Source organism: Triticum aestivum, chromosome 2D (assembly GCF_018294505.1).
Source record: "Triticum aestivum cultivar Chinese Spring chromosome 2D, IWGSC CS RefSeq v2.1, whole genome shotgun sequence".
NCBI classification, from domain to species: Eukaryota; Viridiplantae; Streptophyta; class Magnoliopsida; order Poales; family Poaceae; genus Triticum; species Triticum aestivum.
This window is the reverse complement of record NC_057799.1, coordinates 593664283-593808461: the sequence shown is the minus strand read 5'-3', so window position 1 is coordinate 593808461 and position 144179 is coordinate 593664283. Positions and strand designations below refer to the sequence as shown.

Below are 144179 nucleotides of genomic sequence, written 5' to 3'. Positions count from 1 at the left end.
CTCCTCCTCGCCCTCGTCGCTGGAGTCAATCTCCTCCGCCGAGTCCTCGCCGTCTGCCGGGTTCAGCCCGAACCACTCCTCCGGCTGGGCAACACCGTTGTCGTCGACCTCACGAGCGAAGGCGCTGGTGTCGGTGTAGTCGGAGATCACCGAAGCCCGCTGGATGATAGCCCGCCGCGCCGGCTCCAGCTCCATGTCGGCCTCCTGCCGCCAGGTGGGCAGCTGGTCCAGACTCAGCTCGGGATACCACGCCTTGGCGAACTCCAGCGCCTGCCTGGCGCCAGACCGAGCCGCCGAAGCCTTCCAGGCCTCGAAGCGGCCGACTGCCACCTCCAGCCAGTCGGCAGTCCGACTGGGGGTGCGGGGAATCACTTCACCAGGCCAGAGAGCGGCCAACACCTGTGCCCCAACATGCTGAAGCCGGCGGAGCAGGCGATGAGCCGGCTGGAGGCGGGCCTGGATCGCCAAGAGCTGCTCCTCCAGCGACCGGCGAGCGTTTGGTGCGATTTCGGCGCCAGCTTGCCTTTGTGCCTCGCGGTGGGCCTCGACGACCTGGTTGGCGGCGGTAGAGTAGCCAGGGAAGTACTCTGCGCAAGGAAGAAAGAGAAAGAAGAGAAAAACACCAAGTTAGAAAACGAGCTAAAACGGCAAGCAGCAAGCAAGGACGAAGAGGAAGGCGGCCTACCGTCAACCAATTCTTCGATCTGGCCATAGCCGTTTATCAGCGTCTGCTTCGCTTCAGCCCAGCTGGCCGCCTCTGTCTCATACTCGGCTTGGAGGGCGGCCTCGCTGTCCCGCACCGCCTTCAGGGCCGCCTTGTGGCTCTCCTCCTGGTCGGCCAACCTCTTGGCCAGGCGGTCACGCTCCTGTGTCAAGGCGGCAAACTCGGCCTCCTTAGCGCGGAGGGCGGCCTGAGTCCCGCCCAGCTGCTCCCTTAGACCAACGTTGGCTGCTGCAGGGATGGCAGAAAAGAAAGAAGCAATAAGGAAGAAGTCGTCAAGGAAGATCCGACCCGACTGCTCAGCAGTCGGCCCGAATCTCGGGGACTACACCCAGTGGGTGCGCTGACGCGCCCCCACGTGAGATAAAAGACGAAGCACTTACCCCGGCTCTCAGATAGGTCAGCAGTCTTCTGGGTCAGCTCCCGAGCCTGGGAGTTGAAGGCAGCCGCGCGGAGGTTGTGGTAGTCCTGCCAGTTAGGCAGAGGAGCGAATGAGAACAAGAATAGCAAAACAAGGCCCGCTAGGAAGTTCCAAGCCGCCTACTCAGCAGCCGACTCGGAACTCGGGGACTACACCCAGTGGGTGCGCTGACGCGCCCCCACGGAAGAAACCAAGATCAAAAAAGCAAAGACAAGAAGACTAACCCGAATGGCCGCCCGCGTCGCAAGGAACTCCTCATTATATTTCCTCAGCGCCGCAGCCTGGGCTTGAAGCCGGTTCCAGACGTCCTGCGCGGCTACGTTCACCACAGCTGTCCCTCCACCAGGCATCCACCCCGAGCTGGCGCTGGCCACCTCCATGTCCTGGGCCGACGAGCTGGAGCCCGCGGCCGTCTGCGGCTCCGATGCAGCCTTCCCCGCGTGCTGGTGTGACGGCGTCTGGACCACCAGATCAGTCGTCGCGGCCAGCTCGCCCCCGGCCGATTGCGCAGGCGGCAAGTCAGGCCGGCCGCCTTAGGTCGCCCCTGTCGGCGGGGCCGGTGCTGCCTCCCTCTCCGGGACGACGACGTCGTCCTCCCTCTCCAGTCCCGGCTGGTCACCGCCGGCTTCTTCTAGCGGGGGCCCTCAGGCGCCGCGACGCGCAGAGGGGTGACTAGCAAGGCCCCCTCCGCCATCGCCGCGGCCGCAGCCTCCGCTTGGGCCTTAGCTGCTGCATCGGCGCGTGCCTTCGCCGCCTCCTCCTCCTGCACCGCCTTGCCGGCGGCCGCCCTCAACTCCTCCGCCTCCCGCTCCTCCCGCGCCTCCCGCGCATTTCGCTCCGTCGCCGCCTGAAGCTCGGCACGGGGGTCTACACGGCGAGTGGTGCTCCCGGATCCTCCCGGCGATCCAACGACGGAGGCGGCAGCAACCCGCTCGAGCGACAATGGAGCCCTGATTTTTTGAGAAAGGACAAGGATTCAGGAACTACCAGAGAAAAGAAGAAAGAATACACGAAGGAGTATACACTTACGCCGACACCGTCTGCGGCTGCTTCACCGCCTTGCAGAAGTGGGCCGCCTTCGTGGCCGCTCTTCCCGCATGGTCGCCGCCGCCCCGCCCTTGGGCTTCTTCGGCCGACTGCCGAACAAGCCCGACGCGGCACGACGCTTCTGCCCGCCGCCCCGAGCAGGCGGCGCGGCGGAGGAACCCGCGCCGTGGCCAGACGCCGGCTGGCGGCGTGGGACGACTTCCGCCTCGTCGTCATCCGGCCAGTCGTCGAAGCTGACTCCAAGCCCGGAGCCGCCTGCCTCGCCGCCGGCTTGGCCGCCACCCGCCTCGGTGTTGTCATCCATGGCGGCCGCCCCCAAGTCGGGGTCCTCCAGGTCGTGCTCCGTCCGGTCGGGGAGGAATCGGCGCTCCGCCCCCGACCCGCCTGCAGGCCGAAGGAGAGGGCTCTGCCGAGACGTGCCGACTAGTCAGAGTCGGCCAAAAGGAACTCGGCGACAAAACCAAGAGAAGAAAGGGAAAAAGAGAACATACCGTGGGCGGCGGATGTGCTCGGGAATATGGCTCCTTGCCAAACTGCCATTCTGCGGAGAGCTTGCAGTTCGCAAGGTAATTCACCATATGGGCCACCTCGTCGTGCGGCATGTCCTTGGTGCACATCCGACTCGGATCGAGCTGGCCGCTCATCTGACAGATCAGGTGAGGGAGGCTCTGAAGCGGAAGCACCCGGCGCGCGACGAAGGCGGCCAGCAAGTCGGGCCCAGTCAGGCCCTCCGACTGGATCATCACCCGCAGTCGGGCGACGGCCGCGGCTCCAGCCGGCATCAGCGTCACGGCCCGATAGGACCACTGGGGCCGCCTACCCGCCGGCGGGCCGGCTACATAAGCCGGCAAATTGACGTAGTCGCCTTGCGGGGCGACGTTCTTCACGTAGAAGTATGACTTCTGCCAGAGCTTCACCGACTGGATTAGCGTGATGACGGGGAAGGGGTTGTCGGCTGCCACCCTCCTCATCGCGATGAAGGCACCACTCTGAGCCGGCACGCCCTGCATACGCGTGCCTAGCTTGGACTGGAAGAACTCCCCCCAGAGCTCGAGGGTGGGGAGAACGCCAAGATAGCCTTCGCACAAGGTGACGAAGGCGGACAGCAGCACCACCGTGTTCGGGGTGAGGTGGTGCGGCTGGAGTTGATAGAATTCAAGGAAGGAACGGAAGAAAGCACTCGCTGGCAAGCCGATGCCGCGCAAGAAATGCGAGTGGAAGGCCACCCGCTCGCCTTCCTCCGGCTCCGGCGTGATCTCCTTCTCAGGCGCGAGATGGACCCGCACCTTATCCGCGCCGGGCAGCCGCAGCGTCTTGCGGAGGAACTCGACGTGGTCCTCATGGACGTTGGAGCCGTCCCAGTCCCCGCCGTACTGCATGGCGGCGTGAGGCCGGTAAGAATGAGCGCGGCGGCGGGGAAAAGAATGGTGGGACGGCGCGGCGGCGAGGCGCTGCTGTGAGGGAAAGCAGGAGGAAGAAGATGGCGGAGAGGAGAGGAGCGTGCAAGCGTCTGCCGCTTCCCCTCCTCCCCCTACTTATAGCCTCGTGCGGCGAAGCCGAGGAGGCGGGGCGTGGGGTGGGACGTGGGATTAACTGCACCCACTCCTCCACGTCCCGCGATTACTGCGCCCTAAAGACATGCCGAAACCACCTCAGGAAGACGTGCGGACGGCTTTGGGCCCCAGAGAATCCGCGCCTGGGCCTAGGCGTAGGAGTGGTGGGCCCCCGACCTGCGGTGACGTCTTGTCGCGCGTGTGGGGCTGGCAGGCTTTTTTCAGCCAAGGGATGCCACGTGGTTCGCAGGCGGCGAGCGGCCGGCCAGCAGCCCGGCGCGCGCGCCAACAGACTCCCGCCCTCCGACTTTAAAAATTTCACCAAGACGGCGCCCAACCAAAGCCGGCTCCCAGCTGCTGGCTCGTCAAGATAAGAAGCTGCCCGAGCTTCTCGACCTCCACTCAACCTCGAAGCCCAATCAGCTTCGGGGACTACTGTCGGAGTAAATGGCCACGGGTAGCCTAACCGACTCCCCCTGGCTCTTCGAGAAATTATCAGGCCATTCAAGCCTTCACGCACACAAAGCATAGGGCCGCCTTCCTCCGGCCGGCTATCCCCAGGGCTGACTCCCAGAAGGCGACCCAGGCTCAGAAAACCTCCCCCAAGAAAGATACGAGATAGCCGACTCCAGGAAGCCGGCCCCAAGAGGACCGACTCCCAGAAGCCAGCCGTGAAGAAGGCCGACTCCCAGAAGCCGGCCAAGACTGCACCAACTAAGACTGTATCCACATAACGGTGATAGGATGGGGCGTGGTCGCAGTACAACCCACTACCCCCGAATCCCGGAACAGGCGTGGCCACAGGGCGCCGTACGGGCCAGCCATCCCCCGTCCGGCGCGGCACTGTAGCCATGTTGGCCCCGACGTCACCCACGACATGTGCTAGAACGGCCCGCGGGCGGCGGGCCCCTTTGCCAGGGAGACATCTGGAGACGGCCCGGCCTCCTCTAGTCGGCCAGGGATGTGGCCGGCTCCCAACAGCCGGCTACCTCCCTCCCTCGAAGCATGCGCCCTATTAAGGAGACAAGACGAGGTAAGGCTACAATGAGAGCTCGCCAAGACGGCGACACTGTAGCCATGCTTACCTCGACAAAGCCCTCGTCATCAGAGGCGAGGCAACAGTAACCAGCCGCCGACAAAGCCCCCATGCGGTGGGGCCGGTGTGCCGGCCAAGAAGCCGGCAGCCGGCGGGACCCACCAGTCGGCGGGCCATAATGACCGGCGGAGAAGCCGGCAAGCATAGACACTGATGGCTGGGACCCGCGCCTAGACGGATTACCATTGTACCCCTGGGGGGTAGGCCTATATAAACCCCGGGACACCCATGCAAAGGGTTGGTCTCATAGAATTATACACACCACATAGAGAGAAAAGGAGAGCTAGCCTTGCCCTTCTTCTCCCTCTAACCCGACAGCTCAAGGAGCACTTGTAGCTACTTGTCTTGATCTAGTGATCATGCGGAGACCCCGCAGAGCAGGACTAGCGGTGTTATCTCCACGGAGAGACCCGAACCTGGGTAAGATTCGCCGGCGTGCATGTCTTCGCCTCATCCCGTTTCCAGGCACCGGCGACGTCTTACTGGCTCGCACAATGATAAGCCACCCGTTGGCATATGTCGCACCTACCACCCGACATTTGGCGCCCACCGTGGGGCCAGGTGCACCGTCGTCCGGAGACCTGTTCTGGACGGGAACCCTTTTCCTCCCCCGCGAGCACAGCCAGCCCGCTGCACCCGATGGCGCTTGCCCCGACGCGCTGCAAGGCGTTGACGACGTCGGCGCAGCGAGCTGCCTCGCCGATCTTCTTGGCGAGGCTCGCATATCCGACGAGCCCGCGTCCGACGCAGGCACGGACTACCCCGGGAACCGCCTCGTCAGCCTCCTCGACCAACTTCACGTCTCCAGCGAGCCTACTGCAGTCTTGGAGTCGGTCGGCTCCACCGACCCGATGCTTGTCGACTCCGACACGGCATCGCTCGACGCCTACCCCTCCGACGTAGTAGTCTTCGACGACCCTCTCCCTCAAGCTGACAGCGGCAGCAGCGCTGTCACTGAGGTGCTGGTCATTAGCCACGTCGCCAACTCGGGCGAGAACGCCCACGACGCCCTGCAAGCGGCGATGCATGACTTATCCGTCCCCATCCCGGCCGACACCGACGCCGAGAACCTGGAAGCACGTCGCCTCGCCCTCATCGCGGAAGGCCAGAAGATAGTCTCCATGGGACGCCTCACCGTGGCTCACCAGCGCGAAGTCGACCGCGCCGCCTTTGGCACGCCGCCTCATGGCGGGCCGAGCCGAGCCGGCCTCGTCAAGAAGCGCGGCGCGGCCATCGCCAGCATGCTGGGGGCAGACCGCCCCGTCTACGCCACCCTGCTCGAGAATCTGCGAGCCGCTCAGGCGACCGCTGAAGAGCTAAATGGGCTGGGAGCCGATGAGCTCCCCTACATGACAAGGCGAATCTAGCAGCTAATCGACGCGGCCGCAGAACGGCATGAAGTGGCGCCCGTGCTGAGAGTCCTTCCCCGCGCCGAGAGCACGCCGCGACATCCCGGTCGCCAACTGCGAGCGGCACCCGCGCAAGGAAAGACAAGGAGCCGGCTGCTAGCCGCAGCCGGACTCGGATCACCATCGAGCGCGACGCAGAAGGCCGCCCTCGGGCAGTGGAGCGCCAAGGAAATCCGCCTCCTCCCCCGCCTTGAGGGGAGAGATATCCCACCCCGCCGCCTTTCACGCATCCGACTCTTGGTGGCCGACTAGGCCACCGCGAAGGAGTCGGCGAGAACGATGCCCGCCACCGGATCGACCGCCTAGCTCGATCCCTGGCGCTAGAAGAAGAAGACGATGTCGGCCCGCCATGCTTTGGCCCCCGGATCCGCGACGAGCCCTTCCCCAAACGATTCTCGCTCCCCAGAGACACGCCCAAGTACAACGGCTCTGTGAAGCCGGAAGATTGGCTCATCGACTACTCTACCGCTGTCAGCATAGCGAACGGCAACAGGCGTTTCGAGGAAGATCGTCAACACTGACTGGCTGGAGGTAGATGAAGGCGATCTGCCCATTCTTTGTACATCGGACGGTGCAGAAAAAATGGACTGACCTATTTGCTTTCAGTCGACTGTTATTTTCATAGAATCCTGTAGTAATTTAGTGTGCCATGCATGTTGTAGAGCTATCATATGTCTCCCGTCATTTATTTCTCACCGACCTGCTATCTGCTACCTTTACACTGTACTAATTGTGCACACACTTCACCCATACTCACACTATTTTTTTTTATGCATGGGTATTTCAGACTTTGAGGCAGTGTTGATGAATGCAGAAAAGAAAAGACAGAAGTCACTCCAGTGTAATTCGAAGATAAGCACTAAGCGTTTCAGCGCTCTAATGGGTGCAGCGTCAGCAGTTGGAGACAGTAAACGTAGCTCTGCAGTTGATGATCTCAATTGCCACACACAACCATCCCAGGTGCTTGCTTTAACTTCGCGCTGTCAAATGTGGTTGCATGTTGCATATGGTGTCTAGCTTGTATTGCTTCCAATTTGGTTAAATTGCATCTGCTTACTTTACACATTATACCTTTGATAATGACATGCCTTCCTGTTTTTGATACATACTACATATGTCTACTAACCATGTTCGTACATCAAACTAATGCTCTTTTGTATCCCTCGTCAATCACTTATGATGAGACAGTCACCCGAGTGGGTTACTGTGAGACGCCCTACTCGTTTAAAGAGTGCAGTGTCATCCTCCCCACATGATTCTCAAGAAACAACAAGGCTAAATGCAGATAGTCAACGTAGCTCTCTAGTTGATCACCGCAATTCCCCCACACCACCATCGCAAGTGCTTGCTCTTACTTGGCAGTGTGATATGTGGTTGCATGTTGCATATGGTGTCTACCTTGTAATGCTTCTAATTAGGGTAAATTGCATCTGCTTAGTTAACACATTATACCTGTGAATATGACATGCCTTCCTGTTTTTGTTACATACTACGTCTTTCTATTAACCATGTTCTTACATCAAACTACTTTTCTTGTGTATCCCTCATCAATGCTCCTAATTTGTTAAATTGCATCTCCTTAGCTTACACATTATACATGTGAATATGACACGCCTTCCTGTTTTTGGTACATACTACATCTGCCTATCACACCATGTTCTTACATCAAACTACAGTTCTTGTGTATCCTGTGTCTATCGCTTATGATGAGACAGTCACGCGTGTGGGTTAATATGAGACGCAATACTCTTATAAAGAATGCAATTTGATCCTCTCCACGTGATTCTCAAGAAACAGCAAGCCTAAATGAAGATATTGAACGTAGCTCTGTACCTGAAGACTACACTTCCCCTACACCACCATCACAGGTGCTTGCTCTAACTTCGCAGTGTGATATGTGGTTGCCTGTTGCATACTGTGTCTAGCTTGTAATGCTTCTAATTATGGTAAATTGCATCTGCTTAGTTTACACACTATACCTGTGAATATGACATGCCTTCCTATTTTTGGTACACACTACATCTATGTGTTAACCATGTTCTTACATGAAACTACCTCTCTTCTGTATCCTGCATCAATCACTTACAATGAGTCACCTTTATTCGTTGCATATTGCATATTATTTCTAGCCTGTTGCCATGTATTGCTTCTAATTTGGTCAAATACATTTGTTAGGGCACCCTTTTAATTTGGCAGAGTGATATTGGTTTCATCTTTCATATGGTTTCTAGCTTGCATCGATTCTAACAAGTTCAAGCACCTTGTGCTTAGTTTACACTTTATACATCATACATGTCAATATGTCACATCGTCCTCTTTTTCATACATATTCCATCCTCCTATCATGCGGCTGCCTTACATGAAAGTAGTATTCGTCAGTATCATGCATCAATGAGTTCCGAAGAGCAAATTTTATTCCTTTTTCTTGTGGGTTTGACTTAACAAGGCAAAATCAGAAAGAGGAAGGAAGGCGATGATGGTGGTCCTCTGCAGCAACGTAAACGGAGCATCTGTACCGATTCTCCTTGTACTGATAGTGCATTACAAGGTCCAAGTCTCCGCTCCCCTACTCCACCATCCAAGGTGCTTTCTCTAACTTGGCAGTGTGATATCTGGTTGCATGTTGCATTGATTTCTACGTTGTACTGCTTCTAATTTTTCGAATTGCCACTTATGACAAGACACTTTTAACTTGGCAGAGTAATATTGGTTGCATCTTTCATATGGTGTCTAGCTTGCATTACTTCTATTTTCTTGAAAATCCTTCTGCTTAGTTTGCACATCGTAGCTGTGAATATGTCATGCGATCCTGTTTTTCTTACATATTCCATCCTCATACGGTTGTCTTACATCAAAGTATTGCTTGTCTGTATCATGCATCAATGAGTTCTGAAGAGTGATTTTATTCTTTTGTGTTGTGGGTACAGCTTGACATGGCAAAGTCAAAAAGAGGAAGGAAAATAATATAGTAGGGAGTGCTGTTACTCGTCGGGTGAAACGGAAAAGGTTCTGCCGTGGAGATTCTGCTGGTACTTATAGTGCAGTAGAAGGTCCAAGTCCACCGGCTAAATCTACAAACACAGTATCACCTGCTCCACCAGCTGCAGCATCCGCTTCAACTGTACCAGCATCTCAACCAGTTACTCGTTCATTTGCTCCGGAACTGGCCAGTTCCCAAGCTGCCTTCACACCTAACACTACTTCCGAAGCACTGCTGACACAACAAGACTTGGCAAGATCAGATGAACCTCATGAGCATCAACACCAAGATGGTACCTGACCGAGTCAAGTTGCAGTTGCATGCTCCTTTATATGTACTCTAACAGTTTGATGTACACTAACACTTTCCATATTCATTGTTGAACTAGCACCACGGCGCAAGCGGAAATAGACATCAGGGATAATGCTTGACAGATTAACAAAATCTAAAGGAGGAAGAATGGAGGTCCATTTTGAGGCAGGTTTAAAAAGGCCACGTGATGCTACAGAGTCAGCCAAGTTAGTATCAGAGGTAGCCGTTGCCGTTAGGTGTCATGCACGTATCCTCCCAACGTGGATCCAGTACAGGAATGAGAAAGACAATACCCAGTTTAACACCTTCCTTGACCATTTATCCATAAGTAATGTTATTCATCGCAATTAGTAATATTGTCTTGCTCTGTCCCATACTTTCTAGCTTCCTCCTAATAAGACTCACATTCTTTTTTCAACAGATGAGGTTCAAGTTGGATCCGAAAGATGATGCAACTAAACAAGCATGCACTCATGTTTTTGAGTCTGCTCTGCGACAGTATCGGTACCACCTTAGAAAATCTCACTTTGAAGGCAAGACTAACAATGAAATCGCCCAAACATCTCTAGTGGAATATATTACAGATGAAGACTGGACAGCCCTCGTTAAACACTGGTCTGATCCAAAGTATCAGGTAGGCTATATGTATTTGATCAGACCACATATTGAACTTGTATTTATGTATGTGCCTTACAAGTGTATCTTCTTCTAGGCTAACTGTTTAAAGAACAAAACCAACCGTTCTAAAGTGAAATTCCAACAGACAACAGGATCTCGTAGCTATATTGCACACTGCGAGGCTCTTGTAAATAGCTGCTACTTCCTTCTTCTTTTTGTTCCATATTATCGTATCTATATTGACTTGCTCCAAATACAGAAGAAAGCCCGTGCGGACCAAAAAGAACCTGAACCGAATGCAGTGCAAATCTTCAAGGATTGCCACACCAGCAAGATGAAGGGCATGAGCACACCAGTTCAAGCCGCTGTTGTAAGTCCTTACTCCTCCTGCCTTGAACTGATTGGTACTGTGATGCGTTCATTTAACTACTTGGTTTGCAACCAATGTCAGTTACTCTGTTCACTTTTATTCACAGTTGTCTTAACGTATCATTTCCTTACATGGTTTAAAAGAGATGAAGGATATTCTTTTGGTCTTGATCTGTAATCTAGTTGTTATGTTCATGTGCGCACACAATGATAAAATAGCCTGTTTGTTTTATATATTTTTGCCCATGATATGAATGATGTCATACTATGTTCATCCTACTTTAAACCATGTCTCTTTATCCTTAGATGTCAACGAATGTGAGGAAATAGACAATACAGTAGGCATGCTACATGGACATATGTTCCGAAAGTGATTTTATTATGTAGTTGGCACTACAATACATGCTAATGTATTACAGTAGTTCACCAAAATAAGTTATGTATAAACGTTTAACCTACTTTTTTTTGTCTCATTCGTAACTTATCTGGTACACTAATCTACAAGTTCAAACTTTCAGGAAGCTATGGAACAAATGATTGAACAGCCACAACCACCTGAAGGTGACGAGGCAACTACAGGCACAATGTCACCTCTTGCTGCAGTGCGTCAGTATCTCTCCACTAACAGGGCAAAAAGCACCTTCCTGCGTAATTCTGGGTTGGGTGACAAGGTAACCTCATCCAAATCGCCTAGTGAACAAAATCTTCCTGCTAGACAGAGTGATATATCTGTGCTCCAGACACAAGTCCAATCCCTAATGGACGTTGTTTCGGAAACAAGAATAGTGGTTGAGAAATGTCGTCAAGATATGAATGGTTTTGAAACCAGACTATCAGACATTCGCTTCGTTGTTCAAGAGCAATGGCGGAAAAAAGGTGGAGATCGTGCTGCTCCATCAGATTCTACAGCCTGAAACATTAGCACTCAGGTCAAATGATCTGTGCTTCTATACATCTGATGGTGCTTTTATCTGGAAGGACTGTAAACTTTATGCCAACAGGCCTTTTGTTGTATGGTTGGAATTTATTTTGTTGTGATACAACATTTATGATGCTGCCTCAGGCTGCAGTAATTACGACCCTATTTTTGTATAGTGTAGGTTTATCTTAGTAATGTATTCGGCCGAAAGCTTCGTAGGAGCCCAACATGCCAACATTCGTCGGGCCCATTCCAATTGGGCTAAAAACGATTACGGGCCAAAATTGGCATGTAGCCCACTAAAAATATCTGGGCCTAAATCAGCATAAGCTTTCATATTTTTCGGGTAGGCCTGTGCCCATAGTGGGCCTTTAACAGGCCTAAACATAATTTGGGCCCTCAGTAAAAATAGGCCGTTTACAGGTGTAAATATCTCGAGCCCATAAAAAACATGGGCCTTTAATAGACCGAAAGTGAGATTGGGCTCTGATTGTGCCAAATAACCCACTAGACTTAGCAGGCCGAAATGGTGGCCCATTTACGATGCGGATCTTTGACAGGCCGAAATTCGGACAGGCCGTAAATGCGCCGACCTAATACACGGGCCTTTAACAGGCCGGAACTTCGGTCGGGCTAGATTATCATCATTTTTATATGGGCCGTTAATGGGCCCGATATGACATTGGGCCACATATGGCCCATGGTTTACGTCCGGCGTTAACAGGCCAAAAATGACAATAGGCCGAAAGTGGCCCAAAGCTATAGTGGGCCTCTAACAGGCCGAATGTCAAACATGGCCGAATATGACCCAAATCCTTCACGGTCGTTTATGGGCCAAAAGTTTTGATGGCCTGTAAATGAGCCCAAATGAAGCCGGACCTTTAACAGGCCGGAAATACACCGGGCCGTAATTCGGCCCAATTACTTAGCGGACTGTTAACGGGCCAGAAGTGACCATGGGCCGCGTTGATGACAAGTTTAGGACAGGCCGTTGACGGGCCGATTTGACAGAGAATGTTGGGCCTTTAGCTGGGCCGGCCCATTATGGTCTGCAGAATCTTGTGGGCCTTTAGCTAGGCCGGCCCATTGTGGTCCACAAAATCTTGTGGGCCTTTAGCTGGGCCGGCCCATTATGGTCTGCAAAATCATGTGGGCCTTTAGCTGGGCCGACTCATTATGGTCCGCTAAATTTTGTGGGCCTTTAGCTGGGCCGGCCCATTATGGTCCGCTAAATCTTATGGGCCTTCGGTTGGGCCGGCCCATTTAAACTTTGTGGGCCACTTTTGGGCCGGTCCACGTGTCAACATATCATAGGCCCATCTCGACCGTTGGATGAGTGACACCTGTGCCAACGCGGAGCTAACGCGTGGATCCGTCAGCCAATGAGAATTTTACACGTGGAAAATCGGAATTGGTCGTGGCTGTTAACGGGTTATCCGATCCAAAATCCGACCCGATAGCTTAACGGCGTTCCGTTACGGTGGATGCCACGTGTCGGTCACCCTTGACGAAAGCACTTCTGTGACGCGTGATTTATCGTCATGGAAGTGGACACTTTCGTGATGATAATTTTGGCAATGTCATGGAACACTTCTACGACAGCACAGGTATGACTATCTTGATTCTGTCATAAATTTGTCATGGATGTACATGCATGACAAAAAACGTGACCTACTGTGACAAACACGTATCATCACGGAAGTGTATTTTTTTGTAGTGTAATTGGACCATTGGAGGAGTCACATACCGAAGAACAATCCCCCAAAGCAGTTTTGTGAATGGAGCTTTGAGAAAGGAGATCGAAAATCGCAGCAATATGAGCTAGAACACGGGTTTGAGCTAGGGGAGGATTTTTTTCTGGAGGAAGAAGGAGTGTGTGGGTGCTGGAATAAGTGGAGGGGGCCATGTGGGGTCCATGAGGCAGGGACGCGCCCTCCACCCTCGTGGGCACATGTTGGGTCCCCCTGGTGTGTTCTCAGTGTCAATAATTCTTAAATATTCTACAAAAAATCATATATCAATTTCGGGACATTTGGAGAACTTTTATTTTCGGGGTATTTTTTATTGCAAGGATAATTCAGAAAATACTATTTTTGCTTTATTTAATCTAAATAACAGAAAGTAAAAGGAGGGTACAGAGGGTTGTGCTTTCTAACTTCATCCATCTCATGCTCATCGAAAGGAATCCACTAACAAGGTTGATCAAGTCTTGTTAACAAACTCTTTCCAAATCACATTAAACCAGAGAATTTTTGAATAACACTAAGTTACCTCAACGGGGATATGCACATCCCCAACAATAAGAATATCATATTTCTTCTTGACAGTAGGAAGAGGAAATTCAAAACCTCCAAGAGTAATTGTTGGAATTTTTCCAATAGAATTGATACTGTGGACTTGAGGTTGTTTCCTCGGAAAGTGTACCGCATGCTCATTACCATTAACATGAAAAGTGACATTGACTTTGTTGCAATCAATAACAGCCCCTGCAGTATTCAAAAAGGGTCTATAAGAATAATAGACATACTATCATCCTCGGGAATATCAAGAATAACAAAGTCCGTTAAAATAGTAACGTTTGCAACCACAGCAGGCACATCCTCACAAATACCGACAAGTATAGCAATTGATTTATCGGCCATTTGCAAAGATGTTTCAGTAGGTGTCAACTTATTCAAATCGAGTCTACGATATAAAGAGAGAGGCATAACACTAACACCGGCTCCAAGATCACATAAAGCAGTTTTAACTTAGTTTCTTTTAATGGAGCATGGTATAGTTGGTACTCCTGGATCTCCTAGTTTCTTTGGTATTCCACCCTTAAAAGTATAATTAGCCGGTATCTTTCTTTTATTTGTAACAATATCTTTCATATACTTAGCATAAGGATTCATTTTAAGCATATAAGTCAAACGCATACGCAAAAAGATAGGTTTAACCATTTCAGCAAAGCGCTCAAAATCCTCATCATCCTTTTTATTGGATGGTTTAGGAGGAAAAGGCATGGGTTTCTGAACCCATGGTTCTCTTTCTTTACCGTGCTTCCTAGCAACGAAGTGTCTCTTATCATAACGTTGATTCTTTGATTGTGGGTTATCAAGATCAACAGCAGGTTTAATTTCTACATCATTGTCATTGCTAGGTTGAGCATCAACATGAACATCATCATTAACATTATCACTTGGTTCATGTTCATTACCAGATTGTGTTTCAGCATCAGAAATAGAAATATCATTGGGATTCTCAGGTGTGTCAACAACAGGTTCACTAGAAGCGTGCAAAGTCCTATCATTTTTCTTTTTCTTCCTCTTAGAAGGACTAGGTGCATCAACATTAGTTCTTTGAGAATCTTGCTCAATTCTCTTAGGGAGGCCTTCAAGATACAAAGGTTCCTGCGTCATTTTACCCCCTCTAGTCATAACTCTAACAACATTATCATTTTTCTTATTATTTAATTCATTGAGCAAATCATTTTGAGCTTTAAGCACTTGTTCTACCTCTATGGTAACCATAGAAGCATGTTTACTAATAAGTTTAAGTTCACCCATAACTCTACACATAAAATCACTCAAGTGTTCACGTCCAATTATTTTCATTACTCAACATATTATTCAATAGCAATTCAGCTTGATCAATAGTTCTTTCCCTGAAAAAAAGACTAGCACAACTATCCGGGTGGTCTCTGGAAGCATCGGTCAGTCCATTATAAAAGATATCAAGTATTTCATTTTTCTTGAGAGGATGATCAGGCAAAGCATGAAGTAATCGGAGAAGCCTCCCCCAAGCTTGTAGGAGACTCTCTTCTTCAATTTGCACAAAATTATATATTTCCCTTAAGGCAGCTTGTTTCTTATGAGCGGGGAAATATTTAGCAGAGAAGTAATAAATCATATCCTGGGGACTTCGCACACAACCAGGAGTAAGAGAATTAAACCATGTTTTAGCATCACGCTTTAATGAGAACGGAAATAACTTAAGGATATAGTAGTAATGAATTTTTTCCTCATGAGTGAATAGGGTGGCTATATCATTTAATTTAGTAAGATGTGCCACAACAGTTTCAGATTCATAGCCATAAAAGGATCAGATTCGACCAGAGTAATTAACTCAGGATCGATAGAGAAATCATAATCCTTATCAGAAATACAGATAGGTGAAGTAGCAAAAGCAGGGTCATATTTCATTCTAGCATTCAGAGATTTTTCTTTCAGCTTAGCTAACAGTTTCTTAAGATCATATTTATCTTTAGAAGCAAAAAAATCTCTAGCAGTTTCTTCATCCGTAACATAACCCTCAGGTACATCAGGCAATTCATATCTAGGCGGAGAATCTTCATCATCACTTTCATCAATATTATCAGTTTCAATAATTTCATTCTCTCTAACCCTAGCAAGTTGTTCATCAAGAAATTCACCTAATGGCACAGTATTATCAAGCATAGAAGTAGTTTCATCATAAGTATCATGCATAGCATAAGTGGCATCATCCATAACATGCGACATATCAGAATAAATAGAAGGTGTAGGTGTCGCAAATTTACTCATAACAGAAGGTGTATCAAGTGTAGAGCTAGATGGCAGATTTTTACCTCCCCTCGTAGTTGAGGGATAAATCTTGGTTTTTTCGTCTTTCAAATTCCTCATAGTGATCAGCAGATATAAATCCCAAGTGACTCAAAGAATAGAGCTATGCTTCCCGGCAACGGCGCCAGAAAATAGTCTTGATAACCCACAAGTATAGGGGATCGCAACCGTTTTCGAGGGTAGAGTACTCAACCCAAATTTATTGATTCGACACAAGGGGAGCCAAAGAATATTCTCAAGTATTAGCAGTTGAGTTTTCAATTCAACCACACCTGGAAAACTTAATATCTGCAGCAAAGTATTTAGTAGCAAAGTAGTATGGAAGTAACGGTAACGGTGGCAAAAGTAACAGTAGCAGTTTTGTAGTAATTGTAACAGTGGCAACGGTAAAGTAACTAAGCAAAGATCAATATGTGAAAAGCTCGTAGGCATTGGATCAGTGATGGATAATTATGTCAGATGTGATTCCTCATGCAACAGTTATAACATAGGGTGACACAGAACTAGCTCCAGTTCATCAATGTAATGTAGGCATGCATTCCGAATATAGTCATACGTGCTGATGGAAAAGAACTTGCATGACATCTTTTGTCCTACCCTCCCATGGCAGCGGGGTCCTATTGGAAACTAAGGGATATTAATGCCTCCTTTTAATAGAGTACCGGACCAAAGCATTAACACATATTGTCATCACCGGGAGTGGTCCCGATTATTGTCACTTCGGGGTTACCGGGTCATAACACATAGTAGGTGACTATTGACTTGCAAGATAGGATCAAGAACTCGCATATATTCATGAAAACATAATAGGTTCAGATCAGAAATCATGGCACTCGGGCCCTAGTGGCAAGCATTAAGCATAGCAAAGTCATAGCAACATCAATCTCAGAACATAATGGATACTAGGGATCAAACCCTAACAAAACTAACTCGATTACATGATAAATCTCATCCAACCCATCACCGTCCAGCAAGCCTATGATGGAATTACTCATGCACGACGGTGAGCATCATGAAATTGGTGATGGAGGATGGTTGATGATGACGACTGATACGTCTCCAACGTATCTATAATTTATGAAGTATCCATGCTATTATATTATCCATCTTGGATGTTTAATGGGCTTTACTATGCACTTTTATATTACTTTTGGGACTAACCTATTGACCCAGATCCTAGTGCCAGTTCCTGTTTTTTCCCTTGTTTCAGTGTTTCGAAGAAAAGGAATAACAAACGGAGTCCAAACGGAATGAAACCTTCGGAAAAGTTATTTTTGGAAAGAAAGCAATACAGGAGACTTGGAGTGCACGTCAGGAGATCAACGAGGAGAGCACGAGGCAGCGGGGCGCGCCCACCCCCTAGGCGTGCCCTCCACCCTCGTGGGCTCCTCGTGGCTCCCCTTACCGACTTCTTTCGCCTATATATACCAATATACCCTAAAACCTTCGGGGAACAGAATAGATCGGGAGTTCCGCCGCCGCAAGCCTCTGTAGCCACCAAAAACCAATCGGGACCCTGTTCCGGCACCCTGCCAGAGGGGGGATCCCTCACCGGTGGCCATCTTCATCATCTCGGCGCTCTCCATGACGAGGAGGGAGTAGTTCACCCTCGGGGCTAAGGGTATGTACCAGTAGCTATGTGTTTGATCTCTCTCTCTCGTGTTCTTGAGGTGGTACGATCTTGATGTATCGCGAGCTTTGCTATTATAGTTGGATCTTATGTGTTTCTCCCCGTCTACTCTCTTGTAATGGATTGAGTTTTCCCTTTGAAGTTATCTTATCAGATTGAGTCTTTAAGGATTCGAGAACACTTCATGTATGTCTTGCGTGGGATACCCGTGGTGACAATGGGGTATTCTGTTGATTCACTTGATGTATGTTTTGGTGATCAACTTGCGGGTTCCGCCCATGAACCTATGCATCAGGGTTGGCACACGTTTTCGTCTTGACTCTCCAGTAGAAACTTTGGGGCACTCTTTGAAGCACTTTGTGTTGGTTGAATAGATGAATCTGAAATTGTGTGATGCATATCGTATAATCATACCCACAGATACTTGAGGTGACATTGGAGTATCTAGGTGACATTAGGGTTTTGGTTGATTTGTGTCTTAAGGTGTTATTCTAGTACGAACTCTATGACAGATCGAACGGAAAGAATAGCTTCGTGTTATTTTACTACGGACTCTTGAATAGATAGATCAGAACGGATAACTTTTAGGTGGTTTCGTACCCTACCATAATCTCTTCGTTTGTTCTCCGCTATTAGTGACTTTGGAGTGACTCTTTGTTGCCTGTTGAGGTATAGTTATATGATCCAATTATGTTATTATTGTTGAGAGAACTTGCACTAGTGAAAGTATGAACCCTAGGCCTTGTTTCCTAGCATTGCAATACCGTTTACGCTCACTTTTATCATTAGTTGCCTTGCTGTTTTTATATTTTCAGATTACAAAAACCTATATCTACCATCCATATTGCACTTGTATCACCATCTCTTCGCCGAACTAGTGCACCTATATAATTTACCATTGTATTGGGTGTGTTGGGGACACAAGAGACTCTTTGTTATTTGGTTGCAGGGTTGCTTGAGAGAGACCATCTTCAACCTACGCCTCCCACGGATTGATAAACCTTAGGTCATCCACTTGAGGGAAATTTGCTACTGTCCTACAAACCTCTTCACTTGGAGGCCCAACAACGTCTACAAGAAGAAGGTTGTGTAGTAGACATCAAGCTCTTTTCTGGCGCCGTTGCCGGGGAGGCCAGGTAAGCGGCACTCACGCCCCATCAACTAAGCTCTTTTCTGGCGCCGTTGCCGGGGAGGTGAGTGCTTGAAGGTATATCTTTAGATCTTGCAATCGAATCTCTTAGTTTCTTGTTTTATCACTAGTTTAGTCTATAAAAGAAAACTACAAAAAAATGGAATTAAGTTTGTCTCATACGCTTCATCTTTTTAATATCTTTCGTGAGTATGATGGAAAGGAAAATTGTGCCAAAGTGTTAGAAGAAGAATGCATTAAAATGTTTGGCACTAAATCTTTGAATGATGAGCATGATTGCAATGTTGTTAGTATGAAATCTTTGAATATCCATAGTACTAATGATGATTTCACAAGTTATGATGAAACTATCTCCTATAAACATGTCAATTTTTGTGGAGTGCATTGGGTTTGCAAGTACACACCAAATAGGGAAGATAGATATTGCAAGAGACATAAGCATTTAGAAACTAAACTGTTGCAAGAAAGGCTAGATGTTTGTGCTGAAAATTTAAATTTTCTTAGCCGTACTTGTGAACTTTGCAATGAACGGGGTCATTTAACTATCCGATGCAAATTGTTTCATGATCTAATCGTGTCCAAAAACTGTGATGACTTGATTTCCCTTGCACATTATAATGAAACGTATAACTAAGCATCTTCCAGAATTTGCCCGTTATAAACTTCTTGATTTTGATCTAGAGAAAATTTATTTGCATTGTGCGGTGAATTGCATTGAAAATCCTTATATTGCCAATTACATAAAGACAAGAAAACAAATAGAAGATGCAGAGAATACTAATGAAAGGGAAGAGACTTCTCAATATCCTCCTATTATTTCTTATGATGAATCAGGTAACGAGGAGGAACCTTCTATTCAACTAATCTCATTAATAAGGAGCTCCAAAAAGAGGATTGAACCCACAAATGATGTGGTGAAGAAGAAGAAAAGAAAAAGGAAGAGAGGTAAAAAGATATCTCCCCCAAATAATGTTGCTCCTATTATTGTTGTGCCTCATGAAAATGAATCAAAAATAATTATGGAAGATGATGCACTTGATGATGATCTCGTTATGCCTATTGCTTATTGTGATGATTATGATTGGGAAGATAATGATACTTCTTATGATCTTGAAAATCTTTTTGGCACTTGCTTGGAAGAATATGATAGTTGCTATATTGGTGCTATCCATACTATTAATGATGAGAGTGATTATGCTTATGATATGAAAAGGCCCAAGCTTGGGGATGCTACGTTCGATGAAGATGATGTTTTTGAGAATATATTTGCTGCAATTAATGTTTGTCCCAAGCTTGGGGATGCTACGTTTAATGAAGATAATATTTTTTGTCTCCCAAGTTTTGATATGCAAATTTATAATGATGATAGCATGCCTCCGACTTATGATGATTATATTGATGAAAGTGGGTTTGGAAGAGTGTCAACTTTAGGACGTAATGATCGCACTATTTTGGAGAATTTTGAATCTTATAATATTTATGAAAGTGGATTTGGAGAGGTCATGACTTTATTTAGTGATGTATCCACTATTTCAGAAGAGGTTTCAATTGATTATGATGAGAACAAAGTTGCTACTTATGATGATTATTGTGATGAAACTTATGCTAAAAGTAGTGATGATTATATTTATGAAACTTGTCATGATTATGATTACCCTTTTTCTGAATATTACTCTTTTAATGTGGAAACAATTTATAGTATTCGAGTCTCTTATGATACTCCCACTATTCCGAATGAGAAGAATTTTGCTTATGTGGAGAGTAGTAAATTTTCTATGCTTGTAGATCATGAAAAGAATGCTTTAGGTGCTGGTTATATTGTTGAATTCATTCATGATGCTACTGAAAATTATTATGAGGGAGGAATATATGCTTGTAGGGATTGCAATAATATCAAGTTTCCTCTCTATGTGTTGAAAATCTTGAAGATGTGCTTGTTTTGCCTTCCTATGCTAGTTGATTATTTTTCTCATAAGTTGTTTCCTCACAAAATCCCTATGCATAGGAAGTGGGTTAGACTTAAATGTGCTAGTCATATTCTTCATGATGCTCTCTATATGTTTCAATTCTTATCTTTTATGCGAGCATCATTGAAATCATCATGCCTAGCTAGGGGCGTTAAACGATAGCGCTTGTTGGGAGGCAACCCAATTTTATTTTAGTCTCTTGCTTTTTGGTTCTGTTTAGTAATAAATAACCCATCTAGATTATGTTAAGATGTGTTTTTATGTTTTAATTAGTGTTTGTGCCAAGTAAGACCTATAGGATCTTCTTGGATGATAGTTATTTGATCTTGCTGAAAATTCCAGAAACTTTCTGTTCATGAAAACAATTGTTTAAAATCACCAGAACGTGATAAAATACTGATTCCAATTGCAGCAGATCAATAATCAAATTATCTATGTCGTCCTATTTTGGTAGAATTTTTTGAGTTCCAGAAGTTTGTGTTAGTTACAGATTACCACAGACTGTTCTGTTTTTTGACAAATTCTGTTTTTCGTGTGTTGTTTGCTTATTTTGATGAACCTATGGCTAGTAAAATAGTTTATAAACCATAGAGAAGTTGGAATACAGTAGATTTAACACCAATACAAATAAATAATGAGTTCATTACAGTACCTTTAAGTGGTGTTTTGTTTTCTTTCGCTAACGGAGCTTACGAGTTTTCTGTTGAGTTTTGTGTTGTGAAGTTTTCAAGTTTTGGGTAAAGATTCAATGGATTATGGAATAAGGAGTGGCAAGAGCCTAAGCTTGGGTATGCTCAAGGCACCCCAAGGTAATATTCAAGGATAACCAAGAGCCTAAGCTTGGGGATGCCCCGGATGGCATCCCCTCTTTCGTCTTCATCCATCGGTAACTTTACTTGGAGCTATATTTTTATTCACCACATGATATGTGTTTTGCTTGGAGCGTCATTTTATTTTCTTTAGCTTTGCTTGCTGTTTGAATAAAATACCAAGATCTGAAATTCTTAAATGATAGAGAGTCTTCACATAGCTACATAATTATTTAACTACTCATTGATCTTCACTTATATCTTTTTGGAGTAGTTTGTCATTTACTCGTGTGCTTCACTTATATCCTATGAGTAAATGGTTGAATGATTTGAATGTCATAAATCTGAAATTATATATGTTTCATATGCCTTTCCCATGGGGAGTAATGCCTTCACATATAAGATGTAGAGGTGGTAGTTTTTTTTGAAGGTTAGCAAACATTGTATTGGTCACTTGAACAATTCATGAAAGAATATTGAAGGAAGAGAGATTTCACATATAAATATACTATCTTGGACATCTTCTATGATTGTGAGCCCCATTAATTATTTTCAAACCTGAGCAAATTAGTTGAAGTTGGACAAGGAAGACAACATAATGAGTTATGCTTGGGTATATTTGTATAGAAGTTATATTGTTATGGATCCTCTAACATGTGGTGCTTGCTATTTAGAATCCTTTGCTAGCCAAAATATCTGTACTAAGCGGGAATACTGCTTGTGCATCCAAATTCCTTGAACCAAGTTTCTTCCATGAGTGTCCATCATATCTACCTATATGCGGTATTTACCTACCGTTCCAAGTAATTTTGCATGTGCCAAACTCTAAACCTTCAAATAATAATCTATTTTCTATGCCCGAATCGCTCATGTGGCGACTAGGGGCTAGCAGTATCTTCCATGCTAGGTGGGTTATTCTCACGATGAGTGGACTCCGCTCATCATTCAGGAGAAAATGGCTGGTAACTGGGATGCCCAGTCCTATGATCAAAAGATCAAAAACAAATTCGCAAATAATTTGAACAAACTCCCCCAGGATTGTTGAAAGTTGGACGGCACCCGTTCTTTCGGACAAGCTGTGGAGTGTGATTGTTGGTGGAGGGGAACCGTCTATAATGTATCTAGTATGGAAGATATTGGGAACTCTTGGTCGTTATGTTGACAATGAAAGCATACTCCTCAAAATTATTTTCATCTCTGTTTTTGCTTCGAGCTCTGGCACCTCTACAAATCCCTGCTTCCCTCTCCGAAGGGCCTATCTTTTACTTTTTTGCAAGAGTCAGTAGTATTCCTTCTCATTCCAACCTACCTTTAGTTGGCAAGCATCATGTGATGGAAAGATCTGAGCATATATGGCCATTCAGATATATTTGATCATGAATTATTATTGTTGACAATTATCTATATGATAAATAAGTTGGGAGGCGAAACATTAAGCCCCTATCTTTCTCTGTGTTCGATGGATACTATTTGTTCTAAAAATATGCTTTGAGTGGTAGCAATCATGGAAGACTATATGATAGTTGAGTATGTGGAGTTTGATAAATCAAAGCTCTGACATAGACTCTTCCTCAGAATAAGATGAATTGCAATTGTTTGATGACTCAGAACTGTTTGTTAATTTTCAAGAAAGTTTATGATCTATACTTTAACATGTGAATAGTTTGTTACTTGATCATGAAAAGTTCTGTGAGTTGAACTACTGTTATGACATGTAATGATGCTAGAAAAGGTTATTGAATTTATCAATGATCAAACTTATGCACCTGCTAGCATTCAAACTTCATAAATTATTTCTTTTATCATTTACGTACTCGAGGACGAGCAGGAATTAAGCTTGGGGATGCTGATACGTCTCCAACGTATCTATAATTTATGAAGTATTCATGATATTATATTATCCATCTTGGATGTTTAATGGGCTTTACTATGCACTTTTATATTACTTTTGGGACTAACCTATTGACCCAGACCCCAGTGCCAATTCCTGTTTTTTCCCTTATTTCGGTGTTTCGAAGAAAAGGAATATCAAATGGAGTCCAAATGGAATGAAACCTTCGGAAAAGTTATTTTTCGAAAGAAAGCAATACATGAGACTTCGAGTGCACGTCACGAGATCAACGAGGAGAGCACGAGGCAGGGGGGCGCGCCCACCCCCCTGGGCGCGCCCTCCACCCTCGTGGGCCCCTCGTCCCCTTACCGACTTCTTTCGCCTATATATATACCAATATACCCTAAAACCTTCGGGGAACAGAATAGATCGGGAGTTCCGCCGCTGCAAGCCTCTGTAGCCACCAAACACCAATCGGGACCCTGTTCCGCCACCCTGCCAGAGGGGGGATCCCTCACCGGTGGCCATCTTCATCATCCCGGCGCTCTCCATGACGAGGACGGAGTAGTTCACCCTTGGGGCTGAGGGTATGTACCAGTAGCTATGTGTTTGATCTCTCTCTCTCTCGTGTTCTTGAGGTGGTACGATCTTGATGTATCGCGAGCTTTGCTATTATAGTTGGATCTTATGATGTTTCTCCCCCTCTACTCTCTTGTAATGGATTGAGTTTTCCCTTTGAAGTTATCTTATCGGATTGAGTCTTTAAGGATTTGAGAACACTTGATGTATGTCTTGCGTGGGATACCCGTGGTGACAATGGGGTATTCTGTTGATTCACTTGATGTATGTTTTGGTGATCAACTTGCGGGTTCCGCCCATGAACCTATGCATGGGGGTTGGCACACGTTTTCGTCTTGACTCTCCGGTAGAAACTTTGGGGCACTCTTTGAAGCACTTTGTGTTGGTTGAATAGATGAATCTGAGATTGTGTGATGCATATCATATAATCATACCCACGGATACTTGAGGTGACATTGGAGTATCTAGGTGACATTAGGGTTTTGGTTGATTTGTGTCTTAAGGTGTTATTCTAGTACGAACTCTATGACAGATCGAACGGAAAGAATAGCTTCGTGTTATTTTAGTACGGACTCTTGAATAGATAGATCAGAACGGATAACTTTGAGGTGGTTTCGTACCCTACTGTAATCTCTTCGTATGTTCTCTGCTATTAGTGACTTTGGAGTGACTCTTTGTTGCATGTTGAGGGATAGTTATATGATCCAATTATGTTATTATTGTTGAGAGAACTTGCACTGGTGAAAGTATGAACCCTAGGCCTTGTTTCCTAGCATTGCAATACCGTTTACGCTCACTTTTATCATTAGTTACCTTGCTGTTTTTATATTTTCAGATTACAAAAACCTATATCTACCATCCATATTGCACTTGTATCACCATCTCTTCGCCGAACTAGTGCACCTATACAATTTACCATTGTATTGGGTGTGTTGGGGACACAAGAGACTCTTTGTTATTTGGTTGCAGGGTTGCTTGAGAGAGACCATCTTCAACCTACGCCTCCCACGGATTGATAAACCTTAGGTCATCCACTTGAGGGAAATTTTCTACTGTCCTACAAACCTCTGCACTTGGAGGCCCAACAACGTCTACAAGAAGAAGGTTGTGTAGTAGACATCAACGACGGCGATGGATTCCCCTCTCCAGAGCCCTGAACGGACTCCAGATCAGCCCTCCCAAGAGAGATTAGGGCTTGGCGGCGGCTCCATATCGTGAAACGCGATGAATCCTTCTCTCCGATTTTTTTTCTCCCCGAATGTGAATATATGGAGTTGGAGTTGAGATCGGTGGAGTCTCAGGGGGGCCCACGAGGCAGGGTGCGCGCCCCCACCCTCGTTGACAAGGTGTGGGCCCCTTGGTGTTGATTCTTTTGCCAGTATTTTTTATTTATTCCAAAAATATTCTCCGTGAAGTTTCAGGTCATTCCGAGAACTTTTATTTCTGCACAAAAATAACACCATGGCAATTCTGCTGAAAATAGCATCAATCCGAGTTAGTTCCATTCAAATCATGCAAGTTAGAGTCCAAAACAAGGGCAAAAGTGTTTGGAAAAGTAGATAAGATGGAGACGTAACAGTTTTAGACCTGAATAATTGTCGTCGGCACGCTACCTCTACATCTACCTTCGGGATTAGTTTTAGACCTAAATAATTGTTATTTGGTGCCAGCGTTAGGCATGAACATTATATCTGGATCTTGTTTGATGCGAGACAGTTATTCATTTAAATCTGAGAATAATGGTTGTTCTATTTATATGAGTAATGTCTTTTATGGTCATGCACCCTTAAAGAGTGGTCTATTTTTGTTGAATCTCAATAGTAGTGATACACATATTCATAATATTGAAGCCAAAAGATGCAGAGTTGATAATGATAGTGCAACTTATTTGTGGCACTGCCATTCGGGTCATATTGGTGTAAAGCGCATGAAGAAACTCCATACCGATGGACTTTTGGAATCACTTGATTATGAATCACTTGGTACTTGCGAACCATGCCTCATGGGCAAGATGACTAAAACTCCGTTCTCCGGAACAATGGAGCAAGCAAAAGATTTATTGGAAATAATACATACGGATGTATGCGTTCCGATGAATGTTGAGGCTCGCGGCGGGTATCGTTATTTTCTGACCTTTACAGATGATTTGAGCAGATGTGGGTATATCTACTTGATGAAACATAAGTATGAAACATTTGAAAATTTCAAAGAATTTCAGAGTGAAGTGGAAAATCATCGTAATAAGAAAATAAAGTTTCTGCGATCTGATTGTGGAGGAGAATATTTGAGTTACGAGTTTGGTCTTTATTTGAAACAATGCGGAACACCACAGCGTAATGGTGTGTCCGAACGTCGTAACCGCACTTTATTAGATATGGTGCAATCTACGATGTCTCTTACTGATTTACCGCTATCATTTTTGGGTTATGCTTTAGAGACGGCTGCATTCACTTTAAATAGGGCACCATCTAAATCCGTTGAGACGACACCTTATGAACTGTGGTTTGGCAAGAAACCCAAGTTGTCGTTTCTTAAAGTTTGGGGCTGCGATGCTTATGTGAAAAATCTTCAACCTGATAAGCTCGAACCCAAATCGGAGAAATGTGTCTTCATAGGATACCCAAAAGAGACTGTTGGGTACACCTTGTATCTCAGATCCGAAGGCAAGATATTCGTTGCTAAAAATGGATCCTTTCTAGATAAGGAGTTTATCTCGAAAGAAGTGAGTGGGAGGAAAGTAGAACTTGATGAGGTAACTGTACCTACTCCCTTATTGGAAAGTAGTTCATCACTTGAAATCAGTTCCTGTGACTCCTACACCAATTAGTGAGGAAGCTAATGATGATGATCATGTAACTTCAGATCAAGTTACTACTAAACCTCGTAGGTCAACAAGAGTAAGATCCGCACCAGAGTGGTACAGTAATCCTGTTCTGGAGGTCATGTACTTGACCATGATGAACCCACGAACTATGAGGAAGCGATGTGAGCCCAGATTCCGCGAAATGGCTTGAGACCATGAAATCTGAGATGGGATCCATGTATGAGAACAAAGTGTGGACTTTGGTTGACTTGCCCGATGATCGGCAAGCCATAGAGAATAAATGAATCTTCAAGAAGAAGACTGACGCTGACGGTAATGTTACTATCTTCAAAGCTCGACTTGTTATGAAAGGTTTTCGAAAAGTTCTAGGAGTTGACTACGATGAGACCTTCTCACCCGTAGCGATGCTTAAGTCCGTCCGAATCATGTTAGGAATTGCTGCATTTTATGATTATGAAATTTGGCAAATGGATGTAAAAACGGCATTCCTGAATGGATTTCTGGAAGAAGAGTTGTATATGATGCAACCAGAAGGTTTTATCGATCCAAAGGATGCTAACAAAGTGTGCAAGCTCCATTGATCCATTTATGGACTAGTGCAAGCATCTCGGAGTTGGAATAAACGTTTTGAAAGTGTGATCAAAGCATATGGTTTTATAGAGACTATTGGAGAAGCCTGTATTTACAAGAAAGTGAGTGGGAGCTGTGTAGCATTTCTAATTTTATATGTGGATGACATATTGTTGATTGGAAATGATATAGAATTTCTGGATAGCATAAAAGGATACTTGAACAAGAGTTTTTCAATGAAAGACCTCGGTGAAGCTGCTTATATATTGGGCATCAAGATCTATAGAGATAGATCAAGACGCTTAATTGGACTTTCACAAAGCACATACCTTGATAAAGTTTTGAAGAAGTTCAAAACAGATCAAGCAAAGAAAGGGTTCTTGCCTGTGTTACAAGGTGTGAAGTTGAGTCAGACTCAATGCCCGACCACTACAGAAGATAGAGAGAAAACTGAAAGTCATTCCCTATGCTTCAGCCATAGGTTCTATCGTGTATGCAATGCTGTGTACCAGACCTGATGTGTGCCTTGCTATTAGTTTAGCAGGGAGGTATCAAAGTAATCCAGGAGTGGATCACTGGACATCGGTCAAGAACATCCTGAAATACCTGAAAGTGACTAAGGATATGTTTCTCATTTATGGAGGTGACAGAGAGCTCGTCGTAAATGGTTATGTCGATGCAAGCTTTGACACTGATCCAGATGACTCTAAGTCACAAACCAGATACGTATTTATATTGAATGATGGAGCTGTCAATTGGTGCAGTTCTAACCAAAGCATTGTGGCGGGATCTACGTGTGAAGCGGAGTACATAGCTGCTTCCGAAGCAGCAAATGAACGAGTCTGGATGAAGGAGTTCATATCCGATCTAGGTGTCATACCTAGTGCATCGGGTCCAATGAAAATCTTTTGTGACAATACTGGTGCAATATATGAAGATGACCCCATTCACAAATATAGTTGGCTTCGCCCTAGATAGTCCCTGCACAACGAGCAATATATAGTACCTCCTCGGTATGTGCTACAGGATGGAATGTTCGGAATGGGCTGTGAACAATAAAATGGCCCATGCGGCAATACTCATTAATCTCGGTTATTTTCTTAAGAGGGAAGTGCAGTTTTTCCGCTAAAATCCTCCCTATGGATTATTATCCCCTAAACTCTAAACCAGATTATCTTAACATATAAATTCAGATAAATGTGGCACTTGAGTGGGAAGATTTGAAGGTTGGTTTCATTGTAATGATGATGACTGTATGTTAATGATGCCATGTCAGGGATTCCATCTGGAGCCGCGAGCAAAACCCTGCCATGCTAGCATTTTCAGCCGAAGTTGCGGACAAATCCACTACCATGGCAGTGATCCCAGCCACGACCAATCAAACTCTTAAAACACCCCCTCCCCCCAATATCTGATCAAGGTGAGACAAAGAACAAAAGGGGGAGACGACAACAGTGACTTACTCGTGCTCGCCTGGGGTGGTCTGCTACTCGCGCTCGCCGGGGTCCCCCCATTCCCCAGCCTTGGTATCCTCGGACCTGGTGCCGCCTCCGCCCTTGGACCTGGCCGCGGTGACCCCTACCGCAGCCGGTTCCAAGCTCCGGGTCGGGGCTTCTCCGCTGGTGGTCGCGCCGGAGTCCAAGGCTCAGCCAGTCTCGCGTTCTCCTGGATGGTCGTGTCCCGACGATCCAGGAGAAGGCCGCCATGCGGGCGGCGGCCCGCGACTTGTCTTCAGGTATCCCCACCACCCCCTCTGACCCTTCTAGTTCTGGTTCTGGGTTCTCTGTGCTTGGTCTTGCTTCATTATCCCATCTGGCTGAGGTGGCCACCGATAGTGGCATTGTATTTCGTGGCGAGAAGGCGCCGATCCTTGAGCAGATTTCTGCTATTTGTGCCAAGGAGAAGCTCGATGGGGCCTTGGTTGAAGCCCGTGCCTGTGCTGCACGTGGTGACCCCAACACCCCGGCGCACACCGACCCTGGTCATAGCGAGACCATGGATGGTGCGGCGCCCCCTGTTGAGGCAGTTGCGGCGACGCCCCTGACAGCTCCCCTCTAGGTGAGGACGCCGCGTGGGCATCCCCCCACTCGCCTCAATCCCACTGAACACCGAATAGAGGTGTGTGGGACTAGTTCCAGGTCCGCTTCCCTCAGACCGGAGGCATCCGTTGCCCTCCTCCTACGCTGGGGCGACGTGACCGTCCGGCAAAGCCATCCCCCGACCCGCGATTGACGGGAGGGCTAGCTCGGCCTCGCTTGCGGGGCCTAGGGACTCCACTAAGGTTATTAAATGAAGCTCCTATGTTGGAACATTAGGGGCTTTGGCCTCACTGCCCAGCGGCGGCAGCTCATTGAGTATCTACGGTAGGAAGAGATCGACATTATGGGACTTTAGGAAACGATTCGCCAGGATTTTAGTATGCTTGAGCTCCAGGGGCTCTCCCGCCACCAGTTTGCCTGGCAGTGGTTGCCTGCTACGGGGCAGTCTGGGGGCATCCTGCTCGGCGTCAGGGAGGATGCCTTCTTGGTTGAGGATATGGACCGAGGGGAATTCTTCATGAGCATGTCCGTCACTGACCGACGACTTCACCTCAGTTGGGAGGTGAATTCGTGTATGGTCCTGCGGATCATGGGCGCCCTGCAGACTTCCTCGCCGAGCTGAAGACTAAGGTGGAGAGGTGCACCATTCTGGTGGTGGTGGCCAGTGACTTTAACGTCATTAGATGGGCTTCTGATAAAAGCTCCCTTAATGTAGATCGGGCCCGCATGCGTCTACTCAAAGACTGCATTGCGCACCTTGCGCTCCGTGAGATAGCCCGCGTAGGGGCTAGGTTCACGTGGACGAATAAGTAGGTGGACCCCATCTGGAGTGTCTTAGATCGGGTCTTTGTGTCGGCTCAATGGGAAGTGATGTTCCCATTGTGCTCCCTCAAGGCGGTCACTCGGATTGGCTCCGACCATACGCCCCTGCTTTTCTCATCGGGGGATGAGGCCCCCCTAGGACCCGCCGCTTCCGCTTTGAGACGTTCTGGCTAGAGTATCCGGGTTTCTTTGAGATGGTTCGCGACCGCTGGCTAGAGGCGGTCGCGTCCCCACCCCATGTGTTCTGTGTTGTCGATGTCTCGCACCACTGTGCTAAGCTGTCTCGTCTGGCCATGAAGGGCTGGGGCTAACCTTGGCGCTGAGCTCTGGGCCCGTAAAGGGGCCCTGTTGGATCAGATCAAGGTTCTGGATGGACTCGCAGATGGACACAGCCTGTCTCCTGATGACTGGCTTAGGAGATATGCACTTGAGGCCTCGCTCACGGACATCTACAAGAGCGAGGAGCTGTTCTGGCAACGTCGAGGGGGCCAGAACTGGCTCCTTAAGGGGGATGCGAACACTGCCTACTTCCAGGCAATTGCTAATGGACGCAGGCGGAAATGTTCCATCCCTTTCCTCTAGGATGGGGATACTCTTTTGGAGAGCCTAGAAGACATCTCTTCCCATATTTAATCCTTTTATAAGGAGCTTTTCTCGGCTGAGCCACGCGGAGGCGTCTCCCTTTGCGCTGACTTTTGGCCGCTTGCTGACCAGGTTTCCGATGCGGAGAATGCGAAACTTACCCTCCCATTCTCCCCTGAGGAAGTGGGTCGGGCGGTTGGTTCTATGAAAGCCTACTCGGCCCCGGGGCTAGACGGCCACCCAGTAGTTTTTTTCCAAAAATTCTGGGAGATCCTACGTCCGATGATTATGCCCATATTCCATGAGTTCTACATTGGAACATTGGATATGGCTACGATTAACTATGGTGTCATATCCCTGATCCCCAAAGTAGTTGGGGCGACAGATATTAGGCAATTCCGACCCATCATGGTGATCAACGTGTTGGAGCGAATCTTTGCGAAGGTTTGCGCGACTCGTTTATCCCCTGTGGCGGGAAGGATTGCCCACCCCCTTCAGTCCGCGTTCCTGAAGGGCAGACGGATCCATGATGGGATTCTTGCCCTTCATGAGATCGTCCACGAGGTGGCGTCGAAGGGACTTAAGGGGGTCTTCCTCAAATTGGACTTCCAGAAGGCATATGACCATCTGGATTGGTCCTTTTTGAGGTTGGTGATGGAGCGACGAGGATTTGACGAGAGGTGGTGTTCCTGGATCATGCAACTGGTCAGATCTGGGAACACGGCGATCAACATCAATGGCAAGGTGGGCCCCTTTTTCCCGGCCTCCCGAGGGGTAAAGCAAGGGAACCCTGTCTCCCCCTTGCTTTTCAACCTCGCAGTTGATGCCCTAGCGGGCATCTTAGATAAGGCCAAGATGGCCGGCCACCTTAAGGGTGTAGTTAGTCACCTCATCCCGGATGGGGGAGTTACTCATTTGCAATATGCGGATGACACCATGATTATGGTGGAAGGCTCGGACTCGGACATTGTTAATCTTAAGTTCCTTTTGATGTGCTTTGAGGGAATGTCTGGACTTAAGGTTAACTATGATAAGAGCGAGGTGGTGGTCCTTGGCTATTCGGAGGCTGAGCAGCTTCGGATCGCTGACAACCTAAACTGTAGGTTGGCATCTTTCCCCATATCGTACTTGGGGATGCCCCTGGCGGAGTCCAGGATTTTGGTGAGTGGGTATGAACCGCTTGTGGGACGAGTAGCGTCCCGCGCAGAGCCCTGGTGCGGTAGGTTCACTTCTAAGGGTAGCAAAACTGTCCTCATTAGCTCTATCCTTGCCTGCCTCCCCATGTATATGATGGGGATGTACATCTTACCCGAAGGTGTGCATAGCTCCTTTGACAAGGAGCTGGCTAGGTTCTTCTGGCAGGCAGGGGATGGTCGGCCCAAGTACAATATGGTGAAATGGGCTGACATATGCTTGCCAAAGGACCGAGGCGGGTTGGGCATCCCTGCGTCTCGCCGGATGAACATGGCGCTCATGCTGCATTGGGTTTGGCCGATCTGTTGGAAATATGCCCTAGAGGCAATAATAAAATGGTTATTATTGTATTTCCTTGTTCATGATAATTGTCTATTGTTCATGCTATAATTGTATTAACTGGAAACCGTAATACATGTGTGAATACATAGACCACAACATGTCCCTAGTAAGCCTCTAGTTGACTAGCTCGTTGATCAATAGATGGTTATGGTTTCCTGACCATGGACATTGGATGTCATTGATAATGGGATCACATCATTAGGAGAATGATGTGATGGACAAGACCCAATCCTAAGCATAGCACAAGATCGTGTAGTTCGTTTGCTAAGAGCTTTTCTAATGTCAAGTATCGTTTCCTTAGACCATGAGATTGTGCAAATCCCGGATACCGTAGGAATGCTTTCGGTGTACCAAACGTCACAACTTAACTGGGTGGCTATAAAGGTGCACTACAGGTATCTCCGAAAGTGTCTGTTGGGTTGGCACGAATCGAGACTGGGATTTGTCACTCCGTATGACGGAGAGGTATCTCTGGGCCCACTTGGTAATGCATCATCATAATGAGCTCAATGTGACAAATGAGTTAGCCATGGGATCATGCGTTACAGAACGAGTAAAGAGACTTGCCGGTAACGAGATTGAACGAGGTATTGGGATACCGACGATCGAATCTCGGGCAAGTAACATACCGATAGACAAAGGGAATTGTATACGGGATTGATTGAATCCCCGACATCGTGGTTCATCCGATGAGATCATCGTGGAACATGTGGGAGCCAATATGGGAATCCAGATCCCGCTATTGGTTATTGGTCGGAGAAGTGTCTCGGTCATGTCTGCATGGTTCCCGAACCCGTAGGGTCTACACACGTAAGGTTCGGTGATGCTAGAGTTGTTATGGGAAATAGTATGTGGTTACCGAAGGTTGTTCGGAGTCCCGGATGAGATCTCGGACGTCACGAGGAGTTCCGGAATGGTCCGGAGACGAAGATTTATATATGGGAAGTCCTTATTCGGTCGCCGGAAGTGTTCGGGGGTATATCGGTATTGTATCGGGACCACCGAAAGGGTTCCGGGGGTCCATCGGGAGGGTCCACCTGCCCCGGAGGGCCCTATGGGCCGAATATAGAGGGGAACCAGCCCCTAGGTGGGCTGGAGGCCGAACCCCCCTAGGGCCCATGCGCCTAGGGTTGGGGGGAAACCCTAAAGGGGGCGCCCCCCTTGGCTTGGGGGGCAAGCCTCCCCCCTTGGCCGCCGCCCCCCCCCTCTAGATCCATCTGGAGGGGGCCGGGCCCCCTCTCCCTTGCCCCTATAAATAGAGGGGGGTGGGAGGGCAGCCGCACCCCTGGCAAGGCGCAGCCCTCTCCTCCTCCGTAGTGCTTAGCGAAGCTCTGCCGGAGAACCACGAGCTCCATTGCCACCATGTCGTCGTGCTGCTGGAGTTCTCCCTCAACTTCTCCTCTCCCCTTGCTGGATCAAGAAGGAGGAGACGTCCCCGAGCTGTACATGTGTTGAACGCGGAGGCGGCGTCCGTTCGGCGCTAGATCGGATCTTTCGCGATTTGAATCGCCGCGAGTACGACTCCATCAACCGCGTTCTTGTAATGCTTCCGCTTAGCGATCTTCAAGGGTATGAAGATGCACTCCCTCTCTCTCGTTGCTTGCATCTCCTAGATTGATGTTGGTGACACGTAGGAAAATTTTGAATTATTGCTACGTTACCCAACAGTGGTATCAGAGCCAGGTTTATGCGTAGATCTATGCACGAGTAGAACACAAAATAGTTGTGGGCGATGATTTGTTCAATTTGCTTACCGTTACTAGTCTTACCTTGATTCGGCGGCATTGTGGGATGAAGCGGCCCGGACCGACCTTACACGTTCTCTTACGTAAGACAGGTTCCACCGACTCACATGCAGTTGATGCATAAGGTGGCTAGCGGGTGTCTGTCTCTCCCACTTTAGTCGGATCGGATTCGATGAAGAGGGTCCTTATGAAGGGTAAATAGCAATTGGCATATCACCGTTATGGCTTTTGCGTAGGTAAGAAACGTTCTTGCTAGAAACCCATAGCAGCCACGTAACACATGCAACAACAATTAGCGGGCGTCTAACTTGTTTTTGCAGGGTATGCTATGTGATGTGATATGGCCAAAAGGATGTGATGAATTATATATATGTGATCTATGAGATTGATCATGTTCTTGTAATAGGAATCACGACATGCATGTCGATGAGTATGACAACCGGCAGGAGCCATAGGAGTTGTCTTAATTTATTGTATGACCTGCGTGTCAATGAAAAACGCCATGTAATTACTTTACTTTATTGCTAACCGTTAGCCATAGTAGTAGAAGTAACAGTTGTCGAGACAACTTCATGAAGACACGATGATGGAGATCATGATAATGGAGATCATGGTGTCATGCCGGTGACGAAGGTGATCATGCCGCGCCTCGAAGATGGAGATCAAAGGCGCAAGATGATATTGGCCATATCATGTCACTTTATGATTTGCATGTGATGTTTGTCATGTTTACATCTTATTTTCTTAGAACGACGGTAGCATAAATAAGTTGATCCCTCACTAAAATTTCAAGAGATGTGTTCCCCCTAACTGTGCACCGTTGCGTAGGTTCATTGTTTCGAAGCACCACGTAATGATCGAGTGTGATAGATTCTAACGTTCGCATACAGCGGTTGTAAGCCAGATTTACACATGCGAAACACTTAGGTTGACTTGACGAGCCTAGCATGTACAGACATGGCCTCGGAACACAAGAGACCGAAAGGTCGAACATGAGTCGTATAGTAGATACGATCAACATGGAGATGTTCACCGTTGATGACTAGTCCATCTCACGTGATGATCGGACACGGTCTAGTCGATTCGGATCATGTATCACTTAGATGACTAGAGGGATGTCTATCTAAGTGGGAGTTCATTAAATAATCAGATGAACTTAATTATCATGAACATAGTCAAAAGGTCTTTGCAAATTATGTCATAGCTTACGCTTTGGTTCTACTGTTTAAGATATGTTCCTAGAGAAAATTTAGTTGAAAGTTGATAGTAGAAATTCTGCGGACTGGGTCCATAAACTGAGGATTATCCTCATTGCTGCGCAGAAGGCTTATGTCCTTAATGCACCGCTCGGTGTGCTGAACCTCGAGCGTCGTCTGTGGATGTTGCGAACATCTGACATACACGTTTTGATGACTACGTGATAGTTCAGTGCGTAATGCTAACGGTTTAGAATTGAGGCGCCAAAGACGTTTTTGAAACGTCGCAGAACATATGAGATGTTCCAAACACTGAAATTGGGATTTCGGACTAGTGCCCACGTCAAGAGGTATGAGACCTCTAACAAGTTTCTTAAGCCTGCAAACTAAGGGAGAAAAGCTCAATCGTTGAGCATGTGCTCAGATTTTCTGAGTACTACAATCGCTTGAATCGAGTGGGAGTTAATCTTCCAGATGAGATAGTGATGGTTCTCCATAGTCACTGCCACCAAGCTATTAGAGCTTCGTGATGAATTATAACATATCAGGGATAGACATGATGATCCTTGAGCAACTCGCGATGTTTGACACCGCGAAAGTAGAAATCAAGTAGGAGCATCAATTGTTGATGGTTAGTAAAACCACTAGTTTCAAGAAGGGCAAGGGAAAGAAGGGATACTTCATGAAACGACAAATCAGTTGCTGCTCTAGTGAAGAAACCCAAGGTTGAACCCAAACCCGAGACTAAGTGCTTCTGTAATGAGGGGAACGGTCACTGAAGCAGAACTACCGTAGATACTTGGTAGATGAGACAGCAGGCAAGGTCGACAGAAGTATATTGGATATACATTATATTAATGTGTACTTTACTAGTACTCCTAGTAGCACCAGGGTATTAGATACCGGTTCGGTTGCTAAGTGTTGGTAACTCGAAATAAAAAGCTACGGAATAAACGGAGACTAGCTGAAGGTGAGATGACGATATGTGTTGGAAGTGTTTCCAAGGTTGATGTGATCAAGCATCGCATGCTCCCTCTACCATCGAGATGGGTGTTAAACCTAAATAATTGTTATTTGGTGTTTGCGTTGAGCATAGACATGATTGGATTATGTTTATCGCAATACGGTTATTCATTTAAGGAGAATAATGGTTACTCTGTCTATTTGAATAATACCTTCAATGGTCTTGCACCTAAAATGAATGGTTTATTGAATCTCGATCGTAGTGATACACATGTTCATGCCAAAAGATATAAGATAGTAATGATAGTACCACATACTTGTGGCACTGCCATTTGAGTCATATTGGTATAAAACGCATGAAGAAGCTCCATGTTGATGGATCTTTGGACTCACTCATTTTTGAAAAGATTGAGACATGCGAACCAAGTCTATTGGTAGATATGCATGAAGAAACTCCATACAGATGGATCATTTGGACTCACTTGATTTTGAATCACTTGGGACATGCAAATCATACCACATGGGCAAGATGACTGAAAGGCCTCGTTTTCAGTAAGATGGAACAAGAAAGCAACTTGTTGGAAGTAATACATTTTGATGTGTGCAGTCCAATGAGTGCTGAGGCACGCAGTGGATATCGTTATGTTCTTACTTCACAGATGATTTGAGTAGATGTTGAGTATTTTTACTTGATGTAACACAAGTCTGAATTATTGAAAGGTTTAAGTAATTTCAAAGTGAAGTTGAAGATCGTCGTGACAAGAGGATAAAATGTCTATGATATGATCATAGAGATGAATATCTGAGTTACAAGTTTGGCACACAATTAAGACATTGTGGAAATTGTTTCACAACTAATACCGCCTGGAACATTATAGTGTGATGGTGTGTCCGAACATCATAACTGCACCCTATTGGATATGGTGCATACCATGATGTGTCTTATCGAATTACCACTATCGTTTATGGGTTAGGCATTAGAGACAACCGCATTCACTTTAGGGCACCACGCAATTCCGTTGAGACGACACCGTATGAACTATGGTTTAGAGAAACCTAAGCTGTCGTTTCTTAAAAGTTTGGGGCTGCGACGCTTATGTGAAAAAGTTTCAGGCTGATAAGCTCGAACCCAAAGCGGATAAATGCATCTTCATAGAATACCCAAAACAGTTGGTTATACCTCCTATTTCAGATCTGCAAGCAAAAGTGATTGTTTCTAGAAACGGGTCCTTTCTCGAGGAAAAGTTTCTCTCGAAAGAATTGAGTGAGAGGATGGTGGAGACTTGATGAGGTTATTGAACCGTCACTTCAACTAGTGTGTAGCAGGGCACAAGAAGTTGTTCCTGTGGCACCTACACCAATTGAAGTGGAAGCTTATGATAGTGATCATGAAACTTTGGATCAAGTCACTACCAAACCTCGTAGGACGACAAGGATGCGTACTACTTCAGAGTGGTACATAATCCTGTCTTGGAAGTCATGTTGCTAGACAACAATGAACCTACGAGCTATGGAGAAGCGATGGTGGGCCCAGATTCCGACGAATGGCTCGAGGCCATAAAATCCGAGAAAGGATCCATTTATAAAAACAAAGTATAGACTTTGGAAGAACTACTTGATGGTCGTAAGGCTGTTGGGTGCAGATGGATTTTAAAAGGAAGACAGACAATGATGGTAAGTGTCACCATTAAGAAAGCTCGACTTGTCGTTAAGATGTTTTCCGACAAGTTCAAGGAGTTGACTGCGATGAGACTTTCTCACTCGTAGCGATTCTAAGAGTCTGTTGGAATTATATTAGCAGTTACTGCATTATTTATGAAATCTTGCAGATAGGATGTCAAAACATTGTTTCCTCGACGATTTTCTTGAGGAAAGGTTGTATGTGATACAACCAGAAGGTTTTGTCAATCCTGAAATATGCTAACAAGTATGCAAAGCTCCAGCAATCCTTCTAAGGACTGGAGTAAGCATCTCGGAGTTGGAATGTACGCTTTGATGAGATGATCAAAGATTTTGGGTTATACAAAGTTTATGAGAAACTTGTATTTCCAAAGAAGTGAGTGGGAGCACTATAGATTTTTGATGAGTAAATGTTGTTAACATATGGTTGATCAGAAATGATGTAGAATTTCTGGAAAGCATAAAGGGTTATTTGAAAAGTGTTTTTCAATGGAAAACCTGGATTAAGCTACTTGAACATTGAGCATCAATATCTATAAGGATAGATCAAAAAACGCTTAATAGTACTTTCAAATGAATACACACCATGACAAGATTTTGAAGGAGTTCAAAATAGATCAGCAAAGAAGGAGTTCTTGGCTGTGTTACAAGGTGTGAGTATTGAGTAAGACTCAAGACCTGACCACGGCAGAAGAGAGAGAAAGGGCGAAGGTCGTCCCCTATGCTTTAGACGTAGGCTCTACAGTATGCTATGCTGTGTACTGCACCTGAAGTGTGCCTTGCCATGAGTTATTCAAGGGGTACAATAGTGATCCAGGAATGGATCACATGACAGCGGTCGAACTTATCCTTAGTAACTAGCGGACTAGGGAATTTTCTCGATTATGGAGGTGGTAAAAGAGTTCGTCGTAAAGGGTTGCGTCGATGCAAACTTTGACACTAATCCGGATGACTCTGAGTAGTAAACCGGATTCGTATAGTAGAGCAGTTATTTGGAATAGCTCCAAGTAGCGCGTGGTAGCTACATCTACAAGATGACATAGAGATTTGTAAAAAGGTTCAGACCCGTTGACTAATAACCTCTCTCACAAGCGAGATATGAACAAACCCCATGGGTGTTGGATTCATTACAATCACATAGTGATGTGAACTTGATTATTGACTCTAGTGCAAGTGGGAGACTGTTGGAAATATGCCCTAGAGGCAATAATAAAATGGTTATTATTGTTTTTCCTTGTTCATGATAATTGTCTATTGTTCATGCCATAATTGTATTAACTAGAAACTGTAATACATGTGTGAATACATAGACCACAACATGTCCCTAGTAAGCCTCTAGTTGACTAGCTCGTTGATCAATAGATGGTTATGGTTTCCTGACCATGGACATTGGATGTCATTGATAACGGGATCACATCATTAGGAGAATGACGTGATGGACAAGACCCAATCCTAAGCATAGCACAGGATCGTGTAGTTCGTTTGCTAAGAGCTTTTCTAATGTCAAGTATCGTTTCCTTAGACCATGAGATTGTGCAACTCCCGGATACCGTAGGAATGCTTTCGGTGTACCAAACGTCACAACTTAACTGGGTGGCTATAAAGGTGCACTACAGGTATCTCCGAAAGTGTCTGTTGGGTTGGCACGAATCGAGACTGGGATTTGTCACTCCGTATGACGGAGAGGTATCTCTGGGCCCACTTGGTAATGCATCATCATAATGAGCTCAATGTGACTAATGAGTTAGCCATGGGATCATGCGTTACAGAACGAGTAAAGAGACTTGCCGGTAACGAGATTGAACGAGGTATTGGGATACCGACGATCGAATCTCGGGCAAGTAACATACCGATAGACAAAGGGAATTGTATACGGGATTGATTGAATCCCCGACATCGTGGTTCATCCAATGAGATCATCGTGGAACATGTGGGAGCCAATATGGCTATCCAGATCCCGCTATTGGTTATTGGCCGGAGAGGTGTCTCGGTCATGTCTGCATGGTTCCCGAACCCGTAGGGTCTACACACGTAAGGTTCGGTGACGCTAGAGTTGTTATGGGAAATAGTATGTGGTTACCGAAGGTTGTTCGGAGTCCCGGATGAGATCTCGGACGTCACGAGGAGTTCCGGAATGGTTCGGAGACGAAGATTTATATATGGGAAGTCCTTATTCGGTCGCCGGAAGTGTTCGGGGGTATATCGGTATTGTACCGGGACCACCGAAAGGGTTCCGGGGGTCCACCGGGAGGGTCCACCTGCCCCGGAGGGCCCTATGGGCCGAATATAGAGGGGAACCAGCCCCTGGGTGGGCTGGGCACCAAACCCCCCTAGGGCCCATGCGCCTAGGGTTGGGGGGAAACCCTAAAGGGGGCGCCCCCCTTGGCTTGGGGGGCAAACCTCCCCCCTTGGCTTGGCGGGCAAGCCTCCCCCCCTTGGCCGCCGCCCCCCTCTAGATCCATCTGGAGGGGGCCGGCCCCCTCTCCCTTGCCCCTATAAATAGAGGGGGGGTGGGAGGGCAGCCGCACCCCTGGCAAGGCGCAGCCCTCTCCTCCTCCAACTCCTCCTCCTCCTCCGTAGTGCTTAGCGAAGCTCTGCCGGAGAACCACGAGCTCCATTGCCACCATGCCGTTGTGCTGCTGGAGTTCTCCCTCAACTTCTCCTCTCCCCTTGCTGGATAGAGAAGGAGGAGACGTCCCCGGGCTGTACGTGTGTTGAACGCGGAGGCGCCGTCCGTTAGGCGCTAGATCGGATCTTCCGTGATTTGAATCGCCGCGAGTACGACTCCATCAACCACGTTCTTGTAACGCTTCCGCTTAGCGATCTTCAAGGGTATGAAGATGCACTCCCTCTCTCTCGTTGCTAGCATCTCCTAGATTGATCTTGGTGACACGTAGGAAAATTTTGAATTATTGCTACATTACCCAACAGGATCTTGCGGGGCGATGGGGGGCTGTGGCTGCAACTGATTGAGGCCAAGTACTTGCAGGGCCAACCCTTCTAGCTTGCTCTCAATTGGTTGGGTCCCAATTCTGGAAATCGATTCAGGCCATTAAGGAAGAGATCATACTGGGTTTGCAGTACTTGGTTGGAAATGGGTCTGGGACCCAGTTTTGGCTAGATCCTTGGCTTGATGGTGAGCCCCTTCGCATGCGGTTTCCTAGGCTTTTTGCGATTTGTGTCGATCCGGCCATCCTTGTATCGGCGGCTGCTTTGGATGAGGCATGGAACATCGCGTTCCGCCGCTCATTCGAACCAGTTGAGGTACATGAATGGATAGACTTGAGGGAAATAGTCCCTCTTCCTCTGTCCCAGGACCCCGATTCTGTCTCTTGGAGTCTTTCTCCTACGGGAGAATTCTCCGTTAGCTCGGCGTATCAGACGTTGTGTCGTCTGCCGGTTCTACCGTGGTTATCCCCACTGTGGAAGGCTCAGATGCCCCTGAAGATTAAGATTTTCGTATGGCAGCTTCTCAGAGATCGTTTACCCTCAGGGACTAAGGTGCTAAAACGCCATGGTCCCAGAAATGGTCTCTGCCCTTTGTGCCACGTCCCGGAAATGGGCACGCACATTTTGTTCTCTTGCATAGCAGCGCAGACGCTTTGGTGCTTTGTTCGGGAGGCTTTAGGACCGGAGTGGGAAGCCCGTGACGTTGCAGAGTTTCTGCAAGTACGGGCCACTCAGGTTGGCCGTAAGCGCCTACTGTTCTGGCTCATCTTCGCGGCTATGGTGTGGACTCTTTGGACTACTCGCAACAAGATGGTGATTGAGTGGGTGTTCCCGTGACGTGCTTCTGATTCGTTCTTCAAATTTCTGGCTTTCTTGCAGCACTGGCATCCGCTTGCTAGGCCGAGGTATCGTGACCGGCTTCAGCTTTACCTGGATGCTCTGGTGGGTTCCGCGCGTCGTCTCTCTGGCCGCTCGCCTGTTCCGTAGCTTACCCCTGGTGGCCTTTTACGTTTCTCTTTCCTTCATTTGGGCGCATCTGTGTTGTGGCCCGAGCATTTTCTTTTTATGACTCTGGTTGTGACTTTATTGTATGGACATATGCTTTATCTATAAAGTGGGCGAAAGCCTATTTCGAGACAACAGTGACTTACTAGATTTCATGCCGCCAGTGAAGAAGGTGGTGCAGTTGGAGACGTCGACAATGATGGGGCCCTTGACCGCCTCTCTTTATCCCCCATTCATGCGGCGATGAAGAAGAGAAGAGAAGGAAGGAGAGATTTCTTTCCTTACCTGAAGCAGCGATCAACACAAACAGACAAACAACTCTTTTCCCAGGCCAACGTGTGTTTAAACCACCTTTTGGCAAGTCAGCACAGTTGGAATGAATTGCTGAAAACATCAACAATGAAGGCTAGGTTTGCAGAAAAAATAATTCTACGGGTTTGTGCCAAAAGCCCCCCCCCCCCAAATTTTTTGAGCCTACTTTTTTTGCAAAAAACACTAGTTGGCGGCTTTGACCATTTTCATGACGATTATGACAGCCTGGTCCCGCATTTGCTGATGTGGCGTAATGGTTCGTGATAGACGACATTAGAAGGGTCTTTTTGCAAAAATAAATCCTCCCTCCCTAAAAAAATACTCAACCCCATGGTCGGCACGAGTCCTCCCCGCGCGCTGGCTGGAGCCAAGCTGCGCCACCCCACCCTCTCGGCGCCGCCCTGCCTCCCAGCTATCAGCAGGGGGTCCTGGTACCGGCGGTGGCGATGGGCGGCAAGAAGCAGCACCCGACTGTGGGGAGGTTGCAAAGGATGCGCATGGTGCAAGTGCTCCACAACATCCTGATGTTGCTACCGACACCCGTGGACGCCGATGCCCGTCCCCCCGATGTCCGGCCCGGCTCCGTGGCGGGTAGGCGCAATGGCCTTAACTCTTTCCCTCCGTTATTCCACACCGGTCCTGTGGGACGCGTTAGTGCTGGGGATGAGCGCGCACAGGATGTGCATCGTCATCAACCTGTGCGTCAGACCCGACCCTGGCCAAGGGCCAGGCCTGCGTTGGGTGTGTTTGGATGCGCTCGTCGCGGCGCCGCTCATGTCTGGCGGCCTCGAAGATACCGCGCCCTTTGACCAACCATCGCGCCTGTGGCCGCAGGCTGGCCGCGCTCTAGAGGGAGTTCGTCGAGAAGCTGTGTACAGGTGCCCTCGTCGAGGACGCATATTTTTTGAGCACCTGCACCCCGGCCCTGCTATCCTGACACTATAATGTCGCTTTACGATATGTGCGACACAACTAACTTTCTACATGGATTTTTCTTTTTTTTTGTTTCTCTCATATAAAACATGTCTTGAAGTTTAAACCTTTGCAGTGCGGCAAAGCATTCTAACTAGAATCTTGGATAAATCTTTCAGAATTTTTGGTCCGACATAAATACTAAAAATAAGGTTTTTAATAAAAACTTATTTTGTATATTTATGTTTGATCAAAAAATCTATTTTTTATCCTAGATTCTAGTTAGAAAGCTTTGCTGTTCTGCAAAGATTTGGACTTCAATACATATTTTATATGAGAGAAACAAAAAAAGAGAAATGTACTTACATGAATCGCGATGCGGGGAATAGATGGCTAAATAAGAAGGACCTGGGTACAAGTGCTCTAAAACATGTTTTCGCCCTCGTCGACCTGTGCAGTGAGAATACCTTCGTGCTCCACGCCCCCAATCACTAGCACGGACTCCTACTGCCACGCCCGCATCTCGGTTGGCAAGGACATCGGGGCATGGCACGGTGGCCATGGCATCTCGGTAGGGCGACCGTGTCTATCGCGCGCCACGGCTAGGCTGTCCCGAAGAGCCGCGTCGGACCTAATGGCCTACAGGGGTGCGTCCTTCCAAATCCACACGGCGCACCCGCTCGCCGGGGACGAGACCATGGCCGACGTGCTGTTGCTCTGCTCGACGGCCAAAGACCAAAATCCAAATCCGGGCCGACTTGATTGCCTTTTGTTTTTTAATTGGAGGGTGTCCTTGTAAAATTATGAGGGCTGTTTTGTAAATCTATACAAATCCCTGTCAAACATTGTCTGTCGTGAACCATTATGCCACGTTAACAAAATACGGACCCAGCTATCATAATCATCATCAAAATGGTCAAAGCCGCCAACTAGTGTTTTTCACACAAAAAGGCTTAAATTTAGGGTTTTTTTACACAAATCCGTAGAATTGTCGTTTCTGCAAACTTAGAGCATCTCTAGCCGCGCCCCAGAAAGGCCTCCCCAGGCGATTTTTTCGCGCCGGCGCCGAAAAATCGGCCCAGTTGCGCCCCCAGGAGCCCGATTTTCGCCGACCTGGGCCGAAATCAGCGCCGGCGGACCCAGGCCGAACCCGGCGCGCTGGGGGGCGCTCGGGGGCGCCGGGGCGAGCGGTTTTGGCACGAAAGAGCCGCGGGCCCGCCGCGTCAGCGACACCGCGCGTCGTCTTCCCCCAACGCCTCGGTTTCCCGCGGGGAATCTATGGCAAGGCTGCCGCCGGTCAGCCTTACCATTGATTCCTCACGGACGGTGCGCCGACGCCTCCCCTCCCTCGCACGCGTACACACGGGCGCGGCGCGGCTATATAAGCCGGTGACCTCCCTCGCCTGTGGCCACACCAGCCCTAGCCTACCTCTCCCTCTCCCGTGCGCCGCCGTCGAGCCCTCCCTATCCCTCTCCCGTACGCCGCCGTCGAGCCCTCCCTGTTCCGATGGCCGAGCGTTTCCCCGGAGATGAGGCGGCAGCCAACGGCTTCGGCCGCCGCTCGCTCCGCGAACAGGAGTCTTGGCTCCTGTTCCAGGCGAACATCCCGGCGCCGCCGGACATGCGCGCCGGGCCGACGGGGTGGAGGCTCAGTAACGGGGGAGTGCCCATTCCCCCGTTGCCCGACGCCGTGGCGCGCACCTCCTACTTCGCCGAGGAGGTAGAGGTCGTGCGCGCCTCCCTCACCGACGACCAGCTCGCCCTCCCCCAGTACGCCGCCGACAACCAAGCGGCGTGGCCGACGTACTTCCAGCGCCGGCAGCAGCAGAGGATGGCGTCCACCAACGGTGCGCCGGTGGTGGCCAGCCTGAAGAACAGCGAGGGACGCCGCCTGTGGTGGGGTGTCCCCGGCCGCACCCTCGAGGGCGGCAACGACCCGCCGTTGGCATACCCCCGGTGAGGGCTGCCGCCACGGCCACGGCTCACCGCCGACGCGATGGGCAATGGTTGCCCAGGAGGTTCGGCGCATCCTCTCCTTCCTCCTCATCACGCTCTTCTTCGCACTCCTCCGGCTCTCCGGCGCTGCTCGGTGTCAAGGCCGAGCCCGCGGCGGAGACGCCGCTCGGCCGGTGCACTCGCAGCGCCGGCATCGTCATCAACGAGGGCGGCCGGCGCGCCTCCTCGTCGGTTCCTCCCCGCTTCGTCAAGCCCAAGACGGAGCCGGGGCTCGCGCCGGTGAAGACGGAGCCGGGCCTCCCCGTGGTGAAGACGGAGGACGGCGGCGACGTCGAGCTCGACGACGACGCGGCCCTGGAATGGGCGCGCGCGGACTCCCTGAAGATGGCGAGGGAGCGCCAGTGCGCCTCCCTGCGGCGCTTCGCGCAGCGCCGTCGGGGCCGCGACGAAGGAGTCGTCGTCGTCATCGAGGACAGCGACGACGACGACGCGCCGCCGCCACCAGTCCGCGTTGGCGACGCCGGTCAGGGGTCCACCAGGGACGGCCGCGTGAAGGAGGAGAAGGCCGCCGACGACGACGGCGGCGAGGATGGCAGCGACGACGGCGACTACTCCGCGTTCAGCCAGTTTTTTTTAGATTAGATATATTATGTAATAAAAATCTGCGACTATTATGTAATATATGCCGAACTTCGCCGAATTTTGCCAAAATTTGCTATATATTTGCCTTTTTTGAACGCGCCTGGGGCGGCCCTGGGGCGGGCGGCTGGGGACCAACTCGTCCCCAGGCCGATTTTTTGTGCCGGCTCACCCCTAGGCGGCGATTTTAGGCTTCCCCTGGGGGGCCAACGGCTGGAGATGCTCTTAGCCTTCAATGTCGATGGTTTTTGCAATTTATCGCACTATTGGGAGGAAAACAACCTTCAGTTCTGACCAAAACCACCCAAGGCCATATTTACTCGGTATTGACAATTTCTAGGGTGTAATCAATTCTGGTTTAGAGTTCTGGACTTGAGGGGTATGGATCCATGAGAGGGTTTGAGGGGGGGAGGGGGGCGTGGGCTATAGTTTTGCTTTTTTTTCAAATCAAAATCTCAACCATTCCCTCCTTTTATGTTTTTTCATTGTGGTGGAGCCCACTGATAATTATGGATTTAATGTGATAAACACATACATGTTCTCATGTTCAGCTCAAAAAAGACATAAAAAGCATAGAAGTTCTTATCATCTCATGTTCAGCTCAACGAAGAAAAGAAAGTACGCATAGATGTTCTCATGTTCAGCTCAAAAAAGAAAATAAAAGAAAAAACACATAGATGTTCATTCATAGCGCAACACGGACCCAAACGAGGGCACTCAACCAAATTAAGAATGGACTTCCAGAAAATGTAAAACAAAGGCCTTCTAGATAGTGCTTGGCTTACAAACTTATTCGCTGACACTTGGCACGTACAAGTGTCCCGCAAGGCAGACTTATTGGTTATTATTGCACGGGCATGAGCTTCAAACTTGGCATATACGCGCAGGGGGAGGAGCACCAGCACCGGCTTCAGGTGATGCAGTCGGCGCTGGAGGTGGATCATCACCGGTGGCATTGTGTAGTTTGTCAGCATTCAGTGGCACCGCGCGGCATCCCCGTGGGGATCTCTGGCCGCACGAGCGGCTTGGTAGGGCCTTCAGCAGCCGCCGCCCGAAGTAGGATATACGAGGTGATGTAAAGGACAATGACTATGAGAAACAGGACCGTTGCTACCGTGAAAACTCCAACACCTATTGCCATACAGTTTCGGCCTATCTCAATCTTGTAATCTCCGGCCAACGACCCCAACGTTATCATGGTGCCCAGCGTGAGTAAAATCAACGCTTTTATCGCAAGGAACCTGCAAGATGGCGGATACCACATTAGTACACAAGCGGCTTATCGAGCTAGTGTTAATTTTTAGTTTTCGGATTTGTTGAATACTAGTAGTTCGTATTATACAAGGAAAATCTTATGAAAATATGGCAAATGTGGATATATGCACGGACGTCCAAATAATCCCAAATCACTTGGAGTATGTATGCCATTGGAACGTGACATAGTCTCTTCACAATAGTTGTTCTCTTTATGCATTATAGAAAATGATCAAAACAGTGCTGTGGCGTTTTTCCATGCTGTCCTTTCTTCGCTGTTTCTTGCAGAAAAATAATGTGACAAGTGACATGGAGCTCGAGCTGCACCACTTACCACGAGGCGGTGGACGAGAGGAGGGCGAGGACGCGCTTGGGATCGCTAGGGATCTCCCACGACCCACAGCAGCCGGTAGCCGCGCTGGCGACGATCTGGGTCGTCAGCGCCAGAGCCGTTGCCACGACCGCGCAGGGCATCGCGCCTGGTGCCGAGCAGTAGACATAGGGAACGACCGACTGTATGTATACAACTGCTCGTTAAGAATCACCAAATTAACTAAGGGCCTGCTCGGCAATCCACCGTTTCGAGAAATACGAGAATCTGCGGAGCATCTCTTTCTCCACTCCGTGTTTGCAACTGAAGCTCGGGCCGCTCCGGGAGCGGAGTCGTGCGGAGTGGCGAGACTCTGAACAGGCCCTAAGTATCTAGATTAAGAATTGCCGGAGGGCCGGAGTACTTGCCTGTGACATCAAAACTGCAGTGGCGGCTCCGGACATGACCGTCAGGACGCCGAGGACGCCCGCCGCCACCGCCGTACCGTGCTTCCCCATCGATCGAACTCACTGCTAGTGCTAGCTTAACCTCTTGCTGCCTCTCGGGTGCTAGCTTTCTAGTGTGTGTGTTCACTTGACAGTTCGTCAGACATACAAGTTTGCAGACGCACGCAGGTATATATAGACATATAAACAAGTGTGTACACATAGGTATCTAAGGTAAAGGTTAGCCACACGACATGGTTGACCTCATGGTTGTTGCGTTGTTGCATCCCGTCATGAACTATAATTGGTAATTATTCATTCAATACTTTCGGTCAAATGTATATGACCAAGGTGCAGGCAGCCTGTCCCAAACGCATTCGGGAAGGATGTTCCTTTGGCTTCTCAGCCAGGCTCCTGATCTCGACCGACTATGCATTTGGTTGGTTGTCGCGAGACGTTTCATAACGATCATGCAATCGTCAATAGGAAGAAAGAAATGCAGTCGATCGACGTCAGTGAAATCACATGGGCAAACCATCACACGCTAACCCTTCAACCCTTCGTCACATTGTTCTGCCCAAGGCTATACCACCTATGTTTTTTTTTGAAATGGAGGCGCACCCCCGACCTCTGCATCATAATGATGCATGCAGCCATCTTATTAAAAAGTCTCGAAATAGCACAAAGTCATAAAGGTATTACAGCTCGCAAGCGGAGCAAAACAAAGAAATTAAAAGTACATGCTCAAAATCACAGCCGATAAGGCAAAAATAAAGGATAAGCTTCCTAGACTCCTATCATGTTATGCGACCGCCATCCGAACCGGTTGAATATAGCCCGTGCTATCATCTCCCACTGGTTGCACCCAGTAACAAAAGGCTCCCTGGAGTCCATAGGAGTGAGTAAGGACCACGTACGGATCCATGCTGTAGCTCTGAAGATAACCTGCAAGAAAGTTAAATTGTGTTGTCTGTTAAAAATCAAATCATTTCTACAGTTCCATATAGCCCACAGAAGCGCACATATTCCAATCTGAATACGAGTTGCAGTAGTATGTTCAACCCCAGCTAACCACGTTCCAAATAACGACTCAATGTCAACTGAAGGATTAATGTTGAACGCTATATGAATGGTTCTCCAAAGCAATTTGGCGAGTGGACACTAGTAGGAAAAGGGGCTTTTACCCCGGTTTGTAAGGGCCTTTTGTCCCGGTTTTCGAACCGGGACTAAAGGGTCGTTACTAAAGCGCTAACCCTTTAGTCCCGGTTCTTACACGAACCGGGACAGAAGGTCCTCCACGTGGCCGCTGCTGCCAGCCCAGGCAGGGGGGCCTTTGGTCCCGGTTGGTGCCAACAACCGGGACTAATAGGCAGGGCCTTTTGTCCCGGTTGGTGTCACCAACCGGGACCAATAGGCAGGGCCTTTTGTCCCGGTTGGTGTCACCAACCGAGACCAATAGGCATCCACGCGTTAGCATTTCAGGGGCTGGGGTTTTTGTTTTTTTTAAAGGAGGGGGGGGTTGGGGGTTTTGGGGGGTTAATTTAGGTGTTTCATATATTGTGTTAGCTAGCTAATTAATAGAGAGAAGTGTCCTCTCTTATCTCCGTGCTTGGTCGACGCTACGTATTATATACGTATGGAGAGGACTAGACACGCTAGCTAGTAAGCAAATGAAGGAAACAGACGATCGTCATGAACATATGCATGCAGAGAGAAGTGATATCGACCACCTCTCCTTCTCCGAGAGATTGGTCGAACAACAAGTTCTCGTATATCTATCTGACACTACCGGCTACATATATACAATAATTATCTCTTACAATATAATCTCCTAATTAAATTATAAGAACACAGGGTCCACATAGTATTCTCCGTTTTCAGCGATCACGTGGTCAAGGAAGAATGCCGCCAATTCCTCTTGAATTGCTCGCATACGATCTTCTGCTAGGAGTTCATCCCGCATCCGAAACATCTAATTTGAAGAAGGGGGTCAATACATATATATATGAATAAATGAAACTCGACACAAATGATGGTAATAAAATAAAATTGTGAATATTATTGCTTACGCACTTCATATTGTTCGTCAGAGTAGCCCCGCTCACAGGTCGTGTGGCGGATAGACTCGCAAACGTAGTATCCACAGAAATCATTCCCTTGTTCCTGCCACAACCACTTTACAAGAAATAGAGGTCAATCTAACTGATAAGCAAGCATGCTAAATGGTATTGATGAAACTAGCGCTTGAATCACTAGGAGATGTGCGGAACATGCTACTATAGTACTTACTTTCGGGTGTCTAAATTGCAGCTTCTTCGGCAGTCCCGGAGCTTTTGTGGTGAATTTTCTCCAAACCCTGCCAGACAAGAAAACAATTACTTGATATCAGGAAATGAACAAAGTTGCTGATATGGTGGATAATGATCGATTTAACTTACTTCTCGAGCATTTGAGTCATGTTCGCATAGTCCTGGGGATCTTTTCGTCTCGAGTCTAAGACGGTTACTACTCCCTGCTCAAGCTTAATCTCTAGGAGAATATAGTGGAAGCTGCGCATGCATGCATAAGTCATCAATTACATTACCATAACCTGGACTAATAAGGGAAACCGAATATGCACAAGACAGTAACACTCACTTGAAGTTGTAAGGAAAGAGTATTATATCTTTGTTTTGATTTAATACCAACGATCGTAGCAAGTTGGCCTCGGCTTCTTTGGGATGTTTTTCAACCGTATATGCATCTATGAGATTTGTGTTAATGAACCCAATATCACCGATTTGTCTTTTCTTCAATTCGGCGATCTTCAATCTGCATAATATAGTGAGGATAATTATAAATACATGCAATGAAAGAGCTGACCTATATAGAGAGACTTAATGACAGAAGTAGTACTACTTACAGACAGTAGCAAGTGATCGTTGATTTATCGAGGGCCTTTTGATTGTAAAACTGGAAGAACTCCTCAAATGGAACATTCAGCAGTTCAATTCCAACGAGGTCATGCTCCGGTTTAACTCTCAGCGTCAAAGTATTCATCCCATCAGACTCTCTGCAGGTTTTCACGTACCAATCATGTAATCTTCGCATCATCGTTGTTAGAGATCTTTCATCTTTGACGAGAGGCTTCCCATAATGGTATTTGTGTTCGTCCACCTTCATGATTTCATAATGTACATCGTCGGGCAGGTAATCTCCAAGATTGCTATAACCGGCCACCATCCTCGGATCATTAGCGATGATGTCTTTAGACACCTTGAGCGGGGGGCATGATTGGTTCGCTTGTTCGCCGAGCTGGGCAATTTTTTTCCCAGCTCGTCGTTCTTTTAACCTTTGATCACTGACAGTACTTCCCGACCGCTCCACTTCGACAAATGTCTTTGCAATAATGCGCTCATAGTTTCCTTTCGGCGGAGACTTTGGTGGTTTTGTCAGGGCATCCAGAGTGCGCTTCGCTTTCACCGGATCTACCTTCTCCTCCGGAGGTGGATGTTTCTTTGCTTTCACCCCCTCAAAGAAGTTCTTCACTTCGTCTCGCACGATCTTCGCGTTCTCCTCCTTGGTCCTCTCGTATGGTAACTTCTCTGGAGTCTTCAGAGAAGGATCGAATCTGTATTGCCTCCCGCCTCTGGCAGCTGTACTGCTAGACACCGGCAGAGCAGACGAAGCGGTTGCGGCTGTCTTCTTTCCTTGCTTACGAGGCGGAGGAGAAGGACTACGACGCGCCGGAGCAGCCGGAGCGGTGGCGGGTCTCTTCTGCCCTTGCTGACGAGGCGGAGAAGGAGGAGGCTGGCTGCTCTGGCACGCCGGCGCGGGCGGAGAAGGAGGCGGAGTGCCGCCACGCGCCGGAGAAGGAGGCTGATGAGTGCCCTGATCACTCACTGGAGGAGGAGGCGGAGGAGGAGGCGGAGTGCCGCCATGCGCCGGAGAAGGAGGCTGAGTGCCCTGATCACTCGCCGGAGGAGGAGGCGGCGGCGGAGTGCCCTTACTCGCCGGATGCGTCCAGTTCGGAAGGTTAATGAGCTCCTTCCGCCATAGGCACAGAGTCTTCAGAGCTAAACCCAGCCGAGCCTCCCCTTCACCGGTAGGGTGGTCAAGCTGGAGGTCCTCAAATCCCTCCGTTATTTCATCCACCATCACCCTAGCATATCCTTCTGGAATCGGCCGGCAGTGGTAGGTTGCGCCGGGTTCAGGAGGTAAAACAGAGCCAACAGCCGCCTTGACTTTGAAGTTCTGCCATTGCGCCATAAGGTGGCAATGTTGAGACTCCGTGATAGCATCCACGGGGTAGCTAGCAGGAGCCGTCAAGACATGCTCCGGCTGAAGCAGCTCAGTGGAAGCCACGCTGCTTCTCCGCTGAGATGGCGGGGTAGCTTCGGGGGTAGTTTCGGCATGTCGATTGCCGTCTCGTTCCTCTAGCGCTTGAACCCTTTCGTGCAGCTTCTGAATTTGGGTCTGCTCCATTTTTTTCCTCCTCTCCTGGCTTTTGTAACCGGCTGCGTCCGGAAAACCAGCCTTCCACGGAACGGAGCCTGGCGTGCCTCGTGTCCGTCCAGGGTGCTCAGGATTCCCGAGGGCCATTGTGAGCTCATCGTTCTCTCTGTCTGGAACAAACGTCCCTTCCTGCGCCGCATCGATATATTGCTGAATCTTCTTGACTGGTATTCTCAAAAGCTCGTTCGTCCAAACGCACCTCCCTGATACAGGGTCCAAGGTTCCGCCAGCCCCGAAGAACCAAGTCCGGCAACAGTCTGTCCAGTTCATTGTCTGTGGTTCGATCCCTTTTTCAAGCAGATCATTCTCAGCCTTGGCCCACTTAGGCCGGGCTTTGAGGTAGCCACCTGACCCCATGCGATGGTGAAGCTTCTTCTTCGCAGCATTCTTCTTGTTTGTCGCTGACATCTTCTTACTCTTTTCCGATGTCTTGTGGGCCACAAATGCGGGCTAGTGATCTCTGATCTTCTCATACCGGCCAATGAATTCTGGTGTCTCTTCTTTGTCGACAAACATTTTCAGCTCATTCTTCCACCTCCTGAATAGGTCTGCCATCTTCTTAAGAGCATGAGACTTGATTAATTGCTCTTTAACTGGCTTCTCCGGATCCTCCTCTGGCGGTAGGGTGAAATTTGCCTTCAGCTCAGTCCAAAGATCATCTTTCTGCATATCATTGACATAAGACACCTCAGGGTCTTCCTTCTTAGGCTTATACCATTGCTGGATGCTGATCGGGATCTTGTCCCTAACTAGAACCCCGCACTGAGCAGCAAATGCATCCTTTGTCCGGATGGGTTCAATCGGTTGGCCGTCGTGCGCGATTGCTGTGATCTCAAACCTTTCATCTGAGCGCAACTTTCTCTTTGGGCCTCGTCTCTTTACCGCAGTTGTGCTCGATCCGGAGGGTTAGAAGAAAGAAGAAAGACGAGTGTGAATTAATATGTGTACATACCAAAACAATGAATGCATCAATTAGCTAGTCAGCACAGGCTTAACTAATATATTTACCTGGCCGGACTCTGTTCGGTCACCGGAGCCGTCACCACGGGCTCCTTCTTGCACCAACATTGGGTCACCGGAGCCATCATAATCATGTCTTTCCTCCTCCACTCTTCGATCACCGTAGCCTGCTTCTCCACCCTGTTCTTCCAGACCATCATTGTCGTTAAGATACGACAAGATATCACCTCCGGCTAAGATTATGTCCCCCAACACCTCTTCTGCTTGCTCGTCTCGTCCGTGACAACATGGCAATTATTACACAAACATGACAGCAGGTGGTTACTGCAAACGTAGACCTAGCTTATTCCGGGTTTGGGGTGGCCTCGGCAACACTTCAAGGGTAGGGGCGCGGCGGGAGGGGGTAGGAGACCGACATCGTTTTTTCTAGGGTTTGGGTGTCCTCGAGAGTTTTGGTCGAGCGAGAGGGCCGGGGGGTGCTCCCGTGGTATAAGTTATCACGGTCGAGAGGGGGTATAAATATCGACCGTCCATCATGTCGAAGTTATCTGGGAGGGAGTTATATATATCGACAACGACGACATACATACATGGGAAAATAATGTTATCGGGGAGGGGGTATATCGACCCCGCCCCCCCACGTGTTGAAGTTATCGGGAGGGGGTTATATCGACAACGACGACATACGTACATGGGAAAATAATATTATCGGGGAGGGGGTATATCGACCCCCCCTCGTGTTGAAGTTATCGGGAGAGGGGTATATCGACGACGATAGACCCGATACAAGAAGAAGAAATAAAAAGAGGAGAAGAAGAAAAGGAATAGAGGAGAAGATCGAAGAAAAAAAGAAGAAAAAAAAAAGAGGAGAAGAAGAAAGGAATAGAGGAGAGAAGAAGAAAAAATAGAATTTTTTTTCTATTTTTTCTTCTTCTATTCCTTTCTTCTTCTCCTCTTCTTTTTCTTCTTTTTTCCTCTTCTTATTTATTTCTCCTCTTCTTCTCCTTTCTTCCTATTTCATCATTGTTCATATTTCATTGTTCATATTTCATCATGTTCATATTTCGAAAAAAAGTAAAGGTTTTGCCTAATGCATTGTTCATATTTCATCATGTTCTATGAACAAAAAAACATCATATTTCATCCACATCCATGCATACATCATATATGTGATCATCTATGAAAAAAACATCATATTCTATAAAAAAATCATTACATATATATATATATATGAACAAAAACAATTATGATAACAAGCATATATATCATCATATATATATATATAAACAAGCCTATATATATATATGAAAAAAAAACAAGAAAAAATGCTAGGGAGGGCGCCGGCCGGACCAAGGTGAGGAGGACCGCGGGGTCGGCGGCGAGGATGGCGACGGGGCAGTGGGCGCGCGCTCGGGGTAGGGGGCGACGTCGGCGAAGGGCGGGGCAGGGCGAAGGCGGCGACGGGGACGGGCCGGGGCGGCGCGCGTCGGGGCAGGGGCGCGGCTGACGGCGAGGGCGCGGGCAACGGCGACGGCGACGACGGGCACGGGCGACTGCGACGGCGGGGGCGGCGGGCGACGTCGGGGCGGCGGGCGGCGGCGGGGCAGCCTGGCGGCGTCGGCGTCGTCGGGGCAAACTGCAGATGAACTCTGAAAAATCCTAAGTGTTTGCTTATATAGCAAAGCCTTTAGTCCCGGTTCGTGGCACCAACCGGGACTAAAGGTAGGCATTAGTCCCGGTTAGTGCCACCAACCGGGACCAAAGCCCTCTTTTCAGCAGCCCAAAGGGCGGGAAGCGGCGGCCTTTGGTCCCGGTTGGTGGAACCAACCGGGACTAAAGGGGGGGCATTGGTCCATGCAGTCTACCTTATTCCTCAAGGCTTGAAGCTAAGCAACGTGAAGGTGAGCATTGCGCCTCTTCTTCATCGTCTCTGCACTCAGGGCTTATAAACCGCTCCTAGTGCCTCTCAGCTAGCGAGGTGGGACTAAAAAACTGCTTAGTAAGAAACTCTAGTACCGGTTCGTGCCACGAACCGGTACTAAAGGTGCTCGTGGGGCCACTGCCTCATTAGTACCGGTTCGTGGCACCAACCGGGACCAAAGGGTGGAATTGGTCCCGGTTCGTGCCACCAACCGGGACCAATGGCCTTGCACAGCGGCGTGGTGGTGGGAGTTTAGTCCCACCTCGCTAGCTGAGAGAGAGCCGCACCTGTTTATAAGGTGCGGTGCGCCTGAGCCGTCGAGCTCCTCTCTAAAGCAGGCTTACGGGCCTAACCTCTCTGTACATGCCCGTGGGCCTACTGGGCCTTCTGCGGGCCTCAATCCTGGCCCATGGATGGGTTTCTAATCGTATTCAGGCCGTGGTGGCCCAGTAGGTGGCAAAAATTTTAATTTTTGGCCTGTTATTTTTCATGCATTTACTAATTATTTTGAGCTATAAGACCCTAAAATTGAAAAGCATTTGAAATGAACTCTGAAAAGGTTGAAAGTTGGCATGGTATCATCATTTCATCCACATAGCATGTGCATGAAAGTTGAGAGGGTTACAGCAAAAACTAGATGTACTTCGTGTACAAAACGGACAATGGTATCATACTCGTTTGTTACAAAGTTGGCATGGTATCATCATAATAGTTGCGGGAGAAAGTCTTCACTTTTTCTTCGCTTGTGTCATTTGCTTATTGCGCCGTAACCATGGATAATCTTCATCGTTTATCAGGATGCTTGGGTCAGCCTTGACTTTGAAGGGAGGAATTTCATGAAACTTTTCATAATCTTCAGACATGTCTGTCTTGCCCTCCACTCCCACAATGTCCCTTTTTCCTGAAAGAACTATGTGGCGCTTTGGCTCATCGTATGATGTATTTGCTTCCTTATCTTTTCTTTTTCTCGGTCTGGTAGACATGTCCTTCACATAGATAACCTGTGCCACATCATTGGCTAGGACGAACGGTTCGTCAGTGTACCCAAGATTGTTCAGATCCACTGTTGTCATTCCGTACTGTGGGTCTACCTGGACCCCGCCTCCTGACAGATTGATCCATTTGCACTTCAACAAAGGGACCTTAAAATCATGTCCGTAGTCTAGTTCCCATATGTCCATTATGTAACCATAATATGTGTCCTTTCCCCTCTCGGTTGCTGCATCAAAGCGGACACGGCTATTTTGGTTGGTGCTCTTTTGATCTTGGGTGATCGTGTAAAATGTATTCCCATTTATCTCGTATCCTTTGTAAGTCAATACAGTCGAAGATGGTCCCCTGGACAACGAGTACAACTCATCACAAACAGTGGTGTCACCTCTGAGACGTGTTTCCAACCAACTGCAGAAAGTCCTGATGTGTTCACATGTAATCCAGTCGTCACACTGCTCCGGGTGTTTGGAGCGCAGACTGTTCTTGTGTTCATCGACATACGGGGTCACCAAGGTAGAGTTCTGTAGAACTGTGTAGTGTGCTTGAGACCAAGAATATCCGTCCCTGCATATTATTGAGTCCCCTCCAAGCATGCCTTTTCCAGTCAGTCTCCCCTCATAACGCGATTTACGGAGACCAGGAATGAAGTCAACACAAAACCCAATGACATCCTCTGTTTGATGGCCCATGGAGATGCTTCCTTCTGGCCTAGCGCGGTTACGGACATATTTCTTTAGGACTCCCATGAACCTCTCAAAGGGGAACATATTGTGTAGAAATATGGGCCCCAGAATGACAATCTCGTCGACTAGATGAACTAGGATGTGCGTCATGATATTGAAGAAGGATGGTGGGAACACCAGCTCGAAACTGACAAGACATTGCGCCACATCACTCCTTAGCCTTGGTATGATTTCTGGATCGATCACCTTCTGAGAGATTGCATTGAGGAATGCACATAGCTTCACAATGGCTAATCGGACGTTTTCCGGTAGAAGCCCCCTCAATGCAACCGGAAGCAGTTGCGTCATAATCACGTGGCAGTCATGAGACTTTAGGTTCTGGAACTTTTACTCTGGCATATTTATTATTCCCTTTATATTCGATGAGAAGCCAGTCGGGACCTTCATACTGAGCAGGCATTCAAAGAAGATTTCTTTCTCTTCTTTCGTAAGAGCGTAGCTGGAAGGACCTTCATACTGCTTCGGAGGCATGCCGTCTTTTTCGTGCAAACGTTGCAGGTCCTCCCGTGCCTCAGGTGTATCTTTTGTCTTCCCATACACGCCCAAGAAGCCTAGCAGATTCACGCAAAGGTTCTTCGTCACGTGAATCACGTCGATTGAAGAGCGGACCTCTAGCTCTTTCCAGTAGGGTAGGTCCCAAAATATAGATTTCTTCTTCCACATGGGTGCGTGTCCCTCAGCGTCATTCGGAACAGCTAGTCCGCCGGGACCCTTTCCAAAGATTACGTGTAAATCATTGACCATAGCAAGTACGTGATCACCGGTACGCATGGCGGGCTTCTTCCGGTGATCTGCCTCGCCTTTGAAATGCTTGCCTTTCTTTCGACATTGATGGTTGGTCGGAAGAAATCGACGATGGCCCAGGTACACATTCTTCCTGCATTTGTCCAGGTATATACTTTCAGTGTCATCTAAACAGTGCGTGCATGCGTGGTATCCCTTGTTTGTCTGTCCTGAAAGGTTACTGAGAGCGGGCCAATCGTTGATGGTTACAAACAGCAACGCGTGCAGGTTAAATTCCTCCTGTTTGTGCTCATCCCACGTACGTACACCGTTTCCATTCCACAGCTATAAAAGTTCTTCAACTAATGGCCTTAGGTACACATCAATGTTGTTGCCGGGTTGCTTAGGGCCTTGGATGAGAACTGGCATCATAATAAACTTCCGCTTCATGCACATCCAAGGAGGAAGGTTATACATACATAGACTCACGGGCCAGGTGCTGTGATTGCTGCTCTGCTCCCCGAAAGGATTAATGCCATCCGCGCTTAAACCAAACCATACGTTCCTTGGGTCAGCTGCAAACTCAGCCCAGTACTTTCTCTCGATTTTTCTCCACTGCGACCCGTCAGCGGGTGCTCTCAACTTCCCGTCTTTCTTACGGTCCTCACTGTGCCATCGCATCAACTTGGCATGCTCTTCGTTTCTGAACAGACGTTTCAACCGTGGTATTATAGGAGCATACCACATCACCTTCGCAGGAACCCTCTTCCTGGGGGGCTGGCCGTCAACATCACCAGGGTCATCTCGTCTGATCTTATACCGCAATGCACCGCATACCGGGCATGCGTTCAGATCCTTGTACGCACCGCGGTAGAGGATGCAGTCATTAGGGCATGCATGTATCTTCTGCACCTCCAATCCTAGAGGGCATACGACCTTCTTTGCTGCGTATGTACTGTCAGGCAATTCATTATCCTTTGGAAGCTTCTTCTTCAATATTTTCAATAGCTTCTCAAATCCTTTGTCAGGCACAGCATTCTCTGCCTTCCACTGCAGCAATTCCAGTACGGTACCGAGCTTTGTGTTGCCATCTTCGCAATTGGGGTACAACCCTTTTTTGTGATCCTCTAACATGCGATCGAACTTCAGCTTCTCCTTTTGACTTTCGCATTGCGTCCTTGCATTGACAATGACCCGGCGGAGATCATCATCATCGGGCACTGGTTCCTCTTGATCTTCAGCAGCTTCCCCCCTTGCAGCATCATTGGGCACATCGTCTGGTTCCTCTTGATCTTCAGCAGCTTCCCCCGTTGCAGCATCACCGTATTCAGGGGGCACATAGTTGTCATCGTCCTCTTCTTCTTCGCCTTCTTCCATCATAACCACTATTTCTCCGTGCCTCGTCCAAACATTATAGTGTGGCATGAAACCCTTGTAAAGCAGGTGGGTGTGAAGGATTTTTCGGTCAAAGTAAGACTTCGTATTCCCACATATAGGGCATGGACAACACATAAAACCATTCTGCTTGTTTGCCTCAGCCACTTCGAGAAAATCATGCACGCCCTTAATGTACTCGGAGGTGTGTCTGTCACCGTACATCCATTGCCGGTTCATCTGCGTGCATTATATATAATTAAGTGTGTCAAAAACCATTATAGAACATCATGAATAGATAATTAAGTGACCAAATTAATAGAAGTTCATCATCACATTAAAACCAAAGTACATACATAGTTCTCATCTAACAACATATATATAGCTCTCCAGAGCATCTAATTAATTAAACCATACATTGAAACTATGTAAAACATTTCAATGCGAAAACAAATGCGTTCATAATCGCAACCAAGGTAACAATTGATCCAACGTCATAATGATACCAAGCCTCGGTATGAATGGCATATTTTCTAATCTTTCTAATCTTCAAGCGCATTGCATCCATCTTGATCTTGTGATCATCGACGACATCCGCAACATGCAACTCCAATATCATCTTCTCCTCCTCAATTTTTTTTTATTTTTTCCTTCAAGTAATTGTTTTCTTCTTCAACTAAATTTAACCTCTCGACAATAGGGTCGGTTAGAATTTCCGGTTCAACCACCTCCTAGATAAATAAAATCTATGTCACGTTGGTCGGTATATTTGTCATAAACAATAAATGAACCAAATAGTTATAAAAAGATAATATATACCACATCCGAATCATAGACAGGACGAGGGCCGACGGGGGCGGATACCAAAACCATCGCACTATGTAATAAGAAGGAATAATAAAAGTAACAAAATTAGACAAGTATCTATCTAAAGTAAGAATTTTTTCCTTTCAGAAAGAAGATAAGAACAAGAGGCTCACCACGGTGGTGCTGGCGACGAGATCGGCGCGGGCCATCGACGGCGGTGAAGACGGGGACGGGACATGACGGACCGCTAAACCTAGACAAATCTCGGGGAAAATGGAGCTCGGAGGTCGAGTTTCGAGAGGAGAAAGATTAACTAGTGTGGCTCAGACATTTCATCGAACACCTCATGTGCATAGGAGGTGAGCTAGAGCACCCAAATGCCCTCCCCTCGCCGGCCAGAAAAAACAGAGCACTGTGGAGTGCTCTGCTGTGGCGATGGGGTATATATAGGGAACTCATTGGTCCCTGTTCGTGGCACCAACCGGGACTAAAGGCCTTTGGTCCCGGTTGGTGCCACGAACCGGGACCAATGACCCCCTTTAGTCCCGGTTGGTGGCACCAACCGGGACCAAAGGCCTTGTGCTGCCCCGCGTCAAAATTTAGTCCCACCTCGCTAGTTGAGAGGGCTCGAGAGTGGTTTATAAGCGCTGCTGCGCCCACCCTCTCGAGCTCCTCTCAACTGCAGGCTTTCGGTCCTAACCGTTCTCTTTGCCTGTGGGGCCTACTGGGCCTTCTGCGGGCCCGAATCCTGGCCCATGGATGGGTTTCAAGTCGTATTCAGGCCGTGGTGGCCAAGTAGGTGGCATAATTTTTTTTCTCTGTTTTTTGTTTTCTCTTTTGCTTTATTTGTTTTGTTTTGCTTCTACTTACAACAAAAAACTTATTTATATTATTTCTAATTACTTATGTATTTTACTTTAATTATTTTATTTTTATTTATTTTACTGCTGCTATTTTTATTTATTTTACTGCTGCTATTTTTATTTAATTTATTAAGGTTTATTTATTTTAGTTACTATAGTTTATTTTATTTTATTTTATTAAGGTGTATTTATTTTTATTTATTTTATTAAGGTTTATTTATTTTATTTACTATAAAAAAATGAACATAGATGCGCCTATAGAGAAAATTCAACCTAAATTCATAATAAATTTCTATGAAATTCAAAGATATTTACTGTGAATTTAGGTCAAATTCCCTGTATAAGGGCATCTATTTTCACTTTGAGAGGAGCTCAACAAGGCAGAGAGGTACGGGCTTATAAACTGGTGTGAGCGCCCTTCGGTTGGCGAGGTGGGACTAAACACTGGCCGCAACTAGGACCAGCCCTTTAGTCCCGGTTTGTGGTATGAACCGGGACTAAAGGGTGGTGGGCCAGGAGCGTGGCCCATTGGTCCCGGTTTGTCCCACCAACCGGGACCAAAGGGGCCGGACGAACCAGGACCAATGCCCCCACGAGGCCCGGCAGGCCCCTGGCCGCACGAACCGGGACCAATGATCGCATTAGTCCCGGTTCGTGACTGAACCGGGACTAATGTGAATATTGCCCTGTGACCAAAGCCCAGTTTTCTACTAGTGGGACATTCAAGGAATAAGTGTTGTATTGTTTCATCATGATCACAAAAACAACAACGTGTACTACCTACCCATCGCCTCTTGATTAAGTTGTCCTTGGTGAGTATTACTTGCTTGTGGACAAACCACATAAAAATTTTAATACGCGAGGGAACCTTAATCTTCCAAATATGCAACGATCTTGAGATTGGGCCAGAATTAATCAAATCCATGTAGAAAGATTTCACCGTAAAAACCCCATTCTGAGCTAGTGTCCATTGCGTCGAATCCGGCCGGTCGGAAAGTTGAACATCTATCAATCTCTGAACCAAGTGCAACCAGGCAGTCCATCGCTCACCAACTAAAGCACGTCTGAACTGAATATTCAAGGGAATCGTTTGGAACACTGTGCCTATGTAATCCTCCTTGCGTTGCACAATGTTATAAAGGATGGGATATTGTACGGCCAGGAGTGTCTCTCCTAACCACGTATCCTCCCAAAATCTTGTTGACATCCCATTGCCAACCAAGAATTTGACCCTATGAAAGAACAAATCCTTCGTTCTCAAAAGCCCTTTCTAGAATGGCGAGTCAATTGGTCTCATGGTAACCTGGGCGAGCGTTTTCGAGTACAGATATTTATTGCGTAAAATCTGTGCCCATATGCCCTCCGGCTCTGTCTCCAACCTGTAGAGCCATTTGCTCATAAGGAATTTATTCTTGATTTCTAAGTTCTCAATACCAAGACCCCCCTGGTCTTTTGGCCGGCAAAGGATGTCCCATCGTGCCAGTCGGTATTTCCTTTTGGCCTCATCTGACTGCTAGAAGAAACGAGACCTGAAGAAAACAAGTCGCTTCCGTACCCCTTTCGGAACTTCGAAGAAAGATAGTAGGAACATCGACATACTGGTCAGTACCGAATTAATCAGCACTAGCCGACCTCCATAAGACATACGCTTGCCCTTCCAGCAGCTCAGCTTTTTCTCAATTCGATCTTCGATACACTTCCGTTCTTTATTAGACAACTTACGATGGTGAATTGGTATGCCCAGATAACTAAATGGTAAAGACCCTAATTCACACCCAAACAGTTGTCTATATGTGTCTTGCTCGTCTTTGGCCTTCCCAAAGTAGAAAAACTCACTCTTGTGAAAGTTTATCTTTAAACCAGACAATTGTTTGAAGAGGCATAATATAAGTTTCATATTGCACGCTTTAGCAATGTCATGTTCCATGAATAAGATAGTGTCGTCAGCATACTGCAAGATGGATACTCCTCCATCGACCAAATGAGGAACTAAGCCCTCCACTTGACCATGCTGTTTGGCTCTGCCAATAAGAATGGCCAACATATCGACCACTATATTAAACAAGAGAGGAGACATGGAATCTCCTTGTCTCAAACCCTTGTGTGTCTGAAAATAATGACCGATATCATTGTTAACCTTGATTCCGACACTACCATTCTGGACTTGAGAACCCACTTGGTTCCGCCAAGCCTCACTAAATCCTTTCATGCGCATTGCCTGCTGAAGGAAAGGCCATTTAATTTTATCATATGCCTTCTCAAAATCCACTTTGAAGATAACCCCATCTAGCTTCTTCGAATGGGTTTCATGAAGCGTTTCATGCAAAACGACCACCCCTTCAAGTATGTGTCGCCCTGGCATGAACGCCGTCTGACTCGGTTGTACCACTGAATGAGCAATTTGTGTCAATCTATTGGTACCAACCTTTGTGAAAATTTTGAAACTCACATTAAGAAGACATATTTCCCTAAATTGTTCGATCCGAACTACTTCTTCTTTCTTGGGAAACAACGTAATCAGGCCAAAGTTAAGATGAAACAGCTCGAGATGACCACTAAAGAAGTCATGAAACATAGGCATAAGATCATCCTTAATAATATGCCAACATTTCTTATAGAATTCAGCTGGAAACCCATCTGGTCCCGGTGCTTTATTCGGGTTCATTTGTGAGATGGCATTCAGAACCTCCTTCTCAGTAAATGGTGCAGATAGAATATCATTCTCCTCTACCTGGAGTTGAGGTATATCTCCAAAAACAGATTCATCTAGGGCCACCGTGCTTGCTTTCGGATGCCCAAAAAGTTGTTTATAGTAATTAGAGATATAAGCTTTCAAATTCTCATGCCCCACAATTGTCCCCTCGTCCTGTTCAAGCTGTATGATTTTCTTCTTCCTATGTTTACCATTCGCAATCATATGGAAGAATTGTGTAATTTCAACCCCTTGGACAACCTTAAGCACTTTAGCACGCAGTGCCCACTTGAGCTCCTCTTATCTAAGAAGACCTCGTAAGCCTTGCTCAGCTTCGGACATGGAGTTTTGCTCACTAATCGTAAGGAGATTGCTTTCGGCTTTTAAATCTAGCGCCTTAATTAATTGAGTGAGTCGTTCTTTCTCTTGTTTGTAAATCCCACTCTCATTTCTGGCCCAACCTTGCAAAAACTGTGTCAGATGTCTGATCTTATTTTGCCATCTCTCAATACTAGTTCTTCCACTAACAGGTTTTGCCCATTCGCATGCAATGATCTCCAAAAAGTTTTCTTTCTCGAACCAACCTAGTTCGAAAGAGAAAGCGTTCTTATTCGCGACGTGTGTAGCCTCTCCCGAGTCTATAAGAAGGGGTGTATGGTCTGAGATCGCTCTCTGCATCGCATGAACCGACACCAAAGGGTACTTTTGTTCCCATTCCACACTAGCGAGTACCCTATCCAACTTCTCATAAGTCGGAGTGGGCAACGAATTGGCCAAAGTAAATTGTCTACCGGTGAGCTCCATTTCTCTCAAATTAAGACTCTCGATAATCATGTTAAACATCATAGACCAGCGCCCATAAAAATTGTCATTGTTCTTTTCATCTCTCCTCGGAATTATATTAAAGTCCACACCGACTAGGATTGGCAAAGTTTCATCTCCACAGATCCGCACTAACTTGGCTAGAAAATCTGGTTTAAGTTCAGGTTGTGCTGCTCCATATACAACCACAAGAGACCATCGGAAACCATCCAATTTTGATCTCACCCGAAACTTGACAACAAAATCTCCCCGAACCACGTTAAGCACCTCAAGTGTTTCACACCGAACCCCTAGCAATATCCCACCAGATCTTCCTCTAGGAGGTAAGACGTGCCAATCAAAATCAATTCCACCGGAAAGAGTTCCAAGGAACTGTGAGGTAAAGTTATCTCGTCGTGTTTCCAGAAGTGCAATAAAATATGTTGCTCTATCATTGTCTCAGCCAGGAACCTACATTTAGCCAAGTCAGCTAGACCTATGCTATTCCAAAAGATTCCTTTCATAAGTCATCATGGAATTTTTTCTTATGCTTGACCCTAGCACTCCTACGAACCGCCAAAGTAGGATAGATTTTCCATTTCCAGGGTCGCTTGGGCTTCTCCTCATCACCCTTCGGAAACGTAGGATCGGCATAACACGAGACAGTTCCCTCCATCATTAGAGGCTCTACAGTGTCCGTATTCTCTGACCCCTCCTCATCTTCGGCCTCCTCACTAGGTAAGAGAGTATTACAAATGCTTTCAAGGGCTACAATTCCTAGATTGTTCATGTCATCGTCATTCATAGATTTAACTGATGTGAGGTTCCGAATTATTTCAGAAGCCTGCTCTGCTTCTAAATCTAAAATATCATTAACATATTTCGCTATCTCTTTTTCATTTGAACCCAAAGTAACTCCAAAGTCGTTTGCCATATCAATAATTTCATGTTCGGTGAAATGCATAATTGAACAACTCTTATCAAAAGACATACCTGTAGTTGCCTCGACATCTTGAAGCATGGCCGCCCTCTTGGCACGCGCTAACTGCAGGTCATCAGCGTCTGACTGTCCCTGGATCCGACTGCTGACACACCTGCCAGCCGTGACCGGATCCGAAATGCCACCGAAGGTGACAAGCTCCTCCGTAGTCCTCTCCCGAGGCGTGTGGTCCCTGCTCCGACGCCCTTCCCTAATTGCCGGTGGAGAGGGGTAAGGCGCGGTCGAGCCGGTATCCCTAGCCGAAGTAATGGGAGAAGGAGACCGTGGAGCCACCTGCTCAATAGTCTCATTCCCCCCAAGCCATCAGCGCGGCATGGAGACGACGTTGGAGAAAAAGATTTGCGGGCCTCCTGCCCGTGCTCCTGGCCGTGCCGCCCGGGACTGCCCCGTGGTGAGAGGACCCCACGGGCCTCCAGCCCACGCCCCTCCCCCATAGGACCAGGAACCACCACGGGTGGGCTGGGGCTGCGGGCCTCCTGCCCATGCCCCACACCAGCGGTATAGCGCTGCCCGACGGGTCCTGTGGCCCGGAATCAACCCTCGGAGACATATGCGAACCAACAGCAGGGGGCATCACTGGCAGTAACTCGAGTTCCTCTGGATCATCCGCCTCAACTCGGTTACTCCATAACCGACTAGGTGCAGACCGCGCTCCAAAAGAACCAACCCGAAGTGAGTTCATCGGTGTCGTGGAAGAAGGCGCCTCCTTGGCGGATGTATCTGCCGTACCCTGCGACTCCGGCCCCTTAGCCGGCTCCCGTGGTGTGTTCTCAGGCCCCTTGTCCTGATTCCTGGGTGCACCATCACCCTCAGTCGTATCCATGTCCTAAATCTCATCACCCTCCTGAGGTATCAGTGTATCCTCAATCTCAAGCTCAAGCACGTATGTGACCCCGGCACGCGTCCACTTGACCACATCTGGTACAAACTCCAAACTGGCTACACTGACAAGTAACCTCGCTGCTCCGTGCGCCCGAGTAAAAGGCAAGTCAACCTGTTCCGTCTTACTGATGATAGAACCCAAACTCCAAGCTACCAAGAAGTGATTAATGTATTTGCGTGGTGCATCATAGAAGCGAACCCAGACCTGCTCTAAAGGTGTACCCTTGGGGTCCATCTCCTTCCACTCATCAAAGGCCAAGATAATATTTGTACTATGTACTCTGCACATGCCAAACTTAAGGATATGCAACTGATCCTCCTTAGTGGGAAAATCAACCTTGTAACTCTGGGACTCCAACTTGACAAGGTCCCACTGGTGGTTGCCTGGTACTAAGTCCTGCAACTGTCGCACAATCTGTGCCTCTGTCAAAATCCCATTGGTAACCCTGACAACAGCGGGGAAGGAGATCTCTTGCACATGCGTCACAGGTGCCACATCAGGTGACTCAAAAAACATAAGCTCCTGACAGCAAACTCCATAGATATTGACCACCGGCTTGGGGCCAGAAAGCAGCGGAAACTCACCGGTTGTATGCTGCGATCTACAACAATAATCACATAATTCTGTGGTACACTCTGCCACAAAATGCCCCGTCTCACCACATCTATAACACGGTAGCTTCCTTTTCTTAATAGCCCACTTTGATAACTTTTCACCATCACGTTTGTCCGGAACCTTTTCAGAACCTTCGTCACCAACCTTAACAACCGCGGTACTGGTCACCGGAATGCTGACAGCTGCCAAGGCCCGGACTGTGTCTACAGCCACCTCGGCAAGAGCAGGCGCGGCCGTCTGCACTATAGCAACAGGTTCCGCATGTGCCACTACGGCCGTAGAAACAAGCGATGGAGGAGGTCGCGGTGGAGGCGGGCGCCGACCCCCTCCTCTCCCGCCTCGGAATGTACGGTGAGCTCCCCGGTTATACCGGTTTGTTGGACCGGCCACCCCCTCGACAAAATTGCCGGGAGGACCTTGAAATCCAAAGACAAGAATTGAAGCACAAAGAGAGCATCATAAAACACGTGATAAACACATCTAAGTCTAACATACTTCCTATGCATAGGCATTTTATAAGCAAACAAATTATCAAAGCAAGCAAAAACTAGCATATGCAAGGAAGCGGAAAGAAACAATAGCAATCTCAACATAACAAGAGGTAATTTATTATCATGAAAATTTCTACAACCATATTTTCCTCTCTCATAATAATTACATGTGGGATCATAAGCAAATTCAACAAAATATCTATCACATAAAATATTTTCAACACGATCCACATGCATGCAAAGTTGACACTCTTCCAAAATAGTGGGATTAACATTAACTAAAGTCATGACCTCTCCAACCCACTTTTCTCAAAAAAATCATAAGATTGAACATTCTCCAAATATGTGGGATCTAAAGTTGGCACTCTTCCAAACCCACTTTCAATATTATTGCAAACACTATTATCAATCTCATAATCATCATGGGGCTTAAATAAATTTTCAAGATCATAAGAAGAATCACCCCAATCATGATCATTGCAACAAGTAGTAGACATAGCAAAACTAGCATCCCAAAGCTTAGGGTTTTGCATATTATTAGCACAATTGACATTAAGAGAACTTATAATAACATCATTGCAATCATGCTTTTCATCGAAGGAACTATCAAGTATGGGTGCAATAGCAACGATCTCATGTTTAACATAAGGAACTATAGCAAATTCATCTTCATAAATATTGGCATCATGGCCACAAGAATAGCAAGCATCATGTTCATCAAGGTATATTTCAATCAAATCATCGGAATCATAATTATCTATAGATTCGTGCATATCATTATTTTCTTCCAAAGCAACGGTCATTCTCTCAAAAAATTCCTTAACATAGGCATTATCAGCATAGTTTTCATAGCAATATGTAAGTATGTCGGAATTTTCAGATTTGTAGAGAGTAATATCATACTTTTCAATCAAAGAAGCGACTTCATGAGCAGCCTTAAAAAGACAAATTCTTCAATTTGTTCGATATCATAATAACTATAAAACTCTTTCCATAAGAAGATAAGATTTCATTATCATTAAACTCACATAGGTAGGTAAGGTGTTTTTTAGGGTTCTTAGAGCAACAAGTAAAGTCATAAATTTCACAAAGATTCCAAGCATAGCATAGCAAACTATTTATTTGATACAATAAGAGCTTCCCCTTTTCAAACAAACGATGACGCACAAAATGAGCATGCTCATCTAAAGATTTCCCATCAACTAGGCTAGTTGGGGTTTCAGCACGAGCGCATAAGGATCGAAGATGATCCAAGTAGAACACTTTAAGTGGATCCATATCAATAGATTTTTAGCAAGCAAATAGAAGGCACATGGAAACACAAACAAAAATACATACGGGAAGAAGGCGAATAAAACGGCAAAGGTGAAGTGGGGGAGAGGAAAACGAGAGGCAAATGACAAATAATGTAATGCGAGGGATAAGTGCTTGTGATAGGTACTTGGTATGTCTTGACTTGCGCGTAGAATCCTGTAGCGACCCGACCTCAGACGGTCAAGTCTCTGTGCTTAAGTGTCATCCCTGGATCGCTATGCTGACACACACAGTACTCGGGGATTTATAACAGAGGTAAATCACATGTATAAAATAACAAAAATACCATTACCTCAATCCAAATAGCGGAAGTAACAACAAGGTTGTTGATTCCCATCAACACCAACGGCAAGTTGAGTGTAGAAATCGTAACCCTAACGTATCACTTACTCGTCGTAAGATTCCTGCAACATGAGACGTTGTAGCCACAAAGGGTCAGTACATTGAATGTACTGGAAAATTCACACCATAGGTTAATGAAGAATGATAACTATCACTACATGCATATATGGCTGGTGAAAAGCTCTACGGTTATAATGTTTTTGCGAAAAGCCAATTTTTCCCTACTCCAAAGGAATATATTTTATTTAACTACAAAGTTGGTTGAAAATATTGAGAAGGTTCCTCCAACTCAATCCCAAATTTAATAACCCAGCAAATTATTTAAGTAACGTGATGAGATCAATATGATAATCCAAGAACCAGAGACTCAAGATTGTCCATAACCGGAACACGGCTAACCATGATTAGTTTGTACACTCTGCAGAGGTTTGCGCACTTTTCCCCACAAGACTCGATCTCCTCCACTGGATTTCTCGCACTACATGGTGTTTGAGAAACGGATGACCGAGACACAGTCTTTCAGAAACATTAACTCTTTACTCTGGGCAGACCATACCAACCTACATCCCTCTACCTGCTGATCCACCTCTTCAAGAGCTCATGCTACTTACTCAACTATGCTAGAGCCCATAATAGCTTCTGGCTACACACGGAAGTTTCTAGCATGAATAATCTTATGATCCCTTTGAGCCTGGGTGGCATTCCATAGGGTGATCACACGGGTCCTCCGGGATCCCCTTGGGCAAGCACTGGGTTCTCCAGGTGCCCAGGCAAACCACTGGGTGCTCCAGGGTACCCCTACCATTCCGCCCAGATGTGTATTAGAGTAGCCACCTTAAGTTAACCATTAACAAAAACTCTCACATCTGTCATGGATCACTCAAACCAAACCACGTCTACGAGCATAGCATAGCAGTATAAGCATAACGTAGTAGTAACTCCCAAGGTTTGAATCCAGGGCAAATAGGTTCCTACCTCATCAACTACTTCCCAATACCCACTTGTTATCAAGTCCTAACCATGCAGTGTTCGAGGGTTGAAACTAATGCATAAAAACTGGGTATGAAAGGGATATGATCAAAGTGTGAACTTGCCTGTACTGTTGATGAAGATTATTCACACTCATAACTCTTGATAGGTCTACTTGTCACACTCTGGTCAATCTATCGTAAGCAATCAATAGTAACCACACATAAGCAATCACTCAAAAGATCGGGAAGAACGAAGAAGACAACTCGGAAAGCATCAAAACCAAGCAAATAACTCTTTGCAACATAAAAAATTTTCTAACAGTACCAAAATTATGTGTATTTGACCTTATCAGAATGTTTAGGTCAAGAGCTTCGATTTGCGAAAAGAATCAACTCAAACGGAGTTATAAAACTCAAGTTATGATCAAAAGAAGTTTGAATTCAAATCTGTTCTAATTCAAATTTTAAAACTTTCAAAAACATGTTTAAGTTGTTTTACTGGATAGAGGGGATCATAACGAAGAAGTGGGCGTTGGTTTCATTGGATTTGGACTAACGAGTAAAAAGTAGTGATCGTTTGAAAAACATGGGCCAATCATTAAATAAAATATTCACAAACGGGTCCCTGGCAGAAAACTAAAAATAAAAATAAAAAGTCTAAATAGCGAGCGTTCGTTACCGAACGCTAACGAACGAAATCGTTTGCTACCGAACCTAACGGACGGACGTCCACAAATTAAACTAACCTAAATAACTAAACCGATTAAAATAAAAAAATGAAAAGAAAAACCGGGTCGAGCGGCGGTTTATACCTGTTAGCGAGAATAAACCGGCGGCGGCGGATCCGATCGAGCTCCGGCGAGGGCGGCGCGGCTCCGGCGGGCGGGGCGAGGCAAGGCGGCGGCTCCGGCGAGGAACGGCTGTGAGGGGCAAGGACAGCGCGGGGAGCGGCGCGGTGGCGCAGGCGAGCGGCGAGGGGAGGCGGCGAGCTGCGGGAGGAGCGGCGGCGGCGCGGTGCGCGCGAGATGCGGCGGCGGCGGGATGCGGCGGAAGCAGCGGCGCGAGAGAGAGAGGGCGGCGGCGGCGCTTGCTTATATAGAGGGGGGCGAGGTGTTGCGTGGAGGAGGGGCAGGGCAAAGGCGGCGGGCGCGGAGTTCGGAGGCGGCACGGACGCCGAGGCGACGGTGGCGTGCGGCGGCAGGTCTCCCGCTCGGGAGAGAGACGGCGCGCGTGAGTGGGTTGGGCCGGCTGGCTGGGCTTCGGCCCAGTTGGCCCGATCTAGCTAAGAAGTTTTTTTTTAAACATTTTTCCAGACAAAGAGAAGTAAAAACGAAATAAATAAAAATATTATATAGGCATATAATTTATCAAAATTTTCAGAAAAAGATTTTCTACAATGTGAACAATTTTATAACTTTAAATAAAATTTAGAAAAATTCCAATAAATCAAACAATGCTACTGATTCAATAAAACCCACTAAAATCATTTTAAAAATACCAAAATGATTTCAAATTAATTTTTCTCCAATTTTCTATTATAGGGAATCATGTTACCCTATTTTCCGTATATTTTATTTTTGGAGAAAAATAATTTGAATAAAACCCAAATAACTTCAAATTGAAAATAATTTCCAAAAAGGATTTTAAATTTGATCTTTGAAACTCCCAACTCATATTTCATATAATTTGAAGAAGTCATTTTATCTTCTCTCGTGAAAATCCTTGAGTTGCATAAAGTTTCAGAATTGGAAATATTTTCAAATGAAATTCAAATATTTTCAACACCCCTTGTCATTTAAATAAATGGAAGAAGTCATGTCATCTTCTCTCCAGGGTTTTGTGGTGAAAAGAATTTGAATTCACGGAGATCATAAAAGCAAAAATGAAAGTTTGGGAAAGTCCTTTTATTCCCTCTCATTTATCCTTCAAAAAGTTTCGAATTTCACTCAATTTCACTCAATCAATCAAACAATCAATCAAATCTATCTATTTATTATAACATTCCAAAATTTAGAATTTTGGGATGTTACAACTCCCCGGCAACGGCGCCAGAAATCCTTCTTGCTACCTCTTGAGCATGTGTTGGTTTTCCCTTGAAGAGGAAAGGGTGATGCAGCAAAGTAGCGTAAGTATTTCCCTCAGTTTTTGAGAACCAAGGTATCAATCCAGTTGGAAGCCACACGCAAGTCCCTCGTACCTACACAAACAAATAAGAATCTTGCAACCAACACGATAAAGGGGTTGTCAATCCCTTCACGGCCACTTGCAAAAGTGAGATCTGATAGAGATGATAAGATAATTTTTTTGGTATTTTTATGATAAAGATTGAAAGTAAAGATTGCAAAATAAACGGTGACAGAAATAGCTAGTTGACGGGAGATTAATATGATTGAAAATAGACCCGGGGGCCATAGGTTTCACTAGTGGCTTCTCTCAAGATAGCATAAGTATTACGGTGGGTGAACAAATTACTGTCGAGCAATTGATAGAAAAGTGCATAATTATGAGAATATCTAGGCATGATCATGTATATAGGCATCACGTCCGCGACAAGTAGACCGAAACGATTCTGCATCTACTACTATTACTCCACACATCGACCGCTATCCAGCATGCATCTAGAGTATTAAGTTCATAAGAACAAAGTAACACATTAGGCAAGATGACATGATGTAGAGGGATAAACTCAAGCAATATGATAAACCCCCATATTTTTATCCTCGATGGCAACAATACAATACGTGTCGTTTCCCCTTCTGCCACTGGGATCGAGCATCGCATGATTGAACCCAAAGGTAAGCACTTCTCCCATTGCAAGAAAGATCAATCTAGTAGGCCAAACCAAACTGATAATTCGAAGAGACTTGCAAAGATAACAAATCATACATAACAGAATTCAGAGGAGATTCAAATATAGTTCATAGATAATCTTGATCATAAACCCACAATTCATCGGATCTTGACAAACACACCGCAAAAAGAGTTACATCGAATAGATATCCAAGAAGATCGAGGAGAACTTTGTATTGAGATTCAAAGAGAGAGAACAAACCATCTGGCTAATAACTATGGACCCGAAGGTCTAAGGTAAACTACTCACACATCATCGGAGAGGCTATGGTGTTGATGTAGAAGCCCTCCGTGATCGATTCCCCCTCCGGCGGAGCGCCGAAAAAGGCCCCAAGATGGGATCTCACGGGTACAGAAGGTTGCGGCGGTGGAAATAGGGTTTCATGGTGCTCCTGGATGTTTTCGGGGTATATGGGTATATATAGGAGGAAGAAGTACGTCGGTGGAGCTGCGAGGGGCCCACGAGGGTGGGGGCGCGCCTAGGGGGGAAGGCGCGCCTCCCTGCCTCGTGGCCTCCTCGCTTCTTTCTTGGCGTCCACTCCAAGTCCTCTGGATCACGTTTGTTCAAAAAATCACTCTCCCGAAGGTTTCATTCCGTTTGGATTCCGTTTGATATCCCTTTTCTGCGAAACACTGAAATAGGCAAAAAACAGCAATTTGCGGTGGGCCTTGGGTTAGTAGGTTAGTCCCAAAATAATATAAAGTGTATAATAAAGCCCATTAAACATCCAAAACAGATAATATAATAGCATGGAACAATCAAAAATTATAGTTACATTGGAGACGTATCATATCGCTGTCCCGATCGTTGCCCCTGGCGGCACTCCGGCGCCACTGGAAGCGAGGGGGAGAGAGCCCCCCTCCTTCTTCTTCTACCTTTGCCTCCTCCCTAGGTGGGAGAAGGGGTTCTCCTCTGGTCCTTGGCTTTCATGGCATGGGAGGGGTGGGAGCCCCTCCGATATTGGATCTCCCTCTCTCTCGTCTTCTGTTTCACGTTCCCCTGATCTGGCCGAAAACCATTTCTTATATTCCGGGAGATCCGTAACTCCGATTGCGCTGAGATTTTAACACGATTTTTTTCCGGATATAAGCTTCCTTGCACCCTAAGTAGAGCCCCAACCGACGTTCGAGGAGGGCACAATACACATGGGCACGCCAGGGGCCCCTGGCGTGCCCTGGTGGGTTGTGGTCACCGTGGTCCTCCGTTTGCAGTGATTCCAACGCCCAAAAATCACATATATTCCAAAATAATTCTCCGTGAAATTTTATTGCATTTGGACTTCGTTTGATATGGATACTCTGCGATACAAAAAACATGCAAAAAACAGGAACTAGCACTGGGCACTGGATCAATAGGTTACTCCAATAAATCATATAAAAAGTTGCCAAAAGTATGTAAAAGTTGTATAATATTGGCATGAAACAATAAAAAATTATAGATACGACGGAGACGTATCAGCATCCCCAAGCTTAATTCTTGCTCGTCCTCGAGCAGGTAAATGATAAAAAAGATAATTTTTGATGTGGAATGCTACCTAACATAAACTTTATCATATGTCTAGTCATGGCATGAATATTAAAACATAAGTGATTCAAAGCAATAGTCTATAATTTGACCTAAAGACATCAATACTCAGGCATCCCAACGAACAATCATGTCTTTCAGAATATGAAATGCTAAAGAATGTTATCCCTACAAAATCATATAGTCTTGTCATGCTCTGTCTTCCCAGCTCAAAGAATAAATCATGTACTACCCCGGTGTCAGCCAAGCAATTGGTTCATACTTTTAACGCGCTTCAGCATTTTCAACTCTCACGCAATACATGAGCGCAAGCCATGGATATAGCATTTTCGACACTATATGAATGCCTCTAGCAATGATCTAGAGTAACATGTATGAAAATGATGAACATTGGCTGAGCCACAAATGCTATGTCAGCTGTATGATCATGCGAAGCAATATGAAAATGAATGCTCAAGTCAAACGGAAGCGATGGAAGTTGCATGGCAATATATCTCGGAATGGCCATGGAAAAGCCATAATAGATAGGTATGGTGGCTGTTTTGAGGAAGATATAATAAGGCTTATGTGTGATAGAGTGTATCATATCACGGGGTTTGGATGCACCGGCGAAGTTTGCACCACGTCTCGAGGTGAGAAAGGGCAATGCACGGTACCGCAGAGGCTAGCAAATTGCGGAAAGGTAAGTGTGCGTATAATCCATGGACTCACATTAGTCATAAAGAACTCACATACTCATTGCGAAGTTTATTAGCCGTCTAAGCAAAGTAATACTACGCATGCTCCTAGGGGGGAGGTTGGTAGGAGTTAACCATCGCGCGCCCCCAACCTTCACACAAAGGTAGACAATCAAGGATAAGTTGTGCTCCAACTTCCCGGCATAACGAGAGACTATACGTGCATGCTTCGGGAATCACAAACCTTAACACCAATATCTTACTAAACACAATCATCCACTAGTACCTCCCACATATTATCATCTCTATGTCGCAAAACTATTGCAAGGAATCAAACATATCATATTCAGTGATCCATAAGTTTTATGTAGGATTTCGTGACTAACCATGCAATTGACCAATTCCTGTTGACTCTCTAAATAGATACAAGTGAAGCATGAGAGTTTAATTCTTTCTACAAAATACCATGCTCCAACAAATATAAGTGAAGCAAAAGAGCATTCTACGAACATCGGTTTTCTATGTGAAGAGAAACAGGCAATCCAAACTTCAAATGATATAAGTGAAGCACATGAAGCATTATATAAAGCCACACTCAAAAGATATAAGTGAAGTGCAATGAGCATTCTATAAATCAACCATGGACTATCTCATACCAGCATGGTGCATAAAAGAAAAGTGAAAAATAAAAGCAAAAGATGCTCCAAGATTTGCACATATCACGCGAACGAAACGAAACCGAAAACATACCGATACTTGTTGAAGAAAGATGGGATGCCTTCCGGGGCATCCCCAAGCTTAGACGCTTGAGTCTCCTTGAATATTTACTTGGGGTTCCTTAGGCATCCCCAAGCTTGAGCTCTTGCCTCTCCTCCTTCTCCTCATATCGAGACCTCCTCGATCTTTGATCACTTCATCCACACAAAACTTAACCGAACTTTTAGTGGCGGGGTTAGTGAATATAGCAATGAAATCTCATCATGTACTACTGTAACATTATTCTATAATTATAAACAAACATTACGCACTGTATGCTATCACAATTCTATGGCCCCAAGTCAAGGAGGCTACAACAAGAATTCAAACATACGCAAATAATGAAGCTATAACAGCAATCTGTGAAAACAGGACAGTCTGTAAAGATTCGAACATCCACCATACTTCTGTAACTCAAAAAATTCTGAAAAAATTAGGAAAAATAAACAATTTGTATATCAAGACAGTGCAAAAAGTTTCAGAACCGTTTGACGTTACAGTAAAAAATGTAAAATCTAGCACTACAGCCAAAGTTTCTGTTTTGCACCGCACAAACCAACAAGCAATTTAAACATCCTAAAGGCAAATCTTGGCACATTATCTTTATAATACAATGGAATTGTACAAGGGGTAATTATTTTTGTTGAAAATTTTCTGTAATTAAGATTCACAAAGTTTCCGTGAGCATGAACAAAGTTCAAGGAGCTCCCCCTTCAACAATGCTTGTCTCTCTCACTTTCACTTTCCTTTTTGAAAAGTTTTATGTTCCCCTCTATATTTTTTGTTTTTAAACTTTATAAAAGCACTCAACAGAAATAAATGACTCTCTAAAACTTCCGGGTTGTCTCCCTGGCAGCACTTTCTTTAAAGCCATTAAGCTAGGCATAAAGTGCTCAAGTAATGGATCCACCCGGATCCCAAGGTATATCAAAGCCAATTTTAATTAACAATGATTTGGCATTTAGTAGTGAGCTCAAAGCAACATAAATCAAGCAATGAAGAAGTCTAACTCTCTTCCTATGCATCGGCATCTCATACAAGAACAATTCATGAACATCAAGTAAAGGCCAATACATAGCATAAGCAGTTTCTTGCAATTTTATAGTGTTGGAAACATAAAGAGGCGGAGATGTAGTTCCTCTCTCATAATAATTGCATGTAGGAGCAGCAAGCACATGCATATTATATTCATCATAATCATCATGTGCAACGGTAAAAGGCAACCGAGCAATGTAATCCTTAATAAGTGCAAACTTCTTCGATATAGTGTAGTCGGGAGTATTCAAAAAGATAATAGGACTATCATGTGTGGGTGCAATAGCAACAATTTCATTGTTGACATAAGGAACAATAGCAAGTTAATCTCCATAAGCATAATTCATATTGGCATCATGGCCACAAGCATAGCAAGCATCATCAAAAAGGGATATTTCAAAAGAATCAACAGGATCATAGCAATTATCATAGCATTCATCATTTGGTAAATTCGAAGGGAAGTTAAACAATGTATGAGATAAAGAGTTACTCTCATTAGAAGGTGGGAATGGGTGATCAATCCGCTCTTCCTCCTTTTGTTCTTCGCTCTCTTCCTCATCTTTTTCATCCAATGAGCTCACAATGTCATTAATTTCTTCTTCCATAGACTCCTGCAAAATATTAGTCTCTTCTTGGATAGCGGAGACCTTCTCAATAAAAGCGTCAATATGGGCATTGTATTTATAATTCAAATAGCAATATTTAAGTATAGCAAGATTTTCAGATCTGTAAACAGCATCATCATAGTTTTCATACTCTTCAAACAAACATTTAATTTCACAAGCACCCTTAAAAGCAACAAATTCTTCTATTTGTTCCACATCATAATACTCATATATACCTTTAGCATAAGAAGCCAATGTTTAATTATCATTAAATTCGCATGAAAATGCAAGATGTGGAGCATTCAGTCTAGAGCAACAAGTATAATCATATCTTAAGCATAAGTCCCAGGCATACCAATGCAACATATGAATTTGATCCCATAACAATTTCTCTTTATGAGTCAAGCGATAATCCCTAAAGTATTCACGTTGATCCAACGTTACTACCATTATCAAGTTGAATGGGGTTTTCTCTGGATTATCAAAGTAGTGCATAATATTTTTCACATAACCAGCATCGAGGGTTTTAGGAGGTTCCCCATCTACATGAGTAGAAAGTACCACTAATCTTTTTGGTGTTTCATGTGCCATATCCATAACTAAAGATAGAGAACAACTTAGAACATAAAATAAAAACTACTTAGTGATAAAGCAAACAAGCACACACGAGAATATTCACCCCACGCTATTGCTCCCCGGTAACGGCGCCAGAAAAAGGTCTTGATAACCCACAAGTATAGGGGATCGTTTGTAGCCTTTTTCAATAAATAAGAGTCTCGAACCCAACGAGGAGCTAAAGGTAGAACAAATATTCCCTCAAGTTCTATCGACCACCGATACAACTCTACGCACACTTGATGTTTGCTTTACCGAAAACAAGTACGAAACTATTTTGCAAGGATAAAACTACGAGTACTTTGCGAGAATAAAACTATGAATAAATTGCAAGGTAATAAAAGCTAGGTGTTTAGTAAAAGGGGTTTGTGTCAACAAGAAAGTTATTTGTCCCTAGGCAATCGATAACAAGTACCGGTAATCATTCTTGTAATTTTATATGAGGGAGAGGCATGAGCTAACATACTTTCTCTACTTGGATCATATGCACTTATGATTGGAACTCTAGCAAGCATCCACAACTACTAAAGATCATTAAGGTCGTGAAACGCAACCATAGCATTAAGTATCAAGTCCTCTTTACTCCCATACGTCATACCCCACCTACTCGGGTTTAAGTTTCTGTCACTCTCGCAACCCACCGTAAGCGAACCATGAACATATTGCAACACCCTACAGCGAGGGCCCCTCACGTTTTCATGAAAACGGAGGGCACCTTAGGACAGCACCATAAATAAAATATACAATCATACCAACCAAGATCACGATTAACCCACAGGACAAAACGGATCTACTCAAACATCATAGGATAACCATAGATCATTGGGAAATAATATATGGAGTTGAGCACCATGTTTAAGTAGAGATTACAGCTGGGGGAAGAGGTGTTACACCGCTGCATAGAGGGGAAGAGAGTTGATGTTGACGGTAGCAAGATTGTTGATGTAGATCGCCGTCCCGATCGTTGCCCCCGGCGGCAGTCCGGCGCCACCGGAAGCGAGGGGGAGAGAGCCCCCCTCCTCCTTCTTCTTCCTTTGCCTCCTCCCTAGGTGGGAGAAGGGTTTCTCCTATGGTCCTTGGCTTCCATGGCATGGGAGGGGCGGGAGCCCCTCTGAGATTGGATCTCCCTCTCTGTCCTCTTCTGTTTCGCGTTCCCCTGATCTGGCCGAAAACCATTTCTTATATTCCGGGAGATCCGTAACTCCGATTGCGCTGAGATTTTAACACGATTTTTTCCGGATATAAGCTTCCTTGTGCCCGAAGTAGATCCCCAACTGACGTTCGAGGAGGGAGCAATACACCTGGGCGCGCCAGGGGCCCCTGGCGTGCCCTGGTGGGTTGTGGTCACCGTGGGCCTCCGTTTGCGGTGATTCCAACTCCCAAAAATCACATATATTCCAAAATAATTCTTCGTGAAATTTTATTGCATTTGGAATTCGTTTGATATTGATACTATATGATACAAAAAACATGCAGAAAACAGGAACTGCCACTGGGCATTGGATCAATAGGTTAGTCCAATAAATCATATAAAAAGTTGTCAAAATTATGTAAAAGTTGTATAATATTGGCATGGAACAATCAAAAATTATAGATACGACGGAGACGTATCAACGGCCGCCCGGCAATTCCTCTTCTTCTTTCTAGTAACTCTTATCCAAGAATCCGGCAACCAGAAATCTGATAAAGTAACCTTGCAAAAATAAGTTAGATATTTTTAACGTTTTTGCTACATTAGGTGACCACTATGATTACGTTGCAAACACTTTCCTACCATCATAAACATGATGACTTCTCGTTGAAAACAACAACAAAGCCTTTAGTCCTTCAAATCTCTTTTTACGGATTTCTCTCATGTCAAGTTCGGTCTACCACGAGCTCTCACTACTACAAATACAGGCATTAACGACGGTGCCCAAAAACTCTTGGTCGTTGAATACCCGAGTGGAGTCCCCTCGTGGTGGAAACCAATCTCTTGACATTATTAGCACACTTTAGTCGTCTGCTATGCACTGGAGCTTCCGAAGGTCTGCGCTGAATATGCCCAGACCATCTCACATGATGTTGTACAAACTTCTCTTCAATCGGTGCTATCTCAACTATATCCCGTATATCATCATTCTGCACCGGGTCCTTCCTGTGTGCCCACACATCCATCTCAACATGCGCATCTTTGGTACATCTAACTGTTGAACATGTCGCCTTTTAGTCGACCAACACTCAGCGCCATACAACATTGCAGTCGAATTGCTGTCCTATAGAACCTGCCTTTTAACTTTTATGGCACTCTCTTGTCATAGACAACGCGAGAAGGTTGGTGCCATTTTATCCACCTGTCTTTGATTCGATGGTTCACATCATCATCGATGTCCCCATCCTTCTGCAACATTGACCTCAAATATCGAAGGTGTCCTTATCAGGCATCACCTGATTAAGGCTAATCACCTCCTCGTGCCTAGCAGTACTAAAACCGTGCTTTATGTACTCGATTTTTGTTCTACTACGCCTAAAAGGTTTCGATACCAAGGTTTGTTTCCGTATCTCTAACCTTCTACTAACTCCTGTCTAACTATCATCGACTAGCACCATATCATCCGCAAAGAGCATACACCATGGGATATTTTCTTGTGTATCCCTTGTGACCTCATCCATCATCAAAGCAAAAAGATAAGGGCTCAAAGCTGACCCCTGATGCAGTCCTCTTTTAATCGGAAAGTCATCAGTGTTGCCATCACTTGTTCGAACTTCTCACAACATTATCACAGAGGTCCTTGTGAGGGCACTAGTAGTTTCTTGGGACTTTGTGTTTCTCCAAGGCTGACCACATGAAATTGTGTGGTATCTTATGTAAGCCTTCTCCAAGTCAATGGACACCATATGCATGTCTTTGTTTTTGTCTCTGCATCTCTTCATAAGTTGTCGTACAAAGAAAATGGCTTCCATGGTCGACCTCCCAAGCATGAAGCCAAACCGATTTTTGATCATGCTTGTCACTCTTCTTAAGTGGTTCTCAATGACTCTCTCTCTCTCTCTTATAGCTTCATTGTATGGCTTATCAGCTTAATTTCACGGTAATTATTAGTACAACTATAAAAAAACCTTCTTCTTGAAGATTGGTACTAATATACTCTGTCTCCATTCTTCTGGCATCTTGCTTTCCTGAAAAATAAGGTGGAAAAGCTTAGTTAGCCATACTTTTGCTTTGTCTCTGAGGGCTCTCCACACCTCAATAGGGTTACAATTATGACCCATCGCCTTGCGTCCCTTCATCCATTTTAAAGCCTCCTAGACCTCAGACTCATAGATTCGCTGCACAAAACACATGTTGTTATTATCAAAGGAGCCGTCTAGTTCAATGGTAGGGCTCTCATTGTCCCCATTGAATAGTTGTCAAAGTACTCATGTCATCTATGCTTAACACTACTAGGAAAAGGCCTGCTAGTGGCGCACCTGTTTTGCCTACTAATGGCGCACTACAGGTGCGCCACTAGCATCACGCCATTAGATTTTTTTACTAATGGCCTCTGTTGGAAAAGGCAGTGCCTAGGAGGCGCTTAGGCACGCCTAGGCGCTAGGCAATGGTCAAACGCCTCGCCTAGGGCTTAAGCGGAAGTCTAGGCAGATCAAGTAAGAAATTGTCTACCCAAGCGAGAAATCATGCTATATTGCATTCATATGCCAAAAAGGCTATATTTCAATTGTAGTAGCTGGTCGTTAACATACTTATATAGCCTAAATTAATAAAATACACATATAATAACCACATATACACCCTAATACTAAAAATTATATAATCGCCTAGGTTGTACCTGGGTGCTTAAGCACTGCCTAGGCACTAGGCGAAGGCGAACCGCCTCGCTTACGCCTACCGCTTTTTCCAACCTTGCTAATGGCGCACCAGGTAGTGCGCCATTAGTATACCATATGGTGCGCCATTAGTATGCCTCCCAGGGGGCCATATTTAACCATGTGCTCTGGCTTACTAATGGCGCAGTTGTTGATGATGCGCCACTAGTGTGCATTTTGCAGTGCGCCACTAAAGTGCTGGGTGGTGCGCCACTAGTATGAATATTAGGGATTTTTTCTTTTCTGATATTTGCACAGGTTACAAAACATATTACTGCACAGAATATAGACAGCACAACATATAAACAGCAGAGTTATCGAATACAATAGAAGATTAGTCTCCGAATACAATTCATTCATATTAGTCTCCGAATTCAAAAGACCAAACAAAGTTAGAACATTACAAGTCTCGAAACCGCGAGTAGCGAGTTTGTCTTCACATTACAAGTCGATATCGATCATCTAAACTACCATCACATAGAAGAGAGCTGCGGTCATCACGATTAGCATCATCGTGATGAAATTGATCTTCATCCGGTTCCTCCTCCGCTCCCTCCTCTCTCCCGCTAGATAGCGCGCGTATCTAGCTTCCGCCTCCGCCCTAGTGGTGTACCCTTTGTAACTGTTACCGCTGAAACGGTGAACCTGTCTCCGACACTCCTCCCAGTCGTCGTAGACTCCGGGAACCTTACGCTTGTACACGACATACGATGGCATCTCTATGCACTAGCCAAACAAAACGTTAGTAGCAATTCACAGACAATACATAAGCAATATATAAGTATGCAAAAAAAGGATCGGAAGAGAAAAGCAACACATTAATAGCACGATTCATGGTCCTACTAATAAATAGCATCAATTACATATAAGTTAAACGACTGTCCAAACCAAAGAGACATACAAGTTCATTAAAGTTTAATATTACAACATGAGCCAATCGACATTTCAGAACTACATAGCATCACTACTTTCGACTCGACTCAGGGACCGGAGCATGGATGAAGCCGCCGTCTTTTGTGATGGTCATGAAATCACGGGCGTTATCAGCCTGCATTTGTAGCGTTGTTTCTATCTCACTGTTGGACGGTTGATGTCTGAGATAGAACTGCCCCGAGGTACGAAGGACATCTTGATGGATGATTTCCGCAAACTCCAACTGGATGCGAAAGAATTCTTGTCTGGTGTCCGCGTCCTGGATTGCCGACAAGCGTGCGGCCCAATCTTTGAGATTATTTGGTAGCAGAAGGTGATTATGGTCCCGTACGATCGCCCGCATGTGATGGAGGGCGTAGTAGGCATCCTTCTGACCGCCAGGCAGCTGCTTGACACAGGGGAATGTCGTATTGTGGGTGAAGATGTGCTTGCCGTACCTACGAACTGGCCAGCTGAAGGTGCCTCCAGATCTGGCGTAGCCGGGGAGAACATCATCAAGAACTTTCTTGATATTTGTGTTGTCTTTCTTCGACTGACGGTCCGGGTCGAAATACGTGGCCATGGAATATTTCGGGCTTAAGAGGATGAGTGTGCAATGTGTGTCACTGCACAAAACACGGAATGTTAGAAAAAAAGAACGATCGAAATCTAAGAAATCATATGTTACGGGGCGGTGAGGGGATGACTTACTCGGGAAAGTAAGGCACGAGGAAGTTATCCTTATCTGGGTTTGCCAGAATGACGCCTTCGAGGTATGAACTCGCGACTTGCCGGTCCCCAGCACTGCCCAAGATCTTGGCACGCATGTAGAAGGGGTCGACTATCACGATGTCCAGGGTCTTGTCTCTAATGATCCGCATCTCCATACTCAGCGAAAATAGCCGAACGAAGGTGTAGTGCAGCGGATGAAGGTTAAACATAGCGAAGATGTCATCAAACCGTAGGATGATCATACCCCCGATGGCGCTATCCACAAAGCCCTTGCCCTCTGGCACCTTGGCCACGAAAACCGGGTATGCCACATCATTCTCGGAGAGACGCCGCTTCTCCAAAGAAAGAACACTGTCATGCAGACTCCGCATAGCACCGGTTGCAGCATTGAGCAGATTAGTCGGTAGCATCGGCCTACCCACCACATGCACCCTCCTCGAGATATCCTTAGGTGAAGGTGGCCCGTCCTGAGCACGGATCGTACTCGGTGCCGGCTGGCTCGCACCGCCCTTGTTATTCTTTCGTTTTCGTCCCTTCTTCCTCATCTGATGTAATAAGATCGAGTTCTACTCAGAGACCGCCTTCTTGAGTGTGTTGGGGCTGATAATATTCCGCACCTCGGCTACCTGAGGCTCGGTGAAGGCGGCAGCTGGAGGCGTCCTAGAATGTGTAGCCGTTGATATCGTACGCCTCATACGTCATCAGGTTGTGCTCGGCGCCCTGTGACAAGGCGAATATGAGTTGTTCTTCCGCAGAAGAATCCTCATGTAAAGGGTACGACAAAAGCTTCTGCTTGAACGAACGCGTGAAACATGAGTTGTGCTCTTTGATTATATCTCCGTCCGTCCTCTGTTGGCCTCGGTCATTGTACGTCTTCTCAATAAAGGTTTTGTGCTCTACCACCCAAGGATCGACCACGTCTATGTGTTGTAGCGCGACTAGGTTTGCTCTTTCAAAGTCGGCGAGTCGACCCTCGAAGTGGCCATGCATTTCGCGGCGACCCTCATGGTGACCCCATCCAGCGAGCCTGCCGAGGTGCCTGTTGACGGGTAGACCAACGGGGTTCTCGATGCCTAGATAATTCGTGCAGTAGGAGATGCACTCTTCGGTCAGAAAGCCCCTGGCTATGCTTCCCTCTCGACGTGACATGTTGCGAACGTATCCTTTGATGACACCATTCATCCTTTCGAACGGCATCATGTTGTGCAGGAACGTCGGCCCGAGTTGGATGATATCCTCCACGATATGGACCAGCAGATGCACCATAACATCGAAGAATGCGGGCGGGAAGTACATCTCAAGCTCGCATAGTATCACCACGATCTCTTCCTGTAGCCTTCTGAGCTGCCTCACGCCAACCGACTTTCGAGAGATGACGTCGAAAAAGTTGCATAGGACAAATAGCGTTTCACGGACGTGCGCGTCCATGATCCCACGGATTGCAACTGGAAGTATCTGCGTCATCAGCACGTGACAGTCGTGAGACTTCATCCCGCTGAACTTCTGCTTCGCTGAGTCTAGGTATCTGCTTATCTTCCCCGCGTAACCGTAAGGAAGTTTTACTCCTGCGAGGCAGGTGAAAAACTGATCGATCTCCTCCTGACTTGGAGTGAAGCACGCGGGAGGGAAGTCATTTCCGGTCTTCTTGGCCTTTTTGCCTTTGCGACGACTTTCCGTGTCCTGCTTCGCCTCATCATCATCATCATTAGCGTGAAGCTCCTCCCTGATGCCCATTGATTTCAAGTATGCCCTTGCTTTCAGCCCATCTTTGGTCCTCTCTGGCATGTTGAGCAAGGTACCAAGCAGACTCTCGCACACGTTCTTCATGATATGCATGACATCAAGGCTGTGAGGCACACGGTGGATCTTCCAGTACGGCAAGTCCCAGAAAACAGACCTCGTTTTCCATACGTTCAGCAGTGGCTCTTGCGCCTTTCGCTTCTTTTCCGGCTCTGGCGCCTTTTGCTTCTTTCCCCGCAGTGGGCAATCTTTCCAATTTTTCAACAACTCGTCTATTTCCTCGCCGCTCCTCGTACGCGGGCGTCTTCGGGTTTCGGTTTCACCATCGAACAGATCCTTGCGTTTCCTCCATGAGTCATCATCGCGAAGCCACCTTCGATGTCCCATGAACACGGTTTTCGAAGACCGGGGATCTCTATCTAGCAGGCGATATGTTGTGTCATCCATGCACCTGACGCATCAAGAAAATCTGTGGACCACCTGCCCCGCGATATATCCGTAACCAAGATAGTCGTGCACCGTCGTGAGCAGTGCGGCTCTCATAGGGAAATATTCTTTCTCTGCGGCGTCCCACGTATTGGCTGGCGTTTTCCACAGCGTGTCTAGCTCCTCTTTCAGCAGCCCCAGATACATATTGATGTCGTTCCCTGGTTGTTTCAGCCCTTCAATTAGCATACTCATGTGAATGTACTTCCTCTTCATGCATAACCAGGGGGGAAGGTTGTACATCCACACAAACACAGGCCAGGTGCTATGTGTGGTTCTCTGGCTGCCAAACGGATTGACTCCATCGGTGCTCGCGCCCAGCACGATGTTCCTTGGATCGTTCCCAAATTCTGGGTGTTCGAAGTTCAACGCTTGCCACTGGCTCCCATCCTTAGGGTGACTCAACATCTTGTCTTTTTTATTTATCTCCGGATCATTTGCGTCATCTTCACGCTTCTTCTCCTCCCGATCCGCGTGCCAACGCAAGAGCTTTGCTACCTTAGGGTCCGCGAAATACCACTGCAGACGAGGAGTGATCGGAAAGTACCACACCACTTTTCGAGGAGCTTTCTTCCTCTTCTCGTATCGAGTGACGCCGCACACCGGACATATGGTAGACTCCGCGTGCTCGTCCTGATAAATGATGCAATTGTTCATGCAGACATGGTATTTCACGTGCGGTAAATCCAGAGGACACACGATTTTCTTCGCCTCCTCGAAACTGGTCGGGCACTTGTTCCCCTTGGGAAGACGTTCGTGCCAGAATGACATGTTCTCGTCGAAGCATGCGTCGGTCATTTTGTGTTTTACCTTCATCTCCAGAGCCATGAGCGTTACTTTCAGGCGGGTATCCTCAGGCCTGCATCCTTCATACAATGGAGTAACCGCTTCTATCTCCAGTTGATCCAGCTTGGCTTTCTCTCAGGTGGCAGCTCTTGCGTTATCCGTCTGCTTGAGAAACAGCTCTTGAATATGAGGGTCCTGCACCCAGCCCATCGATGGTCCATCGTCGTCTACTCCGGCATCTTCGTCTTCATGATCATGCCCTTCGTCTGCTCCGGCATCTTCCTCATCATCATGTCCGGCATCTTCAACATGATGACTGTGTACTGCATCTACTTCGTGATCATGTCCTGGAGATTCTTCGTCTTCTCGCCCGCCCTCGCCGCGGTTGTCTTGCTGCCCTTCCTCATTTCTTGCCCGGCCCCCATGGACGACTTCATAATCATCTTCATCACCTTGCCACCGATAGCCATCCATGAAACCACGCAAGAGCAGGTGGTCCCGCACCTGTACGGAATCCGGGTCCATAAGGCTCCTCAGCTTGCATCTTCGACACGGACATCTTATCTCCGTCTCGTTCTTTTGAAGCATCTCGGCCTTCGCGGAGCTGAAAAACCTATTCATGATGCCTTCGGTCATCATGCGGACCATGGTCGCCTGCGGGGTAGAGCAAAACGATATTTTAGAACAAAGAAAAAATTTGGCATGACTTTGCCTAAAAATAGGACCAAAAATAATGCATAGTGCCAAAATTCTCGCCGAAACGGAAATGAATCAACATTCCGGCAAAATATTGGCAACTATCGCATTTCAAATACCGGTACCTGCAAACACAAACATATATGCCACACCACAAACATACATAGATCTAGCTAGGCCATAAAAAGTGCATGTGCACGTTGTTGGAGGGAGAAAAAAGTAGATCTACAACATAAAGAAAGCTTTCCCCTTACTTACCTATCAAAAAAAGGTAATTTAACCACTTAATTTGGATGAATCTATGGTGCAAATGAGGTGAGGAGGAGGAGGCAGCCGAGACAAGCTTGGAGGAGGTGGTGGAGAGAATGAAGTGGGGAAAGTGAGTGTGTAGGTGGCTATCCAAAATATCTAGCTGGTCCCAGGTTACTAATGGCGCACCACCAACAAGTGCGCCATTAGTAACCCAGCTGGCGGTGCGCCATTAGTAGTTTTGCAAAAAACAAAAACAAAAAATGATAGTAGTGGCGCACAGGGTGATTGGTGCGCCATTAGTATTTTTGGAAAAAAGAAAAAAATGTTAGTAGTGGCGCACCATGGTTGTGGTGCGCCATTAGTGTCTATCACACTAATGGCGCACCAACACATAGTGCGCCACTGCTATATAGTAGTGGCGCACCGCATGTCTGGTGCGCCATTAGTGTCTATATTATCTATAGCCCTTTTCCTAGTAGTGTAATATCCTCGTCCTTCACCAGGAGCTGGTCTGATCCGCCCTTGATGCATTTGACTTGGTCGACATCCCTCATCTTTCTCTCTTGGATCATGTCCATCTTATATATATATAGCCCCTTTCGCCTTACTTCGTATCTAAGCGTTGGTAGAGGTCCTCATACGCCCGACCTTTTGCTTTACTCGCAACTCACTTTGCAGCCTTCTTTGCCACCTTGTAGCTCTGTATGTTTTCTGCACTCGTATCCTGGTAAAGGCATCTGAAACAATCTTTGTTCTCTTTAATAGCCTTTTGGACATCATCGTTCCACCACCAGGTATATTTATCTTCACTTCTACTTTCGCTGGACACTCCAAACTCCTATGAATCTACCTTACGAATGCAAGTCATCATCTTCATCCACTTATTGTCTGCATCACCTCATTCCTCCAAAGGGCCCTCCTTAATGACCCTCTTCTTGAGCACGTGAGCGATCTCCCCTTGACCTTCCACTGCTTTGTTCTAGTGAATTTGTGTGCTTATCCTGCTGCACACGAATCCGAAAGCGGAAGTCAGCCACCACAAGCTTATGCTGAGGGACAACACACTCTCCAGCTATCGCCTTACAATCTAGGCAAGCACACATGTCTTCTCTTCTCGAGGAATGAAATCAATCTGGTTAGAGTGCTGACCACTATTAAAAGTCACCAGATGTGATTCTTTCTTTTTAAAGAGGGTGTTAGCTATGATCAGATCATATGCTAGAGCAAAGTTTAGTACCTCTTCTCCTTCTTAATTTCTGATGCCATAGCCAAAGCCCCCATGCACCCCTTCAAAACCAGTGTTTGTATCCACATGGCCATTGAGGTCTCCTCCTATGAAGAGCTTCTTGCCAATAGGTATGCTCCTAACCATCCTCCAGCCCTTCCCAGAACTCTCTCTTGGTGTTCTCATTGCGGCCTACTTGCGGGACATACGTGCTAATAATATTGAGAATTAAGTCCCTAACTATCAGTATGACCAGGACAATCTAGTCCCCATGCCTCTTGACGTTTACCACTCCATACTTGAGGCTCTTGTTGATCAAGATGCCTACTCCGTTTCTGTTTGCAGTCATCCACATGTACCATAACTTGAAGGTGGTATCCTCCACCTCCTTCGCCTTCTGCCCACTTCATTTGGTTTCTTGGACGCAAAGCATATCAACACCTCTCATCACCGATGTATCAACTAGCTCCCGAAGCTTACCTGTCAGTGATCCTACGTTCTAGGTACCTAATCGGATCCTCCTAGGCTCGGCTAGCTTCCTTACTCTTCACACTTGTTGAGTCAAATGCGAAGACCCTTGCTCATTTTTCACTACACCCGAGCGTCGATTTAGCGCGCAACTAAGGATACGACGACCTGATCCACCGTATCCATATCAAGATACAACGCGCCACCAGGGGGTGGCGACCCGGAGCTTGACCATTTGACACCACACCCGGATTTCGATATGGCGCGTCGCTGAGAGGGTTACGCTTGAACGATTTCTTTGGGACGATCCGCCGTTATACCTCCCAGCCACAAAAATTTCTTCAGGACTATCCGCCGATGTACGACACTTCTAAGGTATCGATGCTATCGATCTAGAAGTACGGTAGCACTCCATGGACCAACATGAAGAACTATCGAAAGAACTAGATGGATGGGAGCATGTAGGGGAATGTGCTGGTTGCTTTATTCATAAAGCGGGGGGAGGGGGGGGACCTTTTCTGGTAGGGGAACGTGCCCTCGAAAAAATTGCGCGCACGAACATGCCAAGATCACTATCAAGGTACAAGGTAGCGATCAATCTCACAAATAACCAATGCACCGGAAGAGGAAAAATGAGTTGGTGCAGCATGACGATTCCTACAACTAGGTTATACCTTCCAGACGCGAGAATATCTCCGAGGCGATTTGCCGATCTAATGTGGAAGTGACCACACCTCCGAGGCATCCATGCGTCCAGTACAAGAGGTACAGCTACACTCCGTGAACCAGCACAAAAAACTACCGAGAGAACTCGCTAGAGGTCGGAAAGTTTGGCCGCGGGAGTATCTGAACTGGCCCATCGACAGGATATTTCCATTCGACATATATTTTTTGAAACGTAGGCAAAACAATTCTTTTTTCATGCGGCATTGCTTCCTTATGTTTCGTCCTCATCGTAGAGCCCATCAGATGATATCCTATTTAACACGGTAAGCAGATAGAAGTTCATAACAGTGTAACATGGACACACATTCGACGGCACTCAACCAAATTAAACGACATTTCTATCTGGAAAGTAATTTACGTACAGACTTTACTCGATGACACTTGGTACGTACAAGTGTCCCTACGAGGTGGACATATTGCAGTGACATGGGGCTATAAACTTGGCCCGTCGGCTCATGAGGAGGAGGGCCAGCGCCGGCTTTTTGGCACTGGAGGAGGATGATCGCCGGCGGTGGTGTGTGACTTGTTACTTGTTAGCATCCGACGGCTTCGTAGGTTCTGCAGCAGCAGCTGTCTGAAGCGAGATATGGTACAAGGTGATCTGAAGGCCAAAGACGATGAGGAAGAAGATTGTTGCTGCCCCAAAGGCTCCAGCTCCTACAGCGACACAATTGTGGCCTATACTAATCCTTAGTTTTCCGGCCCCGGGACCCAGCGCTACCATGGTGCCCAGCATGAATAATATCACCGCTTTTATCGCAAGGAACCTGCAAGCATGCATGGATGGCAGAAACCACGTTAGCAACTACTACAAGCTAGTTTCAAATTTCAATTTTGGATATTTTTTGGGAAATTTTCAGTTTGGAATTTGTTGAATAGATCATATTTTATCTTAAAATGCTATGAAAAAGGTAGGTGTGAATCCATATTCCAATAATGATTAATCCAAATTAATGATCAAAATGGCGTAAGGTGTTTACCAACTGTCATTTTTCACTGTGGCATGCATGGAGCTCGAGCTGCACAACTTACCACGAGGCGGTAGACAAGAGGCGGGCGACGCGCTTGCGCTCGCTGGGGAATTCCCACGCCCCGCTGGTAAACTAGATTAAGAATGGACGGAAGGCCTGGCCGACGTACGTGCCTGCGACATCAAAACCGTGCCGGCGACTCCAAGCATGGGCGTGATGACGCCGAAGACGCCCGCCGCCGCCGCCATACCTTGCCTCCCCATCGATCGATCGACCTCACTGCTAGCTAACCTCTTGCTGCTTCTCGGGTGCTAGCTTTCAGTGTGTTCACTTACAGTTCGTCAGACATACAAGTTTACACGCACGCACACAGGTATATATAGATATGTAAACGATTGCGCACACATAGGTATCTAAGGTAAGGTTAGCTACACGACATGGTTGAGATAAAGGCTGTGCGTTGTGGCATCCCGTCATAAACTATAAGTTGTAATTAATCAATCAATGGCTTGGGTCAAATGTATATGATCAAGGTGCAGGCAGCCTGTCTCAAATGCATTGGGGAAGGGTGTTCCTTTGGCTTCTCAGCCAAGCTCATGATGATTAACTATGCCTTTGGTTGTTGCGAGACTTCTCTTAACGATCATGCAATCCTTAACTGTAAATGGTGAATGGATACAGGCTGAATAATACTACGAATGGGACGCAAAGAATGTGGTCGATCAACGTCAGCGGGGTCGCCCATAGGCCATAGATGGCATGCCTGCAGATGATATGTAGAAGAAAAATGCCCACCCATCCCCGGGTGAACATGTACTAAATCTACGGTGCTACGACAGATAGGAATGGTGGTTTCCCTTATTGGTTAGCGGGCAGGGTTCAAAGGGGCAGTGCCTCTAGTGAGTGCGGGTAGCGCCCGATGTTTTCAGAAATTACAGGTCGAACATGTATTCCGATCACATGGAATTTTTCGATCTGATTGATCATGTTAATTATCACAAATCTGAGTCGGATTTACGTTTCACGGTCTACCCTAATGGCGGAAACCGATCGCTAGGGGTATGTTGTGTTGCGACCGTGCCGATTCCAATTATCAGAAAACATAGTCTCAGTGACCCCCTTGTGCGGACGTTCTCACCAACCGTGCACAAAACTGATCTATCACATAGACCGACTATCAAGAACAGTGACAAGTCTCATCTATTGCCTCCCGCATATCTCATAGCATGTAATCCGAATCTAAAACCAATAATAAACACTCTGATATCACGGTTGGGCTATGCGACGTGCAACCATTGTCAATAAAAGTTTAATCCTATCATGCATATCATCCATGAGCATGCTTAGGAGATAGATCACGAGATTATCACTAGACGTGCAGTCCATCACAACGGAAGAAGAGTCGGAGCAGCACATCACCGGAGTCATCTCCCCCCGTCGCCGATCTCCCCCGAACAGGTTCGCCGGAGCAGGGCAAAGCACACTACCACTAATGGTATCCTTCTGTGCAGGATGAACATCGTGCGGCGGACTGCTAAGGCCGATCACACAGTTGGGCCGCCGAGTAGAGGTGGCTAGTTGCAGCACATGCAAAGCCTTAATGACGACGCCGAAGCGATCAACGAAAAACGTTTGTCGCACCTCTACTGTATATATAGGCATCCATTGTGGGCTAATCACATGGGTCCCACACGATTCCTAAAACTCAAAGTTTATTCGGCCTAGATCCAAGTCCCGGTCGGATCACATCCCACCAACGAATTCGGGTCCGGCCTCACAGGTTCCTTCCCTTATGACCACGACCCCTCAGGTTCTCGTCCACTTCATCGCGAGTCAGATCTCATCCGGTTCGACCAGTCGACGACGGCTCCTAGCAAAACATGCTGACTCCAAGTGTTCGATGAAGTCGGTTTGGCGAATATGTGTAACGTCTAGATTTTTTTCTTTTTGCCTCACGATATATGTTGCCGGTCTCAAGACGAGTTGGACATCCTTGTGCTAGCTCCGCCTCTTTCTCGTTACAGTGATGCCGACCTACAAAACCGGATTATCTCGTAATCTTTGTCGCATGCCCAAGCTTATCTAGGTCCGATTACAAGAGGGGCCTAGAGCATATCTCTGTAGATCAAAGTGGCAAATCCAATCTTGCTCGACCATGTCTCATGACATGGATCTAGACAAGCCTGAAACTGCCTTTACAACTATCAAGTTATGCACTTGCATTTGGTCAGCCCAAACAGGCCGGTCACCATCCTGAGTCCATGCGCTGACTTTAGGTCTTGCACACAGAACGCATGTCGTACTAGAGACTAACGGACCACATCTCTTTTTGGAAATATGCCCTAGAGGCAATAATATTATATTATTATATTTTGATGTTTATAGTTAAGAACTTATATTCTATGTTATAACTGCTATGATCCTGGAATATGCAATTCAGTGGAAAACACATATGCACTTGTGGAATGATAGATTGTAAAACCGAATTCCTAGTCTCGCCCCTAAGACTAGCTCAAGTGTTGTTTTCGGATCTTATGATATCCTTAAGTGCAACGATAGTCCTAAAACAATTTTGAAAATATGACGTTGGAAGAACAATCATATTGAATCGACCCAAACTTGTTTGTTATACCTTGAGATACCATCGTCACAAGTCAATTGTTATAACACGGAGAGTTGACGTGTGATTTAGTTCCTTAGACCATGAAAGTATCGTAGTCACTTCTTACCGGACGATGAACTTTAGGGTTGCTAAAATGTCATCAGTAACATGACGATCATAACAACAACTTACATGTTCATCGGAAAGTTTGACAAGGGACTACATAGCTCAATAGTGAGATTTGCTCCTCCGATGATGGAGATGTTGGGAAACATAGTAGAAAAAAATCGCTCTAATTCTCCGGCTTCTAATTATGAGGATTAGGGGAACTAGACCTAGCTCTAATTAATCAACTAGGACCAACTAGAACTAGGAGTAGAAGACTAGAGGAGGCTTCAAAACTTGTATATAAAATTGCGGCTAATAGCTCAAGTATATATAGGTTAGAGGGGAAGGAAGAGGCAGCCACCAAGGAGGGAAAGCCTCCTTGGGGCGCAGGCCAAAAGGTGTAGCGACCCGACCCGAAATCGGTCAAGTCTCTGTGTAGCTGTACCATCCCAAGATCATGCTGGCACACACAGTACATTGATGCAAAGATTCAAAGTTCAATCACACCTGAATTTATTACACGATTCTCATATCGAGTCTTTATTACATCATAATAAATTCGGCCGAAGGCCAACTCATGAGAAATAAACTAAATAAAGCTGTGGAAGCGTAGACGAATAGCGAGTCCATCCGGCTCCATAGGGAAATCGCCAAGCGTGGATCGTAGCCTCACTCTTGGTCGAAAAACACCTCTGCAACATAAGACTTTGCAGCCGTGTAGGTCAGCATTTTGAATATGCCGGCAAGTCATAGAGAGAACAACAATAATAATGCTAACACTATATGCAATTTGGCTGCGGGGCTCTAAGTTTTTTGTTTTTGCGAAAAAGCCAGTTTTTCCCTACAACAAAGGACTTGCTTGCAATTACTACAAAATGTTGGTTGTTATTGAGATGGTTCCGCCAACCAATGTCTCATTTCCAATTATTAAATAACCCCTCAATTAGTTTATTAAGTTCGGTGTTGAGATTTCCGAAATACTCCAATTCCAGAGGCTCAAATGTCCGTAACCGGGGACACGGCTAATCGATTAGGTTGCTACTCTGCAGAGTCTTGTGCACTTTACCCGCAAGATTCGTTCCCTCCTTTATGTCCTCGCACTGCCTGGTGTTTGAAGACGGGACGAACGAAACAGGGTCTTCGATAGAGTTTCTCTGGGCACTGCCGGTGCCAATCCATGTCCTACCGTTCTTCTACATCTGCTGGCACCGTCCGTCCAGAGTCACGCCTAAGGTCAACCCAGCCAGAGCCCATAATGGCTTGCGGCTGCACAGGTAAGCTTCGAGTCAAGGTGTATCCATCCGTTTCTTCGTGGCTGGGTGAAGCTTTCCGCAAGATGTCATGGCGCTTCTCCATGTATCTCGGCCATCCGCTGGTTTCTCCAGGGTGCCCGTCAACCGTCCTCCACCCAGTAGTGAATTTGAAGTCCATCTTGAGCTTGAAGTCATGGGGTTGTCATCATCTTGACTCTCACATCTCGCTTATGAATCTCTCAACCAACCCCGTCTACGAGCATAGCAAAATAAACTACATCGTCTCGGGCAATGGTAACAAGGGGAATTGGGTTCATCCTACCTCATGATACTACTCAAGAACATAACTAAAAATTCTCCTACTGCATGCATGGTGGGGAGGAATAATTCTAATGCAACAAAATCATAGGTATTGTAAAACATGATCAAATGACTTGCCTGACTGACGATCTTCGAAAGCTAGCGACTCGTAATAGCAGGCTTCGCACTCTGGGAATTCTATTCGAAGCAAACAATAACCACATAAGCATACAACTATATTAACATAACAGCAAGCTAACGTAATTCACACATAAACAATCAAACCAAACTAAAGAGAACTCAAAGAACTCCAAGCCAACAACTAGCAAGAAAAAAATAAACATTTTCTTTTTCTATAAATAAAAGTTCACGTTCTAAAACTACAGAAACTAATCTAAAATAAATTATAACAGAGGTAAAATAAAATTTCAAAAAAACTAGAATAGCAAAAAACAGCAGCAAGCTAAATAAAACTAGAAAGGCTTGATTTCGACTAAAAATAATTTTAATAAAGACAAAAAAATACCCAGATAAATTCCTACTGCTAGGCAAGGTCAAAACAAAGCAGTGACAAAAAGAATCACTAAAAAGAATAATCCTAGCTCAATCTATAGCAGAAATACTAATCTGACTAAAACTAATGTAAACCAATTTTTAAAACTAAAACATGGCCGAATCTATTTTCTACAGAAACTATAGGAAATTTGTAGACTAACAAAAAAAGAATCAACTAAAAATAATAAATAACCTAAAAGATATAGATTTTTCAAGATTGGAACTATTCTGTTTTAAAACAGAAACGATAAAAATAAAACAAAAAAAACTAACGCGCTAAACCATGAACTAAACCGGAAATAAACCGTAAACTAAACCGATCTATTGAAAATAACCTAACCCTTCGCGGATCTAATCTAAGCCGTACATGCGAGATCCAACGGTGGAGGGGGCTCGGGCTTACAGCGGGCGGCGGCGACGGACGGAGACGATGGCGGCGACTCGGGCGATGGCGGTGCAGCGGCTCCGGTCGTCGGGGAAGAAGGCGGTGGCGTCGGAGTGATGCGGCGGAGCGAGGCGGAGGTGGTGGTGGAGTTGTTGGAGCTCGGGGACGGTGCGGACGTCGAGGGCGAGGCGAAACAGAGCCCGGTGCTCTGCAGCTCCGGCGGGTGGCGGACGAGCTCGGGGTGACGGCTTCGGCGGTTCCTGGGCGACGATAGGATGTCAAAGAGATGAGGAACGAACAGGGGGTTCGGGTGGTGTAGCTTGGAAGCGAGGGGGATGCTCATCGGTGGCAGCAGCGGCGGCGAACCGAGGCGGCGGCGGCGAGATGCGTTTTGCGAGGGCGCGACCTACGGGTGGATTTGAGCTTAGGGTTTTAGGGGGATCGAGAGAGGAGGCCGAGGGGTTTATATAGGGCATAAGCGTGGGCGAGGGGTCGACTCGGGATCGCGATCCCGAGAGGATCGGAACCGCGGCGCGCTCTGGACGCGGTCCGGGCGGCATTGCGTGCGCGAGGAGGAAAGAGAAGGGGTGGGGCCGGCGCGTCGGTGAGAGAGGGAGAGGAGGGTTCGGTCGGGCAACCGAAGCGGAGGCGGCTCGGACGTGTGCCGCGGTGGGCTGGCGGCCTTGGCGCTGGTTGGGCTGCGGCCTTGCTGGCTGGGCCGTCGGCCTGGCCAGCTCGGGGCTTTTCCCCTTTTTTTTGAATTAAGGCAGAGAGAGAAAACTAATTATAGAGAAACCTATAATATTTTTATATAGGAAATATATATCAATAAAATCAGAAAAAATAAATCCTACAACGTGAACATTTTTCCAGAGGCAAAACAGAAATAAAAATAAAATATTTTCTGCAAATTCCAAATAAAATTCAAATTTTGAATTCAACCTTTTGGCAATATTTTCTTGTGACATTTTTCTGGAGTGTCATGTTAGCTCCTCTCATACTTTTAAACAAGTATTTGTCAGGGATATTTGAAACAAATTTCGAATGCCAAGTTGAATTCAAATTCAAATAAAACTCAAATGCCTCTGAAAATTTCCAAATGCCACACAATTCAAACAAATGCATAGATGCTTAACTAATAATTGTAAAACATTCCAAATTGAAAATTTGGGATGTTACAAACCTACCCACCTTAAGATGAATCTCGCCTTCGAGATTCGGGTTGGCTAGCAAATAGGTGCGGGTGGTCTCGGCGGAGATCTTCTTCTCGCTCCGAGGTGGCTTCCTCCTCGGAATGATGACTCCACAGAACCTTGCAAAACTTGATGATCTTGCTGCGGGTAACTCTGTTCGCAGTCTCGAGAATTCTGACGGGTTTCTCCTCATAAGTCAGATCACTGTCGAGCTGTATGGCCTCTAAGGGCACTGTGTCTCTCAAAGGAATATCAGCCATCTCAGCATGGCATTTTTTCAGTTGGGAAACATGGAAGACATCGTGAACTCCTGACAATCCTTTTGGCAATTCCAGCTTGTATGCAACTTCTCCTCTGCGTCTGTCGAGCTGTATGGCCTCTAAGGGCACTGTGTCTCTCAAAGGAATATCAGCCATCTCAGCATGGCATTTTTTCAGTTGGGAAACATGGAAGACATCGTGAACTCCTGACAATCCTTCTGGCAATTCCAGCTTGTATGCAACTTCTCCTCTGCGTTCGAGGATTTTGTAGGGGCCTATAAACCGGGGTGCTAACTTTCCTTTAACACCGAACCTCTTGATTCCTCGAAGTGGGGACACACAGAGATATTCTCGGTCTCCAACTTCATACGTTATCTCCTTGCGTTTACTGTCGGCATAACTCTTCTGTCTCGACTGGGCTATCTTGATTCTATCTCGAATCAGCTTGACATTCTCTTCGGAGTCTCTGATAAGATCGGGATCAAAAAGTTTTCGGTCTCCAACACCATCCCACAGCAATGGTGTTCTACACCTCCTTCCGTACAGAGCTTCGAAAGGGGCCATCTTCAGACTGGTCTGATAGCTGTTGTTGTACGAGAACTCTGCGTATGGCAGATTGTCATCCCAGCTAGATCCATAGTCTAGCGCGCAAGCTCTCAACATGTCCTCCAGAATCTGGTTGACTCTCTCGGTCTGTCCATTGTCTGCGGATGAAAAGCTGTACTGAACTCCAGCCTCGTACCCAAAGTTTCATGCAACTGATTCCAAAACTTTGAGGTAAATTGTGTTCCTCTATCTGACACGATACTCCTCCGAACTCCATGCAGACATACGATCCTGGTCATGTATATCTTGGCTAACTTAGCGCTGGTATATGTGGTCTTCACGGGAATGAAATGAGCTACCTTGGTCAAGCGATCAACCACTACCCAGATAGAATCATAACCTGAACGGGTCCTCGGTAATCCTGTGATAAAATCCATTCCAAGTTTTTCCCATTTCCACTCGGGTATCGGCAAAGGTTGAAGTAACCCTGCCGGCTTCTGATGTTCCGCCTTTACTCGCTGACAAACATCGCATACTGCTACGTACTCGGCAATATCCTTCTTCATACCTGTCCACCAGAAACTTTCCTTCAAATCCAGATACATCTTGGTGTTGCCTGGGTGATTCGAGTACGGTGAATCATGGGCCTCCTGAAGAATTAACTTCCTAACCTCTGGGTCATTAGGCACATAGATGCGATCCTCAAACCATAAAGTTCCGTGCTCATCTTCACGAAAACCTTTAGCCTTTCCGTTACTCATCTTTTCCTTTATCTCTGCAATTTCCTTGTCTGTCTTCTGGGCTTCACGGATTCTTTCCGTCAGAGTGGACTGTATATCCAAGGTGGCGACAAATCCTGTCGGTACTATCTCCAGTCGAAGCTCTCTGAGATCGTCGGCTAATTCCTGAGGTAATCCTCCAGCTATGAGGGTGTTCACATAACTTTTACGGCTCAAGGCATCTGCTACAACATTTGCCTTCCCTGGGTAATAATGCAATATCATGTCATAGTCCTTGATCAATTCAAGCCATCTCCTCTGCCTGAGGTTCAATTCCTTCTGCATGAAAATATACTTCAGGCTCTTATGATCCGTGTAAACATCACAACTGTTTCCGACAAGGAAATGTCTCCAGGTCTTGAGTGCGTGCACTACGGCTGCTAACTCCAAATCGTGTGTGGCATAATTCATCTCGTGAGGTCGTAGCTGTCTGGAGGTATAAGCTACAACTTTTCCTTCCTGCATGAGCACTCCTCCGAGTCCTTGACGAGAAGCATCACAATATACCTGGTAATCCTTGTGTATGTCCGGCAAAATGAGCACTGGGGCTGTAACCAGACGTTTCTTCAGCTCCTGAAAACTAGCTTCACAATCCTCGGTCCAAACGTACTTAGTTTCCTTCTTCAACAGCTCCGTCATGGGCTTAGCAATCTTGGAGAAATTCTCAATAAATCTCCGATAATACCCTGCAAGTCCGAGAAAACTGCGGATATCCTTAACTGAGGTGGGGGACTGCCAGTTGGTGACCGATTCGACCTTGGTGGGGTCGACTGCTATTCCTTCTCCTGAAATAACATGTCCGAGGAATCCGACTTCCTTCAGCCAAAATTCACATTTGCTGAACTTGGCATATAACTGATGTTCTCGGAGTTTCTCTAGAACTAGACGCAGATGTTCCTTATGCTCTTCCTCGCTCTTGGATAAAACCAATATGTCATCGATGAACACCACGACAAACTTGTCCAGATATTCCATAAATACCTTGTTCATCATGCTCATGAAATACGCAGGGGCATTAGTCAATCAGAATGACATGACGGTATACTCATCTAAACCATACCTGGTGGTGAAAGCTGTTTTGGGTATATCCTGTTCACGAATCTTCAGCTGATGATACCCTGATCAAAGATCGATCTTGGAGAATACCTTGGCTCCAACTAGCTGATCAAATAAATCGTTAATCATCGGCAGAGGGTACTTGTTCTTGATGGTCACGTCGTTCAAAGAACGATAATCCACAACCATTCTCAGGGTTCCATCCTTCTTCTCTACCAAAAGAACTAGGGCTCCCCAAGGTGACGAGCTTGGGCGAATATATCCTTTCTCCAATAATTCCTTGATCTGCTTCTTGATCTCTTCCAAATCATTCAGGGGCATCCGATAAGGTCTCTTGGATATTGGGGCTGTGCCGGGCAATAACTCAATCAAAAACTCAATGTCCCTGTCCGGTGGCATTCCTGGTAATTCCTCTGGAAATACATCGGGAAAATCTTGCACTACGGGCACTTCCTCCTGAACAACACCTGTGAGGGAATTCACCTGATTCTTCATCGGTGTGCGTCTGGATACATACTTGATCCTCTTCTGCTCCGGGGTGGTGAGCAAAATCGTCTTGCAGGCACAATCGATGTTTCCTTCAAACTTGGTCAACCAATCCATGCCTAGGATTACGTCCAATCCCTGGGATTCCAATACTATGAGGTCTGTGGGAAAATCATGATTTCCAATGCTGAGGGTCGAATGACAGCCTAAGCCTGCCGTCATCTCTCCTCCTGGGGAAGTGACCTAAAGCGGGGTCCTAAGGGTTCTAGTGGGCAACCCATACTTTTCCACAACTACCCTTGATATGAATGAATGCGTTGCACCGGAATCAAAGAGTACCAACACTGGATGTGAATTTAATAAATACTTACCAACCAAAGTGTCTGGCTGATCATAGACGTCCTCCACGTCAAGGTGATTTACCTGAGCACGAGGAAAAGGGTTGGGCTTCTTTGCTGAGCTTCCATTGCCGTTGCCGTTTCCATTCCTCTGCTTGGCCTCCGGACAATCGGTGGCATAATGTCCTGTCTTCTGGCACTTGAAACAGGTGATATGACTCAGATCCTTCTGAGCAGGAGCAGGACAGTGCTGGTTGCCATTTCCTCCATTGCCTGACTTGGAGTTGTTGTCATGGTTGCGATTGTTCCCATTCCCTCCATGGTTATGTCCTCCATGATTATGTCCTCCATGGGTGTGATGGGTATGTCCTCCCGAGTATGGGGCATAGCGGGGCTTTTGCTGAGCTCCGGAGTTGTACTTTCCCTGGCCATATTTCCGCTTGCGGCTATCAATCTGCTGCTGCTTGCCTTCAAGTATGGTGGCCTTGTCTACCAGCTCCTGGTAGTTGTTGAAGGTAGCCATCATTAGCTGCATTCCTAGCTCATCATTGAGTCCCTCGAGAAACTTCTCTTGCTTTGCGGCATCTGTGGCCACATCATCTGGGGCATAGCGAGATAATTTGCTGAACTCATCCATGTACTGCCCCACAGTACGGTTCCCCTGGCGTAAGTTGTGGAACTCACGCTTCTTCAGACTCATGGCTCCAGCTGAGACATGAGCGGTGCGGAAAGCCTGCTGGAACTGATCCCATGTCATGGTGGCGACCGGATAGTGGCGGTGTAGTTCTCCCACCAAGAGGCTGCAGCTCCATCAAGCTGATGTGCGGCAAAGCGCACCTTCTCTGCATCTGTGCACCCAGCAGTGGCCAACTCCCTTCCGACCTTGCGGAGCCAATCATCGGCCACAATCGGCTCACTGCTGCTAGAGAACACTGGCGGATTCAGCCTTAGGAAGCGGGTCAAGTTGTCAACAATGGGGTGGCGGCGGTGGATTGTTATTGTTGTTGTTGTTGTTCTGGTGCTGGATGAGCATCTGCATCAGGGCATTCTGCTACTGGATCAGCTGGGTGAGCTCCGGCGGAAAGTTGAAACCGGGGTCACGTCTCGGAGGCATCTGGTGTTGGAAATATGCCCTAGAGGCAATAATAAATTGGTTATTATTATATTTCCTTGTTCATGATAATCGTTTATTATCCATGCTAGAATTGTATTGATAGGAAACTCAGATACATGTGTGGATACATAGACAACACCATGTCCCTAGTAAGCCTCTAGTTGACTAGCTCGTTGATCAATAGATGGTTACGGTTTCCTGACCATGGACATTGGATGTCGTTGATAACGGGATCACATCATTAGGAGAATGATGTGATGGACAAGACCCAATCCTAAGCCTAGCACAAGATCGTGTAGTTCGTTTGCTAAGAGCTTTTCTAATGTCAAGTATCATTTCCTTAGACCATGAGATTGTGCAACTCCCGGATACCGTAGGAATGCTTTGGGTGTACCAAACGTCACAACGTAACTGGGTGGCTATAAAGGTGCACTACAGGTATCTCCGAAAGTGTCTGTTGGGTTGGCACGAATCGAGACTGGGATTTGTCACTCCGTGTAAACGGAGAGGTATCTCTGGGCCCACTCGGTAGGACATCATCATAATGTGCACAATGTGACCAAGGAGTTGATCACGGGATGATGTGTTACGGAACGAGTAAAGAGACTTGCCGGTAACGAGATTGAACAAGGTATCGGGATACCGACGATCGAATCTCGGGCAAGTAACATACCGATTGACAAAGGGAATTGTATACGGGATTGATTGAATCCTCGACATCGTGGTTCATCCGATGAGATCATCGAGGAGCATGTGGGAGCCAACATGGGTATCCAGATCCCGCTGTTGGTTATTGACCGGAGAGTCGTCTCGGTCATGTCTGCGTGTCTCCTGAACCCGTACGGTCTACACACTTAAGGTTCGGTGACGCTAGGGTTGTAGAGATATTAGTATGCGGTAACCCGAAAGTTGTTCGGAGTCCCGGATGAGATCCCGGACGTCACGAGGAGTTCCGGAATGGTCCGGAGGTAAAGATTTATATATGGGAAGTCTTATTTTGGTCGCCGGAAAAGTTTCGCACTTTATCGGTATTGTACCGGGAGTGTCGAAAGGGGTCCGGGGGTCCACCAAGGGGTCCACCAGCCCCCGGGGGGCCACATGGACTGTGGGGGGTGCGCCTTGGCCTATATGGGCCAAGGGAACCAGCCCCAAGAGGCCCATGTGCCAAGAGATAAGATAAACGGAGAGTCCTAAAGGGGGAAGGCACCTCCGAGGTGCCTTAGGGGGGAAGGACTCCTCCCTGGCCGCACCCTTCCTTGGAGGAAGGGCCAAGGCTGCGCCCCCCCTCTCCCTTGGCCCTATATATAGTGGGGGGAAGGGAGGGCAGCAAAATCTAAGCCCTGGCGCCTCCCTCTCCCTCCTGTGACACATCTCCCTCCTCCCGCAGCGCTTGGCGAAGCCCTGTTGGAATCCCGCTACTTCCACCACCACGCCGTCGTGCTGCTGGATCTCCATCAACCTCTCCTCCCCCCTTGCTGGATCAAGAAGGAGGAGACGTCGCTGCTCCGTACGTGTGTTGAACGCGGAGGTGCCGTCCGTTCGGCGCTAGGATCATCGGTGATTTGGATCACGACGAGTACGACTCCATCAACCCCGTTCTCTTGAACGCTTCCGCTCGTGATCTACAAGGGTATGTAGATGCACTCCCCTTCCCCTCGTTGCTAGATTACTCCATAGATTGATCTTGGTGATGCGTAGAAATTTTTTGAATTTCTGCTACGTTCCCCAACATCTGGTGTTTTGGAGTGGATGAGAAATTAAAATAGAACAAGGGTCTAATGAGAAAATAGCACTACCCATATGAATGCACAATCATAATCACACCAATCATTTATTCATTCATCTCAAACAAGGTTCAATCTCGGATTACAAAAATCTCATGACTAATCGAAAAATAACGGCCTAACTGATCGACGAAAAATAAAATAACATGGCGGTCGACTAAATGTCTTCATCAATTATCCTTGCGTCCTCTGGTGCGGCATCCTCCGGTGCGGCGCCTCCTCTTGCGGCTTCCTTCGGTGGAGCTCTCTTCATAATCCCGGTCATTGCTCACGAGGGGTCCATCATCTCCACTCGGAAAAAGGTCTTCTCCCAGGTCCATTTTCTCCTCTAGTGTGGCAATATATTTATCCCGGTCCTCGATTCTATCCATAAAATCCTTGACTTCTTCTTCATGTTCAAGGAAGTCCGCGCGTGCCTTCTCCTCCAGTTCCAGTTTACGGAACAACAGCCTCCTGTGTACCTTCGAGTTTCGGCGCGTCTGGATTTCCCGGTTCCTGATGAGACTCTCCATGTCTTGGACATATGAAAGAATGGAGTCGTCCTCTACGGTACGGATGATATCTCCATTCCTAGCTCTGCGACAAATCATGGCGAGGTCTGATGGGTCGAGCTCGGCCTTGTACTCTTCTCGGAGATGTCCAAGTGCATGATAAATCGCCATGTCTCTTCCGAGGATCCAAGTGAAATCGGTAAACTCAAAGTCAATGGGCTCTGAATGTCCTCCGAAGGTCCTCCCTGGAATGTGCACCTTAATCCTGTAGCGGGTATCCGTCGGAAGTGCATTGGTAGGCTTCCCGGTGATTGAGGGTAGAGCAATCTTCAGCTTCTTCACGATCTGAACCAGCTTCTTGCCGAGAAGCATCGTCTCATCTGGCTGGCAAAACTCCGGTAGCAGAACTGGGGTGAACTCGGCGGCCATCTAGAATGTTGAAAATCGGATGAGAAGTCAGAAATGAACAGGGGAGAATTACAGAATGATAAGGACATAAAATAAAATAGTCTCTTCCTATGGCTTTCTGATCCTAGGGGTTACGTCCTACGGTCAGCGTGTGCTCTGATACCATCTCTGTAGAGAGAACAACAATAATAATGCTAACACTATATGCAATTTGGCTGTGGGGCTCTAAATTTTATGTTTTTGCGAAAAAGCCAGTTTTTCCCTACAACAAAGGACTTGCTTGCAATTACTACAAAATGTTGGTTGTTATTGAGATGGTTCCGCCAACCAATGTCTCATTCCCAATTATTAAATAACCCCTCAATTAGTTTATTAAGTTCGGTGTTGAGATTTTCGAAATACTCCAATTCCAGAGGCTCAAATGTCCGTAACCGGGGACACGGCTAATCGATTAGGTTGCTACTCTGCAGAGTCTTGTGCACTTTACCCGCAAGATTCGTTCCCTCCTTTATGTCCTCGCACTGCCTGGTGTTTGAAGACGGGACGAACGAAACAGGGTCTTCCATAGAGTTCCTCTGGGCACTGCCGGTGCCCATCCATGTCCTACCGTTCTTCTACATCTGTTGGCACCGTCCGTCCAGAGTCACGCCTAAGGTCAACCCAGCCAAAGCCCATAATGGCTTGCGGCTGCACAGGTAAGCTTCCAGTCAAGGTGTATCCATCCGTCTCTTCGTGGCTGGGTGAAGCTTTCCGCAAGATGTCATGGCGCTTCTCCATGCATCCCGGCCATCCGCTGGTTTCTCCAGGGTGCCCGTCAACCGTCCTCAACCCAGTAGTGAATTTGAAGTCCATCTTGAGCTTGAAGTCATGGGGTTGTCATCATCTTGACTCTCACATCTCCCTTATGAATCTCTCAACCAACCCCGTCAACGAGCATAGCAAAATAAACTACAACGTCCCGGGCAATGGTAACAAGGGGAATTGGGTTCATCCTACCTCATGATACTACTCAAGAACATAACTAAAAATTCTCCTACTGCATACATGGTGGGGAGGAATAATTCTAATGCAACAAAATCATAGGTATTGTAAAACATGATCAAATGACTTGCCTGACTGACGATCTTCGAAAGCTAGCGACTCGTGATAGTAGGCTTCGCACTCCGGGAATTCTATTCGAAGCAAACAATAACCACATAAGCATACAACTATATTAACGTAACAGCAAGCTAACGTAATTCACACATAAACAATCAAACCAAACCAAAGAGAACTCAAAGAACTCCAAGCCAACAACTAGCAAGAAAAAAAAATAAACATTTTCTTGTTCTGTAAATAAAAGTGCACGTTCTAAAACTACAGAAACTAATCTAAAATAAATTATAACCGAGGTAAAATAAAATTTTAAAATAACTAGAACAGCAGAAAACAGCAGCAAGCTAAATAAAACTAGAAAGGCTTGATTTCGACTAAAAATAATTTTAATAAAGACAAAAAAATACCCGGATAAATTCCTACTGCTAGGCAAGGTCAAAACAAAGCAGTGACAAAAAGAATCACTAAAAAGAATAATCCTAGCTCAATCTATAGAAGAAATACAAATCTGACTAATACTAATGTAAACCAATTTTTAAAACTAAAACATGGCCGAATCTATTTTCTACAGAAACTATAGGATATTTGTAGACTAACAAAAACAGAATCAACTAAAAATAACAAATAACCTAAAATATATAGATATTTCAAGATTGGAACTATTATGTTTTAAAACAGAAACCAAAAAAAACAAAAACTAAAACTAACGCGCTAACGGGCCGAAACAGTGAGCATTCTAAAACTAAACAGCACTTAAGCGTTTAATAAACCAATGCGTCCACGGGCTAACAGAAATAAACCAATCGGGCCGGTCTAACTAAACCAGGACCTAAACCGGAAATAAACCGTAAACTAAACCGATCTATTGAAAATAACCTAACCCTTCGCGGGTCTAATCTAAGCCGTACATGCGAGATCCAACGGTGGAGGGGGCTCGGGCTTACAGCGGGCGGCGGCGACGGACGGAGACGATGGCGGCGACTCGGGCGATGGCGGTGCAGCGGCTCCGGTCGTCGGGGAAGAAGGCGGTGGCGTCGGGGCGATGCGGCGGAGCAAGGCGGAGGTGGTGGTGGAGTTGTTGGAGCTCGGGGACGGCGCGGACGTCGAGGGTGAGGCAAAACAGAGCCCGGTGCTCTGCAGCTCCGGCGGGTAGCGGACGAGCTCGGGGTGACGGCTTCGGCGGTTCCTGGGTGACGATAGGATGTCAAAGAGATGAGAACCGGACAGGGGGTTCGGGTGGTGTAGCTTGGAAGCAAGGGGGATGCTCACCGGTGGCAGCGGCGGCGGCGAACCGAGGCGGCGGCGGCGAGATGCGTTTGGCAAGGGGGCGAGCTACGGGTGGATTTGAGCTTAGGGTTTTAGGGGGATCGAGAGCGAAGGCCGAGGGGTTTATATACGGCATAAGCGTGGGCGAGGGGTCGACTCGGGATCACGATATCGAGAGGATCGGAACCGCGGCCTGCTCTGGACGCGCTCCGGGCGGCATTGCGTGCGCGAGGAGGAAAGAGAAGGGGTGGGGCCCCCGCGTCGGTGAGAAATGGAGAGGAGGGTTCGGTCGGGCGACCGAAGCGGAGGCGGCTCGGGTGTGTGCCGCGCTGGGCTGACGGCTTTGGCGTTGGTTGGGCTGCGGCCTTGCTGGCTGGGCCGTCGGCCTGGCCAGCTTGGGGCTTTTCCCCTTTTTTTGAATTAAGGCAGAGAGAGAAAACTAATTATAGAGAAACCTATAATATTTTTATATAGGAAATATATATCAATAAAATCAGAAAAAATAAATCCTACAACGTGAACATTTTTCCAGAGGCAAAACAGAAACAAAAATAAAACATTTTCTGCAAATTCCAAATAAAATTCAAATTTTGAATTCAACCTTTTGGCAATATTTTCTTCTGACATTTTTTTTTGGAGTGTCATGTTAGCTCCTCTCATACTTTTAAACAAGTATTTGTCAGGGATATTTGAAACAAATTTCGAATGCCAAGTTGAATTCAAATTCAAATAAAACTCAAATGCCTCTGAAAATTTCCAAATGCCACACAATTCAAACAAAATGCATAGATTCTTAACTAATAATCGTAAAACATTCCAAATTGAAAATTTGGGATGTTACAAAGGGGGAGGAGTTGGACTCCTCCACTAGTAGGATTCGCACCCCCCCCCCCCCCAAGGAAAGGGGGCGCCTCATCTTCCGGTGACCCCTAATGCTTCCAGATCCTCTCAAAACAATTTTGAATATTTATAAGACAATTTCACAAATATATTATCACCGGTCCTGTCCCAATGACACTCATCGGATCGTGATTGCCTTAAGATCGTGATTTCGTAGGTTCGGTAACTCATAGACATGAATGAAATCGTGGACATCCATATCGATCCCTATGAGCACACGAATGATATTCGGGTGAACCTTTCGTTATCATATGATGTTTCCTTTGCTTCGCGATACTTCACAAAACCCGGGATGCATCAGTATCCTCCTGAGTCATCACTATGCTCACTATACCGTTATCCTCATTACCGGCGTTGTTCTTCTTTCTTGTTGTCATGTTTCGGCATCCCTGTGATCCTGTGTCTGGCCAGACGATGATGGATGCCGTCACACCAAGAGGGCCCTAAGTATATCTCTCCATCCCCGGAGGAGCAAATCCTACTCTCAAGCTATCTAGTCCCTTGTCAAACTTTCCGATGAACTTGTAAGTTGTCGTTATGATCATCGTGTTACATGTGACATTTGAGCAACCCCAAAGTCCACCGTACAGTCGGAAGTGACTACGATACTCTCATCGTCTAAGGAGAAAAATCACATGTTAACACTCCATGTTATTACAATTGATTACAGACGACATTATCTCAATTCATAACAAACAAGTTTGTGTTGATTCAATATCATCGTTCTTCCAAAGTCATAATATCAATGTTGTTCTAGGACTATCGTTATACTTAAGGATATCCTAAGATCCGGAAAACGTGATCATCAACAACACTTGAGCTAGTCTTAGAGGCGAGACTAGGAAGCTTTAATTTATTTATTTATCATTTCACAAGTGCATATGAGTTTTTCACTGAATGACATATTCTAGGATTGTAGCAGTTATAGCATGAAATATAAACACTTAATTCATAGCAGTTTTCGTCGCTTGCTCTTAATCCGAGCCCTCCTTCTTGGCCCGTAGAGATTTTCTTCCATGAGATGGCATCACTGCATTGTTTACTACCTCGGCTCCCTCCGCCATTGTTTCTCCAGAAGCGTGTCTTGTCATTTGAACTCCTACTTTTCTCCTCATCGCTAGAGTTCCGCTTAAAAATCTCAGCTTTCATCCACAGCCCATAGTCCCCTTTCCTTGCTTTTACTGGGTTTGTGCAATTCCTGTCTTGGTGGCCAATCACACCACAAGCATAGCAGAAGTCAGGAAGGAACTCATATTTAAAAGACACCACACACACCTTTTCCTTCTTGTTCTTCTGCAATTCATCCGCCTCCTCTAGCAGTTATTTGTGTTCAACTTCCTCCTCCTCATCATCATCTGTTATAATTGTTATCCCTCTCATAAGTGGTCTAGTAATATCTAGTTTGACCTTTATTCTCATGAATTCCCCAGTTGCCATCTCATTCTCGTCAACGCCCACATCTATGACCTCACCAATCTCCCTCCCGATGGCTTCTCCATTTTCCTTGTCGATCATGCCCATCAGGATACCATCCGCTCTGACGCAAATCAAGATAACTTGAATTGGTACTCCTCTAGAGTTTTGCTTCGTTTGAAATCTTCCAAAACCAACAAGGATTTATTAAACATCCAGGGGCCACTGGTTAGAGCTTTCCTCGCCCCCCCCCCCCCCCCCCCCCCGCATCTTCTCTGAAGGTGAATAGGAATATATTCATCCCCAAATCTTTACACTCTATTATTTTGAATGGACACCAAATCCAGCCAGGGTGCTTACCAGGGAATCCACTCTAGCTGGCCTGTTTGACATTAGTTTTCCAACAGCTTGTGGCTTCTCATTGAATGAGGAACTGCTGCTTCTTTTACTCATTTTTACCCCATTTTTTTCAGATTCAGATAGTTGCAATGTCGTTAATTTCCTCTCAACTCCTTCCATCTTGAAGCTGGACTCTTTCCTTGGGAGATGCCTGTGCAAATCACCGCCTCCTTTGGGCGCCGCCTCCTGCGACACCCTACTCCACCTATCCTCCGCTGTCAAACTCCTCCCAACTAGGACTCTAGAAGAAACTCAAATGTGTCCCCTAGCTAGAACACAAATTATTTTGCTGGTGGATGAAAAAGTGGGAAAAGGAATGAGAGATTCGTGAGGCTCGTTAAGAAGCAGTAGCCTGCTGGATCGATTCACCAGATATGGTGAGAGCACGATTGAGATTGAGATTGGGATTAGAATGGTGTGTGCGTGTGAGAGGATGATCAAAGCTGGAAGGACTGGATCTCGTCTGGACTAACAGAACCGCCATGAACAGGACAGACTTAATGACTTCTTTTTTGCACGAAAAATAAAAATGACTCGGTGCATGCATCATTACGTGTCTTAGGGCATGTGCAACAGTTTAGACGACTGCTGTCTATAGCATCTGTCCATGTCAGATTTAGTCTGCAGTAGAGACATCTTCTACAATGCATTGTCTAGTTAGTGGTCTGTATAAGCTCTAAAATTACGGAAAAACTTCAGCGAATCCTCAAAGGAAAAATAATTGGGTTGCAGACACCCATCGTACAATGGGAGAAAAGCTGTCGTTAGGGAGCGATTTTCGTGCATTTAGCCGATCGGTAATTATACAGACGGCCTACCCTCAAAAAAAAATTATACAGACGGCCGGTTTCTCTCTCATCTTTCTCTTTCATCCACGTAACCAAAATTCTTACGTGGGTCTTCTTACATACTGCTGACAGGCCCGGCCCTTGGCCGCCCCCCGGGCCCCCCAAAAGCCAGGGGCCCCCTCCTAGGGTATGCATGCTGTATATAGTTAGCGGCCCATAAGGCCTGCTGCCTTCTCCCCGGAAAAAGGTAACCCACCGTACGTACGCAATTAGCGTTAGCGTTGGGGGTCCTCACGTTGTTTTCCTTTGATTGATTTGTCTAATAAAAAGGTAGTTTTTCATTGATTCTTAGATCGTGAGATATTTCCTTAAAAAAAACGCTCGTGAGATCCCTAATTACGTAGTCACTTTCCCCCTGATCCAGAAGTCCCAATTCCCATCTCAGGCGGCAGCGGAGGCGCAGGTGGTGCAGCATGCACAACATCGCCGAGCGCCTCCAATCCTCCACTCTCCAGCCTTTACGCACACGGCGTACATCACGTCATCGCCGAGTTTCATCAGCAACGCGATCTCGACTAATTCACGATATTAGGTATATATATGCTGTTATTTGCCAATTAAGTAATTTATCTTCGACTAACATTGTGTAGCCTTTGATACCATTTTTTTTAATATTTTCAGCATTGTATTATCATGTCGTCTAAAAAGTACTCATTCGATAGGGATAAAAGAAAAAGAAAACATCGTGAGGTCTTCTTGGTAGAATCACAGAGATGACCGATGATACTAGTGCGTCGATGAACAAGGTGATACTAGTGCGTCGATGAACAAGATGATGAACTCTTGACACTCATTGTGTTTGAGGATATATTTGGATATTTATTGAGAGAGGGCAGCCTGAATCATTCAATGATAATGAACTTGAAAAGTGTTGCACAAATTGCATAAACTTTGTCTCTCGATGGTTCATCTCATGCTGAGGTATATGGTTTTATTTTGCAATTAAAGGTTATAAAGTTCACTTTGCCAAATGGCTTAATGTCTGATATGAAGATTTTCGAGCATGTGATATACTCCCTCCGTCCCATAATATAAGAACGTTTTGACACTAGTGTACACTAGTAGAAAACAGGGCTTAGGTCACAGGGCAGTTTTCACATTAGCCCCGGTTCAGTCACGAATCGGGACTAATGTGAGCATTGGTCCCGGTTCGTGATCCCAGGGGGCCGGCCGGGGCCTCGTGGGCATTGGTCCCGGTTCGTATGGACCCTTTGGTCCCGGTTGGTGATACAAACCGGGACCAATGGGCCACGCTCCTGGCCCACCACCCTTTAGTCCCGGTTCATACCACAAACCGGGACTAAAGGGCTGGTCTTAGTCCCGGTTCATACCACAAACCGGGACTAAAGGGCTGGTCCTAGTTGCGGCCAGTGTTTAGTCCCACCTCGCCAAACGAAAGGCGCTCACACAAGTTTATAAGCCCGTCCCTCTCTGCCTTTTAAAGTGAAAATAGATGCCCTTATACAGGAAATTTGACCTAAATTCACAGTAAATTTCATAGAAATTTATTATGAATTTAGGTTGAATTTTCTCTATAAGCGCATCTATTTTCATTTTTTATATTTATAAAATAAATAAACCATAATAAATAAATAAACTAAATAAACCTTAATAAAATAAAATAAAATAAACTATAGTAACTACAATAAATAAACCTTAATTAATTAAGTAAAAATAGCAGCAAGTAAAATAAATAAAAATAGCAACAGTAAAATAAATAAAAATAAAATAATTAAATTAAAAGACATAAGTAATTAGAAATAAAATAAATAAGTTTTTTGTTGTAAGTAGAAAGAAAACCTTTTCAGAGTTCATTTGAAATGCTTTTCAATTTTAGGGTCTTATAGCTCAAAATAATTAGTAAATGCATGAAAAATAACAAATGAAGTCAGAAAGGATTGACAAATGATGATGTGGCTTTGAATGGTGCATTTTGAATACACAAAAAGTCAGGAGTTCAAATAAGTTTTAAAAAATGAAATCCCTTTGTAACAGACGAGTTTCCGGATGAAATCCTGATACTTTGAAAGAGATTGTCCGTTTTGTACACGAAGTGCATCCAGTTTTTGCCGTCACCCTCTCAACTTTCTTGCACATGCTATGTGGATGAAATGATGTTATCATGCCAACTTTCAACCTTTTCAGAGTTCATTTGAAATGCTTTTCAATTTTAGGGTCTTATAGCTCAAAATAATTAGTAAATGCATGAGAAATAACAAATGAAGTCAAAAAGGATTGAAAAATGATGACGTGGCTTTGAATAGTGCATTTTGAACACACAAAAAGTCAGGAGTTCAAATAAGGTTTAAAAAATGAAATCCCTTTGTAATAGACGAGTTTCCGGATGAAATCCTGATACTTTGAAAGAGATTGTCCGTTTTGTACACGAAGTGCATCCAGTTTTTGCCGTAACCCTCTCAACTTTCTTGCACATGCTATGTGGATGAAATGATGATATCATGCCAACTTTCAACCTTTTCAGAGTTCATTTGAAATGCTTTTCAATTTTAGGGTCTTATAGCTCAAAATAATTAGTAAATGCATGAAAAATAACAAATGAAGTCAGAAAGGATTGAAAAATGATGATGTGGCTTTGAATGGTGCATTTTGAACACACAAAAAGTCAGGAGTTCAAATAAGGTTTAAAAAATGAAATCCCTTTGTAACAGACGAGTTTCCGGATGAAATCCTGATACTTTGAAAGAGATTGTCCGTTTTGTACACGAAGTGCATCCAGTTTTTGCCGTAACCCTCTCAACTTTCTTGCACATGCTATGTGGATGAAATGATGATATCATGCCAACTTTCAACCTTTTCAGAATTCATTTGAAATGCTTTTCAATTTTAGGGTCTTATAGCTCAAATAATTAGTAAATGCATGAGAAATAACAAATGAAGTCAGAAAGGATTGAAAAATGATGATGTGGCTTTGAATGGTGCATTTTGAACACACAAAAAGTCAGGAGTTCAAATAAGGTTTAAAAAATGAAATTGCTTTGTAACACACGAGTTTCCGGATGAAATCCTGATACTTTGAAAGAGATTGTCCGTTTTGTACACGAAGTGCATCCAGTTTTTGCCGTAACCCTCTCAACTTTCTTGCACATGCTATGTGGATGAAATGATGATATCATGCCAACTTTCAACCTTTTCAGAGTTCATTTGAAATGCTTTTCGATTTTAGGGTCTTATAGCTCAAAATAATTAGTAAATGCATGAAAAATAACAAATGAAGTCAGACCGGATTGAAAAATGATGATGTGGCTTTGAATGGTGCATTTTGAACACACAAAAAGTCAGGAGTTCAAATAAGGTTTAAAAAATAAAATCCCTTTGTAACACACGAGTTTCCGGATGAAATTTAAACTATTCAAATTTAGAAACTAATGGATTAACAGAAAGTTTATAATTATTCTGAGCTAAAAGCAAAAATAATAAAAAAATAAAGCAAAAATCAAAAGAAAATAAATAATTCAAAAAACAAAAAAATACGGAAAAAATAAAAAAATGCCGCCTAATGGGCCACACAGCCTGCATACGACTAGAAACCCATCTGCACATGGGCCAGGATGCAGGCCCGCAGGCCCAATAGGCCCAACATGGCAATGACAAAGGTAGGCATGTATAATGCCTGCATATTAGAGAGGAGCTCAGCACCTGAGCTGCAGCGCAGCTTATAAACAGGTGCTGAGCTCTCTCAGCTAGCGAGGTGGGACTAAACTTCCCACCGCACCGCGCCAGCACATTAGTCCCGGTTGGTGGCTCCAACCGGAACCAATGCTCCCCTTTGGTCCCGGTTGGTGCCACCAACCGGGACCAAAGCCCTCTGCTTCCCGCCCTTTGCACTGGTGAAAAGAGGCCTTTGGTCCCGGTTGGTGGCACCAACCGGGACCAAAGGATGGGTATTGGTTCCGGTTGGAGCCACCAACCGGGACCAAAGCCTTTGCTATATAAGTAGCACTTTGGAAATTTTCTGATTTCCATCGCCAGTCCCCCCGCCCGACGACGCCGCGATCTCGATCTACACCGCCAGGCTGCCCCGTCGTCGTCGTCGTCGCCCGTGCCCCCGAGCCCACGCCATCGCCCGTCGCCGCCGTCCTCCGCCCCCCCGCCGCCGTCGCCGTCGGCCTCCGCCGCGCGCCCCCGAGCCGTCGCCCCGTATACGTCACCGTCGCCGCCCTCCGCCCCCGGCCCGCCGCGGTCGCCGTCGCCCTCCGCCACCCTGTGAGCGCCGCCCCGATCCCCTCCTCCTCCTCCCTGTAATGGCCGCCGCCGCTGCCGCCGCGCCCCCTAGCTATAGTAGTTAGATTTGTAATTTAGTTGTATTAATTTGTAATTTAGTTGTTGTAATTTAGATGTATTAATTTAGATGTGTAGTTAGATTTGTAATTTAGTTGTATTAATTTGGATGTGTAGTTAGATTTGTAATTTAGTAGTATTAATTTGTAATTTAGTTGTTGTAATTTAGATGTATTAATTTAGATGTGTAGTTTAGATTTTTCATATTTAGAAGTTATTTATGTATGTTCATATTTAGAAGAAAAAGAAGGAGAGAAAAAAGGAAAATAAGAAGAGGAAGAAGGAGAAGAAGAAGAAGAATAAGAAGAAGAGGAGAGGAAGTAGAGGAGAAATAAATAAGAAGATGAAAAAGAAGAAAAAAAAAGTAGTAGAAGAAGAAATAGATGAGAAGAAGAAGAAATAGAATAATATATTATTCTATTTTTTCTTCTTCTCCTCTTTTTTTCTTTTTTTTCTTCGATCTCCTCCTCTATTCCTTTCTTCTTCTCCTCTTTTTTTTCGTCTACTTCCTCTTCTTATTTTTTATCGGGTATGTCGTTGTCGATATATGTACCCCCCTCCCCGATAACTTTTAGTAAGTACTACTTAGAAAGTGTTTAATAGAATTAGTTAGAAAAATAATAGAACTAGTTAAACTAGCTAGTTTATTTGTAGTAAGTACTACTTTATTCTATTTATAGTAAGGAAATTAATAGAACTAGTTTGTTTTTTAGTTAAAGCAATTATTCCCGCATCGACGTCGACGATGCCTATCCCGCATCCTCGTCGTCGACTCGGCGGAGGAGGCCGGCTTGATCAGAGGGGCCATATCCGGGACTGGGCTCCACCGGGCGGGTTTTGGGAGGTGCTACCTTCCGGTGGGCGTAGGTTGGTGAGGAACCAGCCCGTCGTTGACCCGATCCTTGTTTGGTGGCGCTCGCGTGGGCCAGTGACGGTGCCGAGGCTTCCGGACACCGCGGAGGAGGTACGTCACCGTGTCAGCGAGGAGGACCAGCACGTCCGTCGCTACATGGTTGTGTTGGAGTGCAGGTTCGACAGTACCTGGCAGGTTCTTCAGGGATCTCACTGGAGCTATGATCCTGTGATGGTTCCGTCCCTTTGGGTGTCCACCGCCCGCGCCGATACCCGTCGGGCGCTACTGTTCTAGCTGTACTAGCGATGCTATATGTATGATAGTATTCGAGGTGTATTAATTAGTGATAATATTCGGCGATGTACGGACGCATGGAGATGATGTAGTTTTGCTTATAATTGAATGCATCCTAATTTGAATACTACTTTATTTTGTGATTTGATTTTGCTTATTGAATGCTCAAAGTGGAAAACCACTCCGATCCTACTTTGAATGCTAAATTGGAGAGCACTATGATTAGTTGATAGCTTATAGGGTTTTTGTTTTCGCAGAAATCTAGGAGCCCCCCCGGCCCCTCCATCATCCCCGCCGTCGTCTCCGTCACCGCCCCCTCCGACATCGAGGTGAGACCAGCCAAATCCTCTTTTAGAAAGATAATTAAACGATATTTCGGGTTGACTGTAAGTCTGTCGAGTCTCCACCATGTATGAGAGGACGAAGAATCCCGACTGTTGTCGTGGGGGTAGCTTCTCCTTCGTTCCCGTGTGCTAGACACTTTGGTGTAATGCACTCGAGAACGAAAGGAGGAGCTACCATCACCGACGGTCGCAAATGTCAGAGAGGAATCAGTGAGGGAGAGTTCCACCATATATATATGAGAGGACGAAGAATCCCGACTGTTGTCGTGGGGGTCGCTTCTCCTTTGTTCCCGTGTGCTAGCTAGACATTTTGGTGTAATGCACACGGGGACAAAGGGAGGAGCGACCATCACCAACGGTCGAATGTATACACCACGTGAGCTGAGAGTTTTCAAGAAAAGACTCGACAAACCGATAGTCAACCCGTGATGAATAATAATGATCTAACTTAGGTTTTTTAGTACATATATTTAATTGTAGATGTTTAATATTTGAATTATATATGAACATAGGAAATGTCGTACTCGGACGACGAAAGTCTCCCGGGGGAGTGCGACTGGTGCCACGACGACCGAGGTCAGTGCGACAGGCCTCACATGGACGAAGATCGGCGCTTCAGTATTAAGCTGGAGGAGACGTTCGATGTTGAAACGGTACGCAACGACGACAAGTGTTATTTTTTTGTAATTAAGCACGACTTCAACTATTTCAACGTGTACTTTTCATCTTTTACAATTCGGCTAGCTTATCCCATGCCATGCAAGACGCTACGTCTTGGAGAGGATGGCTTTTGAAGACCATGAAAGTATGGAAACAAAGAAAATTCACCTAAGGACCCATCATGATATAGATTTTGAAGTAAAGCTGTATAATTCTGAGAGCGTAACCCATTTTGGTTGCAAAAATTGGGAAGCATTTTGCAAGATGTATGGTTTTGATGAGGGTATGCTTGTCACCATGGATCTTGGTGATCCTGACATCGAGCAAGACAATATGGACATTTGGGTCCTTGTTGATACGCCTCCAATTCTACCGCTATGTGAGTTTCTCAAACATAGTTATTAGCTAATTTATATTGTTCATTTCAAAATAGTTGACAGCTTATTTTCATTGACAGCTTATTTTGATTGTTCAAACAATGTGCGGAACATGGTAGACAAAACCTACTACACCGATGCCTATTGTCCAAACCCCCCCCCCCCCTCAAAAAAAAAAACAAATACCTCAGCTCCTGCCAGGTGCTGACGCGTGGATGCCTATTGGTCCCGGTTGGTGGCACCAACCGGGACCAAAGGCCCTCCTGCCTGGGCTCCCCGCACCGGCCACGTGGACGGCCTTTAGTCCCGGTTCGTGTAAGAACCGGGACTAAAGGGCTAGGGCATTAGTAACGACCCTTTAGTCCCGGTTCCTGAACCGGGACTAAAGGCCCTTATGAACCGGGGTAAAAGCCCCTTTTCCTACTAGTGGTAGTGTCAAAAACGTTCTTATATTATGGGACGGAGGGAGTAGTTGATTATTATCCTAATGTCTCCACTGCTTATCACATCTTATTTGCCGTGCATGTGACTATCGCATCGGTTGGAAGAAGCTTCTCAAAGTCGAATTATTGAAAAACTATTTGAGTTCACTAATGATTCAAGAGAGTGAATGATTTGGCAACGTTACGCATAGGGAAGAAATTACTAGATAAGGCTGACATTGATCATAGGTGAATTAATATCAAGGAATGTTGGAAGAATCTTTTTAAGGTAATATGTATAAATCATTTGATATGAATATTGCATTTAAGTGTTTATTGGTTACATTTTATATATATTCTGTTAAAAAATATGTATATATTCACTATTATTATTATGTTTAAATTAAGGGCCCCGAGTTTTAGTTTCGGCCCGGGCCTCCGAAATTTCAGGACCGGCCCTGACTGCTGACTCAACCCCGTTGTACATGACCTTATAGTATAACTTTACTAAACCGCCGTAACGATCGCGAGTAACGCGGTCCGAAGCCGTATGACTTGGGCGGGCCACGCCGCGTGGATCAGTCAGTCTTGCACGACTTAGCATTGCAAGCGGCAGGGCTAACAGCGCTGGATCGTTTTCAGTAGAGCAAGACCAGGTAATTTCCCTCTCAAACAAAAATAGACCAAGTAATTAGGACCGTCCGTCCGTCCAAAAATAAATAAATAAATTAGGACCGTCCGCGATCGCGATGTTTGGCCAAGTTTTGGTAGCCACGCGTAATCGCCAAGCCACTGAAACGACGAGTAACTACGTACTTGAAACTGGTTGTCGTCGACGGGTGGATATGCACAAAACGCGCGTTTTAAATTTTACGTACATATATGTACACGCGGATAAGAAAACCTCCGAGAGGACCTAGCAAGCAACCTGTGTAGTGTTGTGCCTGGATCAATCTCAAAAGTCTTGACGTACTACGTCGTGCGTAGACTATACGGTCGCCGGTAGTTTCCTACAGTCGTCTACGGTAGGTGCATGTTTTCTCACCACTCGGGAAGGGTGGTAAGCATTTGCATGCATACCAATGCCAATACCGTGTACATGTTTTTCTACGGGGGCAGTTCACTAACTACCCGCGGAAAGACTAGCATCATAGTATCTGATAAGAAAAACTTAATTATCTCGGTTTTTCTCGAAATCCTAGTTCACTACTTGCATTGCATTGCATTGCATGATGGTGATGGTCAACAAGAGGTTTAAGGATTCGTCGCAAAAAAATAAAAAAAATACACGGGTCCTCTCTAGCGGTTCTATATAAACACCTGGGCTTTCATTGATTCTGCAGCGTCCTTATACAGAACTGCCGACGAGTTACTAGTTGCTCTATCTGATCTCTCGATCGGTATCAGGTAAACTAACTATCAAACTCTTTGGTTGATATAGAGTCTCACAATGATCTACCTATCACCACTGATTTTGTGTGGTTGTATCATTTTATGAGTTATTAGTAATATTCAACTTTTCTGCGTCTAGATAATATTACATCTCGTATGTTTGTTCCGTATCTATCTTGAATTCTTGATGATTGGTGGAATCTCGTAGACGAAACTAATATTTGTGTACGTATCGGAGAGTAGTACTGATCATCGAGCTGACCCACAGATCTCCCAGGAAAGGTGCAGAGCCATGACTCTTCTCGCCACGGTTGGTCAGCCTCATCCTCCGTCGAAGGTGATCTCCCGCCGCGAGCACTCCAACCGGGGGCACCAGCTGATCCGGGAGCCGACGGGCCAGTTCAAGTTCCAGTGCAACGGCTGCCTCGAGGAAGTCAGGGGGTGCGACAGGGACACGTGCAAGCGCTGCGACTTCGACCTCCACCAGGCCTGCAACCTCCAAGAAGGGACCACGCTGGAGCACGGGCTGCTGCCCGAGAGCAGGTTCGTGCTCCGCCTCGAGGCCCCCCCTTCCAAGCAGCGATGCAGCGCCTGCGGCACCCACACGCAGGGCACCCACTACCACTGCGAAGGGACGGGCCATTACCTCCACCCGTGCTGCGCGATGCTGCCTATGGAGATCAAGCTGAGTGATGAGCTCAGGTTCGAGCTCCGCGAGGAGGTGTCTCACTGCTGCACCAAGTGCAAGAAAGGAGGCGGCGTCAGGGACTACTGGTTCTACCGCTCCACCTCCAAGAAAGTGTACCTGCATGTCGGCTGCGCGAGAGAGGTTCTTCTGCCGAGCTCAAGTAGTACTACCGACAAGGAGACTGCGTTACGGAAGCACGGGTCGGGGAAGGCCGGGAGGAACCCCGACCCCTTCTTCGAGATCGTTAAGGCCCTGGCGAGCATCATCATCGCCGTACTCACTGGAAATCCGGTGGCGTTAATTCCTGCACTGATCGATCTGGGCTCCAACGTCATCAAATCGTTGAAAAACAGGTAGCTGTATCCTTGCCCATCCTACGCACGTACGCACAACTTGTTGGTGACAGGCTGCATGGTGATATATGTACGTACGTAACATCCTACTATTTGTACGATATATATAGTCCCCGCCTGCATTGTGTATTTGTGATCGCTACAGTCCATTTCTCATTTCTCTTCCATGTCGAATAGTGTCAACACGTTATTATATGTAAGTGTAGATGTGTGTAATGAATAAATATTCTGATGATATGTAATCTTGCAGAATACATCTTGTGAATTTGAGATATGTAATCTTCTTCCAGCTATTCAGAATTCTATCGTATGTTTTTTAATCTCCTCTTCTAATTAATTAGAGTTATCAAGAAAAACTAATAATTGATGGGCCAGCTAGACCGGTGTCTAGTCAGTATTCAGGTCTTGGGCAACAGTGTTTTAGGATCGTGCACGGACCTCGTCGTCGCCTCCAACATTCCATAGGTACAATCATTAGTTAATCAGGAATAGCGTGTCTCAGGTTTCAACGAGTGGGACGAGATCGCTGCAGGTGCTGCGTTGGAAGATCATACTTTCTCTGTCCGAAAAAACTTGTCCCAAACTTGTCCTTTAAATGAATGTATTTAGCACGAAGTTAGTGCTAAATACATCTATTTAAGGGACAAACTTTTCCGGACAAAGGAAATACATTATACATAAAAGCTTAGTCGTGGCTCACTTGCACGTCTTTTTCCTTGTCTGAACCTAGTACGGGAAGATTAGTCACAGGAGGAAACTACTACTCATGAAAGCTACTGGTAGCATAACGTAACCGGCCATCCGCTGGCCCGTACGCCACCGTCAGGCAACAAGACCGCGGCGAAGGCTATCATATGATACTAAATTCGTGCAAGACCCCCGGCCTCTGCATCTGGGCGATGCATGCGGTCATTTTATTAATTATTCTTACAAGACCTTATAAAGTCATACAACAGTAAGACTAAAGCCATCGTCTAAGCAACAACTGTCGCTACACCTACCCAATTGATTAAGGGGCGCTAATAGCCTGGGCCTAATACCAAACAGACATCGCAGCCAGACCTAACATCTAAGACTTGAGGTCCCAACCAGGACGCCTGCCGGGTATGGGCACCCACCAGTCCGGCGTGCTCCTCAACCAGGACGCCTGCCGAGTATGAGGCCGCCGCAGCCACTTGGCACCAATCCATCTTCAGAGCTGTACTGTTGCATCGACCTTGCCCGGTCTAGCTGCTGCCGATGCCACCACAGCGCTAGACAGCGTCGACCTCCAGCGCGAGTCCATCATCGCACATCAGACTCCTAATCTCCAGGGCGCCATGCCATCGAGATCTGTCACCATCCATGTGTATGATGAAGCACCGCTCCACCAAAGATGTCGTCCACTGGTCCCTCGAGCCCGCGTACACCTCCAAGAAAGACGCCCCCAAGGGGAAAACGACATAATCGCGCCGCCGTCTTCTGATCTATCGATCTAGGGTTTTCCCCGGAGGTAGCAGATAGTAGTCTAGAACTTCTCCACTGCGATGCCTTCAAGAAGGGAACGACGTCGTAGAACGCCGCCATCGCCGGCTTTGGCATCTAGCCAAGAGCAGGTTTTCACCCAGATCTGTTCAAAGAACTCCATCCAGCATCCTGTGCGCGGACCGCCACCTTCTCTGTCGGAGACTAGATCAAAAGGATCCAGTCGCCGCCGCCAGATCCATGCAGCCAGCACCGGGAGATGACGACAGTCTCCCTGTACCAGAGCTAGCACGAACCGGAGCAGATCGAGTCGGAGACGATGATACTCTTGGATCTCCGGCAGACCAGTGAGCCGCAGGCACCACCGTGTCCAGATCGCCGGCCACGCCGGGCCGCCGCCATCCCCCGCGACGTCCAGTAATCACCAGATCCGGGACGAGCCGGAACCGGTCGGACCAACGGGCGTGCCGCCACCCAGCCATGGGTCGCCGCCCCGGCCACCGCCGCCCCTGTGCACCGGTCGATTCCCACCGGCACCACCACAGCCGCCGCCGCTGGGACGCCGCGCCGCCGTGGGCCGAAGTGGGGGCCGCACCTCCGCGGATCTGGGTGCCCGCGCCACCCATGGATCCGGGGGAGAGGCCCTCCGCCACCGCGTCGCACACACGGGCTTTGCCCGGCGCCGACTACCTGCGGCGGCGGAGAGGAGGACGGGGCGTGGGGAGGGTCGCTGGCGGCGGAGGTTGGCCCCCCGTGTCGCCCGCGAGGGGAGCGACGCGAGAGGGAGAGGAGGGGACGGGACGAGGACAGGTCTAGTAATTCTGATGTATTACTGCACCTTCAAAATTGCCTAGTTGAAAGATAATACCGATAATGCTCCCATTACGGGCAGCCGAAGAGGAGAGGACACTCGAGAAGAGGACCGCCTGAATAAATGGATAGGCTGGCCGCCCATATAACAACTAATCTATGATCTCTTTCACAAAAGCTTAATCTGCACAAACTCTATATAGATTGTACTGTATCAAAAAGCCATCCGGGCGTGGGTGTACTATTAGTCTCTGACTCTTTCCAAGTCAATTCAACTTCTGCCGTCATGGAAGGCCACAATATTACAATCATTATCAACGGACGTCCCACCCGAACCCACGCTACCAAGTTGATATGAACGTTAGACAATTCTTCCCTACCGAAGAGCCTCTTGTAAAAGCCCGATGTGTTCCGTTGGTCCTAAAAAAATGACTCAATGCATCAATGCGTGTCTAAACTAGTAATCTGCGTTAACAGTCGCGAGGACCAAGTAATTTCCCCTCATACAGCCGCGAAGTTTCCGTGTGAAGCTTCTTGCGTGGAACAAACAAGCAATCAATAAGCTTTACATGCAATTCGTTTTTTTCTTTCTTGAGCACGACTGCAGCAATCGCTAGTTGTTCATCCTAGGTGATTGCTGGGAATCCGTTGCCGGCAATTGCTGAGGGTTTGAAGTTCTAGTCTACTCCTCTTTTTTCTCGATCAAGCCGCTTTACCGCTTTCCCGAAACTAGCTAAAAAAGGGTCAGGTATACCCGCCTGATGAGATAGGGTTTTTTCTAAAGCGGGAGCTGCTGTCGGTATGGGCAATTTCTTAAGTTCTTTGTAGACTTGGGATTATTTCTTGGCCCTTGATTGCCAACACTCTGGGGCTGAATTAATTAATGAAACTAATATGAAGGATTAGGATGATGAACAGGATCAATTCTTTCTTTTGCTGACTGACCAAGGTAATTAATTCCTTCCATTGGCCAGGCGGGTAAGCAAGGAGACGACGTTCTCATTAAAAAAAGATCTGTGCTCCAACTTGAGCAAGTTGAAAATCAAGTAGCTAGCAGCTCCATCCTGCTGTTTGCTCATCCAAGGCAATACCTACTTGTTGGTGACGGATTGCATAATGCTATGCATGCTATATACGGACTATATATAGATGTATATAGACATATCTTAGATTGTAGATTCACTCATTTGGCTTCTTATGTAATACATATTTGAATCTCTAAAAAGACTTATATTTAGGAACCGAGGGGTACAATATACATAAAATATACTACTATTTGTAATGCTATACTCCCCGCCTACATTGTGTATTTGCAACCGCTACATCTATTTCTCATTTCTTCTTCCATGTCGAATAATGTCAAGACGTTATATTAGTATGTAAGTGTAGATGTGTGACGAATAAATCTTCTGAATTCGAGATATGTAATCTCGCAGAATATAGCTTGTGAATTTGAGATATTGAATCTTGTAATTATTCAAGAAGGCTATCGCCATATATGTAGTATTTTTCAATCTCCTTTTCTAGTTAGAGTTCGTAAAAAAAATAACAATTGATGGCTAGCTAGACCAAGCTGTCTACTTCCTCCGTTCTGAATTACTCGTCGCAGAAATGGATATATCTAGGTGTATTTTAGTTTTAGATACATCAATTTCTGCGACGAGTAATTTGGAACGGAGGGAGTAGTTAGTATTCAGCGCAGGCCTTGGGCAACACCGTGTTTATAGGATCGTGCACAGACCCCGTCGTCCCCTCCTACTTTCCGTATGCACGTACTACATCCATTCGTAATCAGGAATAGCGTGTCTCGGGTTTCAACGGAATGGGACGAGACCCCTGCATGTGCTGCGTTGGAGGATTATTATAAATGAAAAGCTTAGTCGTGGCTGACTTACACGTCTTTTTCTTGTCTGAACGTACTATGCGAAGATTAGTCACAGCAAGAAACTACTGGTACTCATGAAAGCTACTGCTAGCATAATGTAACCAGTCATACGTTGGCTAGTACGGTTTTATGCTTTATATTAGGAAAAAGTATAAAACAAACCTTAAAGTTGTTGGCGAAAGCTAAATCGAACCCTCACTTAAATCCCTGAAATCAGTACACCCAACTATTTAATCCCGGTCTATTTTAAACCTTGGGCGCGTTGCCAAATAGGGATGTGGATGTGGCGGGTCGAACCCGGGATTGCTGTCTGCGGCCAGACTGGGCCGGCCCATCAGGTGCAAAGTGTGTTTTTTTTTGCTACATTTTTTTCTGAACCGTGCGGCATAAAAACATCAAATAAGAAAGGCTGCCCTAAATCGAACTTGCAACCAGGCGCTCGTAAAACGCTCCTGCTAGCCAATTTAACTGATAGCGCTTGGCAACATAAGAGAATCACAGAAATATTTATACACACACAGCGCCGAGATCTAAAGTTTTCTTGTAACTCTTTGGAACATTTTCTTGAAATCCGAATATTCTTAAAAGCAAAAACATTTTTCTAAATGTAATTGTTTTGGAATTACGAACAGTTTTTGAAAAACAGTTTCTTTTTGAAAACGTGAACCATTTTTTAAAGCCCCAATTTTTTTGAAGTGCAAACACTTTTTGGAAAAGAAGAACAAATTGTTGAAAACATGAATGAAATTTTAAAGTAAGAATATATTCTTCCGTTTTGAAGTTTTTTAGTAAGTGTTGGCATTTTAAAATATCATTCAGGTTTCCAAATTTGTTCCCAATTGTTCAAAGTATGTGTATATTTTAAAATTGTTAATGTTTTGAAAACTTGTTCTCACTTTAAAAATTTATTCAGGTTTCAAAAATTGTTAGGGTTTTGAAAATTTTGTTCACGTTTGAAAAATAGTTCATGTATAACAAATATTCAGGGATTTAAAAAATGGTTCATGTTTGAAAATTTTTGTGTGTTAGAAAAAAAATCGTAATTCCAGAAATTGTTCACATTTTTACAAAACATGTTTGGAATTTGAAAATCTGATTTTCGCTGTCAAGAATATTGGGACTTCAAAATCGTTGATTATTTTCAAGAAAATAAATATTCCAAAATGTTTTCGAATCACGATGCTAAGCAAAGTGGTTAAATAGTTTGGTGATTCACTTTCTATCAGCAGTAGTCATCAGTTACAGCCTATAGGACAAGTTTTGCAGTGTCAGATCTCATGTTCGATTCCCGCTGAGACTTGTCTTTTTTTGTATTTTTAGAAGTCAAAGGAAAAACACGCTTGGTGGGCCGGCCCAGTCACCAACTATCCCGGCTCCACCTGCTGCTGTATCGACAATCCCATCGAAAACACGTCCAAGGTTTAAAATAGACTGGGATTAGAGAATTAGGTGTGCTGATTTCAGGGATTTGAAGTTCAAGATTTGATTTAGCTTTCATCTATAAGTTGAAGGTTTGTTTTGGACTTTTTCCTTTATTATGGTCATATGGTTACTCATCGAATTCAATTACTTCATTTTTGTCAGTTAATTACATACGGAGTACATAATACATGGGAGTGCAGGTTTTTTTTGCGAGGATGGGACTGCAGGTTTGGCTAAACGTACACTTTACTCCATCTGTCCCATAATATAAAAGTGTTTTTTGCATTATAAAAAACGCTCTTTATATTATGGGACGGAGAGAGTAGTAACTAGACAATACCTCACGTGTCACCGCCGGGTGATTGAAAAAAGTAAGAAATGTTTACAGTGGCAGCATGCTTTTACGTGTTATTAATGAAGCAAGAGAACTATAGAAGATCGCTTCCATATAATGTAACTCTAAAAGCAGCTTACTCTCCTAAAAAAGCAGCTTACTGCCTTACTCAACTAAAAAAGAACAATTTACTCTTCTTTTTCTTTTGCGGGGATAAAGGAGAGTTTGTTTGATCATGGGGGGATTGTATCGTTCATATAGAACCTTACATAGTGTTACGTATATATAGCATATACTCCATCTTATATTTTTTACAGAGGTACTGATAGATTGCAAAAAATAATTCAGTTTTGCTAGAACTCATCTAGATGAGATATAATTTAGTCTCATTCACCTTTTATAGCCATTGAATGTGATGCTATAAGATGCGTGTGTGCTGACGTGGGTTGTATATGTTCTTGTTTTTCATGTGAATGAGACCAAATTATATCTCATCTAGATGAGTTCTAGGTACTTCCAAAATAATTTATGGCATTTTTTGCGGAAATACAAAGCACTGGATCTAAGAGCCGGACCTGACGTCTCTTTCTCCCACTTACACGTGGTGAAGTGGAATCAGCAGACGTCAGACGATGTTAGTGGTAGGCGAGCGTGCAGGCGTAGGCCAGTTGGGCATCCTTGCAGCGGTGATGCATTGCGATGACCTGCTGGAGTGGTCGTGTAGGGGGTCAAAATTGGACCGATGAAACAGTAGAGGCAACGGGTGTCGGGAAAGATGTTTGTATCAGACACTCGCATTACAAACTGCTCAATGGATCAACGATTCAAATGTCACAGATGGATATTCAAGATCAGGACATCGATTAAAATAAGACCAGTACTTCCTCCATCTGGGTTTATGAGGTGTGGTGTGCGCGGGTTGTTAGGCATCGATCAGTGTAGGAGAATAGGCTTGGCTATGCAACTCATAATGTATTGATCGAGTGCATAGGCATGTATATATGATGTACAATTAGGGACTCTACCTCAATCTATACAAGGAAATAAGAGGTGAATTTGAGAATTGTAATCTTTTTCGAGATTCGTTAGGGTTTGTGTCCTACTCAGGAAGGCGAGATGACGGCGACTCCCTGAAGATGGAATAAAGGTCTCCCCACCTAGTCCTCGTTCCGGTGATGCGTCTAGCATCGTCGGTGTGCGTGTGGAGGTGTGTCTCCGGTGGGTCTGTCTCTGGTGGATTTGCTCGGATCTGTTCGTCGTTCATCTTTGTTCGTGTGTCTTCAGGTTGGTTCCTTCTTATCTACACTCTTCATCGGCGGCGGTTGCTGTTCTGGTGCGTTGGTTCTACGGGGTCTTAGCACGACGACTTTCCGATTGTCTACTACAACAAAGTTTGCCCGACTCCGGCGAGGGAGGGGCGATGACAGCGGCGCGCCTTCGGCTCGCTTCAGTGCTTGTAATCGTCGCTAGGTGGTCTACGGATCTGGATGTAAGTTTTATTATTTCTAGTGTTCGTTGTACTACCATGATTAAAGATGAATAGATCGGAAGTTTATCCACACAAAAAAATACTGTCGCGAGTTCACAAAAAATTAATAATTGATGGCAAGCTAGACCGATGTCTAGTTAGTAGAGTATTCAGGTCTTGGGCACCAGTGTTTTAGGATCGTGCACAGACCCGTCGTCGCCTCCTACATTCCGTACGTACATTCATTAGTTAATCAGGAATAGCGTGTCTCAGGTTTCAACGGACTGGGACGAGGTCACTGCAGGTGCTGCGTTGGAGGATTATTATACTCCAAAGCTTAGTCGTGGCTGACTTGGACGTCTTTTTCTTGTCTGAACCTAGTACGGGAAGATTTAGTCACAGCAGGAAACAAATCACGAAAGCTACTGCTAGCATATATAACGTAACAGGCCATCCGTTGGTTAGTACGGTTTCAATTATGTTTGTATATTGTGGTCATATGGTATATTACCCTTCCAAGTCAATTCAATTTCTTCCATCATGCATGAAAGGCCACAATATTACCATCATCATCAACACACGTCCCACCCGAGACCACGCTACCGAGTTGATATGAACGTTAGACAATTCTTCCCTGCCGAAGAGCGTCTTGTAAAATTTCCCGATGCGTTCCGTTGGTCCCAAAAAGAATGACTCAGTGCATCAATGCGTGCCTAATAAGCTAGTAATTTACGTTAACAATCGCGAGGACCAAGTATAATTTCCCTAGGTTATAAAAAAAGAGTATAATTTCCCCTTATACAGATAAAAAAAAAGTCCAAGTAACTACGTTTCGCGAAATTTCCGTGCGAAGCTTCCTGCGTGGAACCACCAAACCATATTAAGTCTGATACCGCGTGAACTTTGGCCAATAGTTTCGTGCTAATGAACTTGGGGCTTCGGGCTAGGATATACGTCCTCGTTGGTCATTATGTCAAGGTGTACGCGTTCTGATTGATAGCACATATTGACATATGTATGCCTGGCCACACATGCATTCACAATGTATTACTGTTCTTATATATGCCAGTACATTAGGTTAAACTATAATTCATTTCCCCGCAAAAAAAAAACTATAATTCATTTGCTTTTATTGCAGAGGGTGTGAGTCGTCAACAAGACTTATGGAGTCATCGGAAAATATAAAGAAAACAAGACTTGTGGAGGAAGGCATGCAGATCGTTATGCATGGATCCCCTGTACCAGTTGTATATATGATGGGAGGTTTCCACAGATTATGTGGTTTCCATTGAGCCGCCGCCGCCGAGTACTAGCTCAGCTGCTATATCTGATCGATCGATCAGGTAAACTATCAAACTCTTTGGTTGATACGAGTATCTTAATTATCAATCTACTTTTGTAATCTCCTTTTCTAGTTAGAGTTCGCCAAAAATAATAATAATTGATGGCTAGCTAGAACGAGATGCGTAGATAGTATTCAGCGCAGGTCTTGGGCAACACCGTGTTTGTAGGATCGTGCATACACCCCGTCGTGACGTCGTCGCTTCCAACATTCCGAAGGTACATCCATCAGTTAATCATCAGGAATAGCGTGTCTCAGATTTTAACGGTGTGGGACCAGGTCGCTGCAGGTGCTGCGTTGGAGGATTATTGTAAATGAAAAGCATAGTCGTGTCTGACTTGCACTTCTTTTCCTTGTGTGAACGTACTACGGAAGATTAGTCACAGCAGGAAAGTACTCATGAAAGTGTGAAAGCTACTGCTAGCATAATATAACCGGCCATACCTTTCCTAGCTAGTATTCGCTTCTTCCACTAGAAAGTGTGCACGTGCAATGCATGTATAATTCTAGGGGGAAAATTGATACACCGATCTTGCATGAAGACCCCTTGTGGTTTGAAGAACGCACCACTAATAGGTTAGGGATGACATTCTCCATCCCATCACTCTCTAGCTCCAAGCATATTTCCCTTCATTTCATACTAAACAAATATTTCAACAAAAAAAGTGATATGGTAGTTCTGTTGGGGAACGTAGTAATTTCAAAAAATTTCCTACGCACACGCAAGATCATGGTGATGCATAGCAACGAGAGGGGAGAGTGTTGTCCACGTACCCTCGTAGACCGACAGCGGAAGCGTTATCACAACGCGGTTGATGTAGTCGTACGTCTTCACGATCCGACCGATCAAGTACCGAACGCACGGCACCTCCGAGTTCTACACACGTTCAGCTCGATGACGTCCCTCGAACTCCGATCCAGCCGAGTATTGAGGGAGAGTTTCGTCAGCACGACAGCGTGGTGACGATGATGATGTTCCACCGACGCAGGGCTTTGCCTAACCTCCGCAATGGTATTATCGAGGTGTAATATGGTGGAGGGGGGCACCGCACACGGCTAAGAGATCTCAAGGATCAATTGTTGTGTCTCTGGGGTGCCCCCCTGCCCCCGTATATAAAGGAGCAAGGGAGGAGGAGGCCGGCCCTAGGAGGGGGCGCACCAAGTGTGGAGTCCTACTAGGACTCCCTAGTCCTAGTAGGATTCCACCTCCCATATGGAATAGGAAAAGAGGAAGGGAAAAAGAGAAGGAAGTAAGGGGGCGCCCCCTTCCCTAGTCCAATTCGAACCAGACCAAGGGGAGGGGTGCGGCCACCCTTGAGGCCCTTTTCCTTCTTTCCCGTATGGCCCAATAAGGCCCAATACGTATTCCCGTAACTCTCCGGTACTCCGAAAAATACCCGAATCACTCGGAACCTTTCCGAAGTCCGAATATAGTCGTCCAATATATCGATCTTTACGTCTCGACCATTTCGAGACTCCTCGTCATATCCCCGATCTCATCTGGGACTCCGAACTCCTTAGGTACATCAAAACTCAATAAAACTGTCATCGTAACGTTAAGCGTGCGGACCCTACGGGTTCGAGAACTATGTAGACATGACCGAGACACGTCTCCGGTCAATAACCAATAGCGGGACCTGGATGCCCATATTGGCTCCCACATATTCTACGAAGATCTTTATCGGTCAGACCGCATAACAACATACGTTGTTCCCTTTGTCACCGGTATGTTACTTGCCCGAGATTTGATCGTCGGTATCTCGATACCTAGTTCAATCTCGTTACCGGCAAGTCTCTTTACTCGTTTCGTAACACATCATCCCGCAACTAACTCATTAGTCACAATGCTTGCAAGGCTTATAGTGATGTGCATTACCGAGTGGGCCCAGAGATACCTCTCCGACAATCAGAGTGACAAATCCTAATCTCGAAATACGCCAACCCAACAAGTACCTTTGGAGACACCTGTAGAGCACCTTTATAATCACCCAGTTACGTTGTGACGTTTGGTAGCACACAAAGTGTTCCTCCGGTAAACGGGATTTGCATAATCTCATAGTCAGAGGAACATGTATAAGTCATGAAGAAAGCAATAGCAACATACTAAACGACCGGGTGCTAAGCTAACGGAATGGGTCAAGTCAATCACGTCATTCTCCTAATGAGGTGATCTCGTTAATCAAATGACAACTCATGTCTATGGCTAGGAAACATAACCATCTTTGATTAACGAGCTAGTCAAGTAGAGGCATACTAGTGACACTCTGTTTGTCTATGTATTCACACATGTATTATGTTTCCGGTTAATACAATTCTAGCATGAATAATAAACATTTATCATGATATAAGGAAATATATAATACTTTATTATTGCCTCTAGGGCATATTTCCTTCAAGTTCACCTCACCATTAACTTGCATTGTCTTTGCTCTCCCGTAGTATACAGTAAGCATTGTAGCTGTAGGAAAAAAGTTCGACACGTTTCCTGAATTTTCATGCAGCAATGACATGTTATTGTGTATTACATTAACCATTGCGAACATGAGTCGGAATTCCATTGCTTACGAATTATTATTACATCACAAGATTTGGGTCAACCAAAATAACAGTTACATAACATGAACTGTTGCTAATTCAAGCATAACTGCAATTATTAACACAAAGGAGTTTTCCATGAGTGTATATGCTCACACAGATAAGTACTCATCCATCACAAATGCTGACCTTAAGGCTGTGGTCATCACTTCAGCAATTATCCTTGAGTATGAACACACATATTACAGATAGGTTAGCACAAATGTAAGTCTTTTACTTACAACCAAGAATAATTGCATCAAGTACTAATCAAATAAGCTCATTCCATCTCGTTGATGCAACTTATTAACAATTTCCTGTATGAGAAACCAAATGTCAACTTGAGTAGGTGCAGGGTCGAAAGTATGTCTAGAGGGGGGTGATTAGACTACTTCACCAAATAAAAATCTATCCTTTTCCCAATTTTAAGTTTTGGCACATTTTAGCAACTTAGCACAAGACAAGCAATCAACCTACACATGCAAGTCTAAGAGTATAGCAGCGGAATGTAAAGACATTGCACATGAAGGTAAATGGAGGAGTTTGGAGGGAGCAAACGCAACGTAGACACGGAGATTTTTGGCGTACTTCCGATAAGTTGTGCTATCGTACATCCACGCTGATGGAGACTTCAACCCACGAAGGGTAACGGCTGCGCGAGTCCACGGAGGGCTCCACCCACGAAGGGTCCATGAAGAAGCAACTTTGTCTATCCCACCATGGCCATCACCCACGAAGGACTTGCCTCACTAGGGTAGATCTTCACGAAGTAGACGATCTCCTTGCCCGTACAAACTTCTTGGTTCAACTCCACAATCTTGTCGGAGGCTCCCAAGTGACACCTAACCAATCTAGGAAACACCACTAGGCAAAACCTTATACACAGAACTTTAGCAGTAGCACTTGTTAAAAAAGCGCGCTAGTGCTACATAGCAGTAGCGCGTGCAGGATAACAGCGCTACAGATACATATATAGCAGTAGCGCGTCTAGAGGTAAAAGCGCTACTACTAAAATTTCCACTACTAAGCCGATAGGCTACATATAGTAGTAGTGGTCTTATAGAGACAGCACTACCGCTAATATTGTTGTAGCAGCGCGTTGAAGTGGTAACGCGCTACTGATAACGAATATAAAATAAAATGAAAAGCAAATAGAATAGTAAATGAAAATGAAAGAAATAGAAAAAAGGAGAAAGGAAAAAATAAAATGTAAGGAAAAATAAATGAAAAATAAAAAAAAAGAAAAGGATAGCAGTAGCACGTTTAGTTAAACGCGCTATAGCTAACTTAGCTATAACGTGTTTTCTGTAACGCGCTACCGCTTTTTTTTCACTTAACCAGCGGTTTCCCTCCACCCGGCCACCACTTCTTCCCCAAATTCCTCGCCCCACTTCTCCGCTGTCTCCCCAATTCGCCGTCGCCCCACTTCGCCGCCGTCTCCTGCCGACGTCGACGCCTGCAACCTCACCGTCTCCGCCGGAGGCCGCCCTCAACCTCACCGCCGCCGCCCGAGGCCGCCCTCGACCTCACTGTCGCCGCCCTCGACCTCACCGCCGCCCGGGCCCGCCCAGGACCGGCGCTGCCCGAGCCCGAGCCCGCCCTCCCCGCGCCTGCCTCCGTCGCCGAGCACCTCCCCTCTCTGTAAGCCCCCCAGCCCTCCCCCCACCCCTCGTCTCTCTCTGCATTTTCTTCCTGGCATGTTAATTAGCAATAGTAGTAGATGTTAATTAGTAGTAGGGTTCATAGATAATGTTTTTTAGTAGTAGTAGTAGTACTAGATGTTAATTAGTAGTAGTGGTGGCACTAGTTAACTAGGGCAGTAGGGTTAATACTAGATGTTTTTTAGTTAGGGTAATAATAGATGTTAAGTAGTAGATAATGTAGATGTTAATTAGTTCAGTAGGGTTTAGTTTTTGAATTGAGTTTGTTTAACTAGATGTTAATTAGGGTAGTAGGGTTTAGTTTAGAGTAAAATTTAGTTCAGTAGTTAACTAAATATAATCTATATTTGGTTTTTGAATTGAGTTTGAGAGAGCATGAGAAGTGGTTCGATTGTGCCCAAGTGGCCTTTTGTTGTTTCCAGGGAATGAAGCCGAGTGGCCTATGTTTTGCCGGAATGTTGATTCATTTTCGTTCCGGCAAATTTCAGGTGCTCGATTTGTCCACTTTTTAGCAAAGGTCATGCTGAAATTTTCCATGAATTCTGGCATGACTTGTGCTACAAACTAGGACATATCGAGTGCCCGGGATTTGCCGCACCGGGAAGGAGTCAACGTTCCTGCAAAACATAGGGCTTTTTATGTCATTATTAATTTTATTAAGGCTAGATTAATTGACTAGATTTAATCGTAGGAAAACATGGCTAGCAACGATGAAGGACAGGATTCTGGTGATTGCGACAACATCTACCTGGCGGCAGACGAATTTTTGAGCCTTGCTGACGATCAATGGATGTTGTTGCTGGGCCCACCTGTCGCATCGGGGACTGAGACCGACATGCAGACCAGCGCTGAGACTGAGACCAGTGCCGAGACCGGCGCCGAGACTAGCGGAGCTGGTATAGAACCGAAAGCAAAGAGGCCACGATGCCTAAACCAGCTCATGACTACTAGACTGGTGGTCACGGAGATGGACGACGACATTTTTGAGCCAACAGCGCCCGAGGAAGCGCGATCGTGCTACGGCAATCAAATAGGCTGCATCGTACGGACAACCGCCACCATCAACGGTGAGAAACTACAGAAGATAGATAATATGAGGCCCTCCCTCCTAAAGAAGCTGCACCAGATATTCTTGTTCCCGGGCCGGAATGAAAAGGAATATGAAAATCCAGATAAGGACCCGGCAATGAAGAAGATAAACAAACACGCCATGACCAATTTTAGCGACGCATTGGCTGCCTGGAAAACAAGGGTGAAACATCGGATCGTCAACAAAAGGGAACCTTACTCCGAGATTGTAAAGGATAATCCTACAATCACGCAAGAGCAGTTTGAAATATTCAAGGCGGCTTGCGAGGCCGAAGCTGCCACAAAAAAGTCGAAGTACATGAAGGGGTTTCAACAGAGGAACATGGGGCGCCACCACCTCGGAAGCCGTGGTTACGGCGGGAAGAGGTCCATATGGGCCAAGGAGGACGCGGAACACGAAAGTCTGGGCATCTCAGACCCCTTGGCGTACTTCACCGTCCCGCAGGAGCGTGACGTCCTCAGGGCACGACACCATTGGGGCTCAGTCAAGAAGGTTTTCAAGACGGACCCGATCACGACGGAGTTCATGAGACTGCTGGAAATTTTAGTTTCTGATCAATTCGAATGCACGTTTAGTCATATTTGTAAACGATCCTTGTTCATTTTGAAGAGAGAGCAGCACAGGATTGCGGCCGAAAGCGACTCGCCGTCCGAGGCGTTGGCGAGGCCCAAGTGGGACACCCCATTCAACCGGGCATTGAACATATTGAAACGACTCCCGATGGACACTCGGCCATCGTATGGACGCGTGCATGGTGTCAGAGACGGCGCCACGTGGAAGAAGTACTACCATGAGACCACGGAGGAGAGAAAGGAAAGACGGAGGTTAACTGAAGAAAACATCGACAAGAAGGTTGAGATTGCGGTTGAGATAGTCACAACAGCGGTAGCTGCCGCGAAAGAGGTGATTGCAGATATGTCTAGTGCCTTGGTTCCAACCGTTTTCAATTGGAGCAGGTAAAATCCAGAAAATAATGCAGCGCACCTTCCCCTTGCCGACTTCTTCGGGAGCAACTCGACTAGCGTTGCACCAGCACCAGCACCTGCTCCCGCACTGGCTCCTGCACTGGCTCCCGCACCAGCTCATAGCAGCCCGTCCTCCGTCTCGGACGTGCTTAGTGGTGCTTCATCTTTGGCTGAGCTCGACACCCTCACGGTATCTGTCACACCAGTCCTCTTCAATAAATGTATAATCTCTCGTTTCCGTTGCCTTTCAGATGTCTCACGTCGCAGACATGTCTTTGCAGGCCGACATAACCCCGTGCACCATATTGTACACCATCGGCGACCAGAAGGTGGACGTGGGGAAGGCGACGATAATGAAGCCGATGGAACCATTGTTCCACAGCCGGCCGATCCCCCTGACGTCTTCAAGGTTTCCATGGTCAGTGTCAAACCGGGCGACGAGAATTTGGCTCCACCGGTACTAGGCGGGTGACGACGAGACCCCACGGTGGCTTGGTGGTTGCAATGGATGGGTCTTGTTGTGGCCAAAGAGTCTGCTTCGTCTGGAGGCGGCCGGGAGCTCACCCACGAGCACGCAGCCTCAGCAAGGTATGAACATCAACACCCCACCTAGCCAATTAGCGTCGGCTGTCGTGCTGGGTGATAGTGGACGGGGTGAGGAAGAGGCTCCATTAGTCGCTGATCATGTCGCCATAGATGAGTATGAGGATGACGATAACACTGAACAGTATCTCAATACTGGCGCATATGATGAGTACTCAGGGTTTGAGCGTCATGAGTCGGTGCATGAATTGCCGCCTCCGGAGGCCGAACGTATTATAGACGAACTTCCAGTAGGAAAGAAGCATAGGAAGAGACAGAGGAAAGGCAACAAAGCTGCTTCTATGATCCAGCCGCCTCAGCAGCCTCGGGTTCAAGACCGTATACCTATCCCCGGTGCGGCAAAATGGCATGTCGCCGGTGAACCAATCCTACCTAAGGCGGCGTTAAAGGCCACACACGTCAATCTAAGGAGACTTCATGACGATGTGCTACGGAGAGAGAACAACCTCATCGCCTCGGAAAATCCAGGATACCCACTCTATGTGGTTAACGTGCCGCGACAAAGGTCGTACGTCCACTCATGTCCCGCGGACAAGTTCTTCCTTCGGTTCGATTACATCTTTGACATGTTTCACTTGAAGAAGCTGGATTTTACGTTTGTCCGCCTTTATGCCTTGTACATGAACTACATCATCGGGATTGAGCAGATACCTTATATGTGTGTCGCTGACCCGTACTACATGCACGAGGGCTTCTTGGCAGTCTGCGCAGAGCACCGTGAATACGCGAGGGACTACATCGTCGATTTCATGGTCGCTAATAAGGACAAGGAGGCGATTCTCGTGCCTTATCATCCCTTGTTAGTCATCCGCGCGGATTTCTTCCTTTGATTTCAATCATTCATTTGCACGGTGGAGGCTAATTAATTTGAGGTGTACTTATTTTGCGCAGCGGCGGCCATGCCGTCCTCATCATCCTTTACCCCCGATACTCCCATGCTCTTTACTTGGACTCGTCGAAGAACATGAACAAAAAGGGTTACACCCACATCAAGTCTGTTCTCGACAGTGCTATGTTTTACTACGGCGTACGGGGTGGAGAGGTCAAGGACAAGAAGAAAAGGGACGGCAGGCCCGCCTTCGGCCATAAGACCGAGTGATTCTCTTAGTGATGGATCCTATGTCCTACACCACATGTTGGAGTACAGACGGGATCATCAGGACCTTCGCATGTCACCTAAATCCGATGATGCCCATATTCTGCAATGGGCAAAGAACATAGGAGATATCCCGGATCATTGACTTCGAGCTGAGTTCTATCACATCTAGCATGAACTTGCCCAAGTCATCGTGAAGGAGGTCCTCGACAAAATAGGTCTGTTCTACGAGGAAGGGCAAATGTCGTGGGAAGAAGTCCGAACACGCTTAGCCGTTCAGCGTCTCGACCTGAAGCCTTTCACTAAGCTCGGGGACTATCTCCCTGACTTGGTTGGATGGAACGGCATGTTGGAGTGATTGTCGATATATAACACTGTGTCCGTTTATTCCATACTTTCTGAATGACGAAACTTTGAGTTATGCACGACGAAACTTTATTTGTGATGTAATTAAACCGTCCTCCTCAACTAGTGAAGATCACTCTAGTTAGCGCATTTTGGGTACGATGAACTTTGTTATTTATGCTTATGATATGTTGCTTCTATTTTTGCCAAGTTTGTCTCTTTCTGTTGCTCAACTATGTATGTTGCATATCATCGACTCATGTCACGATGCGTGTGCATAGATCATCTATGACGAAGAAGTGCAACGCCAGGAGTATACGACGAGTGGCCGGAGTGTCAGGCCCCGGGTGTACCGGTTTTCGGTTTCCGAGCGACAGCCAGTAGTTAGTTTAGGTTCACGCTAATGCGAGAGAGGGATACGAACTCATGTACTGCATAGTTCCGCTCTCACTCATAGTGATAGCTCTTCTTGCGTATATCATTGTTTAGATGGATGACGATGTAGTTGCAAGTAATCAAGACTTGTGTCGCTATTTTTGAGATGATGTGTAGAGACCACTTTGTGTTGGATGATGATTATGATGATGACATGATTTGATGTTATGGTTACATTTGTATGTGTATGATATGCTAAAGATTCTTGTATAAAGCCTGTTCAAATACAAAAGAAATATGCAGAAAAAACAAAAATAAATAAAATTAGCAGTAGCAAGTGGAGAAAAGTTAGTAGCAGCGTGCCACTCGCAGTAGCGCGGTCTAGTAAAGAGCGCTAGAGCTATTAGCAGCAGCACACTTCCATATTGCTCGCTGCTGCTACGCTTGTATAGCAGTAGCGCGGGTAGACACGCGCTGCTGATACAGGTTAGCTGTAGCGCCGTATCAGTAGCGCGGGACCCCGCGCTACTACTATACCTAAAACCCGCGCTGCTGCTAGGCTTTTCCCTAGTAGCGAGACGCCACTCTCCACAAGGTAATAGATGGTGTGCTGATGATGAACTCCTTGCTCTTGTGCTTCAAATGATAGTCTCCCCAACACTCAACTCTCTCTCACATATTTGGATTTGATGGAAAGATGATTTGAGTGGAGAGCAACTTGGGGAAGGCCAGAGATCAAGATTTTTGTGGTTGGAATGGAATATCTTGGTCTCAACACATGAGTAGGTGGTTCTCTCTTAGAAAATGTATGCTGGAAGTGTAGGCACGTTCTGATGGCTCTCTCCTCGAATGAAGAGTGGGTGGAGGGGTATATATAGCCTCCATACAAAATCTAACCGTTATACACAATTCACGAAACTCGGTGGGACCGAATCATGAAACCCGATCATACCGATTTAGTTCAAAATGTGAACGTTAGGCTTTTTGGTGGGACCGACATGTCAACTCGGTGGGACCGATTGCATTAGGGTTGGGGCATAACGTAACCTCGGTGAGACCAATCACATAAACTCGTTAAGACCGATTTCTGAAATAGGCAAACAGAGAGTTAGTCAGGCAAACTCAATGGGACCGAATCACTCATTTCAGTGAGACCGAAACGTTACGAAAGGGAAACAGAGAGTTTGCATTGCGAGCTTGGTGGGACCGATCGCTCATCTCGGTTAAACCAAAACGTTACGGAGGGAAACATAGAGTTTGCAATCCCATCTCGGTGAGACCGAGATCCCTATCGGTAAGACCGAACTGATTATGGTTTCTGGCTATGGCTATGTCAAATGAACTCGGTGGCGCCGGATAGATCAAATCGGTGGGGCCGAGTTTGACTTTTGGTTTCAGACATATGTGTATATGTGATGACCCACAAGTATAGGGGATCTATCATAGTCCTTTCGATAAGTAAGAGTGTCGAACCAAACGAGGAGCAGAAGGAAATGATAAGCGGTTTTCAGCAAGGTATTCTCTGCAAGCACTGAAATTATAGGTAACGGATAGTTTTGTGATGAGATAATTCGTAACGGGTAACAAGTAACAAAATTAAATAAAGTGCAGCAAGGTGGCCCAATCCTTTTTGTAGAAAAGGACAAGCCGGACAATTTCTTATATGAAGGAAAACGCTCCCGAGGACACATGGGAATTATCGTCAAGCTAGTTTTCATCACGTTCATATGATTCGCGTTCGGTACTTTGATAATTTGATATGTGGGTGGACCGGTGCTTGGGTGTTGTCCTTACTTGGACAAACATCCCACTTATTATTAACTCCTATTGCAAGCATCCGCAACTACAAAAGAAGTATTAAGGTAAACCTAACCATAGTGTCGGGGATATACCCCGCGGCGTAAACCGGCCGGAAGTATAACCCGGCCGGACTTGGCGGTTTACTTGAGACCCGGCTGAGACTTAACGATTCACTGGCGACCCGTTTGGACCTGGCAGTTTACGATTCATTGGTAATCCGGCAGGCGGGTCAGAGGAGCGACAAGACCCGGTGGCCCAACGGGCGGTTCATGAAGGCCGGTTCATACTGTGGTGGGCCTGTTTAAGAGGAAAGGCATGAGGAATATTTGTCTTCCAAGGAGTTAAGACCTGGACTTGTATCCGGTTTGTATTAGAGATAGACTAGTCCTAATCCTAATAGGACTCCACATGTGACCCGCCCCTTCAACGTATATAAGGAGGGGCAGGGCTCCCCAAAGAGGGGAAGAAGCAAGAAGAAACAATCTCTAGGGCTAGACACAACTAGAGGAGAGCCGGTTTACGGCGACTCCCTCATGATGATAATGAGATCTAGCCACAAACAGCATGTAGGGTTATTACCGGATGATGTTTCCCGGGGCCCGAAGCTGTCTATATCCTTGTCTTGTGTTGCGTCTCTCGATTCTGCTCAACCCCTCTCAAGCTACTACATAGATGCGTTGGCCTCACGATTAAGTCCTTACCCTAGGACATCTGCCGTGACAAATCCACGACAGTTGGCGCCCACCGTGGGGCTCGCGCACGGTGGTGTTGAGTTCTTGGAGGGATCTGTTCTTAGGGTTTCGAGAAGTTTGCGATCAGCCGGATGAAGAAGAACCGGCGCGGAAGAATCGTGCAAGATGACGCGGTGTGGGACAGTTTTTTTGGCAGAGCCAACGAGTCCATTGTCTTCTAATCAGAATCGCGCCTTCGGAACGGTTTATGCGAGATTAATTCAAAGTTAGGGTTCTGTCATGTGCGCCGCCGCACGCAAGTTTTTAGTGCATCGATCCAAGGATGGATGGATTTTTCTTTTTCCCGCAGTCAAGACCGACAAGGATTCGATGAGGCTCTTTTTCCTGATTTCCGCCTCAGCCCGAGGCGTCGATCTGCTAGCCGCAAGTTGCTGATGCTGTTTGCTGCTATTGTTACCTCCCGATTAAAGAAAGAGAGAAAAAAAGGGGGAGCTGGACACGACCCGGAAGCGAAAATAATCACGACTAGAAGTCAAAGTTCACGATCCGGATTCGTCGCGACGAGCCGCCGCGGATTTCACTCAAGTCGCCACTGGAGCGCCTCCGCCGCCGTCTCTGCGGCAGGCCGTTGAGCAGCCCCGGACTAATCCACTACCACTGACCCGCCGTGCCTTGCCCCTTCTGCCACGGATGCACCGAGAGCCGGCAGCGCCGGGCCGGCCCTGCAACTGCCGCAAGTCGCTGCCGTGGGCTCGCCGTGAACCTGGTCGCCTCGGGTCGACCCGCCGAGTCGCCCTGCCGCGCCAATCTCCTCCCCGCGGCCGGTTCCCACGCCGGCTGGCCAACTCACTAGTCCCGGCCTGCTCTGAGCTCGGATGCATGCGTCGTCCTCGTCCAGCGCCCGGCCTCTAAGCCGCTGCCATGACCCGCCCGCGCCTCGCCAGTTTTGCCTCCGCGGTCAAGTCACCCCGCTCCGGCTCACCACTCGTCTGCCACTATAAGCCGCCGTCTCTGAAACCTCCCCGCGCCCTGGGCTGCCGCACCTCGGGCCATGGGGCCTCGAGTCGCCGGACGGATTTGCCTCACCGTGCTTCAAGTCGCCAGCCGGTTCTGCCGCCCCCAACGTCTCTGCTCGGTTTCGCTTCTGAGCTGCTGCGCCCCTGCGTGTTCTTCTGTCCTCAAGACAAACAACGGGAAGTGGGGAGCAGGTTGGAAGATTGAAAAAGTACTTGCACGTACACAATTTCCAGGGACATCATATATGTATTCCTATGGAACCGTGCCAAGAAAAGGCCTCAAAATACCAACACGGCAATGCCTAAAGTCTACAGTGGGGATATACGTTGGCCAGCAGCTACAGGAGAAATAACAGAGTTTCACAAATCGGATGCTTCCCACGTGGGGGCTAGGAGACTGGAGTGTTAGTACAGAGGTTTTCAACACCCATCAGCTGTGGTCGTCATCACAAGATATCAGCGATTCAAGTACTGTCAAATCCTCCTGTCGCCTGTAAGTCACCTCCGGCGTGGTTGTCAGCGGTTTGAGACATTCCCACCCCTCTCGCGTTGAGCCGCCTCTGCCATGGTGGGCTTTGAGCTGCCATGTTGCCGGTGCATCCCCATCCTGGTCTCGTGCAGCCTCTGCCGCGTAGAACGGATCATCTCCCATCCGGACAAATCAGGACAAAGTCCACTACAAAAGTGACGTCATGCCGTCGATATAAGGCTCGCACCGGTTTAAACGTCACGGCCAACTCAAGCGCCTGCACCGGCTACCACGATGTGGCTGACTCATCCGTCTATGCCTGCGCGCGCTGGGCTCCAACGCCACGCCCGCTCTCATAAGTCGCCCGACGGACGCGCGCAAGCCGCCGCCCCTGCGGTCCATTCTACATCAACACAATTCGGCCGACTTACCCGTCCACGCGGTTTACCGCGCCTGCGATTGACTCGCCCGTCCGCGCTGGCTTACAACGCCGCGGCCGGTTCACCTATGATTGATTTCAGTTTCCCCGTGGTGATCATCAACTCCGCGGTGGATAATTTCTAGCCCGACATATCAGGTGATATCTATCCATTTAAGTTTATTTTATTAGCATATATTGTTTTTGTCAAAAGAACAATTACTTTGGTCTTTGTATTTTATATGGAGGACAATTGGTCACTATGGCCGGATCATGGATATATAAATCGCACAATTAATGTCATGCGCTAGCATATGACCGTGCCATAATGATCAAAGAATATGTGCGCAAGACGCCGCCCTGGCGGCCCGGACTACTTCAACTCACCGAGACCGTCCCTGTGGCCGACTCACCCGTCCGTGCCGGTTTACAACGCCGTGGCCGATTCTCCCGCCCGCACCGGTTTACAACGCCGTGGCCGACTCATCTGTCTGTGCCGCCTCTGATGTTGTGGTCGTATTTTCCGTCCGTCTCTCGCGGCCTGGTCTACATCAACACGCCAGGCCGCACCTGTCTGGATGAGCTGTTTATTGAGTATGAGCAAGTCACAGCTTGGGTAGCCTGGTTTTTCTCTCAACAAAATGGAGGCAAATTATCATCGTACTATCAACCGCCGTCTACACTGGATGGCTCAATGGGCAGGCGCACAAGTCGCCACCACTACAGTTTTGGTTAACTTCAAATCGCCGGTTGGAAGGAACCATTGGCCGAGTTGCTGACACGGCTCATACGGGATCATTTATAACCCGCCGCAGTCACCTCAACCTTCTATGGATTCACATCGTGCTATCAACACCAATGATATACAAGTTATGCCGGTTTATATCACGGTCAAAATATGGAGAATCTCAACAACTCCTCGAGTCACCTTTGAGACTCGGGGGCTACGATGACATGATTCAGCAAATCCTGCCAGTTTCAGCAAATTTAAAGAACCCCAGGACGATGGAGGACAGATAACCCGGTCCCGGTGGCTACTGTTATATTGATGAAAATTTATAGGCCGTCAGAAAATTTCCGGTTTAGAAAGTATATGACAGTTACAAAATCCCGGCTCAACGAAGAAGTTCCGGGTCATCAGAAAGGATCTCGGTTTAAAATCCGGCTCAAGGGAAGTCAGTCTCACTGAAGCTCTCAAAAATCCGGTTTACAATCCGGTTCAAGGGAAAGATGTCTCCCACAAAGCTTTGAAGCTCTCAATATCCGGTTCAAAATCCCGGTTCAAGAAGGATTTATCTCTTGCAAAAAGTTAAAGGGTGCCAAAGAGGACCTGCTGCCATGATGCGCGGTTCAAACATGGGTGTCATGCCTTATTGGCTTATCATATTATTGATCACTTGGGGGCATGGTCGTATCTGAACCATAGCTACACCTCTTGATCGACGTCATGCCATAGCATCACTTGGGGGCTTGGTCGTATCCGAACCATAGCTACACCTCTTGATCGGTGCAATGCCACAACATCACTTGGGGGCTTGGTCGTATCCGAACCATAGCCACGCCTCTTGATCGGCGTAATACCACAGCATCACTTGGGAGCATGGTTGAACCCTAACCATGGCTACGCCTCTTGATCGGCGTAAAGCCACAGAATCACTTGGGGGCTTGGTCGTATCCGAACCATAGCCATGCCTCTTGATCAGCGTAATGCCACAACATCACTTGGGAGCATGGTCGAACCCGAACCATGGCTACGCCTCTTGATCGGCGTAAACAAAATCACTTGGGGGCTTGGTCGAACCCGAACCACAGCAATGCCTTTTGATCGGCATAATGCCACAGCATCACTTGGGGGCTTGGTTGAACCCGAACCATAGCAACACCTCTTGATCAGATTTGGGGCCTGGCAGCCCGTGAAAAGCCTCGACTACAACAGTTTTATTTGTCTTTTGCTAAGTTTCTTTTTCTTTTGCTAAGATTTGTGATGTTTTCAAACCAGTGTTTATCAACCCGGTTGGGCTGTCAACTACAAGTTGTCAGTACGTGACCAAGTTATAATCCGGAGACTATCAGCCCGGTCTGGTTTTGACTCATAGCCACCAGTATGGAATAAACCGGTGTTTATCACAACCCAGAACGGTTTTATTGTAAACCGGCATCATATAACAGGAGTTACTTTTACTCCGGATTAGGGTAATCACCCTTACTACAAAAAGTTGGTAAAACCAACAATGTTATTCAATGTCACAGGTATGATATATTTCATATTTGATTATTCTTAAGTGCAGCCTTCGTTATAAACCCGGGTTATATGTTGGGCATTATGACCCGTCCGGCGGTAAACCGCCAGGACACTTTAAACTTGTTGTATGCAGAAGCAGGTTGAATAAAGCATGATGATAAATTATCCGGTGTTTATTAAACTGGCCTGGATTTAAGACGATAAGTCGCGAGTATATGATTAG

General features: G+C 46.4%; 1 protein-coding gene across 1 annotated transcript; it reads left to right on the top strand.

Moving 5' to 3' along the window:
• The first annotated feature begins 118803 nt into the window (after positions 1 to 118803).
• Positions 118804 to 120128, top strand: LOC123050236 (uncharacterized). Its single transcript, XM_044473060.1, has 2 exons — positions 118804 to 118859; positions 119113 to 120128. The coding sequence occupies exon 2, from the start codon at positions 119137 to 119139 to the stop codon at positions 119887 to 119889; it is 753 nt and encodes a 250-aa protein (XP_044328995.1). The 5' UTR covers positions 118804 to 118859; positions 119113 to 119136; the 3' UTR covers positions 119890 to 120128.
• Positions 120129 to 144179: the final 24051 nt, after the last annotated feature.

What these genes read in the sequence shown, in the direction of transcription:
- LOC123050236 (XM_044473060.1), top strand. Translation starts at nt 119,137, where the DNA reads ATGACTCTTCTCGCCACGGTTGGTCAGCCTCATCCTCCGTCGAAGGTG.